This window comes from Ascaphus truei, unplaced genomic scaffold, assembly GCF_040206685.1.
Source record: "Ascaphus truei isolate aAscTru1 unplaced genomic scaffold, aAscTru1.hap1 HAP1_SCAFFOLD_538, whole genome shotgun sequence".
In the NCBI taxonomy this organism is placed as follows: Eukaryota; Metazoa; Chordata; class Amphibia; order Anura; family Ascaphidae; genus Ascaphus; species Ascaphus truei.
In genome coordinates this window covers 90,392-212,357 of record NW_027456869.1, presented here as the reverse complement: position 1 = coordinate 212,357, position 121,966 = coordinate 90,392, and the positions used below count along the sequence as shown (strand labels likewise).

General features: G+C 53.4%; 1 protein-coding gene across 5 annotated transcripts; it reads right to left on the bottom strand.

Moving 5' to 3' along the window:
- Positions 1 to 2,480: 2,480 nt before the first annotated feature.
- Positions 2,481 to 106,244, bottom strand: PARP10 (poly(ADP-ribose) polymerase family member 10). 5 transcript variants are annotated; one of them, XM_075584313.1, is made up of 10 exons: positions 106,059 to 106,244; positions 104,613 to 104,767; positions 84,443 to 84,682; positions 70,274 to 70,507; positions 42,681 to 43,627; positions 30,650 to 30,862; positions 25,408 to 25,519; positions 20,646 to 21,664; positions 15,600 to 15,774; positions 2,481 to 4,350 (listed from the first exon to the last, which is right to left on the bottom strand). In XM_075584313.1, exons 2-10 carry the CDS (start codon positions 104,764 to 104,766, stop codon positions 4,037 to 4,039), a joined length of 3,408 nt encoding a protein of 1,135 aa, XP_075440428.1. In that variant the 5' UTR covers position 104,767; positions 106,059 to 106,244; the 3' UTR covers positions 2,481 to 4,036. The 5 variants fall into 5 exon arrangements, with proteins under 5 accessions (XP_075440428.1, XP_075440427.1, XP_075440430.1 ...); XM_075584312.1 differs by having other exon boundaries at positions 106,065 to 106,244; XM_075584314.1 differs by lacking the exons at positions 2,481 to 4,350; positions 15,600 to 15,774 and adding an exon at positions 18,123 to 18,745 and having other exon boundaries at positions 106,065 to 106,244.
- Between the last annotated feature and the right edge of the window lie 15,722 nt (positions 106,245 to 121,966).

Genomic DNA, 121,966 nt, shown 5'->3' with positions numbered 1-121,966 from the left:
CCAGTGCTGCCCTCTCACACCATACTCACCTAGTGCTGCCCTCTCACTCACACCATACTCACCCAGCTCTGCCCTCTCACTCACATCATACTCACCCAACTCTGCCCTCTCACTCACACCATACTCACCCAGTGCTGCCCTCTCACTCACACCATACTCACCCAGCGCTGCCCTCTCACACACCATACTCACCCAGTGCTGCCCTCTCACACCATACTCACCCAGCTCTGCCCTCTCACTCACATCATACTCACCCAACTCTGCCCTCTCACTCACACCATACTCACCCAGTGCTGCCCCCTCACTCACACCATACTCACCCAGCGCTGCCCTCTCACACACCATACTCACCCAGTGCTGCCCTCTCACACCATACTCACCCAGTGCTGCCCTCTCACTCACACCATACTCACCCAGCTCTGCCCTCTCACTCACATCATACTCACCCAACTCTGCCCTCTCACTCACACCATACTCACCCAGTGCTGCCCTCTCACTCACACCATACTCATCCAGCTCTGCCCTCTCTCACAACATACTCACCCAACGCTGCCCTCTCACTCACACCATACTCACCCAGTGCTGCCTTCTCACTCACACCATACTCACCCAGTGCTGCCCTCTCACTCACAGCATACTCACCCAGCACTGCCCTTTCACACCATACTCACCCAGTGCTGCCCTCTCACTCACACCATACTCACCCAGCTCTGCCCTCTCACTCACACCATATTCACCCAGCGTTGCACTTTGCACCACACTCCATGCTTTGCACCGCACTCACACACCGCCCCTTCCCCCCTCACTCCCTGCTTTGCACCGCACTCACACACCGCCCCTTCCCCCTCACTCACTCCCTGCTTTGCACCGCACTCACACACGCCCCTTCCCCCCTCACTCCATGTTTTGCACCGCACTTACTCCGCCCCTCACTCACCCCCTGCTTTGCACCGCACTCACACCATCCCTTGCTCCCCTCACTCCCTGCTTTGCACCGCACTTACACTCCACCCCTTGCTCCCCTCACTCCCTGCTTAGCACCGCACTCACACACCGCCCCTTCCCCCCTCACTCCATGTTTTGCACCGCACTTGCTCCGCCCCTCACTCACTCCCTGCTTTGCACCGCACTCACACCGCCCCTTCCCCTCTCACTCCATGTTTTGCACCGCACTTACTCCGCCCCTCACTCACCCCCTGCTTTGCACCGCACTCACACCATCCCTTGCTCCCCTCACTCCCTGCTTTGCACCGCACTCACACTCCGCCCCTTGCTCCCCTCACTCCCTGCTTAGCACCGCACTCACACCATCCCTTGCTCCCCTCACCCCCTGCTTAGCACCGCACTCACACTCCACCCCTTGCTCCCCTCACTCCCTGCTTAGCACCGCACTCACACCATCCCTTGCTCCCCTCACTCCCTGCTTTGCACCGCACTCACACTCCGCCCCTTGCTCCCCTCACTCCCTGCTTAGCACCGCACTCACATGCCGCCCCTTGCTCCCCTCACTCCCTGCTTTGCACCACACTCACACTCCGCCCCTTGCTCCCCTCACTCCCTGCTTAGCACCGCACTCACACTCCGCCCCTTGCTCCCCTCACTCCCTGCTTAGCACTGCACTCACACTCCGCCCCTTGCTCCCCTCACTCCCTGCTTAGCACCGCACTCACACTCCGCCCCTTGCTCCCCTCACTCCCTGCTTAGCACCGCACTCACACTCCGCCCCTTGCTCCCCTCACTCCCTGCTTAGTACTGCACTCACACTCCGCCCCTTGCTCCCCTCACTCCCTGCTTAGCACCGCACTCACACTCTGCCCCTTGCTCCCCTCACTCCTTGCTTAGCACCGCACTCACACTCTGGCCCTTGCTCCCCTCACTCCCTGCTGTGCACCGCACTCACACGCCGCCCCTTGCTCCCCTCACTCCCTGCTTTGCACCGCACTCACACTCCAGCCCTTGCTCCCCTCACTCCCTGCTGTGCACCGCACTCACACGCCGCCCCTTGCTCCCCTCACTCCCTGCTTAGCACCGCACTCACACTCCGCCCCTTGCTCCCCTCACTCCCTGCTTAGCACCGCACTCACACTCCGCCCCTTGCTCCCCTCACTCCCTGCTTTGCACCGCACTCACACCATCCCTTGCTCCCCTCACTCCCTGCTTTGCACCGCACTCACACGCCGCCCCTTGCTCCCCTCACTCCCTGCTTAGCACCGCACTCACACGACGCCCCTTGCTCCCCTCACTCCCTGCTTTGCACCTCACTCACACTCCGCCCCTTGCTCCCCTCACTCCCTGCTTTGCACCGCACTCACACTCCGCCCCTTGCTCCCCTCACTCCCTGCTTAGCACCGCACTCACACTCCGCCCCTTGCTCCCCTCACTCCCTGCTTAGCACTGCACTCACACTCCGCCCCCTGCTCCCCTCACTCCCTGCTTAGCACCGCACTCACACTCTGCCCCTTGCTCCCCTCACTCCCTGCTTAGCACTGCACTCACACTCCGCCCCTTGCTCCCCTCACTCCCTGCTTAGCACCGCACTCACACTCCGCCCCTTGCTCCCCTCACTCCCTGCTTAGCACCGCACTCACACTCCGCCCCTTGCTCCCCTCACTCCCTGCTTAGCACCGCACTCCCACTCCGGCCCTTGCTCCCCTCACTCCCTGCTTAGCACCGCACTCACACTCCGGCCCTTGCTCCCCTCACTCCCTGCTTAGCACCGCACTCACACCATCCCTTGCTCCCCTCACTCCCTGCTTAGCACCGCACTCACACCATCCCTTGCTCCCCTCACTCCCTGCTTAGCACCGCACTCACACCATCCCTTGCTCCCCTCACTCCCTGCTTAGCACCGCACTCACACCATCCCTTGCTCCCCTCACTCCCTGCTTAGCACCGCACTCAGACTCCGGCCCTTGCTCCCCTCACTCCCTGCTTAGCACCGCACTCACACTCCGGCCCTTGCTCCCCTCACTCCCTGCTTAGCACCGCACTCACACCATCCCTTGCTCCCCTCACTCCCTGCTTAGCACCGCACTCACACCATCCCTTGCTCCCCTCACTCCCTGCTTAGCACCGCACTCACACCATCCCTTGCTCCCCTCACTCCCTGCTTAGCACCGCACTCACACCATCCCTTGCTCCCCTCACTCCCTGCTTAGCACCGCACTCACACTCCGGCCCTTGCTCCCCTCACTCCCTGCTTAGCACCGCACTCACACTCCGGCCATTGCTCCCCTCACTCCCTGCTTAGCACCGCACTCACACTCCGCCCCTTGCTCCCCTCACTCCCTGCTTAGCACTGCACTCACACTCCGCCCCTTGCTCCCCTCACTCCCTGCTTAGCACCGCACTCACACTCTGCCCCTTGCTCCCCTCACTCCCTGCTTAGCACCGCACTCACACTCCGCCCCTTGCTCCCCTCACTCCCTGCTTAGCACCGCACTCCCACTCCGGCCCTTGCTCCCCTCACTCCCTGCTTAGCACCGCACTCACACCATCCCTTGCTCCCCTCACTCCCTGCTTAGCACCGCACTCACACCATCCCTTGCTCCCCTCACTCCCTGCTTAGCACCGCACTCACACTCCGACCCTTGCTCCCCTCACTCCCTGCTTAGCACCGCACTCACACTCCGGCCCTTGCTCCCCTCACTCCCTGCTTAGCACCGCACTCACACTCCGCCCCTTGCTCCCCTCACTCCCTGCTTAGCACCGCACTCACACTCCGACCCTTGCTCCCCTCACTCCCTGCTTAGCACCGCACTCACACTCCGGCCCTTGCTCCCCTCACTCCCTGCTTAGTACTGCACTCACACTCCGCCCCTTGCTCCCCTCACTCCCTGCTTAGCACCGCACTCACACTCCGGCCCTTGCTCCCCTCACTCCCTGCTTAGCACCGCACTCACACTCCGCCCCTTGCTCCCCTCACTCCCTGCTTAGCACCGCACTCACACTCCGGCCCTTGCTCCCCTCACTCCCTGCTGTGCACCGCACTCACACGCCGCCCCTTGCTCCCCTCACTCCCTGCTTAGCACCGCACTCACACTCCGGCCCTTGCTCCCCTGCGGCACGTGATTAGGTACTGCGGATACGCCTGCGTGTCATTGAATATGACAAAGATGGACGGGTTGCGGGGGCTGTCTGCCAGGCTGTCGTATCGTCGGGTGGATCCCCCTGTTCTCTCCGGCACGGAGGGGGGCGTTCGCATGTCCGGCTTTCCGAGTGTGAACTCCCCCGTCAGGACCTTAGACACCAACACAAACTTCTTCCCCTCGTCCGAGGGGGGAGAGTAGTTATCCCGTGCGGACAGCGCCGCCTGAGTGGAAAAATACACCCCCTGCCCGTACAGTGTGGCTGGGGGGGGGAGAAAGGAAAAGTGAGAGGGGAGAGGAGGCAGGAGAGGGGAATGTGAGGGGGGGGGAGGCAGGAGAGGGGAACGTGAGGGGGGGAGGCAGGAGAGGGGGAACGTGAGGGGGGGGAGGCAGGAGAGGGGGAACGTGAGGGGGGGAGGAGGCAGGAGAGGGAACGTGAGGGGGAGAGGAGGCAGGAGAGGGGAACGTGAGGGGGGGGAGGCAGGAGAGGGGAACGTGAGGGGGGGAGGCAGGAGAGGGGAACGTGAGGGGGGGGAGGCAGGAGAGGGGGAACGTGAGGGGGGGGAGGCAGGAGAGGGGGAACGTGACGGGGGGAGGAGGCAGGAGAGGGAACGTGAGGGGGAGAGGAGGCAGGAGAGGGGAACGTGAGGGGGGGGAGGCAGGAGAGGGGAATGTGAGGGGGGGAGGCAGGAGAGGGGGAACGTGAGGGGGGGGAGGCAGGAGAGGGGGGAGAGGAGGCAGGAGAGGGAACGTGAGGGGGGGAGGAGGCAGGAGAGGGGGAACGTGAGGGGGAGGGAGGCAGGAGAGGGAACGTGAGGGGGGGGAGGCAGGAGAGGGAACGTGAGGGGGGGAGGAGGCAGGAGAGGGGGAACGTGAGGGGGGGGAGGCAGGAGAGGGGGAACGTGAGGGGGGGAGGCAGGAGAGGGGGAACGTGAGGGGGGGAAGAGGCAGGAGAGGGAACGTGAGGGGGGGGGAGGCAGGAGAGGGGAATGTGAGGGGGGGGAGGCAGGAGAGGGGAACGTGAGGGGGGGGAGGCAGGAGAGGGGAATGTGAGGGGGGGGAGGTAGGAGAGGGGGGAGAGGAGGCAGGAGAGGCGAACGTGAGGGGGGAGAGGAGGCAGGAGAGGGGGAACGTGAGGGGGGGGAGGCAGGAGAGGGGAATGTGAGGGGGGGAGGCAGGAGAGGGGGAACGTGAGGGGGGGAGGCAGGAGAGGGGGAACGTGAGGGGGGGAAGAGGCAGGAGAGGGAACGTGGGGGGGGGGAGGCAGGAGAGGGGAATGTGAGGGGGGGGAGGCAGGAGAGGGGAACGTGAGGGGGGGGAGGCAGGAGAGGGGAATGTGAGGGGGGGGAGGTAGGAGAGGGGGGAGAGGAGGCAGGAGAGGCGAACGTGAGGGGGGAGAGGAGGCAGGAGAGGGGGAACGTGAGGGGGGGGAGGCAGGAGAGGGGAATGTGAGGGGGGGGAGGCAGGAGAGGGGAACGTGAGGGGGAGGAGGCAGGAGAAGGGAACGTGAGGGGGGAGAGTAGTTATCCCGGACGGACATCGCCGCCTGAGTGGAAAAATACACCCCCTGCCCGTACAGTGTGGCGGGGGGGGGGAGAAAGGAAAAGTGAGGGGGGAGAGGAGGCAGAAGAGGGGAACGTGAGGGGGAGGAGGCAGGAGAGGGAACGTGAGGGGGGGAAGAGGCAGGAGAGGGGGAACGTGAGGGGGAACGTGAGGGGGAGAGGAGGCAGGAGAGGGAACGTGAGGGGGGGAAGAGGCAGGAGAGGGGGAACGTGAGGGGGGAGAGGAGGCAGGAGAGGGAACGTGAGGGGGGGAAGAGGCAGGAGAGGGGGAACGTGAGGGGGGAGAGGAGGCAGGAGAGGGAACGTGAGGGGGAGGGGAAGCAGGAGGAGGGGGAACGTGAGGGGGGAGAGGAGGCAGGAGAGGGGAACGTGAGGGGGGAGAGGAGGAATGTGGGGGGGGAGAGGAGGCAGGAGAGGGGAACATGAGGGGGGAGAGGAGGCAGGAGAGGGGAACGTGAGGGGGGGGAGGAGGCAGGAGAGGGGAACGTGAGGGGGGGAGGAGGCAGGAGAGGGGAACGTGAGGGGGGAGGAGGCAGGAGAGGGGAATTTGAGGGGGGAGGAGGCAGGAGAGGGGAATGTGAGGAGCCAGGAGGGGAATGTAAGGGGGAGGAGGCAGGAGAGGGGAACGTGAGGGGGGAGAGGAGGCAGGAGAGGGGAATGTGAGGGGGAGGAGAGGGGAATGTGAGGGGGAGGAGGCAGGAGAGGGAACGTGAGGGGGAGGGGAAGCAGGAGGAGGGGGAACGTGAGGGGGGAGAGGAGGCAGGAGAGGGGAACGTGAGGGGGGAGAGGAGGAATGTGGGGGGGGAGAGGAGGCAGGAGAGGGGAACATGAGGGGGGAGAGGAGGCAGGAGAGGGGAACGTGAGGGGGGGGAGGAGGCAGGAGAGGGGAACGTGAGGGGGGGAGGAGGCAGGAGAGGGGAACGTGAGGGGGGAGAGGAGGCAGGAGAGGGGAATGTGAGGGGGAGGAGAGGGGAATGTGAGGGGGAGGAGGCAGGAGAGGGAACGTGAGGGGGAGGGGAAGCAGGAGGAGGGGGAACGTGAGGGGGGAGAGGAGGCAGGAGAGGGGAACGTGAGGGGGGAGAGGAGGAATGTGGGGGGGGAGAGGAGGCAGGAGAGGGGAACATGAGGGGGGAGAGGAGGCAGGAGAGGGGAACGTGAGGGGGGGGAGGAGGCAGGAGAGGGGAACGTGAGGGGGGGAGGAGGCAGGAGAGGGGAACGTGAGGGGGGAGGAGGCAGGAGAGGGGAATTTGAGGGGGGAGGAGGCAGGAGAGGGGAATGTGAGGAGCCAGGAGGGGAATGTAAGGGGGAGGAGGCAGGAGAGGGGAACGTGAGGGGGGAGAGGAGGCAGGAGAGGGGAATGTGAGGGGGAGGAGAGGGGAATGTGAGGGGGAGGAGGCAGGAGAGGGGAACGTGAGGGGGGGGAGGAGGCAGAAGACGGGAGCGTGAGGGGGGGGAGGAGGCAGAAGACGGGAACGTGAGGGGGGGAGGAGGCAGGAGATGGGAACGTGAGGGGGGGGAGGCAGGAGAGGGGAACGTGAGGGGGGGAGGAGGCAGGAGAGGGGGAATGTGAGTGGGGAGGAGGCAGGAGAAGGGGAATGTGAGTGGGGAGGAGGCAGGAGAAGGGGAATGTGAGTGGGGAGGAGGCAGGAGAGGGAAATGTGAGAGGGGAGGAGGCAGGAGAGTGGGAACGTGAGGGGGGAGAGGAGGCAGGAGAGGGGGAACGTGAGGGGGGGGAGGAGGCAGGAGAGGGTGAACGTGAGGGGGGGAGGAGGCAGGAGAGGGGGAACGTGAGGGGGGAGGAGGCAGGAGAGGGGGAACGTGAGGGGGGAGGAGGCAGGAAAGGGGAACGTGTGGGGGGGAGGAGGCAGGAGAGGGGAACGTGAGGGGGGAGGAGGCAGGAGAGGGGAACGTGAGGGGGGAGGAGGCAGGAGAGGGGGAACGTGAGGGGGGGAGGAGTCAGGAGAGGGGAACGTGAGGGGGGGAGGAGGCAGGAGAGGGGAACGTGAGGGGGGGAGGAGGCAGGAGAGGGGAACGTGAGGGGGAGGAGGCAGGAGAGGGGAACGTGAGGGGGGGAGGAGGCAGGAGAGGGGAATTTGAGGGGGGAGGAGGCAGGAGAGGGGAATGTGAGGAGGCAGGAGGGGAATGTGAGGGGGAGGAGGCAGGAGAGGGGAACGTGAGGGGGGAGAGGAGGCAGGAGAGGGGAATGTGAGGGGGAGGAGACAGGAGAGGGGAATGTGAGGGGGAGGAGGCAGGAGAGGGGAATGTGAGGGGGGAGGAGGCAGGAGAGGGGAATGTGAGGGGGGAGGAGGCAGGAGAGGGGAATGTGATGGGGGGAGGAGGCAGGAGAGGGGAATGTGAGGGGGGAGGAGGCAGGAGAGGGGAACGTGAGGGGGAGGAGGCAGGAGAGGGGAATGTGAGGGGGGGAGGAGGCAGGAGAGGGGGAGGAGGCAGAGAGGGGAATGTGAGGGGGGGAGGAGGCAGGAGAGGGGAATGTGAGGGGGGGAGGAGGCAGGAGAGGGGAATGTGAGGGGGAGGAGGCAGGAGAGGGGAATGTGAGGGGGGGAGGAGGCAGGAGAGGGGAACGTGAGGGGGGAGGAGGCAGGAGAGGGGAATGTGAGGGGGAGGAGGCAGGAGAGGGGAATGTGAGGGGGAGGAGGCAGGAGAGGGGAATGTGAGGGGGGAGGAGGCAGGAGAGGGGAACATGAGGGGGGGGAGGATGCAGGAGAGGGGAATGTGAGGGGGGAGGAGGCAGGAGGTGGAATGTGAGGGGGGAGGAGGCAGGAGAGGGGAATGTGAGGGGGAGGAGGCAGGAGAGGGGAATGTGAGGGGGGAGGAGGCAGGAGAGGGGAATGTGAGGGGGGGAGGAGGCAGGAGAGGGGAATGTGAGGGGGGAGGAGGCAGGAGAGGGGAATGTGAGGGGGGAGGAGGCAGGAGAGGGGAATGTGAGGGGGGAGGAGGCAGGAGAGGGGAATGTGAGGGGGGAGGAGGCAGGAGAGGGGAATGTGAGGGGGGAGGAGGCAGGAGAGGGGAATGTGAGGGGGGGAGGAGGCAGGAGAGGGGAATGTGAGGGGGGGAGGAGGCAGGAGAGGGGAATGTGAGGGGGGGAGGAGGCAGGAGAGGGGAATGTGAGGGGGAGGAGGCAGGAGAGGGGAATGTGAGGGGGGGGAGGAGGCAGGAGAGGGGAACGTGAGGGGGGGAGAGGCAGGAGAGGGGAATGTGAGGGGTTGGAGGAGGCAGGAGAGGGGAATGTGAGGGGGGGAGGAGGCAGGAGAGGGGAACGTGAGGGGGGGGAGGAGGCAGGAGAGGGGAATGTGAGGGGGGGGGGGAGAGGCAGGAGAGGGGAACGTGACGTGTAAGGGTAACCCCAGACTCGTGAAACTTCCTGTGTGAGTTTTATGTGGGATATTTGGGTAAGAATGTAATTATTTTATTTGCAGGGGTTCGGGGCCCGGGGCTGCCGGTAGCACCTTAATTCTCCCCGGCGTGCCGGCACTATTTGAAGGTACATGAGTAGAATCACACCGGAGCTGCCGGTAGCACCTTAATTCTCCCCGGCGTGCCGGCACTGTTTGAAGGTACATGAGTAGAATTACACTGGAGCTGCCGGTAGCACCTTAATTCTCCCCGGCGTGCCGGCACTATTTGAAGGTACATGAGTAGAATTACACCGGGGCTGCCGGTAGCACCTTAATTCTCCCCGGCGTGCCGGCACTATTTGTCGGTACATGAGTAGAATTACACCGGGGCTGCCGGTAGCACCTAATTCTCCCCGGCGTGCCGGCACTATTTGTCGGTACATGAGTAGAATTACACCGGGGCTGCCGGTAGCACCTTAATTCTCCCGGGCGTGCCGGCACTATTTGTCGGTACATGAGTAGAATTACACCGGGGCTGCCGGTAGCACCTTAATTCTCCCCGGCGTGCCGGCACTATTTGTCGGTACATGAGTAGAATTACACCGGGGCTGCCGGTAGCACCTTAATTCTCCCCGGCGTGCCGGCACTGTTTGTCGGTACATGAGTAGAATTACACCGGGGCTGCCGGTAGCACCTTAATTCTCCCCGGCGTGCCGGCACTATTTGTCGGTACATGAGTAGAATTACACCGGGGCTGCCGGTAGCACCTTAATTCTCCCGGGCGTGCCGGCACTATTTGTCGGTACATGATTAGAATCACACCGGGGCTGCCGGTAGCACCTTAATTCTCCCCGGCGTGCCGGCACTATTTGTCGGTACATGAGTAGAATCACACCGGGGCTGCCGGTAGCACCTTAATTCTCCCCGGCGTGCCGGCACTGTTTGTCGGTACATGATTAGAATCACACCGGGGCTGCCCAGCGTTCCCCAGACTCCGGAGTTTCGAGCCCCGATATCTCAGTCCCGACGTCCCCCACGTATTAATGTATATTTTATTATGTTTGGTACATTTATTATAAGGCTCTATGCATAGAGTCCGTGGTTCAAAGGGGAGAGGATGTCCAGAGGCGTGAAAACGTTTGGTGAGCGGGGAAAGGGCGAATGGCCAGGTCCGGACTGCAGAGGGCTCCCTGCGGGGTCATCTTTTATAGTTTCCCGAATGGATGGAGCCGGCCCCGCAGGGGGCAATGGAGGAGTCTGCTCTCCTTTTGGCTAAAATCATATTTCCCGCGCACCTGGATTTTCGAGCCTGCTCGGCACGCCTACTCCTCTGACGTCAGCCGGGGGCGAGCTCCTCTTTCTATTGGCTGACGTGGAGGAAATCCCATGCTTCGATTGGCTGCTCCTTCCCCCTCCGTTCTGGGGATAGCCCAGCGCAGTGTATGTAAGGTGCTGACCAAGAGAGGGAGAAAGTCCATCCAAGCCAACCAATGAGGTGAGTCGATGAAGCTCGGCGGGCTTTTCAAAGTTGCTCTGTGCGAAATAACAGAGCGACCGGCTTCGTTTGGAAGCCTGGAAAGTTGCCTCGCAGAGAAAAAGTCCCGTCCTTTGCGCCCGAGTTCTCGAAATCGAATGGAGCGATCGCGGCTAGCAATTGAAGCCGATAAGAGGACCAGGAGAACCGCGGGTATATCCGTGTCAGGATAAGCTTATCCAAGCGGGCGCCCTGCACCCAGGAAAGTCTAGATTCCCCCCAGACCCCCAGTAAGTGTATTTTTTACTGTTCCTTGTGTATCTCTTCTTGTTGTAAGCAGGTTTACCAAAATAAATGCAATTTGTATATACTATCTCGTTTTGCCTAATGAATGATCCTGGTAATCTATATATGGTGTAAAACGTACCTGGTCTCCCGTGACAGGAAGTACCTGGTCTCCAGTGACAGGAAGTACCTGGTCTCCCGTGACAGGAAGTACCTGGTCTCCCGTGACAGGAAGTACCTGGTCTCCCGTGACAGGAAGTACCTGGTCTCCTGTGACAGGAAGTACCTGGTCTCCCGTGACAGGAAGTACCTGGTCTCCCGTGACAGGAAGTACCTGGTCTCCCGTGACAGGAAGTACCTGGTCTCCCGTGACAGGAAGTACCTGGTCTCCCGTGACAGGAAGTACCTGGTCTCCTGTGACAGGAAGTACCTGGTCTCCCGTGACAGGCTTTTTTCTGGTGACAGTGGTGGGATCATTCAGCTTTGGACTATAAATTCCTGCAGGGGTTTATAGTACAAAGAGGAGCTCATAGATTGTGAGCTCCCAAAACAAGTAGTACACGTACGCACAATTTACACAAGGCAGGAGAAAGTACCCTGTTCTTTGTGACTGTAGCTTAGTGCCCAAAGGTGAATATGTCTGAGCGGTCAGGACAGTTTCGGTCATGAGATCGCCTGAGAATCGTTACTCGGTGTGAGAGTTACGGACTACCGACAGACGGTCGAGCTAAGACGCAACTCGAGGAGGCTCTGGAGCTCCACGAAGCCGGGCTGGCTTGCTCTCTGGTTATGGAGGCAACCGTGGCTACCCTAGCCCAGGATGCAATGCTGGATATTGTGGGGATCGCAGACACAGAGGACAAGGGTGAGGGTGAGCCTGTGGTCCCACCTGCAATAGCCCCGGGGGCTGCTGCTGTCCCTGCTGCAGATCTGACGGTTCTCATTACAGCCGAGGTTACCGGGGCCTCCTTTGAGCAGAAGGATCGCTGCTGCCCAAGGTGCTCAGAAGTCCCATCCCCATCGGGACCCTGACCAGCCCAGAACCCCGAGGGTGTCTCATCACAGTTTGTGGATGGCACAGACAACATCAATGGCTTTCTAAAAGTCTTTGAGGACCAGTGCTATGTAACTATGCAACTATGAATGCTTTTCAGGGAATCCCGACTGTGGACAGCCACGACTACAAGCATGTCAAGGCGATTTTGCTTGACCGGTATGCCCTCAATCCTGAGGCTTATTGGGGACTGTTCCGATCTGGGGAAAAGACTGTGCGGGACACTCACTTGGAGTTTGTGGGCAGAATAGCCCAGCACGGTACCCAGTGGATCGACGGGTGCGGGACCACCAAACACCGGGGACTGCTAGATCTCATCTTCAAGGAGCAGTTTTTGCAGAAGTGTACGCCTGAGGTCCGAGAGTGGGTCGTCGACAAAAAAAAAAAAACCTACATTGCGGCTGCCAGGCTGGCGGACGAGTATGTGACTACTCGCCCACAACTTGCCAAGTGGGCACTCGCCCCTGCCAAGGCTGTCCCAGCCAAGGCAGCTCAGGCTGCTCACCCTACCCCAACCTGGAAACCCAAACCTTCAGCTGGGGGAACTGCAGCTAAGACCACTGAATTTGTGCGGAGATGCTATCAGTGCCACCGGACCGGGATATCAAGCTAAATTGTCCCGATCTGCATCGTTCCAGCAACCCACCTCCAGGGCATCATACCCAAGCGGCAAAGGCGGTCACCTACTGTATATGGGACTTGTACCCACAGAGGAGCAGCCAGCAGCCGTCCAACGGGTACAGCTGAGGACCCAGGCGGCGGTCCCGACACCATCTACAGTCAGCGCAGCGGAGGAGGCAGACGTGCATCAAGTTGCAGCAGTTGGGCTGCAGGTCAACGATGTCCGGAGGAAGCATTTGCATCCTGTGACCATTGGAGATCACCAGACGGCCGGCCTGTTCGACTCCGGTGCTACAATTATCCTGGTGCGACCTGATATGGTTAGCCCAGGGGATCTGCTCCCTGGACCGGGGATGCAGGTCACTATGCCAGACCAGGGACCTAGGTCAATCCAGGTCACCCTGGTGTTCCTCGACTGGGGGTGCCGGATGAGGAGTGAGGGATGTGGGTGTCTTGCCAGGGTTGGATACCAAGTTGCTACTCGGTAATGACCTAGGACACCTCATCTGCTCTTTTGCGAGTGAAGATGCTTCTGTGGCCGTAGTCACCAGGAGCCAAAGTCGGGCACTTGCACACTGAGGAAATCTCTGTCCCCATGCATTTGGGACCACCGAATCATGAGGTCTCCGCAGAGACCAGACAGGTAAGCCAGACTGAGTCTGTACTATGTCCTGACATTCCTGCCAACGTACCCCATCCCCTGACTTAGTGACTGAGGGTGAGTGGCCGGAGCTAGGCACAAGGTTCAGATAAGCAGTGTGGTCCGATCCCAGCTTAGAGGGCATGAGACTTAGGGCGTCCGAGTCCGTCTCTGAGAGTGGGTCGGATCGGTATCACTGGCACCATGGGCTCCTGTACAGAGAGCATGCCCCTGATGCTCCAGACAGAGTAAGGACAGGTAGGAGACAGCTAGTGGTACCCAGGGAGTACAGGCAGCAGTTGTTGCAGGTAGCCCACTCCATCCCACTAGCGGGACATCAGGGGATCACCCGCACCAGAACCCGGCTATTGCAGCGGTTTTACTGGCCGGGGGCATCTATGGCAGTGGCAGTGGCAGATTTGATGCGTGCCAGCGAGTAGGAAAGTCGGGCGACCGTGTGAAGGTCCCCCTGAAGCAACTCCCGCTGATTGTTGAACCTTTCCAGAGGGTAGCAATCGATATAGTGGGACCCCTTCTGGTCCCTAGCTGGACGGGGAAGTGCTACATCCTCACGGTGGTCGATTTTGCGACCCGGTACCCTAAGGCTGTGGCACTTTCATCCATTGAGGCTAGAAAGGTGGCGGAAGCTTTGATAGGGATTTTTACCAGAGTAGGGTTCCCTGGTGAGAACCTAACAGATCAAGGGGCGCAGTTCCTGTCTGAATTGCTCCAGTGTCACTGGGCTACGTGCGGGGTGACAGCCCTCCGTACTGCCCCTTACCACCCCCAGACAAACGGACTGTGTGAGCGGGTCAATGGGACCCTGAAGCAGATATTGCGAGCCTTTGCAGAAGCTGAACAGTAAGACTGGGAGGCTCATGTACAGCACTTGCTGTTTGCATACCGAGAACCGCAAAAATCTACCGGGTTCTCACCTTTGAGCTGCTATATGGTTGTAGGGTACGGGGACCGCTGAGGGATCCATGTTCCATGAGGGATGGGAAGGGAGACTAACTACCAATACTGATGCTTCTGTGCTACAGAATGTAGAAGAGCTTAGGGACAGGTTACAGATGCTCATGGGGTTAGCAGTATTAGGACAGTATGGGGGTTCTGTAGTATTAGGGCAGTATGGGGGGACTCTGTAGTATTAGGACAGTATGGGGGGGGTCTCTGTAGTATTAGGACGGTATGGGGGTTCCCTGTATTAGGACAGTATGGGGGGGTCTCTGTAGTATTAGGACAGTATGGGGGTTCCCTGTATTAGGACAGTATGGGGGGGTCTCTTTAGTATTAGGACAGTATGGGGGGGTCTCTGTAGTATTAGGACAGTATGGGGGTTCCCTGTATTAGGACAGTATGGGCGGGTCTCTGTAGTATTAGGACAGTATGGGGGTTCCCTGTATTATTACAGCAGTATGAAGGGGGGGGGGGAGGGCTGTATTTTTAGGGCCTTATGGTGGTCCCTGCATTAGGGCAGTATAAGGGTCCCTATATTATTGAGGTCCCTGTAATATTATATTGTATATTGCCTGGGTATTTTGGGGGTCCCTGTGTAATGTGAGGTCCCTGTGTTTCTACCCACTGTAATATTTGGGTATTATTGGTCCCTGATGTATTGTTGGGGTATTATTGCCCCAGGTGTAGTGTTGGGGTATTATTGCCCTGGTGTAGTGTTGGGATATTATCGCCCCCTGGAGTAGTGTTGGGTTATTATTGCCCCAGGTGTAGTGTTGGGGTATTATTGCCCTGGTGTAGTGTTGGGGTATTATCGCCCCCTGGAGTAGTGTTGGGTTATTATTGCCCCGTGGTGTAGTGTTGGGGTATTATAGCCCCCTGGTGTAGTGTTGGGGTATTATAGCCCCCTGGTATAGTGTTGGGGTATTATAGCCCCCTGGTATAGTGTTGGGGTATTATAGCCCCCTGGTGTAGTATAGGGGTATTATTGCCCCGTGGTGTAGTGTTGGGTTATTATTGCCCCCTGGTGTAGTATAGGGGTATTATTGCCCCGTGGTGTAGTGTTGGGTTATTATAGCCCCCTGGTGTAGTGTTGGGGTATTATAGCCCCCTGGTGTAGTATTATTGCCCCCCGGTGTATTATGATATTATTATTCCCCTGTGCAGCAGTGTGGTGTTACTCCCGGGGTATTATAGCCCCCTGGTGTAGTATTATTGCCCCCCGGTGTATTATGATATTATTATTCCCCTGTGCAGCAGTGTGGTGTTACTCCCCGGGGTATTATAGCCCCCTGGTGTAGTATTATTGCCCCCCGGTGTATTATGATATTATTATTCCCCTGTGCAGCAGTGTGGTGTTACTCCCGGGGTATTATAGCCCCCTGGTGTAGTATTATTGCCCCCCGGTGTATTATGATATTATTATTCCCCTGTGCAGCAGGGTGGTGTTACTCCCGGGGTATTATAGCCCCCTGGTGTAGTATTATTGCCCCCCGGTGTATTATGATATTATTATTCCCCTGTGCAGCAGGGTGGTGTTTCTCCCGGGGTATTATCCTCACCATTCTTGCCGCAGAAGCTGCGGTTGAATCCGTGGTGGCAGATCTCGCTGGCGCTGCTCTCTGTGGTACCATGATACAGGACACGCTCCACCGGCTCCGGCAGGCCGCACCCCAACATGTTCTGCTTCTTCAGCACATACTGACTGTGCAGCAGGGAGTTCACCACCTTCTGCACCTGCAAGGGGAGCGCAGGAAAGGGGGGTCAGCAGCCTGGGGAGGTGTACAGCAGGGGAGGGTCTGGGGAGGTGTACAGCAGGGGAGGGCCTGGGGAGGTGTACAGCAGGGGAGGGTCTGGGGAGGTGTACAGCAGGGGAGGTGTACAGCAGGGGAGGGTCTGGGGAGGTGTACAGCAGGGGAGGGTCTGGGGAGGTGTACAGCAGGGGAGGGTCTGGGGAGGTGTACAGCAGGGGAGGTGTACAGCAGGGGAGGGTCTGGGGAGGTTTAAAGCAGGGGAGGTTCTGGGGAGGTGTACAGCAGGGGAGGGTCTGGGGAGGTGTACAGCAGGGGAGGGTCTGGAGAGGTGTACAGCAGGGGAGGGTCTGGGGAGGTGTACAGCAGGGGAGGTGTACAGCAGGGGAGGTGTACAGCATTGGAGGGTCTGGGGAGGTGTACAGCAGGGGAGGGTCTGGGGAGGTGTACAGCAGGGGAGGTGTACAGCAGGGGAGGGTCTGGAGAGGTGTACAGCAGGGGAGGGTCTGGGGAGGTGTACAGCAGGGGAGGTGTACAGCATTGGAGGGTCTGGGGAGGTGTACAGCAGGGGAGGGTCTGGGGAGGTGTACAGCAGGGGAGGGTCTGGAGAGGTGTACAGCAGGGGAGGTGTACAGCAGGGGAAGTGTACAGCAGGGGAGGTATACAGCAGGGGAGGTATACAGCAGGGGAGGGTCTGGGGAGGTGTACAGCAGGGGAGGTGTACAGCAGGGGAGGGTCTGGGGAGGTGTACAGCAGGGGAGGTGTACAGCAGGGGAGGTGTACAGCAGGGGAGGTGTACAGCAGGGGAGGGTCTGGGGAGGTGTACAGCAGGGGAGGGTCTGGGGAGGTGTACAGCAGGGGAGGTGTACAGCAGGGGAGGTGTACAGCAGGGGAGGGTCTGGGGAGGTGTACAGCAGGGGAGGTGTACAGCAGGGGAGATGTACAGCAGGGGAGGTGTACAGCAGGGGAGGTTCTGGGGAGGTGTACAGCAGGGGAGGTTCTGGGGAGGTGTACAGCAGGGGAGGGTCTGGGGAGGTGTACAGCAGGGGAGGGTCTGGGGAGGTGTACAGCATGGGAGGTGTACAGCAGGGGAGGGTCTGGGGAGGTGTACAGCATTGGAGGGTCTGGGGAGGTGTACAGCAGGGGAGGGTCTGGGGAGGTGTACAGCAGGGGAGGGTCTGGGGAGGTGTACAGCAGGGGAGGTGTACAGCAGGGGAAGTGTACAGCAGGGGAGGTATACAGCAGGGGAGGTGTACAGCAGGGGAGGGTCTGGGGAGGTGTACAGCAGGGGAGGGTGTACAGCAGGGGAGGGTGTACAGCAGGGGAGGTGTACAGCAGGGGAGGTGTACAGCAGGGGAGGTGTACAGCAGGGGAGGTGTACAGCAGGGGAGGGTGTACAGCAGGGGAGGGTGTACAGCAGGGGAGGGTGTACAGCAGGGGAGGTGTACAGCAGGGGAGGGTCTGGGGAGGTGTACAGCAGGGGAGGGTCTGGGGAGGTGTACAGCAGGGGAGGGTCTGGGGAGGTGTACAGCAGGGGAGGTGTACAGCAGGGGAGGGTCTGGGGAGGTGTACAGCAGGGGAGGGTCTGGGGAGGTGTACAGCAGGGGAGGTGTACAGCAGGGGAGGGTCTGGGGAGGTGTACAGCAGGGGAAGGTCTGGGGAGGTTTAAAGCAGGGGAGGTTCTGGGGAGGTGTACAGCAGGGGAGGGTCTGGGGAGGTGTACAGCAGGGGAGGGTCTGGAGAGGTGTACAGCAGGGGAGGGTCTGGGGAGGTGTACAGCAGGGGAGGTGTACAGCAGGGGAGGTGTACAGCATTGGAGGGTCTGGGGAGGTGTACAGCAGGGGAGGTGTACAGCAGGGGAGGTGTACAGCAGGGGAGGGTCTGGAGAGGTGTACAGCAGGGGAGGGTCTGGGGAGGTGTACAGCAGGGGAGGTGTACAGCAGGGGAGGTGTACAGCATTGGAGGGTCTGGGGAGGTGTACAGCAGGGGAGGGTCTGGGGAGGTGTACAGCAGGGGAGGGTCTGGGGAGGTGTACAGCAGGGGAGGTGTACAGCAGGGGAAGTGTACAGCAGGGGAGGTATACAGCAGGGGAGGTATACAGCAGGGGAGGGTCTGGGGAGGTGTACAGCAGGGGAGGGTCTGGGGAGGTGTACAGCAGGGGAGGTGTACAGCAGGGGAGGTGTACAGCAGGGGAGGTGTACAGCAGGGGAGGGTCTGGGGAGGTGTACAGCAGGGGAGGGTCTGGGGAGGTGTACAGCAGGGGAGGTGTACAGCAGGGGAGGTGTACAGCAGGGGAGGTGTACAGCAGGGGAGGTGTACAGCAGGGGAGGGTCTGGGGAGGTGTACAGCAGGGGAGGTGTACAGCAGGGGAGATGTACAGCAGGGGAGGTGTACAGCAGGGGAGGTGTACAGCCTGGGGAGGTGTACAGCCTGGGGAGGGTCTGGGGAGGTGTACAGCAGGGGAGGGTGTCATGGGAGAGGGGGTTTGGCCCGGTATTAAAGGGGTTACACCCCATTTGGCCACCCCCTGCTCTCACTTGGGAAGCAAGGGGTTAACTGGACTGCGGTCCAGTAATGTGTTTTTACCCTGCTTCAGCACCCAAATGTATATTCCCCTGTAAATGTGTATTGTTCCCATTCCAGTGTCTGCACCAACACATACACTGGGATTGATGCGGGAGGGAAAGGGTTAATAGTTAAGGAGTGATTATAGCCCTTTGTTCAATTTTCCCGCCTTTGCAGGTTCCATTTTGCAGCTCCATACGATCCTATGGGGAAACTGGCGATTTGGGCCCATTTTCATCAGAAGACCTGCAGGTCGCGCCCGAGAGGAGGAGCGGCGGTTCCCCATTGTAAGTCAATGGAGCCATTCATTTCAATGGGGATTCCTCGACGCCGACCTCCAGGAACGAGTTGGCAGCCATGCAAACCGCAAACCGCAGAAGCGGATAGAATATCTAAAAAAGAGCTTTTGATCACACTAGGTCAAGTTAAAATACAATTGGCGTAGGAAACTTAGGTTCTAGGGCACCCAGGAATAAAATTATTTTTGCCCCTAGACCCTAGAAACCCCCACACTCGACCACCACCGGGTTCGGGAATTAAGGACCCCCGTAAAGGGTCGCGCTCGCCACGAGGGTCGCGCCACTGACTCTAATGGCAGCGGAGGTCCCATTGAATCCTATGGAGGCGCCGGCCATATTGATTCTAATGGAGGAAAGCCGCGTGGCTTTGAAATGGCTAAGTCCGAAAGCGTGTAAAGTGTAAGCCCATATCTCCGGTTCTGTGAGTACCAGAGGGCTGGGATTTTGGTCGCAGGTAGTCACTGTTCCAGCATGACGGCATGGCCATTTCCAGCCCTCTCCGATCAACCAGACGGAGTATGGGCAAATGTGAAAATTGTGGTTTTCCCATTGACTTCAATGGCAGAGTTGCTTCATTGAAAGCTTATAGCGGCGGAGCCCATTGATTTCAATAGGAGAGTGATTTCTTTTAGCTAATAGCGGAGAATCCTGCATTAAAGTTAATAGGGGATTTTAACTTGTTTTTTTGTGTCTCCGGTTCTGGGGGTCGTGGAGGGCTGATATTTGGCCACTATGGCAAAGGTCCTCCGGCATGAGGACCTGGCAAATTTCAGCCCGCTCAGACCCACAGAACAGATTATTTTAATATGTGTAGATATTAAAGAATATACTGTTTTTCAGGGCTGGAATAAAGCCCGGGAAAGTTACCGGCTCTGCTTTATGTTAATGTTCAGGATGGCGACCATTTGTCTACAAACAGCCTCCCTGATCAAAGGCTGACCACTCTGATTGTGTACAATAGGGCGGAGAAACGCAGAGCCTGAGTGGTCTGTAAGTGTCATAATTCACATTTACAGACAAAAGGGTTTCCTGACTACAAAGAAGTCAGCTAGACTTTCAGGCGCCCAAAGGTTAAGGTATGGGGCTGAAACTCTATATAAACAAGTGTAAGCCCTATACCCATTGTCTTTTCGTGATATCTTCATCTGAACCTGTATTGCTGAATGAATTGCCAATCCTGTACCTGATTGCTTCATTGTCCAACCCTTAAATAAGTGCTATTTCTTGTCTGTTGTTTGTATCATCTTGTGTGTTCACCTATCTAAGGAATAAACTATCTTTATTATATCTAAGTCGTGTTCAATTCAACTCAGATATTTTGGTGTGTATTATAACCTATCACTAGCTACCGTGACAGAGGGGCTGGGGAGGTGTACAGCAGGGGAGGTTCTGGGGAGGTGTACAGCAGGGGAGGTTCTGGGGAGGTGTACAGCAGGGGAGGTTCTGGGGAGGTGTACAGCAGGGGAGGTGTACAGCAGGGGAGGGTCTGGGGAGGTGTACAGCAGGGGAGGGTCTGGGGAGGTGTACAGCAGGGGAGGGTCTGGGGAGGTGTACAGCAGGGGAGGGTCTGGGGAGGTGTACAGCAGGGGAGGGTCTGGGGAGGTGTACAGCAGGGGAGGGTCTGGGGAGGTGTACAGCAGGGGAGGGTCTGGGGAGGTGTACTGCAGGGGAGGTTCTGGGGAGGTGTACTGCAGGGGAGGTGTACAGCAGGGGAGGGTCTGGGGAGGTGTACAGCAGGGGAGGTTCTGGGGAGGTGTACAGCAGGGGAGGTTCTGGGGAGGTGTACAGCAGGGGAGGGGTACAGCAGGGGAGGGTTTGGGGAGATGTACAGCAGGGGAGGTGTACAGCAGGGGAGGTGTACTGCCCCCCTCTCTGCCTCTAGCTGCATCTCCCTCTGCTTCTAGCTGCCCCCCTTGCTGGCTCCCCGCCTCCCCACACTACTACCCATGTGTGTAGCCTGGTGGGTCTGTGTCACGGTGTTGGGTTTCCTCACCTCTAGGACCTGTATACAGTGCCTGAGCTCCTGTAGCGTGTCGTGGAATGGCTGCACGACACGGGAATACTCCGCGGACGTCTCAGGTACTGAGAACAGCTTCACCCTGTGCCGCTGCATGTCCGGAACTATCAGGGGGGGGCCCTGTGCCAAGACCATGCCCTCCCCCTGCAGGGCGCTCAGGATCTGGGCCAGCTCCTGCTGGCAGCTGGTGGGGGACCGTGTGAAGCCCTGTACCTGTGCCTGATCCCCAGACACCGTGATGCTGACTCCATACTTCCTCTGTAGCGCAGACAGGATTCCCGCGTGCTGCGTGTTCAGACCCTGCACTCCTTTCAGCGTCTCCGTGCGCAGCTTGCCCGTCACTGCCTGGCGCACAGCTGTGCATGCCATCACCAGCTCTGTCTTGTCCCCCGCTAGCACTCTCAGACAGGCAGTGCCCATTGCTCTCTCCACCTCCTCCCAGGATCTCCCCTCAGCTCCACTCGTCTGTCCATGTTCCTGTGTGCCTCTAAATGACATCTCCAGCGTCCTCTGCAGAGACTCGTCCGTCTCTTCCAGGGACTGCTCTCTCAGGGACATCGCCAATGCTCTCTCGAGACTGTCTTCTGTCCCCAAGGTCTCACTCATGGCCTGCTCTCTCATAGACATCTCCAGCGCTCTCTGCAGCTCCTCCTCCTCCTCTTCCATGTTGGGTAGTTGCTGAATGTCCATGGACCTCTGTGTTACCAGCAGTAGCTCAGCCTCCTCGTCCAGCTGCCTCTCCTGATAGGCAGTTCGGGACATCTCGCAAGCCTGGTCCAGCTCTTCATCACCTGCAGGACGCTCTTCTTCCATAACTACATCTTCACTCTCTTGAAACAAGTCGATGGATAAATCCGGCTCTTCCGGGCGAATGTTCCACGCGGTGCTGGTGTTCGGAGGCTCGGAGACTTCATCTGAAACCAGTACCAGCTCACCGACATCTTCTGCCTCATCCTCCTCGTGCTTCAGGAGGGCGGCGAACCCCCTGATGTCCTCTGCAGGGGGGTGGAGAGAGAGCAGAGGGGGTTAATAATCAGCAAAGGAAGGAAGCAGGGGAAGAGAGAGGAGAGAGGGGAGGCGCAGGGACCAGGGGAGAGAAGGGAGGCGCAGGAACCGAGAGAGAGGGGAGGAGCAGGAACCGGGAGAGAGGGGAGGCGCAGGGACCAGGGGAGAGAAGGGAGGCGCAGGAACCGAGAGAGAGGGGAGGAGCAGGAACCGGGAGAGAGGGGAGGCGCAGGGACTGAGAGAGAGAGGGGAGGCGCAGGGACCAGGGGAGAGGGGGGAGGCGCAGGGACCGGGGGAGAGAGGGGAGGCGCAGGGACCGGGGGAGAGAGAAGAGGCGCAGGGACCGGGGGAGAGGGGAGGCGCCGGGACCGAGAGAGAGAGGAGGCGCAGGGACCGGGGGAGAGAGAGGGGAGGTGCAGGGACGGGGGAGAGAGGGGAGGTGCAGGGACCGAGAGAGAGAGGGGAGGCGCAGGGACCGGGGGAGAGAGGGGAGGCGCAGGGACCGGGGGAGAGAGGGGAGGCGCAGGGACCGGGGGAGAGAGGGGAGGCGCAGGGACCGGGGAGAGAGAGGGGAGGCGCAGGGACCGGGGGAGAGAGGGGAGGCGCAGGGACCGGGGGAGAGAGGGGAGGCGCAGGGACCGGGGGAGAGAGGGGAGGCGCAGGGACCGGGGGAGAGAGGAGAGGCGCAGGGACCGGGGGAGAGAGGGGAGGCGCAGGGACCGGGGGAGAGAGGGGAGGCGCAGGGACCGGGGAGAGAGAGGGGTGGCGCAGGGACCGGGGGAGAGGGGAGGCGCAGGGACCGGGGGAGAGAGGGGAGGCGCAGGTACCGGGGGAGAGAGGGGAGGCGCAGGGACCGGGGGAGAGAGGGGAGGCGCAGGGACCGGGGGAGAGAGGGGAGGCGCAGGGACCGGGGGAGAGAGAGGGGAGGCGCAGGGACCGGGGGAGAGAGGAGGCGCAGGGACCGGGGGAGAGAGGGGAGGCGCAGGGACCGGGGGAGAGAGGGGAGGCGCAGGGACCGGGGGAGAGAGGGGAGGCGCAGGGACCGGGGGAGAGAGAGAGGAGGCGCAGGGACCGGGGGAGAGAGGGGAGGCGCAGGGACCGGGGGAGAGAGAGGGGAGGCGCAGGGACCGGGGGAGAGAGGGGAGGCGCAGGGACCGGGGAGAGAGAGGGGAGGCGCAGGGACCGGGGGAGAGAGGGGAGGCGCAGGGACCGGGGGAGAGAGGGGAGGCGCAGGGACCGGGGGAGAGAGGGGAGGCGCAGGGACCGGGGGAGAGAGGGGAGGCGCAGGGACCGGGGGAGAGAGAGGAGGCGCAGGGACTGGGGGAGAGAGGGGAGGCGCAGGGACCGGGGGAGAGAGGGGAGGCGCAGGGACCGGGGGAGAGAGGGGAGGCGCAGGGACCGGGGGAGAGAGAGGGGAGGCGCAGGGACCGGGGGAGAGAGAGGGGAGGCGCAGGGACCGGGGGAGAGAGTGGAGGTGCAGGGACCGGGAGAGAGAGGGGAGGTGCAGGGACCGGGAGAGAGAGGGGAGGCGCAGGGACCGGGGGAGAGAGGGGAGGAGCAGGGACCGGGGGAGAGAGGGGAGGCGCAGGGACCGGGGGAGAGAGAGGGGAGGCGCAGGGACCGGGGGAGAGAGGGGAGGCGCAGGGACCGGGGGAGAGAGGGGAGGCGCAGGGACCGGGGGAGAGAGGAGGCGCAGGGACCGGGGGAGAGAGGAGGCGCAGGGACCGGGGGAGAGAGGGGAGGCGCAGGGACCGGGGGAGAGAGAGGAGGCGCAGGGACCGGGGGAGAGGGGAGGCGCAGGGACCGGGGGAGAGAGGGGAGGCGCAGGGACCGGGGGAGAGAGGGGAGGCGCAGGGACCGGGAGAGGGGAGGCGCAGGGACCGGGGGAGAGAGGGGAGGCGCAGGGACCGGGGGAGAGAGAGGAGGCGCAGGGACCGGGGGAGAGAGAGGAGGCGCAGGGACCGGGGGAGAGAGAGGGGAGGCGCAGGGACCGGGGGAGAGAGAGGGGAGGCGCAGGGTCCGGGGGAGAGAGGGGAGGCGCAGGGACCGGGGGAGAGAGAGGAGGCGCAGGGACCGGGGGAGAGAGAGGAGGCGCAGGGACCGGGGGAGAGAGAGGGGAGGCGCAGGGACCGGGGGAGAGAGAGGGGAGGCGCAGGGACCGGGGGAGAGAGGGGAGGCGCAGGGACCGGGAGAGAGAGGGGAGGCGCAGGGACCGGGCGAGAGAGGGGAGGCGCAGGGACCGGGGGAGAGAGGGGAGGCGCAGGGACCGGGGGAGAGAGGGGAGGCGCAGGGACCGGGGGAGAGAGGGGAGGCGCAGGGACCGGGGGAGAGAGGGGAGGCGCAGGGACCGGGGGAGAGAGGGGGGAGGCGCAGGGACCGGGGGAGAGAGGGGAGGCGCAGGGACCGGGGGAGAGAGAGGGGAGGCGCAGGGACCGAGAGAGAGAGGGGATGCGCAGGGACCGGGGGAGAGAGGGGAGGCGCAGGGACCGGGGGAGAGAGGGGAGGCGCAGGGACCGGGGGAGAGAGGGGAGGCACAGGGACCGGGGGGAGAGAGAGGGGAGGCGCAGGGACCGGGGGAGAGAGGGGAGGCGCAGGGACCGGGGGAGAGAGGGGAGGCGCAGGGACCGGGGGAGAGAGAGGAGGCGCAGGGACCGGGGAGAGAGAGGGGAGGCGCAGGGACCGGGGGAGAGAGGGGAGGCGCAGGGACCGGGGGAGAGAGGGGAGGCGCAGGGACCGGGGGAGAGAGGGGAGGCGCAGGGACCGGGGGAGAGAGGGGAGGCGCAGGGACCGGGGGAGAGAGGGGAGGCGCAGGGACCGGGGGAGAGAGAGGAGGCGCAGGGACCGGGGGAGAGAGGGGAGGCGCAGGGACCGGGGGAGAGGGGAGGCGCAGGGACCGGGGGAGAGAGGGGAGGCGCAGGGACCGGGGGAGAGAGGGGAGGCGCAGGGACCGGGGGAGAGAGGGGAGGCGCAGGGACCGGGGGAGAGAGGGGAGGCGCAGGGACCGGGGGAGAGAGGGGAGGCGCAGGGACCGGGAGAGAGAGAGGGGAGGCGCAGGGACCGGGGGAGAGAGGGGAGGCGCAGGGACCGGGGGAGAGAGAGGAGGCGCAGGGACCGGGGGAGAGAGGGGAGGCGCAGGGACCGGGGAGAGAGAGGGGAGGCGCAGGGACCGGGGGAGAGAGGGGAGGCGCAGGGACCGGGAGAGAGAGGGGAGGCGCAGGGACCGGGGGAGAGAGGGGAGGCGCAGGGACCGGGGGAGAGAGGGGAGGCGCAGGGACCGGGGGAGAGAGAGGGGAGGCGCAGGGACCGGGGGAGAGAGGGGAGGCGCAGGGACCGGGGGAGAGAGGGGAGGCGCAGGGACCGGGGGAGAGAGGGGAGGCACAGGGACCGGGGGAGAGAGGGGAGGCGCAGGGACCGGGGGAGAGAGAGGAGGCGCAGGGACCGGGGGAGAGGGGGGAGGCGCAGGGACCGGGGGAGAGAGGAGGCGCGGGGACCGGGGGAGAGAGGGGAGGCGCAGGGACCGGGGGAGAGAGGGGAGGCGCAGGGACCGGGGGAGGCGCAGGGACCGGGGGAGAGAGGAGGCGCAGGGACCGGGGGAGAGAGGGGAGGCGCAGGGACCGGGGGAGAGAGGAGGCGCAGGGACCGGGGGAGAGAGGGGAGGCGCAGGGACCGGGGGAGGCGCAGGGACTGGGGGAGGCGCAGGGACTGGGGGGTACAGATTGGACGTGACACTCACTCATGTCTGCAGTAGGGGGCACACTTGGGGGGTTTGATTTGGGGGTGCGGGGCGGGACCGGGGACTTCTCGGGAGGGACGAGACCATTAACCAAACTCCACGGATCCACAAACTGTAACACAAAGAAAACCGAGTCACAGGGAGGCACAGAGCGGGGGGCACAGGGAGTCACAGTGCGGGGGGCACAGGGAGACAGAGCGGGGGGCACAGGGAGTCACAGTGCGGGGGGCACAGGGAGTCACAGTGCGGGGGGCACAGGGAGGCGGGCACAGGGAGGCACAGGGCGGGGGGCACAGGGGGGCACAGGGAGTCACAGTGCGGGGGGCACAGGGAGGCACAGAGCGGGGGCACAGGGAGTCACAGTGCGGGGGCACAGGGAGACAGAGCAGGGGGCACAGGGAGTCACAGTGCGGGGGCACAGGGAGACAGAGCAGGGGGCACAGGGAGTCACAGTGTGGGGGGCACAGGGAGTCACAGTGCGGGGGGGTACAGGGAGGCACAGGGCGGGGGGCACAGGGAGGCACAGGGCGGGGGGCACAGGGAGGCACAGGGCGGGGGCACAGGGAGACACAGTGCGGGGGCACAGGGAGTCAGAGCGTGGGGCACAGTGCGGGGGCACAGGGAGTCACAGGGAGTCACAGAGCGGGGGCACAGGGAGTCACAGGGAGTCACAGAGCGGGGGCACAGGGAGTCACGGAGTGGGGGGCACAGGGAGACAGTGCGGGGGGCACAGGGAGACAGTGCGGGGGCACAGGGAGTCAGAACAGGGGCACAGTGCGGGGGCACAGGGAGTCACAGGGAGTCACAGAGCGGGGGCACAGGGAGTCACGGAGTGGGGGGCACAGGGAGTCACAGTGCGGGGGGCACAGGGAGACAGTGCGGGGGCACAGGGAGACAGTGCGGGGGCACAGGGAGACAGTGCGGAGGGCACAGGGAGTCACAGTGCAGGGGGCACAGGGAGACAGTTTGGGGGGCACAGGGAGTCCCGGAGTGCGGAGGGCACAGGGAGACAGTGCGGGGGGCACAGGGAGACAGTGCGGGGGGCACAGGAAGACAGTGCGGGGGGCACAGGAAGACAGTGCGGGGGGCACAGGGAGACAGCGCGGGGGGCACAGGGAGACAGCACGGGGGGGCACAGGGAAACAGCGAGGGGGGCACAGGGAGACAGTACGGGGGGCACAGGAAGACAGTGCGGGGGGCACAGGAAGACAGTGCGGGGGGCACAGGGAGACAGTGCGGGGGGCACAGGGAGACAGTGCGGGGGGCACAGGGAGACAGCGCGGGGGCACAGGGAGACAGAGCGGGGGCACAGGGAGACACAGTGCGGGGGCACAGGGAGTCAGAGCGGGGGGCACAGGGAGTCACAGTGCGGGTGGCACAGGGAGACACAGTGCGGGGGGCGCAGGGAGACAGTGCGGGGGGCACAGGGAGTCACAGAGCAGGGGGGACAGGGAGTTACAGAGCGGGGGCACAGGGAGACACAGTGCGGGGGGCACAGGGAGTCAGAGCGGGGGGCACAGGGAGTCACAGAGCGGTGGGCACAGGGAGTTACAGAGCGGGGGCACAGGGAGACACAGTGCGGGGGGCACAGGGAGTCACAGTGCGGGGGGTACAGGGAGGCACAGGGCGGGGGGCACAGGGAGGCACAGGGCGGGGGGCACAGGGAGGCACAGGGCGGGGGCACAGGGAGACACAGTGCGGGGGCACAGGGAATCAGAGCGTGGGGCACAGTGCGGGGGCACAGGGAGTCACAGGGAGTCACAGAGCGGGGGCACAGGGAGTCACAGGGAGTCACAGAGCGGGGGCACAGGGAGTCACGGAGTGGGGGGCACAGGGAGACAGTGCGGGGGGCACAGGGAGACAGTGCGGGGGCACAGGGAGTCAGAACAGGGGCACAGTGCGGGGGCACAGGGAGTCACAGGGAGTCACAGAGCGGGGGCACAGGGAGTCACGGAGTGGGGGGCACAGGGAGTCACAGTGCGGGGGGCACAGGGAGACAGTGCGGGGGCACAGGGAGACAGTGCGGGGGCACAGGGAGACAGTGCGGAGGGCACAGGGAGTCACAGTGCAGGGGGCACAGGGAGACAGTTTGGGGGGCACAGGGAGTCCCGGAGTGCGGAGGGCACAGGGAGACAGTGCGGGGGGCACAGGGAGACAGTGCGGGGGGCACAGGAAGACAGTGCGGGGGGCACAGGAAGACAGTGCGGGGGGCACAGGGAGACAGCGCGGGGGGCACAGGGAGACAGCACGGGGGGCACAGGGAAACAGCGAGGGGGGCACAGGGAGACAGTACGGGGGGCACAGGAAGACAGTGCGGGGGGCACAGGAAGACAGTGCGGGGGGCACAGGGAGACAGTGCGGGGGGCACAGGGAGACAGTGCGGGGGGGCACAGGGAGACAGCGCGGGGGCACAGGGAGACAGAGCGGGGGCACAGGGAGACACAGTGCGGGGGGCACAGGGAGTCAGAGCGGGGGGCACAGGGAGTCACAGTGCGGGTGGCACAGGGAGACACAGTGCGGGGGGCGCAGGGAGACAGTGCGGGGGGCACAGGGAGTCACAGAGCAGGGGGGACAGGGAGTTACAGAGCGGGGGCACAGGGAGACACAGTGCGGGGGGCACAGGGAGTCAGAGCGGGGGGCACAGGGAGTCACAGAGCGGTGGGCACAGGGAGTTACAGAGCGGGGGCACAGGGAGACACAGTGCGGGGGGCACAGGGAGTCAGAGCGGGGGGCACAGGGAGACACAGTGCGGGGGGCACAGGGAGTCAGAGCGGGGGGCACAGGGAGTCACAGAGCGGGGGCACAGTGAGTCACAGAGCGGGGGCACAGGGAGACACAGTGCGGGGGGCACAGGGAGTCAGAGCGGGGGCACAGGGAGTCACAGTGCGGGGGGCACAGGGAGTCACAGTGCGGGGGGCACAGGGAGTCACAGTGCGGGGGGCACAGGGAGATAGTGCGGGGGGCACAGGCAGTCAGAGCGGGGGGCACAGGGAGTCACAGTGCGGGGGCACAGGGAGTCACAGTGCGGGTGCACAGGGAGTCACAGTGCGGGGGGCACAGGGAGTCAGAGCGGGGGGCACAGGGAGTCACAGAGCGGGGGGCACAGGGAGTGACAGAGGGTGGGCATAGGGAGACACAGTGCGGGGGGCACAGGGAGTCACAGTGCGGGGGGCACAGGGAGTCACAGAGCGGGGGGCACAGGGAGTCACAGAGCGGGGGCACAGGGATTCACAGTGCGGGGGGCACAGGGAGACACAGTGCGGGGGGCACAGGGAGACAGTGCGGGGGGCACAGAGCGGGGGCACAGGGAGTCACAGTGCGGGGGGCACAGGGAGTCACAGTGCGGGGGGCACAGGGAGTCACAGTGCGGGGGCACAGGGAGTCACAGTGCGGGGGGCACAGGGAGTCACAGAGCGGGGGCACAGGGAGACACAGAGCGGGGGCACAGGAACTTACAGAGCGGGGGGCACAGGGAGACACAGTGCGGGGGGCGCAGGGAGACACAGTGCGGGGGGCACAGGGAGACACAGTGCGGGGGGCACAGGGAGTCACAGAGCGGGGCACAGGGAGTCACAGAGCGGGGGGCACAGGGAGTCACAGAGCGGGGGGCACAGGGAGTCACAGTGCGGGGGGCACAGGTAGACACAGAGCGGGGGCACAGGGAGTCACAGTGCGGGGGGCACAGGGAGTCACAGAACGGGGGCACAGGGAGTCACAGTGCGGGGGGCACAGGGATTCACAGTGCGGGGGGCACAGGGAGACACAGTGCGGGGGGCACAGGGAGTCACAGTGCGGGGGGCACAGGGAGACACAGTGCGGGGGGCACAGGGAGTCACAGAGCGGGGCACAGGGAGTCACAGTGCGGGGGCACAGGGATTCACAGTGCGGGGGGCACAGGGAGACACAGTGCGGGGGGCACAGGGAGACAGTGCGGGGGGCACAGAGCGGGGGCACAGGGATTCACAGTGCGGGGGGCACAGGGAGACACAGTGCGGGGGGCACAGGGAGTCACAGTGCGGGGGGCACAGGGAGACACAGTGCGGGGGGCACAGGGAGTCACAGAGCGGGGCACAGGGAGTCACAGTGCGGGGGCACAGGGATTCACAGTGCGGGGGGCACAGGGAGACACAGTGCGGGGGGCACAGGGAGACAGTGCGGGGGGCACAGAGCGGGGGCACAGGGAGTCACAGTGCGGGGGGCACAGGGAGTCACAGAGCGGGGGGCACAGGGAGACACAGTGCGGGGGGCGCAGGGAGACACAGTGCGGGGGGCACAGGGAGACAGTGTGGGGGGCACAGGGAGACACAGTGCGGGGGGCACAGGGAGTCACAGAGCGGGGCACAGGGAGTCACAGAGCGGGGGGCACAAGGAGTCACAGAGCGGGGGGCACAGGGAGTCACAGAGCGGGGGGCACAGGGAGACACAGTGCGGGGGGCACAGGGAGACACAGTGCGGGGGGCACAGGGAGTCACAGAGCGGGGGGCACAGGGAGTCACAGTGCGGGGGGCACAGGGAGACACAGAGCGTGGGCACAAGGAGGCACAGTGCGGGGGCACAGGGAGACACAGTGCGGGGGGCACAGGGAGACACAGTGCGGGGGGGCACAGGGAGTCACAGAGCGGGGGGCACAGGGAGTCACAGTGCGGGGGGGCACAGGGAGTCACAGAGCGTTGGCACAGGGAGTCACAGAGCGGGGGGCACAAGGAGTCACAGAGCGGGGGGCACAGGGAGTCACAGAGCGGGGGGCACAGGGAGACACAGTGCGGGGGGCACAGGGAGACACAGTGCGGGGGGGCACAGGGAGTCACAGAGCGGGGGGCACAGGGAGACACAGTGCGGGGGGCACAGGGAGACACAGTGCGGGGGGGCACAGGGAGTCACAGTGCGGGGGGCACAGGGAGTCACAGAGCGGGGGGCACAGGGAGTCACAGAGCGGGGGGCACAGGGAGACACAGTGCGGGGGGCACAGGGAGACACAGTGCGGGGGGGCACAGGGAGTCACAGTGCGGGGGGCACAGGGAGACACAGAGCGGGGGCACAGGGAGACACAGAGCGGGGGGCACAGGGAGACACAGTGCGGGGGGCACAGGGAGTCACAGAGCGGGGGGCACAGGGAGTCACAGTGCGGGGGGCACAGGGAGACACAGAGCGGGGGGCACAGGGAGACACAGAGCGGGGGGCACAGGGAGACACAGAGCGGGGGGCACAGGGAGACACAGTAAGGGGCACAGGGAGATTTCACCTCAGACTTGAGCACCGTCCAGCTGATCTCCGACGTGTCGATGACGCACTGACACTGGCGCTCAATGCCGCGCAGAATCTGCTGCCCCTCCTCCCCCAGCAGGAACACAGATACCCCGGGGAGGTCCAAGGTGACAGAGTCAGAGGACAGAGAGGTCACAATGTGCTGGAGAAGTTCCACCACAGCCTGGCAGGAAGAGACGTCTCCTGAGACCTGGGGAGAGGACAGAGAGACAGACTGAGGAGGGAGGGGAGAGGGGGGGAGAGGACAGAGAGACAGACTGAGGAGGGAGGGGAGAGAGGAGAGAGGGGGGGAGAGAGGGGGGGGAGAGGACAGAGAGACAGACTGAGGAGGGAGGGGAGAGAGGGGGGGAGAGAGGACCGAGAGACAGACTGAGGAGGGAGGGGAGAGAGGGGGGACAGGGGGGGGAGGAGGGGGAGAGAGGACAGAGAGACAGACTTAGGAGGGAGGAGAGAGTCAGAGAGAGGGGAGGGGGGGGAGAGAATAGGAACAGAGAGGGGGAGGCAGAGAGAGAGGGGGGAGAGAGAATAGGAACAGAGAGGGGGAGGCAGAGGCGGAGAGAGGGGGGGGGAGAGAATAGGAACAGAGAGGGGGAGGCAGAGGAGGGAGTCAGAGAAAGGGGAGGGGGGGGAGAGAATAGGAACAGAGAGGGGGAGGCAGAGGCGGAGGAGGAGAGAGGGGGTGAAGAGAATAGGAACAGAGAGGGGGATACAGAGGCGGAGGAGGAGAGAGGGGGGGGGAAGAGAATAGGAACAGAGAGGGGGAGGCGGAGGAGGGAGTCAGAGAGAGGTGGGGGGGAGAGAAAAAGAATAGGAACAGAGAGAGGGAGACAGAGGCGGAGGAGGAGAGAGGGGGGGAGAGAAAGAGAATAGGAACAGAGAGGGGGAGGCAGAGGCGGAGAGAGGGGAGAGAAAGAGAATAGGAACAGAGAGGGGGAGGCAGAGGCGGAGGAGGAGAGAGGGGAGAGAAAGAGAATAGGAACAGAGAGGGGGAGACAGAGGCGGAGGAGAGAGAGGGGGGGAAGAGAATAGGAACAGAGAGGGAGAGACAGAGGCGGAGGAGGAGAGGGGGGAGGAGAGAAAGAGAATAGGAACAGAAAGGGGGAGACAGAGGCGGAGGAGGAGAGAGGGGGGCAGAGAATAGGAATAGAGAGGGGGAGGCAGAGGAGGGAGTCAGAGAGAGGGGGGAGAGAAAGAGAATAGGAACAGAGAGGGGGAGGCAGAGGCGGCAGAGGAGAGAGGGGGGGGGGGAGAGAATAGGAACATAGAGGGGGCGACAGAGGCGGATGAGGAGAGAGGGGGGGTAGAGAATAGGAACAGAGAGGGGGAGGCAGAGGAGGGAGTCAGAGAGAGGTGGGGGGGAGAGAAAGAGAATAGGAACAGAGAGGGGGAGTGTCACGGTAGGTTATGACAAGATATAATGAACACCAAATATCTGGGTTGAACTGAACGAGGCTTAGATATAATAAAATATATTTATTCCTTAAATAAGGTGAACACAGCAATATAGTACAATTAACAGACAAGAAGGTAACACTTACTTAGGGTTGGGGGATGGAGAAGTATCAGCTAGCAATTCTCCAGCAATCCGGTGACATTCCAGGTGGAATCAGAAGCACAACTAAAAACTGTAGGGTTGACCCAGTTTATATACCTGTGTAACCCTATTCTTAACATTGAATACAGACTATTGGTGAACAATTATCTGTATCCAATCCCTAACGTGGAGACACAGATTAACCCATGCCCCCCAGCTAATTAGCCCATGTGTACTGGGACTCTATGGGTAGCCCCATAATTAAATCAGGGGCGACGACCAATCTACCAAATGAAGTATCTGCATTGTTTGTAGGTGTAGACATAACACTTACAAACCACTCCAGTTTGATGATTCTCTGCCCTCAGGTAACAATTAGAGTGGCAGAGTCTGTTGATTAGTACTTGGTCTGTTGATTAGTACTTAGTGTAAACAATCAGGGCAGTTACCTTTTGATCACAGTGCTTAGGCTCAATCAGCCGGCTGCCCTTCATGACCTATTAGCATAGCAGATGGCGTCTGCATTTTCAGAACAGATCCAAAATACCAAACATATACTCTTTAATATCTACCCATATTAATAAGTTCCATTCTGGTGGGCTCAGTGGGTCGAAATTTGCCAGTTCTTAATGCCTACAGTGACTCCACATATTGGCCAAATATCAACTCTCTGCGATCTCCAGAACTGGAGATACAGAAATGCACTTTAAAACATTAAAATACAGGATTATAATGAAACATGGGAACAGGGGAACATATATTTTCATGACATGACAAGGTGTAAGCCACATTCCTGGACCGCAGTCCAGTTAACCCCTTGCCTCCCTGATGAGGTCAGGGGGTGGCCATATGGGGTGCAACCCCTTTAATACCGGGCCAACCCCCCTCTCCCTCTACACCTCCCCTTCTTAATGGGTGACCTGTGGCCCACTGGCCCTAACGGGGAGTGGGGCACTGCTGGCACCTTTAACGAACTCAGTCTCAGAGGGATAGTCCTGACGTGAAAGTCCATCAGCATTGCTGCTTTCACTACCCTTTTTGTGCTGAATAGTAAACTCGAATTCTTGCAAGGCCAAGCTCCACCGTAGCAATTTGGCATTCTCCCCTGATGCCCTCTGCAGCCAACTCAGGGGCTTGTGGTCTGTGAGGACCGTGAAAGCCCTTCCATACACATAGGGCTGGAGTTTTTTGAGTGCCCACACAATGGCCAGGCACTCTTTCTCAATGGTGGCATAGGCCACTTCTCTGGGGAGTAGTTTTCGGCTGAGGTACACCACAAGGTGCTCTCTACCGTCGTCCCCCACTTGGCTCAACACAGCCCCAATGCCATAGTCCGAGGCATCAGTCTGTATAAGGAAATGTTTGGTATAGTCTGGGGCAGCCAGTATGGGGGCCCCAGCAAGCGCAGTTTTCAGTGCCTGGAAAGCAGTTTCACCGGCAGGAGTCCAGGTGATAAGCACAGGCAGTTGCTTCTTGGTCAGATCAGTCAGGGGTTTGGCCACGGCGCTGTAATGTGGGACAAACTTCCTATAGTACCCTGCGGTGACCAAAAATGCCATGACCTGTTTCTTGGTTTTTGGAACAGGCCACTGAGCTATGGCTTCTACCTTGGCTGGCTCTGGTTTGAGGTGCCCTCCACCCACCCTGTGCCCTAAGTACAGGACCTCTGCCATCCCTACCATACACTTAGTGGGTTTCAAGGTAAGCCCAGCCTCCCTGATCCTTTCCAGCACCGCAGCTACATGTCCTAAGTGGGAGTCCCAGGAATTACTAAAGACAGCAATGTCATCTAAGTAAGCCCTGGCATAGCTCTGCATCCCTTCCAGTAACCTATTGACCAGGCGTTGGAAGGTAGCCGGGGCATTCTTCCTCCCAAATGGCATCACCAAAAACTCATGGAGGCCACTTGGAGTGATGAATGCTGACTTCTCCCTAGCCTCCAGGGTCAGTGGGATTTGCCAATAGCCTTTGCTCAAATCCATGGTGGTCAGATACTTTGCCCCCGCGAGTTCATCCAGTAACTCATCCATCGGGGCATGGGATAGGCACCTGACACCGTCCCAGCATTGAGCAAGCGGTAGTCCACACAAAACCGGGTGGTCTTGTCCTTTTTAGGAACTAGGACTATCGGGCTTGCCCAATGACTCTGGGACGGAGTAATTACCCCTAGTGTCAGCATCTCCTCTATCTCCCTTTCCATACTGGTCTTGACCTCTGCTGACACTATAAGCGTGCTTATGCAGAGGCTGCAGGTCCCCTGTGTGCACTGGGTGTTTTGTGAGATGTGTGGTCCCTGGCATGTCAGTGAAGAGGGCCCTATACTTAGCTAGCATGTCCCTGGCTTCTCCCTTCTGCCTAGCACTCAACTGTGCCCCGATCTCTACCTGCTCCACAGTGTTTCCTTGCCTAGCCTCCCCTAGGAGATCAGGCAGAGCATTGCTCGGCGGATCCTCCAGCAGTGGGCTACAAATGGCCATTACTGCTCCCATACTCGGTGCTCTGTATTCCTTTAACATATTAATGTGATATGTCTTGTGCCTCTCAGGCTCTACTTGTACAAGGTAGTTGCACTCATTCACCTTTCGGATAACCGAGTACGGTCCCGACCAGGCAGCCATCAGCTTGTTCTCCCGAGTGGGTTTGAGAACAAGCACCTGCTGTCCTGGGATGAATTCCCTGCTACGGGCCTGCTGGTCATACCATTGCTTCTGCTTGGTCTGAGCAGCCCTGAGGTGGTCCTGGGCCACCCCCATAAGCATCTCTAACCGGTCTCTGAGATCTACTACATACTGGATCACTGAAGCATCAGTAGCAGTAGCCTCCTCTTCCCATCCCTCATGGAATAGGTCCAGAGGTCCACGTACCCTGCGGCCATATAGTAGCTCGAAGGGGGAAAAGCCTGTAGATTCCTGCGGTACCTCTCGGTATGCAAACAGCAAGTGCTGCAGGTGAATCTCCCAGTCTTTCCCCTCCGCCTCTATAAAGGTCCGAAGCATCTGCTTCAGGGTACCATTAAACCTCTCACATAATCCGTTTGTCTGGGGATGGTAAGGGGTAGTGCGCTGGTGCTGTACACCGCAGGCATCCCAGAGACAATGTACGTGATAGGTGACAGTACATCTGAGAGTTGAGGTGATGTGACAGTGAGGGAGGTGACAGTACATCTGAGAGTTGAGGTGATGTGACAGTGCAGGAGGTGACAGTACATGTGACAGTTAAGGTGATGTGACAGTGAGGGAGGTGATAGGTGACAGTACATGTGACAGTTGAGGTGATGTGACAGTGAGGGAGGTGATAGGTGACAGCTGACAGTGGTGGTGATGTGACAGTGATAGTGAGGGAGGTGACAGGTGACAGTACATGTGACAGTTGAGGTGATGTGACAGTGAGGGAGGTGATAGGTGACAGCTGACAGTGGTGGTGATGTGACAGTGACAGTGTGGGAGGTGACAGGTGACAGTACATGAGATGATGTGACAGTGTGGGAGGTGACAGTACATGAGATGATGTGACAGTGTGGGAGGTGACAGTACATGAGATGATGTGACAGTGTGGGAGGTGACAGGTGACAGTACATGTGACAGTTGGGAAATAACTTGGGGATATTTGGGCTCGAAATCCAGGCGTCCGGGGGACACGGGGAAGCCCCGGTGTAATTCACCCTGCGTACCGGCAAATCATGCCTGCTCGCTGGGGAGAATTAAATGACTACCGGCAACTGTGGCCCCCCAACTCCTGCAACCAAAATAATTGTATTTCCACCCAAATATCCCCCTAAATCTGACACACAAGAAATGTCACAGTTCTAGGGCTAAGGGAACATGAAATGGGAAAACACAGGGTCATTTTATTCTCCAGCATGTGTTATCCCGGGTCCCTGGCTTATGGGGGTACCAGGGACCCCACGGATTCAGGGGTAACCAGCGGGTTTAACCTTTCTTAGATAGCCTGGTTACCCCCTCCCGCCACAGTGACAGTATGGGAGGTGACAGTAAATGAGATGATGTGACAGTGACAGTGTGGGAGGTGACAGGTGAGTACATGAGATGATGTGACAGTGACAGTGTGGGAGGTGACAGGTGACAGTACATGAGATGATGTGACAGTGTGGGAGGTGACGGTACATGAGATGATGTGACAGTGTGGGAGGTTACAGTACATGAGATGATGTGACAGTGTGGGAGGTGACAGATGACAGTAAATGAGATGATGTGACAGTGACAGTATGGGAGGTGACAGTACATGAGATGATGTGACAGTGACAGTGTGGGAGGTGACAGTACATGAGATGATGTGACAGTGACAGTGTGGGAGGTGACAGTACATGAGATGATGTGACAGTGTGGGAGGTGACAGTACATGAGATGATGCGACAGCGTGGGAGGTGACAGGTGACAGTACATGAGATGATGTGACAGTGTGGAAGGTGACAGTACATGAGATGATAACAGTGACAGCGTGGGAGGTGACAGGTGACAGTATATGAGATGATGTGACAGTGACAGTGTGGGAGGTGACAGTACATGACATGATGTGACAGTGTGGGAGGTGACAGTACATGAGATGATGTGACAGTGTGGGAGGTGACAGATGACAGTACATGAGATGATGTGACAGTGACAGTATGGGAGGTGACAGTAAATGAGATGATGTGACAGTGACAGTGTGGGAGGTGACAGGTGACAGTACATGAGATGATGTGACAGTGACAGTGTGGGAGGTGACAGTACATGAGATGATGTGACAGTGACAGTGTGGGAGGTGACAGGTGACAGTACATGAGATGATGTGACAGTGTGGAAGGTGACTGTACATGAGATGATAACAGTGACAGCGTGGGAGGTGACAGGTGACAGTATATGAGATGATGTGACAGTGACAGTGTGGGAGGTGACAGTACATGACATGATGTGACAGTGTGGGAGGTGACAGTACATGAGATGATGTGACAGTGTGGGAGGTGACAGATGACAGTACATGAGATGATGTGACAGTGACAGTATGGGAGGTGACAGTAAATGAGATGATGTGACAGTGACAGTGTGGGAGGTGACAGTACATGAGATGATGTGACAGTGACAGTGTGGGAGGTGACAGTACATGAGATGATGTGACAGTGACAGTGTGGGAGGTGACAGTAAATGAGATGATGTGACAGTGACAGTGTGGGAGGTGACAGGTGACAGTACATGAGATGATGTGACAGTGTGGGAGGTGACAGTACATGAGATGATGTGACAGTGTGGGAGGTGACAGGTGACAGTACATGTGACAGTTGGGAAATAACTTGGGGATATTTGGGCTCGAAATCCAGGCGTCCGGGGGACACGGGGAAGCCCCGGTGTAATTCACCCTGCGTACCGGCAAATCATGCCTGCTCGCTGGGGAGAATTAAATGACTACCGGCAACTGTGGCCCCCCAACTCCTGCAACCAAAATAATTGTATTTCCACCCAAATATCCCCCTAAATCTGACACACAAGAAATGTCACAGTTCTAGGGCTAAGGGAACATGAAATGGGAAAACACAGGGTCATTTTATTCTCCAGCATGTGTTATCCCGGGTCCCTGGCTTATGGGGGTACCAGGGACCCCACGGATTCAGGGGTAACCAGCGGGTTTAACCTTTCTTAGATAGCCTGGTTACCCCCTCCCGCCACAGTGACAGTATGGGAGGTGACAGTAAATGAGATGATGTGACAGTGACAGTGTGGGAGGTGACAGGTGAGTACATGAGATGATGTGACAGTGACAGTGTGGGAGGTGACAGGTGACAGTACATGAGATGATGTGACAGTGTGGGAGGTGACGGTACATGAGATGATGTGACAGTGTGGGAGGTTACAGTACATGAGATGATGTGACAGTGTGGGAGGTGACAGATGACAGTAAATGAGATGATGTGACAGTGACAGTATGGGAGGTGACAGTACATGAGATGATGTGACAGTGACAGTGTGGGAGGTGACAGTACATGAGATGATGTGACAGTGACAGTGTGGGAGGTGACAGTACATGAGATGATGTGACAGTGTGGGAGGTGACAGTACATGAGATGATGCGACAGCGTGGGAGGTGACAGGTGACAGTACATGAGATGATGTGACAGTGTGGAAGGTGACAGTACATGAGATGATAACAGTGACAGCGTGGGAGGTGACAGGTGACAGTATATGAGATGATGTGACAGTGACAGTGTGGGAGGTGACAGTACATGACATGATGTGACAGTGTGGGAGGTGACAGTACATGAGATGATGTGACAGTGTGGGAGGTGACAGATGACAGTACATGAGATGATGTGACAGTGACAGTATGGGAGGTGACAGTAAATGAGATGATGTGACAGTGACAGTGTGGGAGGTGACAGGTGACAGTACATGAGATGATGTGACAGTGACAGTGTGGGAGGTGACAGTACATGAGATGATGTGACAGTGACAGTGTGGGAGGTGACAGGTGACAGTACATGAGATGATGTGACAGTGTGGAAGGTGACTGTACATGAGATGATAACAGTGACAGCGTGGGAGGTGACAGGTGACAGTATATGAGATGATGTGACAGTGACAGTGTGGGAGGTGACAGTACATGACATGATGTGACAGTGTGGGAGGTGACAGTACATGAGATGATGTGACAGTGTGGGAGGTGACAGATGACAGTACATGAGATGATGTGACAGTGACAGTATGGGAGGTGACAGTAAATGAGATGATGTGACAGTGACAGTGTGGGAGGTGACAGTACATGAGATGATGTGACAGTGACAGTGTGGGAGGTGACAGTACATGAGATGATGTGACAGTGACAGTGTGGGAGGTGACAGTAAATGAGATGATGTGACAGTGACAGTGTGGGAGGTGACAGATGACAGTACATGAGATGATGTGACAGTGACAGTATGGGAGGTGACAGTAAATGAGATGATGTGACAGTGACAGTGTGGGAGGTGACAGATGACAGTACATGAGATGATGTGACAGTGACAGTGTGGGAGGTGACGGTACATGAGATGATGTGACAGTGTGGGAGGTGACAGTACATGAGATGATGTGACAGTGTGGGAGGTGACAGGTGACAGTACATGAGATGATGTGACAGTGACAGTGTGGGAGGTGACAGTACATGAGATGATGTGACAGTGTGGGAGGTGACAGGTGACAGTACATGAGATGATGTGACAGTGACAGTGTGGGAGGTGACGGTACATGAGATGATGTGACAGTGACAGTGTGGGAGGTGACAGTACATGAGATGATGTGACAGTGTGGGAGGTGACAGGTGACAGTACATGAGATGATGTGACAGTGACAGTGTGGGAGGTGACAGTACATGAGATGATGTGACAGTGACAGTGTGGGAGGTGACGGTACATGAGATGATGTGACAGTGTGGGAGGTGACAGTACATGAGATGATGTGACAGTGTGGGAGGTGACAGGTGACAGTACATGAGATGATGTGACAGTGACAGTGTGGGAGGTGACAGTACATGAGATGATGTGACAGTGACAGTGTGGGAGGTGACAGGTGACAGTACATGAGATGATGTGACAGTGTGGGAGGTGACAGGTGACAGTACATGAGATGATGTGACAGTGACAGTGTGGGAGGTGACAGGTGACAGTACATGAGATGATGTGACTGTGTGGGAGGTGACAGTTGACAGTACATGAGATGATGTGACAGTGACAGTGTGGGAGGTGACAGTACATGAGATGATGTGACTGTGTGGGAGGTGACAGTACATGAGATGATGTGACTGTGTGGAAGGTGACAGTTGACAGTACATGAGATGAGGTGACAGTTGACAGTACATGAGATGATGTGACAGTGTGGGAGGTGACACGTGACAGTACATGAGATGATGTGACAGTGACAGCGTGGGAGGTGACAGATGGCAGTACATGAGATGATGTGACAGTGATAGTGTGGGAGATGACAGTACATGAGATGATGTGACAGTGACAGCGTGGGAGGTGACAATGGATGAGATGATGTGACAGTGTGGTAGGTGATAGGTGACAGTACATGAGATGATGTGACAGTGACAGTGTGGGAGGTGACAGGTGACAGTACATGAGATGATGCGACAGTGACAGTGTGGGAGGTGACAGTACATGAGATGATGTGACAGTGTGGGAGGTGACAGGTGACAGTACATGCTATAATGTGACAGTGACAGTGTGGGAGGTGACAGTACATGAGATGATGTGACAGTGTGGGAGGTGACAGTACATGAGATGATGTGACAGTGACAGTGACAGCGTGAGAGGTGACGGTACATGAGATGATGTGACAGTGATAGTATTGGAGGTGACAGTACATGAGATGATGTGACAGTGACAGTGTGGGAGGTGACAGGTGACAGTACATGAGATGATGTGACAGTGACAGCGTGGGAGGTGACAGTACATGAGATGATGTGACAGTGACAGTGTGGGAGGTGACAGGTGACAGTACATGAGATGATGTGACAGTGTGGGAGGTGACAGTACATGAGATGATGTGACAGTGACAGTGTGGGAGGTGACAGGTGACAGTACATGAGATGATGTGACTGTGTGGGAGGTGACAGTTGACAGTACATGAGATGATGTGACAGTGACAGTGTGGGAGGTGACAGGTGAGTACATGAGATGATGTGACAGTGACAGTGTGGGAGGTGACAGTACATGAGATGATGTGACTGTGTGGGAGGTGACAGTACATGAGATGATGTGACTGTGTGGGAGGTGACAGTTGACAGTACATGAGATGATGTGACAGTGTGGGAGGTGACACGTGACAGTACATGAGATGATGTGACAGTGACAGCGTGGGATTTGACAGATGGCAGTACATGAGATGATGTGACAGTGATAGTGTGGGAGATGACAGTACATGAGATGATGTGACAGTGTGGGAGGTGACACGTGACAGTACATGAGATGATGTGACAGTGACAGCGTGGGAGGTGACAGATGACAGTACATGAGATGATGTGATAGTGACAGTGTGGGAGATGACAGATGACAGTACATGAGATGATGTGACAGTGACATCGTGGGAGGTGACAATGGATGAGATGATGTGACAGTGTGGTAGGTGATAGGTGACAGTACATGAGATGATGTGACAGTGACAGTGTGGGAGGTGACAGGTGACAGTACATGAGATGATGCGACAGTGACAGTGTGGGAGGTGACAGTACATGAGATGATGTGACAGTGTGGGAGGTGACAGTACATGAGATGATGTGACAGTGACAGTGTGGGAGGTGACAGTACATGAGATGATGTGACAGTGACAGTGTGGGAGGTGACAGGTGACAGTACATGAGATGATGTGACAGTGTGGGAGGTGACAGTACATGAGATGATGTGACAGAGACAGCGTGGGAGGTGACAGATGACAGTACATGAGATGATTTGACAGTGACAGTGTGGGAGGTGACAGGTGACAGTATATGAGATGATGTGACAGTGACAGTATGGGAGGTGACAGTGACAGTATGGGAGGTGACAGGTGACAGTACATGAGATAATGTGACAGTGACAGCGTGAGAGGTGACGGTACATGAGATGATGTGACAGTGATAGTATTGGAGGTGACAGTACATGAGATGATGTGACAGTGACAGTGTGGGAGGTGACAGGTGACAGTACATGAGATGATGTGACAGTGACGGTGTGGGAGGTGACAGTACATGCGATGATGCGACAGTGTGGGAGGTGACAGTACATGAGATGATGCGACAGTGTGGGAGGTGACAGTACATGCGATGATGCGACAGTGTGGGAGGTGACAGTACATGAGATGATGCGACAGTGTGGGAGGTGACAGTACATGAGATGATGTGACAGTGTGGGAGGTGACAGTACATGAGATGATGTGACAGTGTGGGAGGTGACAGTACATGAGATGATGTGACAGTGACGGTGTGGGAGGTGACAGTACATGAGATGATGTGACAGTGACAGTGTGGGAGGTGACAGTACATGCGATGATGCGACAGTGTGATAGGTGACAGTACATGCGGTGATGCGACAGTGGGGGAGGTGACAGTACATGAGATGATGCGACAGTGACAGCGTGGGAGGTGACAGGTGACAGTACATGAGATGATGTGACAGTGTGGGAGGTGACAGTACATGAGATGATGCGACAGTGTGGGAGGTGACAGTACATGAGATGATGTGACAGTGACAGTGTGGGAGGTGACAGGTGACAGTACATGAGATGATGTGACAGTGTGGGAGGTGACAGTACATGAGATGATGTGACAGTGACAGTGTGGGAGGTGACAGGTGACAGTACATGAGATGATGTGACAGTGACAGTGTGGGAGGTGACAGTACATGAGATGATGTGACAGTGACAGTGTGGGAGGTGACAGGTGACAGTACATGAGATGATGTGACAGTGACAGTGTGGGAGGTGACAGTACATGAGATGATGTGACAGTGTGGGAGGTGACAGGTGACACTCACTCTGAAGCCAGTCTTGTTCCCTCCCTCCAGCGGTACGATTATCACCTCGTCCATCATGGCCAGCAGCTCGTGCTGATATTCCTGCAGGAAACGTAGCTCTGCCGGATGCAGGGAGACCTCCACCTCTTGCAGGGACCTCCTGCCTGACCGTGTGTCCTCAGCCATCATCAGAGAGTCACCGACCCTCAAATTCCACACCGGAGCAAGGTCATCCGGGGTCTGTGACAGCACCTCGCTCTGCCACATAGTCCCGCTCTGCCCCTGCGTCTCGCCCTGCACTGCGCTCTGCCCCATAGTCCCGCTCTGCCCCTGCGTCTCGCCCTGCACTGCGCTCTGACCCTGAGTCCCGCTCTGCACCGTGCTCTGCCTCTGCGTCTTGCCCTGCACTGCGCTCTGCCCCTGAGTCCCGCTCTGCACCGTGCTCTGCCCCTGCGTCTTGCCCTGCACTGCGCTCTGCCCCTGAGTCCCGCTCTGCACCGCGCTCTGCTCCCTTTGCCCCACGTACTGCCCGTGATTCTCGCTGTGCCCCGGAGTCTTGCTCTGCACCGTGTTCTGCCCCCGAGTCTCACTCTGCACCGTGCTCTGCCCCTCAGTCTTGCTCTGCACCGTGTTCTGCCCCTCAGTCTCGCTCTGCACCGTGCTCTGCCCCTGCGTCTCGCCCTGCACTGCGCTCTGCCCCTGAGTCCCGCTCTGCATCGTGCTCTGCCCTTGAGTCTCGCCCTGCACTGCGCTCTGCACCACTCTCTCCACATGCGTCTCTCTCTGCACATGCGACTCGCTCTGCACAGTGCTCTGCCCCCGAGTCACGCTCTGCACATGTGTCCCGCTCTGCACATGCGTGTCTGTACCACGTGACTCTGCGGGGTACAGCAGTGCCGGGTAATACGGGGACAGGAGGAGCTCGGAGTTCTGCAAGGAGTGCGGTCTGCTCACAACACGCCCGACCACTGAAACACAGACACAGAACATACATTTAACACGTAACAGCACACGGTCAGTATGTGTGTCACAGCTTTATACATACAGTATATAGTTACATAGTTACATAGTAGATGAGGTTGAAAAAAGACGTACGTCCATCAAGTACAACCTATGCTAAATTTAGACAACAGATACTTTATCCTATATCTATACTTACTTATTGATCCCGAGGAAGGCAAACAAAAAAACCCCATTAAGGGGAAAAATAAATACTTCCTGGCTCCAAGAATTGGCAATCGGATTAATCCCTGGATCAACATCCTTCCCATGTATACTTATTTGGTATATCCCTGTATACCTTTCCTTTCTAAAGAGATGTCCAACCTTTTTTTTTTAACAAATCTATTGTATCTGCCATCACAGTCTCCATGGGTAATGAATCCCACACTGTAACTGCCCTTACTGTAAAGAACCCTTTCCTTTGTTGTTAGTGAAATCTCCTTTCCTCCAACCTTAAGGGATGGCCCAGAGTCCTTTGTACTGCCCGTGGGATGAATATTCTTTTGAAAGCTCCTTGTATTGTCCCTGAATATATTTGTATATAGTTATCATATCCCCTCTTAGACGCCTCTTTTCTAATGTAAATAAATCTAATTTAGCTAGCCTCTCCTCATAAGTTAGATTGTCCATCCCCTTTATTAATTTGGTGGCTCTTCTCTGCACTCTCTCTAGTTCCATAATGTCTTTTCTTAGGATTGGTGCCCAAAATTGTACTCCATATTCAAGGTGTGGTCTTACTAATGCTTTGTAAAGGGGCATAATTATGTTTACGTCCCTTCCATCCATTGCCCGTTTGATGCAAGATAAGATCTTATTTGCCTTTGCAGCTACTGCATGACATTGGGCACTATTGCTAAGCCTGCAGTCTACAAGCACTCCTAAATCCTTCTCCATCAAGGATTCCCCCAATTTATCCCCATTTAATTTGTAATTCACCTTTTTATTCTTGCATCCCAAATGCATAACCTTACATTTATCTGTATTAGCCATTTACCTGCCCAGGTTTCCAGTCTCTCCAAGTCCTTCTGAAGAGAAATTACATCCTGCTCTGATTCTACTACCTTACACAATTTAGTATCATCAGCAAAGATGGAGACTTTGCTCTCGATCCCAACCTCAAGGTCATTAATAAACAAGTTAAAAAGCAGGGGTCCCAGTACCGATCCTTGAGGTACTCCACTCACGACTTTAGCCCAACCTGAAAAAGTTCCATTTATGACAACCCTCTGTTGTCTGTCCTACAACCAGTTTTCAATCCAGGTGCATATATTATTACTGAGTCCAACTTTCTTTATTTTGTACACCAACCTCTTGTGTGAAACCGTATCAAAAGCCTTTGCAAAATCTAAGTAGACCACATCAACTGCATTACCCTGGTCTAAATTCCTACTTACCTCCTCAAAGAAACAAATAAGGTTAGTTTGGCAAGATCTATCCTTCATAAATCCATGCTGACTATTACTAATAATTTTGTTTTCCATTAAGTATTCCTGAATATTATCCCGTATTAAACCTTCAAATAGTTTCCCCACTATTGATGTATACATACAGTGGTGTGAAAAAGAAAGTACACCCTCTTTGAATTCCTTGGTTTACATATCAGGGAATAATAACAATCATCCGTTCCTTAGCAGGTCTAAAAATTAGGTAAATACAACCTCAGATGAACAACAACACATGACATATTACACTGTGTGTGTGTGTGTGTGTGTGTGTGTGTGTGTGTACATGACATATTACACCGTGTCATGATTTATTTAACAAAAATAAAGCCAGAATGGAGAAGCCATGTGTGAAAAACTAAGTACACCCTTACTGCTTCCATAGGAATTAAGATGCTAAGTAGCAGACAGGTGCTGCTAATCAAATGCCCTTGATTAATTGATCATCAGCAAGTGTTACCACCTCTATAAGAGACAAAGTTTTAGCAGTTTGCTGGTCTGGAGCATTCAGGTGTGTGATAACACAATGCCAAGGAGGAAAGACATCAGCAATGATCTTAGAGAAGCAATTGTTGCTGCCCATCAATCTGGGAAGGGTTATAATGCCATTTCCAAACAATTTAAAGTCCATCATTCTACAGTGAGAAAGATTATTCAAAAGTGGAAAACATTCAAGACAGTTGCCAATCTTCCCAGGAGTGGACGTCCCAGCAAATTCACCACAAGGTCAGACCGTACAATGCTCAGAGAAATTGCAAAAAACCCAAGAGTTACATCTCAGACTCTGCAGGCCTCAGTTAGCATGTTAAATGTTAAAGTTCATGACAGTACAATTAGAAAAAGACTGAACAAGTATGGTTTGTGTGGAAGGCTTGCCAGGAGAAAGCCTCTTGTCTCTAAAAAGAACATGGCAGCACGGCTCAGGTTTGCAAAGGTGCATTTGAACAAACCACAAGACATCTGGAACAATGTCCTTTGGAGAGACGAGACCAAAGTGGAGATGTTTGGCCATAATGCAAAGCGCCACGTTTGGTGAAAACCAAACACAGCATATCAGCACAAACACCTCATACCAACTGTCAAGCACGGTGGTGGAGGGGTGATGATTTGGGCTTGTTTTGCAGCCACAGGACCTGGGAACCTTGAAGTCATTGAGTCGACCATGAACTCCTCTGTATACCAAAGTATTCTAGAGTCAAATATGAGGCCATCTGTCCAACAAATAAAGCTTGTCCGAAATTGGGTCATGCAACAGGACAATGATCCCAAGCACACCAGCAAATCTACAACAGAATGGCTGAAAAAGAAAAGAATCAAGGTGTTGCAATGGCCCAGTCAAAGTCCAGACCTCAACCCGATTGAAATGCTGTGGCTGGACCTTAAGAGAGCTGTGCATAAACAAATGCCCACAAACCCCAATGAACTGAAGCAACGTTGTAAAGAAGAGTGGGCCAAAATTCTTCCACAACGATGTGAGAGACTGATAAAGTCATACAGAAAACGATTACTTCAAGTTATTGCTGCTAAAGGTGGTTCTACAAGCTATTGAATCATAAGGTGTACTTAGTTTTTCACATATAGCGTCTCCATTTTGGCTTTATTTTTGTTAAATAAACCATGACGGTGTAATATGTCATGTGTACACACACACACACACACACACACACACACACACACACACACACACACACACTGTAATATGTCATGTGTTGTTGTTCATCTGAGGTTGTATTTACCTCATTTTAAGACCTGCTAAGGACAGATGATTGTTATTATGTCCTGATATGTAACACCAGGGAATTCAGAGAGGGTGCACTTTCTTTTTCACACCACTGTATGTATATATACACACACACACACACGCACGCACACGCACACGCACACGCACACGCACACAAAGTAAAGTCCCTGCCGTGCAGACTCTCCCTCTTGTTGGTAGGATCACCTCCATGCGTCTTATAGACGCTCCACTCACCCAGCCGGATCTCCAGGAAACAGACAGAAGACACAGCGCACCCCGTATATATACAGTACATATTACAGCGCACCCCGTATATATACAGTACATATTACAGCGCACCCCGTATATATACAGTACATATTACAGCGCACCCCGTATATATACAGTACATATTACAGCGCACCCCGTATATATACAGTACATATTACAGCGCACCCCGTATATATACAGTACATATTACAGCGCACCCCGTATATATACAGTACATATTACAGCGCACCCCGTATATATACAGTACATATTACAGCGCACCCCGTATATATACAGTACATATTACAGCGCACTTGTGTGTGTGTATATATATATATATATATATAAATAAATATATAGCAAATGTAAATATTACTGTATGTTCATTTGCATGTCTTAGGTCTGCAACCCTGTCTTTCCCCATTATCACTAAGCAATTCCACCGCAGCAAGGGATTCTGGGGAATGACATGCAAATGAGAACACAGTGTCACCTTTTATCTCAAGCTCACATTACATGAACAACCCTGTAATGTGAGTTTGAGACAAAAGGTGGCACTGTGTTCTCATTTGCATGTCATTTCCCAGAATCCCTTGCTGCAGTGGAAGCGCTGTATGCTGGGTGATAATGGTGAAAGGCAGGACTGCAGACCTGTCTAAGACATGCAAATGAACATACAGTTATATTTCCATTTGATATATGCCTTACTGTGGAGGGTTTTTGCCACTTTTTTTTACCCACCATAACCCTATAAATATATATAAAAAATATAGTTACCAGAACCAGTCCGATGACAGAGAGACAGCACAGAAATGCAAAATAAATTGTATTTAAGAACACACAGGACACAGTAACCGGTTACAATTTATTTTGCATTTCTATCCTGTGCGTGCTGTCTCTCTGTCATCGGACTGGTTCTGGTAACTATATGTTTATCTTATGCTCTATGTGACAAGCATCAGGATTATTGAGGAGGCTGTGTGTGCAACACTCTTACCCTACTGACTATATATATTATCAGTGGTTGACAAATCACCAAAAAATCTACTCGCCACCTAGTACCAAACGTGTGCTGCTTGGGCCAATATTTACTCGCCCGGGGGTTAAATCCACTCGCCCGGGGCGAGCAAATGTATAGGTTTGTCGAACACTGTATATTATATATATACACACATATATATAGTGTTCGACAAACCTATACATTTGCACGCCCCGGGCGAGTGGATTTAACATCGTGGCGAGCTCCTATTGGCCCAAGCAGCACACGTGTGGTACTAGGTGGCGAGTAGATTTTTTTGTTCGGCGAATAGATTTTTTGGTGATTTGTCGACCACTGTATATATACATGTAGAGGTATCTGTACCGTGTTAGCCGAGCATAATAGTCAAAAACAAATAGATGATACCATTCTGTGGCTAACGAAATGCTTTTATTTGTGCGAGCTTTCGAGATACACTGATCTCTTCTTCCGGCGATGTTACAATGAATAAAGCAAGAAAGGTTTTTACTTACAAACAGTGCATCCTGGGATGTTATCTGTGACTGAAGCCTACCCCTCCCCCCTGTGCAGTATGCGATTTATTACTTAAGGTGTTAAATGGTCCCTGAATGTTAGTGATGTAAGAGTGTGTGTGTGTGTAAATATAAATTTATAAAGCGCCCACTGTGTATACAGCGCGTCACAAAAAGGTGTGTGTGGAGTGGGAGTGTATACCAATGCTGTGGGTAGGTGTAGAAATGTAAGAGGGTGTTGCATTACTATTAGTGTGTGTAGATACTATGTGGTCCCTATTGGTATATAGGGATAGAATTACGTTGTACGTGTATGTGTAAGAGACATGTGAGAGCTGTGTGTGCATTCATATAGCGCAGTATGTACAGACATGGTCTTTAGCACTCATGGGAAGAGAGTTCTCTGGTGTCAGGGTAGTGACTCATGAAACTACGGACTCGGTTTAGGCCACCGCTAAGTGTCCCGAACAGTTACATAAATTTGTATTCATGCAGCCATCTCTCTTTCAGTGTTCTGAGATTACCTTTGAGTATGGCAACCCTCAGATCGTTCATCTTATGGCCATTTATGTGTGTGTCAGAGAAATGTTCGCCAACAGGACTGTCTCTTGTTCCGCGTGTGATGCTGTGGCGGTGCAGGTTCATTCTCTTGTTTAGCCCCTGCCCTGTCTCACCTGTGTAGTAGCAGCCCCCCTGGGCATTTCATGCACATGATGAGGTACACGACATTGCTGGAGGAACAGGTGAACCTTCCTCTGATTTTGTATTCCCGATTCCTGTGTGGTATTTGTATTGTGTCCGCTGTGTAGAGCATTGCGCAGGTTTTGCATCTTGGGTCCTGGCATGGTTTTGTCCCGCATTCAGTTGTACTGTTGAATACTTTACTCCTCACCATAATATTCTTGAGATTATGGGGTTGTCTGTATGATAATAAGGGTGCTTTAGGGAAGACCTGTTGCAGTCTTGTATCTTCCTGGAGGATGGGTTGTAGTTTCCTGGCGATCTTGCGTAGGGCTCCTAGGTGTGAGTTATATGTGACCACCAAAGGTACCCTGTCGCTTGTCTCCTTCTGTTTGTATTCAAGGAGATCACTTCTTGGTATTCTGGTGGCTTTGTGGATTTGCTGGTCTACAATTCTGTGGTTGTATTCACGGTTTAAGAAATCCGATCTCAAGGCTTTAATCCGCTGGTCTCTGTATGCTGTGTCGGAGCATATCCGGTTGTATCGTATGGCTTGACTGTAGATGGTTGCATGCTTAGTGTGTGTCGGGTGGAAGCTGTTGTCCCTCAAATAGCTGGCTCTGTCTGTAGGTTTGCGGTATACAGAAGTCTGTAGTTGGTTGTTCTTTATAGTGATGGTGGTGTCTAGGAAATGTACTTCGTCCGGGGAATGGGTGAGTTTGAGGTTGATGGTCGGGTGGAACATATTGAAGTTCTCATGGAACTGTATGAGGTCCTGTTCACCAGAGGTCCAAATCAGGAGGATGTCATCGATGTGCCAAAGGTATATAAGGGGTTTCAAGTGACAGGGGGAAAGAAAATCACTTTCCAGTTTTGCGCAGAACAGATTGGCATACTGTGGCACTATCCGAGTGCCCATAGCGGTCCCAGTTGTCTGGAGGTATGTGTCATATACTATATTTATTTATTGTGTGTGTATATGTATATATATATATATATATATATATATACAGAAAAGGACTGCGCTTGGGTATGGTGTGACAGCAATAGTATAATAATAAATGATCAGAAAATGTATAAATATATAAAAAACCTAAATGACAATAATAATATTTAACTGTGCAATCAATACGTTCACCAAATGCATATATAGTTATAAAAAGGTGTGCTGTGGACCCAATAACAAACTTTTGTCACAAATCCTTTGAAGTCCAAATGAAGTCCAAAAAATGCAAGAAACAGAAAAGCACTGACAAGAAAAAGGCTGCTTCTTTAAAGGGCACAACGACCTCCCTCTCCACCTGCATAGAAAATAGAAGAAATTAGAAGAAAGAAGGTGTGTTCCCGGGGAAAGAATACTGTGAGGAGCCTGATGACGTGAGTTCCTGCTGGCAGAGATACACGAGGGCTGTACTGGATGCGGTGGTGTCACGGAGCAGAGCAGCAGCGCTTACAGATCCTTTGGAGCATGAGTATTACTCATACAATGCTTTTTTATCTTTTATGTTTGTGAGTTCATTTTATGAGCCTTTTATTGGGAATTAAACCATTTTTTGCACAGTAATGCACTAGGATTGGGCGCTTTTTTCTTCTATTTTCTATATATATACACACACACACACACACACACATACAACATACAACATACATACATATATCACAGCGCACCAAAAGGTGGAACTGGAGGAGGATTTGGAAAGGCAAGAAGCCGGCATTGCTTTCCCTGAGGGCACGGAGCCCATCACTGCAGTCACAGTCATTACACTTTAGCCCGGGGGGCAGGAGATTAATCCAGCACTGGAAGGAGATGGACAAGGGGAGGGAGAGGGTGCTCACCAGGATAATGGTGAAGGACTGACTCTGGGGTGTACAGGAGGGATTGTCCCTATAGTTCCAGTAGTCCCTGGGGCTACGGAACTTGCTAACCCTGGACTCACGGTCTGCCAGTCCAGAACTTGCGAACAAACCCCCGGTCCTCCTGAGGAAAATGGCTCCGAACAAGGATCCAGAGGCTTTTTTATTGACATTTGAAAGAGTCGCCGAAGCTCAGGGCTGGGCTACAGATCGCTGGGCAACTGCTTTGGCCCCGCTCCTCATAGGAGAAGCCCAGGCCTCAAATCAGGGCCACCCAGCAGATCAGGCAATGGACTACCAACAAGTAAAAGCCGCCATACTGGATCGCTTAGGTCTGACCCCAGAGACCTACCGGCAGCAGTTCCGGAACATGAAGTACACCGCTAAGATATGACCCCGGGTCCTCGCTCAGCGGTTATTGGACTTGTGTACTCGCTGGATACAACCCGAGGAGCGCACTAAGGAGGCAATTCTTGAGCAAGTTGTTTTGGAACAATTCCTGTAGATAATACCCCCTTACGCACGTTCTTGGGTAAAACGCCACGCTGCTGAAACCCTAGCTTTGGCGGTCCGACTCGTTGAGAACTTCCTTGGGGCCGAGGATCAGGCAAGTGCCCTGGACCTGACGGATCCAATTTCACCAGCACTTGCGGACACTCAAAGAGGGAGATCAGAACAACGGGGAAACTACGGCCCCTCCATACACAACCGCCAAGTGCCACAAAAGGAGCAGTCCTTCCAACAAGGAAGAGGTCCAAACGCCGGGCACCGCCGAGACCCTCACCCCCTTCCTGATGTCAGCTCGTCACCAAATGAGAGGAACTTCCGAGGACGTCACCCACAGGACCCATCAGATGCCTTGTCTCCAGTATCCGGTCCAGCGGAGCGCTATCTGCGGCACCCTCCTTCGAGGGAACCTCTCCATGTTCCGCCTGCGGAGAACAAGGCCACCGCCATGTGGACTGTCCTCAGATGGATTGTTCCTTCAGCAGGACAGTCGCCTCGGCCTTCCCCAGAGGAAGTTGCAAACCCTTGTTACTTCCAGTCCAGATTGGGGGTAAAACCGTCCTGGCCCTTGTAGATTCAGGCTCTGGAAAAACGCTGGTCTTCCGGGAACTGTTACCACCTGACGTGCTTTCCTTTCACTCCCCATGGAGTATAGAGTGTATACACGGCGATGTAAAATGGTATCCGACGGCCAAAATCCTGCTACAGGTAAAAGGTCAGGAGGCCAGGATCGAAGTAGGAGTCGCTCCTTGGCTCCCTGCCCCCGTTTTGCTTGGCCGTAACTGGCCTTTCTTTTCAAACCTAATGGCTCCAGTCTCTCAGGAGGAGCCTCATTCTTTGACTCAGGAGAAACCTGGTAAACTGTTCCCCTTTTCGGCAGACCTGTTCCCCAGTAGACACCGGGTTCCAAAGACTCAGAGGCAAAGACGCTGTGACAAACAGGACTGGTTGCAGAAATCTGGGACTCAAGGTGGCCATACTAATAGGCATAAGTCACAAGTCATGACTGGGGATGGCCAGAAAGAGGGAGAGATAGGCCCTGGGGATTTACCAGAGCCATGTCTCCCTGATTTTCGCCAGAGGCAGAGGGAAGACCCAGTCCTGGCCAAACAATATGACAAAGTGGTAAAGATTGATGACCAGATATTGAATGCACAGGGGGTAATGGTGTTCCCTCATTTGAATTGTCGAATGATATCCTGTATAGGGTGAACAAGCAGACACAAACAGGGGAGGTCACCAGACAAATATTGGTTCCCAAGGCGTTTGTTAAAACTGTCACCCTAGCCCATACTGTCCCTTGGGGTGGTCACCTGGGTAGAGATAAAACCTTGGACCGTATTTCGTTCCGCTTCTATTGGCCAGGGATGCATAGTGATATTGCTAAGTTATGTGCAGCATGTCCGGAGTGCCAGCTAACTAGTCCGAAGGGACAAAAACCAGCCCCTTTGGTTCCTCTACCCTTGGTGTCCGTTCCCTTTGAGAGGATTGGTGTAGACTTGGTAGGACCTCTAGAACCTTCTGCGAAAGGACACAGGTTCATTCTCGTAATAGTCGACAATGCAACAAGATATCCTGAGGTGTTCTCCCTGAGGACAGCAACGGCGAAGCAAGTAGCCAACAAGTTGTTGGAGCTGTTCTCACGGGTTGGACTTCCCCAGGTTATGTTGACAGACCAAGGTACAAATTTTAAGGCTAAACTGATGCAGGATGTCTTCAAATTACTAGAGGTCAAGTCTGTTCGGACATCGGTCTACCATCCACAGACTGACGGATTGGTGGAAAGATTTAACCGAACTCTAAAAGGGATGCTGAGAAAATTTGTAGATTCAGAGAAGAGAGCCTGGGATGAACTTCTCCCTTTTCTGCTGTTTGCAGTGCGGGAAGTTCCCCAGGCCTCCACAGGGTTCTCTCCATTTGAATTATTGTCTGGCCGCCAACCCCCGGGGAATCCTAGACCTCCTAAAGGAGTCCTGGGAGGAACAGCGGTCCCCTTCTAAGAATACCCTGCAATATGTACTAGACCTTAGGAAGCGCCTAGATGTGGTCGGCCATTTTGCTAGGGAGAATCTTAGATCAGCCCAGGACAGTCAGGATGGACATTACAATCAGAATGCTCGCATGAGAGTGTTTCAACCGGGAGACCAGGTGATGTTATTGTTACCCAGTTGTGAGAGCAAACTCCTAGCCAAATGGCAGGGCCCATTTGAAGTACTCCGCCGTATGGGTGATGTGGATTACGAGATCGCTCAACCAGGGTCCAGGAAGGGTAAACAAATTTACCATGTGAACTTGCTGAAACCCTGGAAGGTGCAGCGGTCTCTATTCATCCACCCGGTGGAGGAGGAAACGGACTTGGGTCCTCAGCCCCCACGGGAGAACATCTTGGATGATGATAAAATCCCAATGGGTAGACAGTTGTCCTCTGAACAAAAAGGGGACTTGTTAGAAATAATTACACAATTCCATGATGTTTTTTCTGATTTACCAGGGCAAACTAATTTAGTTTCACATGTGATAGAGACAGCATCTGGGGTAAAAGTACGTTCTCGTCCTTACAGGTTGCCTGAAAGCCGTAGGGCCCTGGTAGAGGTACAAGAAATGTTACACTTAGGCGTGATTGAGGAATCATGCAGTGAGTGGTGTAGTCCACTAATTATGGTCCCTAAAGCCGATGGGAAGGTAAGATGTTGTGTGGACCTCCGAAAAGTCAATGCAGTATCCAAGTTTGACGCATATCCGATGCCAAGGGTGGATGAGTTAATTGACGCCCTTGGTAACGCGGAATATATATCCACGCTGGACTTAACAAAAGGATACTGGCAAATACCTTTAGAGGAAAAGTCCAAGTGCAAAACAGCCTTTGCCACTCCCATGGGTTTATACCAGTTTGTGACAATGCCATTTGGACTGCATGTAGCCCCAGCCACATTTCAGAGACTCATGGATAAGGTACTGAGGCCCCATAGGAATTATGCCACAGCCTACCTAGATGACATTGTCATTTATAGTAAACACTGGCGGGCCCATCTAAATAGGCTGAAAGCGGTCCTCAAATCTCTAAGAGAGGCAGGGCTCACATCCAAACCCTAAGAAATGTGCCGTGGGTAAGGCGGAAACCAAATACTTAGGGTATGCAGTGGGAGGTGGAAAAGTAAGGCCACTAGTTGACAAGGTAGCTGCCCTGAAAGAAGTTCCGACCCCCCAAACAAAAACGCAGGTACGCTCTCTGCTGGGTTTAGCAGGGTACTATCGGCGGATCATTCCCAACTACTCAAAGTTGCAGCCCCATTAACCGACCTCACAAAAAAGTGTGCCCCTACACAAGTGGTGTGGTCAAGGGAGTGCCAGAGAGCCTTTGAGGACGTAAAAAGGTGTCTATCAGAGGGTCCCGTCCTTAGAAGCCCAGACTTAGATAAGCCTTTTATCGTGCAAACCGATGCCTCAGAGATAGGGCTAGGGGTAGTGCTCTCACAACAGTTTGAGGGAGTGGAACATCCGATCCTTTTTCTGAGTAAGAAATTGTTCCCAAGGGAAAAAAACTACTCAGTAATTGAGAAGGAGTGCCTCGCAGTAAAGTGGGAAATCGAGGCCTTGAGGCATTACCTGGCGGGAGTCCATTTTACGTTGGTAACAGACCATGCTCCATTAAAGTGGTTAAATACTATGAAGGACTCCAATGCTAGATTGACCAGGTGGTATATGGCCCTCCAACCCTTCACGTTTGAGATTCAGCACAGGCCTGGAAAAGAAAATGCAAATGCTGATTTCTTTTCTAGAGAAGGGGTGGATGGTCGGGCTTCAGCCGTGCGTGGCCCCAGCCACACACTAACAGGCGAGGAATGTGACAGGGTGAATAGACGTCACCAGCCATATACCTGGCAGACCTATGTTTAGTTTTGCAGTGCAGCAGTGACGATGTTAAGTTTCAGGTGAGAGGGCTGCTTAATTAGTCTGATACCAGCTGCCTCATCAAGGTGTTTTAAAACCCCCAGGCTGTACACACATGCAGGCTAGTTGGTCAAGAGAGAGGACTGAAATGCTGAAGTAGATTACTGCTATAAGGTCTGTCTTTTTGTATGCTGTCTGAAGCAGGGAGATACCCTGAAACTCTGGAGAGAACAGCTTGATTTAAGGTCTGTTTTCAAGATACATGATTGATGAGCTGTTTTGTTTTTGAATGCTGAAAAGAAGCTATTTTGTTTTTGTGTGCTGTATTTTTTATGGCTCAATAAATAAGCCTTATCAAGAAACCCTGCGTGTGGTTGCATGTACCCTGCAACAGTTCCTCGCAGACTTTGAAACTCAGTGTCTGAGATACCGGGTGCCACAACGGGACTGGGTGCTGCGCATGCACCCCTTGTTATCTGGACTGGCTAAACAGACCCTGCAGTCCATCCCACGTGAAGATCGGGATGACTACGAGCATGTTAAAGCTTTGCTGCTGTTGCAGTATGCCCTCACCCCAGAAGTGTACCCAGGCAAGTTCAGGACAGGGGAACGTTATCCCAAGGAGTCCTATGTGAACTATAGTGCTTGCATGGCACGGCACTCAGTGGGTGGAGGGTTGTGGTGCTACAAAATACCACCCTTTGCTGGACTTGATCTTCCAGGAGCGGACGTGAGGTCATGGTTCTTTGACCGTAAACCTAAAACCCATGTGGAAGCTGCCAGGATGGCGGACGAGTATGTGTGCAGTCGCCTCCTGATGGATGAGAAAGGGGCTCCCAAGAAATCGGCTATACCAGCCAGGGGAGCATAGAAGACCCCTCAGCGGGTACACAAACCTGCAGCAGAAAACCATGTTGCAAAGTCTACAGAGTTCAAGCATGAAAGGAGATGCTATCTCTTTAAGAAAGTCGGTCACCTCTGCGACGTGTTCCCTCCTTACCTGTTGTCTCGCAGTCCTCGTCTCTCGCACCAGCGCATGCGCGCACCCCCGCTCTGCTTACAGAGCACGCGCAGCTCTTCTAGAGTGCTACTGAGGTTAGCTCCGCCCCCTCGGACCGCCGCGCGCGAGATGACGTCGTGCACTGCTCCCCAGCTGCGTGACAAGTACTTACAGCCCACTTGTCTCCTGCAGCCAATCCTTGCCTCCGCGGAGGCCGCGCCTCTGTGCCGACCCTCGTGACCGGTTCCTGTGTGCTTTAAAGATCCTGCAGTTCCTGTCTTGCGTTGCTGAGCATAACTAGTTGTAGCCTTGTGCTTCCACGTCTGTGTGCCTTGCTCCCTGCCTTGTGCTTCCACGTCTGTGTGCCTTGCTCCCTGTCTTGTGCTTCCACGTCTGTGTGCCTTGCTCCTGCCTTGTGCTTCCACGTCTGTGTGCCTTGCTCCCTGCCTTGTGCTTCCACGTCTGTGTGCCTTGCTCCCTGCCTTGTGCTTCCACGTCTGTGTGCCTTGCTCCCTGCCTTGTGCTTCCACGTCTGTGTGCCTTGCTCCCTGTCTTGTGCTTCCACGTCTGTGTGCCTTGCTCCCTGTCTTGTGCTTCCACGTCTGTGTGCCTTGCTCCCTGTCTTGTGCTTCCACGTCTGTGTGCCTTGCTCCCTGTCTTGTGCTTCCACGTCGGTGTGCCTTGCTCCTGCCTTGTGCTTCCACGTCTGTGTGCCTTGCTCCCTGCCTTGTGCTTCCACGTCTGTGTGCCTTGCTCCCTGCCTTGTGCTTCCACATCTGTGTGCCTTGCTCCCTGCCTTGTGCTTCCACGTCTGTGTGCCTTGCTCCCTGTCTTGTGCTTCCACGTCTGTGTGCCTTGCTCCCTGTCTTGTGCTTCCACGTCTGTGTGCCTTGCTCCCTGTCTTGTGCTTCCACGTCTGTGTGCCTTGCTCCCTGTCTTGTGCTTCCACGTCTGTGTGCCTTGCTCCCTGTCTTGTGCTTCCACGTCTGTGTGCCTTGCTCCTGCCTTGTGCTTCCACGTCTGTGTGCCTTGCTCCCTGCCTTGTGCTTCCACGTCTGTGTGCCTTGCTCCCTGCCTTGTGCTTCCACGTCTGTGTGCCTTGCTCCCTGTCTTGTGCTTCCACGTCTGTGTGCCTTGCTCCCTGCCTTGTGCTTCCACGTCTGTGTGCCTTGCTCCCTGTCTTGTGCTTCCACGTCTGTGTGCCTTGCTCCTGCCTTGTGCTTCCACGTCTGTGTGCCTTGCTCCCTGTCTTGTGCTTCCACGTCTGTGTGCCTTGCTCCTGCCTTGTGCTTCCACGTCTGTGTGCCTTGCTCCTGCCTTGTGCTTCCACGTCTGTGTGCCTTGCTCCTGCCTTGTGCTTCCACGTCTGTGTGCCTTGCTCCCTGCCTTGTGCTTCCACGTCTGTGTGCCTTGCTCCCTGCCTTGTGCTTCCACGTCTGTGTGCCTTGCTCCCTGCCTTGTGCTTCCACGTCTGTGTGCCTTGCTCCCTGTCTTGTGCTTCCACGTCTGTGTGCCTTGCTCCCTGCCTTGTGCTTCCACGTCTGTGTGCCTTGCTCCCTGTCTTGTGCTTCCACGTCTGTGTGCCTTGCTCCTGCCTTGTGCTTCCACGTCTGTGTGCCTTGCTCCCTGTCTTGTGCTTCCACGTCTGTGTGCCTTGCTCCCTGTCTTGTGCTTCCACGTCTGTGTGCCTTGCTCCTGCCTTGTGCTTCCACGTCTGTGTGCCTTGCTCCCTGTCTTGTGCTTCCACGTCTGTGTGCCTTGCTCCCTGTCTTGTGCTTCCACGTCTGTGTGCCTTGCTCCCTGTCTTGTGCTTCCACGTCTGTGTGCCTTGCTCCCTGCCTTGTGCTTCCACGTCTGTGTGCCTTGCTCCCTGTCTTGTGCTTCCACGTCTGTGTGCCTTGCTCCTGCCTTGTGCTTCCACGTCTGTGTGCCTTGCTCCCTGTCTTGTGCTTCCACGTCTGTGTGCCTTGCTCCCTGTCTTGTGCTTCCACGTCTGTGTGCCTTGCTCCCTGTCTTGTGCTTCCACGTCTGTGTGCCTTGCTCCCTGCCTTGTGCTTCCACGTCTGTGTGCCTTGCTCCTGTCTTGTGCTTCCACGTCTGTGTGCCTTGCTCCTGTCTTGTGCTTCCACGTCTGTGTGCCTTGCTCCTGTCTTGTGCTTCCACGTCTGTGTGCCTTGCTCCTGCCTTGTGCTTCCACGTCTGTGTGCCTTGCTCCTGCCTTGTGCTTCCACGTCTGTGTGCCTTGCTCCCTGATCTGCGCTTGACCCTCAGGAGCCAGCAGTGAAGACAGAGGGACATCAGGTTGAGCCAGTCGGGCCGCATTCCAGTGATTTCTGGCAGAAACATCTGCGGAAGGTGACCATTGGAGATCGGCAAGCGGACGGCTTGCTGGACTCCGGTGCCACTGTTACCCTGATCCGACCTGATATGGTCCGACCAGAGGATTTGCTCCCGGGCTCCAGATACAGGCGTTGCAGTCCCGCCGCTCCCAGGAATATCAGTCTGGTCTTTGCTTGTTATATAGTGCGCGCTGGTGCGACGTCTCCAGGCCCTCCATATACAGGCGTTGCAGTCCCGCCGCTCCCAGGAATATCAGTCTGGTCTTTGCTTGTTATATAGTGCGCGCTGGTGCGACGTCTCCAGGCCCTCCATATACAGGCGTTGCAGTCCCGCCGCTCCCAGGAATATCAGTCTGGTCTTTGCTTGTTATATAGTGCGCGCTGGTGCGACGTCTCCAGGCCCTCCATATACAGGCGTTGCAGTCCCGCCGCTCCCAGGAATATCAGTCTGGTCTTTGCTTGTTATATAGTGCGCGCTGGTGCGACGTCTCCAGGCCCTCCATATACAGGCGTTGCAGTCCCGCCGCTCCCAGGAATATCAGCCTGGTCTTTGCTTGTTATATAGTGCGCGCTGGTGTGACGTCTCCAGGCCCTCCATATACAGGCGTTGCAGTCCCGCCGCTCCCAGGAATATCAGCCTGGTCTTTGCTTGTTATATAGTGCGCGCTGGTGCGACGTCTCCAGGCCCTCCATATACAGGCGTTGCAGTCCCGCCGCTCCCAGGAATATCAGTCTGGTCTTTGCTTGTTATATAGTGCGCACTGGTGCGACGTCTCCAGGCCCTCCATATACAGGCATTGCAGTCCCGCCGCTCCCAGGAATATCAGTCTGGTCTTTGCTTGTTATATAGTGCGCACTGGTGCGACGTCTCCAGGCCCTCCATATACAGGCGTTGCAGTCCCGCCGCTCCCAGGAATATCAGCCTGGTCTTTGCTTGTTATATAGTGCGCGCTGGTGCAACGTCTCCAGGCCCTCCATATACAGGCGTTGCAGTCCCGCCGCTCCCAGGAATATCAGTCTGGTCTTTGCTTGTTATATAGTGCGCGCTGGTGCGACGTCTCCAGGCCCTCCATATACAGGCGTTGCAGTCCCGCCGCTCCCAGGAATATCAGTCTGGTCTTTGCTTGTTATATAGTGCGCGCTGGTGCGACGTCTCCAGGCCCTCCATATACAGGCGTTGCAGTCCCGCCGCTCCCAGGAATATCAGCCTGGTCTTTGCTTGTTATATAGTGCGCGCTGGTGCGACGTCTCCAGGCCCTCCATATACAGGCGTTGCAGTCCCGCCGCTCCCAGGAATATCAGCCTGGTCTTTGCTTGTTATATAGTGCGCGCTGGTGTGACGTCTCCAGGCCCTCCATATACAGGCGTTGCAGTCCCGCCGCTCCCAGGAATATCAGTCTGGTCTTAGGCTTGTTATATAGTGCGCGCTGGTGCGACGTCTCCAGGCCCTCCATATACAGGCGTTGCAGTCCCGCCGTTCCCAGGAATATCAGTCTGGTCTTTGCTTGTTATATAGTGCGCGCTGGTGCGACGTCTCCAGGCCCTCCATATACAGGCGTTGCAGTCCCGCCGCTCCCAGGAATATCAGTCTGGTCTTTGCTTGTTATATAGTGCGCGCTGGTGCGACGTCTCCAGGCCCTCCATATACAGGCGTTGCAGTCCCGCCGCTCCCAGGAATATCAGTCTGGTCTTTGCTTGTTATATAGTGCGCGCTGGTGCGACGTCTCCAGGCCCTCCATATACAGGCATTGCAGTCCCGCCGCTCCCAGGAATATCAGTCTGGTCTTTGCTTGTTATATAGTGCGCGCTGGTGCGACGTCTCCAGGCCCTCCATATACAGGCGTTGCAGTCCCGCCGCTCCCAGGAATATCAGTCTGGTCTTTGCTTGTTATATAGTGCGCGCTGGTGCGACGTCTCCAGGCCCTCCATATACAGGCGTTGCAGTCCCGCCGCTCCCAGGAATATCAGTCTGGTCTTTGCTTGTTATATAGTGCGCACTGGTGCGACGTCTCCAGGCCCTCCATATACAGGCGTTGCAGTCCCGCCGCTCCCAGGAATATCAGTCTGGTCTTTGCTTGTTATATAGTGCGCACTGGTGCGACGTCTCCAGGCCCTCCATATACAGGCGTTGCAGTCCCGCCGCTCCCAGGAATATCAGTCTGGTCTTTGCTTGTTATATAGTGCGCACTGGTGCGACGTCTCCAGGCCCTCCATATACAGGCGTTGCAGTCCCGCCGCTCCCAGGAATATCAGCCTGGTCTTAGACTTGTTATATAGTGCGCGCTGGTGCGACGTCTCCAGGCCCTCCATATACAGGCGTTGCAGTCCCGCCGCTCCCAGGAATATCAGTCTGGTCTTAGGCTTGTTATATAGTGCGCGCTGGTGCGACGTCTCCAGGCCCTCCATATACAGGCGTTGCAGTCCCGCCGCTCCCAGGAATATCAGTCTGGTCTTTGCTTGTTATATAGTGCGCGCTGGTGCGACGTCTCCAGGCCCTCCATATACAGGCATTGCAGTCCCGCCGCTCCCAGGAATATCAGCCTGGTCTTAGGCTTGTTATATAGTGCGCGCTGGTGCGACGTCTCCAGGCCCTCCATATACAGGCGTTGCAGTCCCGCCGCTCCCAGGAATATCAGCCTGGTCTTAGGCTTGTTATATAGTGCGCGCTGGTGCGACGTCTCCAGGCCCTCCATATACAGGCGTTGCAGTCCCGCCGCTCCCAGGAATATCAGTCTGGTCTTTGCTTGTTATATAGTGCGCGCTGGTGCGACGTCTCCAGGCCCTCCATATACAGGCGTTGCAGTCCCGCCGCTCCCAGGAATATCAGCCTGGTCTTTGCTTGTTATATAGTGCGCACTGGTGCGACGTCTCCAGGCCCTCCATATACAGGCGTTGCAGTCCCGCCACTCCCAGGAATATTAGTCTGGTCTTTGCTTGTTATATAGTGCGCACTGGTGCGACGTCTCCAGGCCCTCCATATACAGGCGTTGCAGTCCCGCCGCTCCCAGGAATATCAGCCTGGTCTTAGGCTTGTTATATAGAGCGCGCTGGTGCGACGTCTCCAGGCCCTCCATATACAGGCGTTGCAGTCCCGCCGCTCCCAGGAATATCAGTCTGGTCTTTGCTTGTTATATAGTGCGCACTGGTGCGACGTCTCCAGGCCCTCCATATACAGGCATTGCAGTCCCGCCGCTCCCAGGAATATCAGTCTGGTCTTTGCTTGTTATATAGTGCGCGCTGGTGCGACGTCTCCAGGCCCTCCATATACAGGCGTTGCAGTCCCGCCGCTCCCAGGAATATCAGTCTGGTCTTTGCTTGTTATATAGTGCGCACTGGTGCGACGTCTCCAGGCCCTCCATATACAGGCGTTGCAGTCCCGCCGCTCCCAGGAATATCAGCCTGGTCTTAGGCTTGTTATATAGAGCGCGCTGGTGCGACGTCTCCAGGCCCTCCATATACAGGCGTTGCAGTCCCGCCGCTCCCAGGAATATCAGTCTGGTCTTTGCTTGTTATATAGTGCGCACTGGTGCGACGTCTCCAGGCCCTCCATATACAGGCGTTGCAGTCCCGCCGCTCCCAGGAATATCAGCCTGGTCTTAGGCTTGTTATATAGTGCGCACTGGTGCGACGTCTCCAGGCCCTCCATATACAGGCGTTGCAGTCCCGCCGCTCCCAGGAATATCAGTCTGGTCTTAGTGTGTTTTGTCAGCACAGCCTTTGACTCAAGACATCATCTTCTTCTCCTCAGGTCAGCCCAGTTGTTTGCCAAGGAGTCTCTCCTGGCAGTTTCCCACAGGAGGCTTTTCTAGAGCTCTGATTAGCCAGAAGGAGCCAGGTTAATTGACTGGCTGCGATTAACCAGCTCCCTGCTGGATTACTCAGAATATTTAAAGGCAGTTTTACTTAAACAGGGATAAGTCCCTGTTACAGTTATATTACGATATATGGTAGCTATGGACAAAAAACAAACAGAAGCAGCTCCACACGTAACTGTTTAAAAATAAAGGTACATTTATTTTAAAAATCAGCCACCCATAAGAAGTACACTTACAGGATTTTAAACAGAACCATTCGTGGGAGAGAAATCTCTAAATTTGGTCATCTGCAAGTGAAGGGGAGTCCCAGGAGGCAGGGTGAAACTACACAGCATGTAGCCACCAGCAGCTCATATCACGCGTTGGCGCCAAGATAGTAAGGCATTCAATGCCTCTCCGTCCTCTGCTCCGACATGAAATAATTACCAGCACTTGGAAATGTAGCTGGTAGGATCGCAGGGACACCCAGAGCTCCGTATGCACAGACCCAAACGAGATGACGTCACCAGCCCTACGCGTTTCGTCACACAAAAGCGACTTTGTCTTGTGTTGTTTTTGATATATGGTAGCTATTTCACATCCAATTGGATATATAACTGGCTATATAGCATATGATTACTGAAATAAGGGACCACTGGACCCTTTTCAGGTTTGTAAACCTAATGTGTATATAAGGTACATAAGGTATAATGTGTATAAGCCTATTTGATTAACCCCGTAGTATCCTAGTCTGCTATTTTCTCTTGACCATTAAAGCATAAGATGAACACTATACATTAGCATTTTGTCTTTAGGCAATTGTGTGTTTCTTCTGTGATTACATCTCAACCTGCACGCAATCATTTTACATGAATATAATGACTCATTTTTGATATCTATATATATAAAAATGAAAAGTGTTTGATTGTTAGTAGATGTGGGGATTCTCATTGGTCCGTCAGTCCGCCCGCCCATGCCTGCCTCCCCCACGACTCTCATTGGCCAACAGGTACACTGACATCACGGACACACCTACTGCTGCGGCCGAGTTTATTCGAGCATTTGCCCGTTCTCGGCCGCAGCAGTATCCTGGCGCGCGCCGGAGGGTGCCGGGCGCGCGCCAAAGCAGCGGAAGAGCGCCCTCCGATCGGGGCGCTCTCCCTACCGCTGCCGGGTCCGCCGGGTCCCCCGGAACCCCCTGCCGCCGTCCCCCACATCGCGGGACACCAGGGCTCCCTCGGGGAGCCCTGGACGCGCGTGCAGGGGGCGCAGGCACCCGATGACGCGTGACCGCGCATCGGAGACGCGTGGCACGCCGAGGGGCTGCCACTTGCAAGCCGGGAAATCTCCCGGCTTGCGGAACTGGCCACACTTCAATAAAGTGTGTCGCCAGTGTACTCCACTGTGAGACACACAGTCACACACTGCCACAGAGTCTCACCCCTGCAGACACACCATACCCTGTGACTGTCTAAACTGAGCCCTCAGCATAGCCTCTCTCCCTGCGGACTCACACTACCCCCCTGGGATGACCCCTGCGGAGTCACCCACTGACCTTGGTAAGTCTAACCCACTTTGCAACCCTGTCTCTCCCTGCGCCCTTTACTATCCTCTCCACCTCCTCAATCATCACACACCTCACTTTCAAACCCTCTCTCCACCTCTCTCAACGTCACACACCATCAATATAACCGCCTGTGCTGTCCACCCCCTCTTACCCGTCCACGCCACCACTGTACACCCCTCACAAATGACGACCTCCCTCCGCCTTCCCGCCCGCTCCGCACTCAGCAGTCCGCTTATGGTCTCTCCGCTATCCCGCACGCTCATCTATGTACCTGCTTTCCAGTACAAAATATGCCCCACAAGATCATCCTCTCGCCCGCTCCCCGCTTACTCTATCAAAATGTCCGCCTTCCCGCCCGCTCCGCGCCCTTCAGCAGGCCGCTTACTGTCTGAACCGCGACTGTCAGAAAATGGCGCTCCGCTTCTCTGATGTCCACCCCCCCTCTTACCCGTCCACACCCCCGCTCCTCACAAATCACTACCTCATGGTGGCTTCACACCGCTACACTATACACGCTCTTCCCTCCCCTACTACCCGTCTGACAACCCAGCCCGCGCTTGCACTGGACACCTGGCCCCATCATCGGCGGCACCGCTACTGTGCCAAAATGGCCGCCTTCCCGCCCGATACACTATTCACCCACCACTATTGTCCCCCTTCCTTACCAAAGTAGGACTAATAGAAAGAGCCCGTGATATAGTCACGAGTGCCTTCAAAAGGGTACATTTTTGGTGCACATCACAATAACAATTTTTGTTTTTATTATACAGTGAAAAATCAAGGTGAATCTAAATCTACAGTGATAATAAAATATTAAAATACACACGTGGTGCTATCAGCTGTTGTCCACTAGTATGTACCTATGGTAATGACTATTACAACATTGTGGGATATGTCATTTAGCAATTATTAATGTTGTCCTCCTGCTATAAGCAATAAAGTTGCTATTACCACACAATGGGCCTCATGCAGAGAGCATCGTTATTTCGAAATTCGCCATTTTTTGTTCAATTTCGCGCCGAAACCGGCATAAAATGTCGAGTTTCGAAAAACGCGCCATTTTGTTTTTTCTATTGCTAAAACTCGCCTCGCGGCTGGCGAGAACCTCCATCTCGCCATTTTTAAAACTCTCCGAATGCAGAGAGGTGCGAACAGCATGTAGCGGCTGTTCGCGCCAAGAAAATGGCGCGATTCTCGCATTTTTGCCGCGCCAGGAAAAGATGGCGCTCGCCGCCTATAGTAAAGGGGAAAAAAAGGCGCGAATTTGTTTTTACACGTTTCTGAAGCGCGCATCTCGCCAATTTAAACTCGCCACACGCATCCATGTTAAACATAGCAGAATTCGCACTTTTCTGCATATGGAGAATAAAACTCTCCAAAAAAGCTACTTTTTATGAAATTCGCCAATTTTAAAATTCTATGCTCTCTGCATGAGGCCCAATAAATCTGTTGTAGTCACTCATACAAATGATGTAAAATTGCCAGTGAGTATAGTGCAATGTTAATGTGATTGACACTATCAAGGTCATAGAATCACACGCAGAGTAGTCCGCATACAGCATAATAAAATGTAAGAATACACAAGGCCACCATGGGGGTCCCTCAGCTATTCGACTAACATATGAACGCTGCTTGCTAACAAACAGCACAGCTCCAACATCGCTGCCAACTTGTACTGGGGGTCCCTGTAGCTAATGACAGAGCGTTAGCATAATAATCAGCCAGTAATAGTGCTCTTTCCTCATGCAATGAATGTGCACACAGTCTAATAACCAATGCTGTTAGTGCGTATATATTGTGCCTAACCACACCACAGAAATTGAACCGGTTGTCTCCCACTCATATAGAAGACATATAACCACAGGGTGTGGAATCTGGTATCCAATGACCAATACACAGCACTAATTAATTGGAGGAGGATGCATGGAATACCATGGGGGTCCCTCAGCTGTTAGGCTAACATATAAACGCTGTTTGCTAGCAAACAACGCAGCTCCAACAGCGCTGCCAACTTGTACTGGGGGTCCCTAAGTCTAGTGATAGACGATAGTAGGGTAATCAACTATATTGCCTCCTCCTCGCACTAGAGAGCCGAATTCAATGTATAGTACTTCGCTTTAGTGATCAGGACTACTTGGCTGCTTACAGACATCTCCGGTCAGACCCACGATTACTCAACCGGCTTGGACATAATCAGCTGCACCGCGTGTGAGCCCTTACCAACCTTCATGCAAACAATTTAGATGACCGCCTCAGCTCCGCTATGCAGCCCCCTCCCTTCCCCCCACACCCCCTCCAATGCACGTCTGATTATGATGCCTTTATCTGCCCCTGCACCCCCCTCCCTTCCACCCTTCAATGAACTTAGGAATATTATGCCTTTATCTGCCCCCACCCCTCTCTTACCATCTACCCTACTATACACGCTCTTCACTCGCCTACTACTCTTACCCGCCCGACAACCCAGGCCGCGCTTGCACTGGACATGTGGCCCAATCATCGGCGGCACCGCTACTCTGGCAAAATGGCTGCCTTCCCGCCCGATACGCACTGGACATCTGGCCCCATCATCGGCGGCACCGCTACTCTGCCAAAATGGCCGCCTTCCCGCCCGATACGCACTGGACATCTGGCCCCATCATCGGCGGCACCGCTACTCTGCCAAAATGGCCGCCTTCCTGCCCGATACGCACTGGACATCAGGCGCCAACATCGGCGGCACCGCTACTCTGCCAAAATGGCCGCCTTCCCGCCCGATACGCACTGGACATCTGGCCCCATCATCGACGGCTCCGCTATTCTGACAAAATGGCCGTCTTCCCGCCCGATACGCACTGGACATCTGGCCCCATCATCGACGGCTCTGCTACTCTGCCAAAATGGCCGCCTTCCCGTCCGATACGCACTGGACATGTGGCGCTATCATCGGTGGCTCCGCTACTCTGCCAAAATGGCCGCCTTCCCGCCCGATACGCACTGGACATCTGGCCCCATCATCGGCGGCACCGCTACTCTGCCAAAATGGCCGCCTTCCCGCCCGATACGCACTGGACATCTGGCGCTATCATCGGTGGCTCCGCTACTCTGCCAAAATGGCCGCCTTTAAACTTCAATCATATCTGCTTATTGTACTTTTTATTTTAAACAACACACATTTCTTTTATCCATTTACATCCCGGGCAACGCCGGGTCTATCAGCCAGTGTATAATAAAGATAAAGAGGGTACATCTGTGGGAACCTCTCTCTATTGTGGTGTGTGCTCTATATTTATTCCTTCATTGTGGCCCACACAATTAGTCATTTTCTTGGGTTTTATAAATACAGAAGTTAATAGTGTAGTTGATACATTCAGGAATAATCCCCTTATCTCAGGACTCTCCCCCTCCCTTATCTCAGGACTACCCCCCCTTATCTCAGGTTTCTCCCCCCCCTTTATTCCTGGACTCCATCCCCCTTTATCTCTGGACTCCCCCCCCCTTTATCTCAGGACTCCACTCCCCTTTATCTCAGGACTCCACTCCCCTTTATCTCAGGACTCCACCCCCCTTTATCTCAGGACTCCACACCCCACCTTTATCCTAGGACTCCCCTTCCCCTTATCTCTGGACTCCCCCCCCCCTTTATCTCAGGACTCCACCCCCCTTTATCTCAGGACTCTCCCACCCCCTTTATCCTAGGACTCTCCCCTCCTCTTTATATCAGGACTCCCTGACTCCTTTATCCTAGGATTCTTCCCCCCCTCTTTATCTCAGGACTCTCCCCCCTTCCCCTTATCTCAGGACTCTCCCCCCTTCCCCTTATCTCAGGACTCTCCCCCCTTCCCCTTATCTCAGGACTCTCCCCCCTTCCCCTTATCTCAGGACTCTCCCCCCTTCCCCTTATCTCAGGACTCTCCCCACTTCCCCTTATCTCAGGACACCCCCCTTATCTCAGGACACCCCCTTTATCTCAGGACACCCCCTTTATCTCAGGACACCCCCTTTATCTCAGGACACCCCCTTTATCTCAGGACACCCCCTTTATCTCAGGACACCCCCTTTATCTCAGGACACCCCCTTTATCTCAGGACCCCCAGGACTCTCCCCCTTTATCTCAGGACACCCCCCCCCCTTTATCTCAGGACTCTCCCCCTTTATCTCAAGACTCTCCCCCTTTATCTCAGGACTCTCCCCCTTTATCTCAGGACTCTCCCCCTTTATCTCAGGACTCCCCCCCTTTATCTCAGGACTCCCCCCCTTTATCTCAGGACTCTCCCCCTTTATCTCAGGACTCTCCCCCTTTATCTCAGGACTCTCCCCCTTTATCTCAGGACTCTCCCCCTTTATCTCAGGACTCCCCCCCCTTTATCTCAGGACTCCCCCCCTTTATCTCAGGACTCCCCCCCCCCTTTATCTCAGGACTCCCCCCCCTTTATCTCAGGACTCCCCCCCCTTTATCTCAGGACTCCCCCCCTTTATCTCAGGACTCCCCCCCCCTCCCCTTTATCTCAAGACTTCCCATTGCCCATTCTCCCTGCCAGTCATGGAAGGACATGATGGCAGTGCCGCTATCTCTCAGCATGGTGACAGAGCACCCCCCCCGTTATATCAGGACCCCCCCCCGTTATATCAGGAGTCTTCCTCCCCCTTTATCTCAGGACTTCCCATTGCCCACTCACCCTGCAAGTCATGGAGGACATGATGGCAGTGCCGCTATCTCTCTGCATGGTGACAGAGCACCCCCCCCCCCGTTATATCAGGACCCTCCCCCCCCTGTTATATCAAGACTCCCCCCCCGTTATATCAGGACTCTTCCCCCGTTATATAACTCCTTATACTTCCTCCCAAACCTGGCCCTACTACCTCCTTCCACATTACTGTTGGAACTACGATCATTCACCCAGTAGCCCAAGCACACTGCCTAGGGGTCACACTCGACTCCTCTCTCACATTCTCCTCTCATATTCAAAACGTTTCTAAAACTTGTCGCTTTTTCCTCCGCAATATAACTAAGATACGCCCATTCCTCTGTTACTGGACTGCTAAAACTCTGACTCAGGCCCTCATTCTCTCCCGTCTTGATTACTGTAACCTCCTGCTGTCCGGCCTTCCTGCCTCTCACCTGTCTCCCCTACAATCTATCCTAAACGCTGCTGCCAGAATCACTCTACTCTTTCCTAGATCTGTCTCAGCATCTCCCCTCCTGAAATCCCTCTCCTGGCTTCCGATCAAATAACGTATAACACACTCCATTCTTCTGCTCACTTTTAAAGCTTTACACTCTTCTGCCCCCCCTTACATCTCAGCCCTAATTTCTCGGTATGCACCATCCCGACTCTTGCGTTTTTCTCAAGGATGTCTTCTTTCTACCTCTTTGTATCTAAAGCCCTCTCCCGCTTTAATCCTTTCTCACTGACTGCCCCACAACTCTGGAATGCCCTTCCCCTCAGTACCCGACTAGCACCCTCTCTATCCACCTTTAAGACCCACCTTAAGACACACTTGCTTATAGAAGCATATGAATAGCACTGTGGATATTCTGAACACATGATACATAAGCTTGGCCCCCTGCAGACGCACTTACCAGAACTCCCTCCTACTGTCTCTGTACGGTCTCCCTACCTACCAATTAGACTGTAAGCTCCTCGGGGCAGGGACTCCTCTTCCTAAATGTTATGTTTATGTCTGAAGCACTTATTCCCATGATCTGTTATTTATATTATCTGTTATTTATTTGATTACCACATGTATTACTACTGTGAAGCGCTATGTACATTTATGGCGCTATATAAATAAAGACATACAATACAATACAATAAGGACTCCCCCCCCGTTATATCAGGACCCCCCGTTATATAAGGACTCCCCCCCGTTATATCAGGACTCCCCCCCCGTTATCTCAGGACTCTTCCCCCCCCCACCTTTATCTCAGGACTTCCCATTGCCCACTCACCCTGCCAGTCATGGAAGGACACAATGGCTGTGCCGCTATCTCTCAGCATGGTGACAGAGCGCACCCTCCCCCGTTATCTCAGGACTTCCCATTGCCCACTCACCCTGCCAGTCATGGAAGGACACAATGGCAGTGCCGCTATCTCTCAGCATGGTGACAGAGCGCACCTTCCCTCCTCCGCTCCGCTTGCTCTCCAGATAAAGCTCCAGGAGGTCGGAGGCAATCTCGGGCCCCAAATTCTGAACCAGAACCTGATCCGAGGCTCTGACCCGCTGCACTGAGACGGACGTCCCGTGTAACTTGCGGGCGAGAACACGCTGCGACATGGATCCAAAATCTGAGGGGGGGGGGATAGAGGGAGAGTGAGCCCGGACCCTACCAAGTGTGAGTGGCTGTCATGTTTATCTAAGTGTGAGTGGACAGTGGTTACCTGAGTGTGGTTGCTGTGGTTGTGCAAATGGGCCAGAGTTATCTAAGTGTGAGTGGTCCAAGGTTGAGTTTTAGTGGGCCAGGGCTATCTAAATGTGAGCAGTTGCTGTGGTTACCCGAATGTGAGCAGTTGCTGTGGTTACCCGAATGTGAGCAGTTGCTGTGGTTACCTGAATATGAGCAGTTGCTGTGGTTACCTGAATGTGAGCAGTTGCTGTGGTTACCTGAATGTGAGCAGTTGCTGTGGTTACCTGAATGTGAGCAGTTGCTGTGGTTACCTGAATGTGAGCAGTTGCTGTGGTTACCCGAATGTGAGCAGTTGCTGTGGTTACCCGAATGTGAGCAGTTGCTGTGGTTACCCGAATGTGAGCAGTTGCTGTGGTTACCTGAATGTGAGCAGTTGCTGTGGTTACCTGAATGTGAGCAGTTGCTGTGGTACCCGAATGTGAGCAGTTGCTGTGGTTACCCGAATGTGAGCAGTTGCTGTGGTTACCTGAATGTGAGCAGTTGCTGTGGTTACCTGAATGTGAGCAGTTACTGTGGTTACCCGAATGTGAGCAGTTACTGTGGTTACCTGAATGTGAGCAGTTGCTGTGGTTACCCGAATGTGAGCAGTTACTGTGTTTACCCGAATGTGAGCAGTTGCTGTGGTTACCCGAATGTGAGCAGTTGCTGTCGTTACCTGAATGTGAGCAGTTATTGTGGTTACCCGAATGTGAGCAGTTGCTGTGGTTACCCGAATGTGAGCAGTTGCTGTCGTTACCTGAATGTGAGCAGTTGCTGTGGTTACCCGAATGTGAGCAGTTGCTGTGGTTACCCGAATGTGAGCAGTTGCTGTGATTACACGAATGTGAGCAGTTGGTGTGGTTACCTGAATGTGAGCAGTTGCTGTGGTTACCCGAATGTGAGCAGTTGCTGTGGTTACCCGAATGTGAGCAGTTGCTGTGGTTACCCGAATGTGAGCAGTTGCTGTGGTTACCTGAATGTGAGCAGTTGCTGTGGTTACCCGAATGTGAGCAGTTGCTGTGGTTACCTGAACGTGAGCAGTTGCTGTGGTTACCTGAATGTGAGCAGTTACTGTGGTTACCTGAATGTGAGCAGTTGCTGTGGTTACCTGAATGTGAGCAGTTGCTGTGGTTACCTGAATGTGAGCAGTTGCTGTGGTTACCTGAATGTGAGCAGTTGCTGTGGTTACCTGAATGTGAGCAGTTGCTGTGGTTACCTGAATGTGAGCTGTTACTGTGGTTACCCGAATGTGAGCAGTTGCTGTGGTTACCCGAATGTGAGCAGTTGCTGTGGTTACCTGAATGTGAGCAGTTGCTGTGGTTACCCGAATGTGAGCAGTTACTGTGGTTACCCGAATGTGAGCAGTTACTGTGGTTACCCGAATGTGAGCAGTTGCTGTGGTTACCCGAATGTGAGCAGTTGCTGTGGTTACCCGAATGTGAGCAGTTGCTGTGGTTACCCGAATGTGAGCAGTTGCTGTGGTTACCCGAATGTGAGCAGTTGCTGTGGTTACCTGAATGTGAGCAGTTGCTGTGGTTACCTGAATGTGAGCAGTTGCTGTGGTTACCTGAATGTGAGCAGTTGCTGTGGTTACCTGAATGTGAGCAGTTGCTGTGGTTACCCGAATGTGAGCAGTTGCTGTGGTTACCCGAATGTGAGCAGTTACTGTGGTTACCCGAATGTGAGCAGTTGCTGTGGTTACCCGAATGTGAGCAGTTGCTGTGGTTACCCGAATGTGAGCAGTTGCTGTGGTTACCTGAATGTGAGCAGTTGCTGTGGTTACCCGAATGTGAGCAGTTGCTGTGGTTACCTGAACGTGAGCAGTTGCTGTGGTTACCTGAATGCGAGTAGTTGCTGTGGTTACCTGAATGTGAGCAGTTGCTGTGGTTACCTGAATGTGAGCAGTTGCTGTGGTTACCTGAATGTGAGCAGTTGCTGTGGTTACCTGAATGTGAGCAGTTGCTGTGGTTACCTGAATGTGAGCAGTTGCTGTGGTTACCTGAATGTGAGCAGTTGCTGTGGTTACCTGAATGTGAGCAGTTGCTGTAGTTACCTGAATGTGAGCTGTTACTGTGGTTACCCGAATGTGAGCAGTTGCTGTGGTTACCTGAATGTGAGCAGTTGCTGTGGTTACCCGAATGTGAGCAGTTGCTGTGGTTACCCGAATGTGAGCAGTTGCTGTGGTTACCCGAATGTGAGCAGTTGCTGTGGTTACCCGAATGTGAGCAGTTGCTGTGGTTACCTGAATGTGAGCAGTTGCTGTGGTTACCTGAATGTGAGCAGTTGCTGTCGTTACCCGAATGTGAGCAGTTGCTGTGGTTACCCGAATGTGAGCAGTTGCTGTGGTTACCCGAATGTGAGCAGTTGCTGTGGTTACCTGAATGTGAGCAGTTGCTGTGGTTACCCGAATGTGAGCTGTTACTGTGGTTACCCGAATGTGAGCAGTTGCTGTGGTTACCTGAATGTGAGCTGTTACTGTGGTTACCCGAATGTGAGCAGTTGCTGTGGTTACCTGAATGTGAGCAGTTGCTGTGGTTACCTGAATGTGAGCAGTTGCTGTGGTTACCCGAATGTGAGCATTTGCTGTGGTTACCTGAATGTGAGCAGTTGCTGTGGTTACCCGAATGTGAGCTGTTACTGTGGTTACCCGAATGTGAGCAGTTGCTGTGGTTACCCGAATGTGAGCAGTTGCTGTGGTTACCTGAATATGAGCAGTTGCTGTGGTTACCCAAATGTGAGCAGTTGCTGTGGTTACCCAAATGTGAGCAGTTGCTGTGGTTACCTGAATGTGAGCAGTTGCTGTGGTTACCTGAATGTGAGCAGTTGCTGTGGTTATCCGAATATGAGCAGTTGCTGTGGTTACCCGAATGTGAGCAGCTGCCGTGGTTACCTGAATGTGAGCAGTTGCTGTGGTTACCCGAATGTGAGCAGTTGCTGTGGTTACCCGAATGTGAGCAGTTGCTGTGGTTACCTGAATGTGAGCAGTTGCCGTGGTTACCTGAATGTGCAACTAGTGTAAAAGCAAAGATTGCACATTCAGATAACTCACAGCAGTCTTATTTACAAAACCGTGATACACACAGAAAAAACCCGCACAGCTTATGCTAACCACAGTGAGGTGCTGACTGGATGGAGACTAATAATATCATATGAGAGAAAAAAGGACCCAGTCTTCCAGCTCCTCTGTCACAACAAATGTAGAATTATAAAATTAAAATACTTTATTGATAACCAAGAATAAAAAATAGGGCGTTAAAACGTAATTAAACGGTGTGTTATAACAGCACTTGACTGTATCCTTCATAACCCATCCGAGATAAGGTGGGTAGATATAGTGATAAGATCCCTTATAGATATTCGGGATCAAGGCGCTATCTGTAATAGCTTCCTAAAAGATATAGGAGATGGGTCTATTGGAGCTCACTTAGAGGTTAATCTCAGTATTAGTGTATCAGTGCATGTGTTACGCACTCAAGTGACACACCAATAATATAAGCGTTTTATGGCATAGTAAGCGACAGGTTAGACCATATCTGCCCCTGCTTGAAATAGCGCTGCTCGCTTGATAATCTCGCTAACATTAAAGGTGCTAGGTCTATGGTGGAATCGTATTGTGCCCACAGATGAAATAAAGCGCAGGCTAATAAGCAAACAAAAGGTAAGGTATAATTCCGTTGGCATTGATCAGGTGTGTATTTGATATACCATGGACACCTATACTGCAGAAAGGTAATTGATGCAGACCACCATATGTGCTGCTGATATGTCGTAGGATTTATGGGTGTGCTCTTAATCCACAGGGCTCACCTATATTATCAGTTGAGTATGGCTGCATCAATATTGAGCTTGATGGTGCAGTGTGATTACCAGTCATACATTAGCCATTCTGTTTGAATCCACATAAATACACCTAGTGCACATTCACAGTCACTGATCCCAGGGCTGGGTGATATGGTGCATAAAGGAGGCGGCTAATGTTGAAGCAACCTCCACTATAATTGTGGTGGCTAGAGCTGGTAGCAACGCTGTAAACTGCTCAAAAGTAAGTCTGCCAGTATCCGGTGAGTACACTGACAAAATGCCAACAGTGTCAACCGGTAGGTAAAGCGGGTGTATGTGGGGTTGTTGATGGGATGAAAAACACACTGTATGATCACCCCACCCCCCTTATTGACCCTTGATGACAGATAAAAACCTAATACCAGTTTGTGGGGGGGAGCGGTCTATCTGTGAATCGCATGGTCCCCTATATCAGCGCTGATCTTGGTTATATCAGCGCTGATATGCTCGAGGACCTGCCTGTCTGTGAGTGAGTAGACCCTGTGAGGTAGTAGGATCCCGCGGTACAGTGACACAGCGCGATCCTAAGTGAACATACACGCCGGGGGAAACCGCAAGTCTAACAACGCGGATCAATATCCATCAGCTGTTGTGTTCAAATCAACCGGTTTCCCGCGTGTGCAGGAGAGAAAATGCCGACGCGCGCGTTTCACGTAGTGAACGCTTCTTCAGGGCACGTAGGGGGAGGTAGATATACAGTGGAGAGAAATGGTGCTCAAGCACATTGACCTCACATTAACAATGAAAGGACAAGAGGGCACTGGGAATTAGCAATTAAGCAGTACAAACCTATGAAAGGGCTCCAATTACCCTGAAGGCAGGGGGTAAATGCACAAAAACACCCCCCCCTTACCTCATTGGGATGGCCCCAGGCAAACGTACTCACACTTAGTACCTCCAGTCCCTCTCTCCTTGGGCGTGCTGCTGAATCCAGTGAGGAAAGGTCCAATGTAGTGAAGCGTGCAGCGCACAGCCAAAAAGGCAAGAGTGGTCTGGCAAAAAATCTTTTATTAATTAAGAGATCATAAAACAGAGGGTTGTGAAACCTTCGACGCGTTTCGTGCAACAAAAATGCACTTTATCAAGAAGTGCCTAAAACATAGTTCAAGTACCCTATATAGGGATCGTCTGCCGCCTTGGCGCCAAAAATCAGCGTGTGACATCACTTCAAGATCTCCAATCAGAACCGGAGTACGCTGCGCACGCGCCATGCAGACCACTGCGTGTCATCTGGCTGAGGCGTGTTCAGGCTTGCGTCTCACAGTGAGACTCAGTATAGTGCTGGTCTGCATGGCGGACTTACTTTTGAGCAGTTTACAGCGTTGATACCAGCTCTAGCCACCACAATTATAGTGGAGGTTGCTTCAACATTAGCCGCCTCCTTTATGCACCATATCACCCAGCCCTGGGATCAGTGACTGTGAATGTGCACTAGGTGTATTTATGTGGATTCAAACAGAATGGCTAATGTATGACTGGTAATCACACTGCACCATCAAGCTCAATATTGATGCAGCCATACTCAACTGATAATATAGGTGAGCCCTGTGGATTAAGAGCACACCCATAAATCCTACGACATATCAGCAGCACATATGGTGGTCTGCATCAATTACCTTTCTGCAGTATAGGTGTCCATGGTATATCAAATACACACCTGATCAATGCCAACGGAATTATACCTTACCTTTTGTTTGCTTATTAGCCTGCGCTTTATTTCATCTGTGGGCACAATACGATTCCACCATAGACCTAGCACCTTTAATGTTAGCGAGATTATCAAGCGAGCAGCGCTATTTCAAGCAGGGGCAGATATGGTCTAACCTGTCGCTTACTATGCCATAAAACGCTTATATTATTGGTGTGTCACTTGAGTGCGTAACACATGCACTGATACACTAATACTGAGATTAACCTCTAAGTGAGCTCCAATAGACCCATCTCCTATATCTTTTAGGAAGCTATTACAGATAGCGCCTTGATCCCGAATATCTATAAGGGATCTTATCACTATATCTACCCACCTTATCTCGGATGGGTTATGAAGGATACAGTCAAGTGCTGTTATAACACACCGTTTAATTACGTTTTAACGCCCTATTTTTTATTCTTGGTTATCAATAAAGTATTTTAATTTTATAATTCTACATTTGTTGTGACAGAGGAGCTGGAAGACTGGGTCCTTTTTCTCTCATATGATATTATTTACAAAACCCAAAGATTGCAATAACCTCCAAACAGCAGGCACTTTTCCTCCTCCACACTTAAAGGGTGGTTTATGTATGAATGAATGAATGAATGAATATCTTTATTTACATAGCGCCATTAATGTACATAGGTTTACCATTCAGCCAGTTAGAGTAAAGCGGATTGTGAGTAAATCTAAACAATATCTGATGAGAGAAAGTGAAGTTCTGTCCAAACTCAAGGCAAACGGCTACTCCAGGGAGCGAAGAGAAACATTGAGAAACAGACGAGGGATTCCCTACTACAGTAGAAGAAGAGCTCAGACTCCCTACTACTGGGAGAAGAGCTCAGACTCCCTACTACAGTAGAAGAAGAGCTCAGACTCCTTACTACTGGGAGAAGAGCTCAGACTCCCTACTACAGTAGAAGAAGAGCTCAGACTCCCTACTACTGGGAGAAGAGCTCAGACTCCCTACTACTGGGAGAAGAGCTCAGACTCCCTACTACTGGGAGAAGAGCTCAGGCTCCCTACTACTGGGAGAAGAGCTCAGACTCCCTACTACTGGGAGAAGAGCTCAGGCTCCCTACTACTGGGAGAAGAGCTCAGACTCCCTACTACTGGGAGAAGAGCTCAGACTCCCTACTACTGGGAGAAGAGCTCAGACTCCCTACTACTGGGAGAAGAGCTCAGACTCCCTACTACTGGGAGAAGAGCTCAGGCTCCCTACTACTGGGAGAAGAGCTCAGACTCCCTACTACTGGGAGAAGAGCTCAGGCTCCCTACTACTGGGGGAAGAGCTCAGACTCCCTACTACTGGAAGAAGAGCTCAGGCTCCCTACTACTGGGAGAAGAGCTCAGACTCCCTACTACTGGGAGAAGAGCTCAGACTCCCTACTACTGGGAGAAGAGCTCAGACTCCCTACTACTGGGAGAAGAGCTCAGGCTCCCTACTACTGGGAGAAGAGCTCAGACTCCCTACTACTGGGAGAAGAGCTCAGGCTCCCTACTACTGGGAGAAGAGCTCAGGCTCCCTACTACTGGGAGAAGAGCTCAGGCTCCCTACTACTGGGAGAAGAGCTCAGGCTCCCTACTACTGGGAGAAGAGCTCAGACTCCCTACTACTGGGAGAAGAGCTCAGGCTCCCTACTACTGGGAGAAGAGCTCAGACTCCCTACTACTGGGAGAAGAGCTCAGGCTCCCTACTACTGGGAGAAGAGCTCAGACTCCCTACTACTGGGAGAAGAGCTCAGACTCCCTACTACTGGGGGAAGAGCTCAGACTCCCTACTACTGGAAGAAGAGCTCCGGCTCCCTACTACTGGGAGAAGAGCTCAGACTCCCTACTACTGGGAGAAGAGCTCAGACTCCCTACTACTGGGAGAAGAGCTCAGACTCCCTACTACTGGGAGAAGAGCTCAAGCTCCCTACTACTGGGAGAAGAGCTCCGACTCCCTACTACTGGGAGAAGAGCTCAGGCTCCCTACTACTGGGAGAAGAGCTCAGGCTCCCTACTACTGGAAGAAGAGCTCAGGCTCCCTACTACTGGGAGAAGAGCTCAGGCTCCCTACTACTGGGAGAAGAGCTCAGACTCCCTACTACTGGGAGAAGAGCTCAGACTCCCACCCTGCACCCAAAACCCAAGGACGTGTCTGGGGGAAGAGCTCAGACTCACACCCTGCACCCAAAACCCAATGACGTGTCGGGGGGAAGAGCTCAGACTCCCACCCTGCACCCAAAACCCAATGACGTGTCTGGGAGAAGAGCTCATTCTCCCACCCTGCACCCAAAACCCAAGGACGTGTCTGGGAGAAGAGCTCAGACTCCCACCCTGCACCCAAAACCCAATGACGTGTCGGGGGGAAGAGCTCAGACTCCCACCCTGCACCCAAAACCCAATGACGTGTCTGGGAGAAGAGCTCATTCTCCCACCCTGCACCCAAAACCCAAGGACGTGTCTGGGAGAAGAGCTCAGACTCCCACCCTGCACCCAAAACCCAATGACGTGTCTGGGGGAAGAGCTCAGACTCACACCCTGCACCCAAAACCCAATGACGTGTCGGGGGGAAGAGCTCAGACTCCCACCCTGCACCCAAAACCCAAGGACGTGTCTGGGGGAAGAGCTCAGACTCACACCCTGCACCCAAAACCCAATGACGTGTCGGGGGGAAGAGCTCAGACTCCCACCCTGCACCCAAAACCCAATGACGTGTCTGGGAGAAGAGCTCATTCTCCCACCCTGCACCCAAAACCCAAGGACGTGTCTGGGAGAAGAGCTCAGACTCCCACCCTGCACCCAAAACCCAATGACGTGTCGGGGGGAAGAGCTCAGACTCCCACCCTGCACCCAAAACCCAAGGACGTGTCTGGGGGAAGAGCTCAGACTCCCACCCTGCACCCAAAACCCAAGGACGTGTCTGGGCGAAGAGCTCATTTTCCCACCCTGCACCCAAAACCCAATGACGTGTCTGGGAGAAGAGCTCAGACTCCCACCCTGCACCCAAAACCCAAGGACGTGTCTGCGAGAAGAGCTCAGACTCCCACCCTGTGCCCAAAACCCAAGGACATGTCTGGGGGAAGAGTTCAGACTCCCGCCCTGCACCCAAAACCCAAGGACGTGTCTGGGGGAAGAGCTCAGACTCCCACCCTGCACCCAAAACCCAAGGACGTGTCTGCGAGAAGAGCTCAGACTCACACCCTGCACCCAAAACCCAAGGACGTGTCTGGGAGAAGAGCTCAGACTCACACCCTGCACCCAAAACCCAAGGACATGTCTGGGGGAAGAGCTCAGACTCCCACCCTGCACCCAAAAACCAAGAACGTGTCTGGGGGAAGAGCTCATTCTCCCACCCTGCACCCAAAACCCAAGGACGTGTCTGGGAGAAGAGCTCAGACTCACACCCTGCACCCTGTGACAGGGTGAAGTCAACCACTATCAATTATGCCTGGGAAACATATGTCTGAGTGCTTCATCCAGCACTCATAAGGGTTAACTCAGGTGGAAGTTAGGTAGTCAGGAAGTAAGCTGACACCTGAGAGCCAGGAAGGTAGATAAGGATCTTGTTACCAGCAGTAGCTGCCTGTCTCAGATGAGAGCACATGGATATATGTGCTGCTAGCCAGAAGGATACAGCACACTACTTACTGCAGCCAAAGTAAGATTTCTTTCATTTGTTTGCATGACTGCTTAAAAAGACTCTTACGGTTTGGGTATGGTTTAGCCAGCCAGCCTGCTAGCTAGGACTGCAGTGTTAGTCAGTTTTCTCCCAACGTGGAGCAGGATTTATTTGCTTAAAGGGACAGTGTACCCGCATGTTATGTTGCTGTGGAGAAATAAAGCCACTGAACGTTTTAATTTATCCTGAAACTACACGTGTGGACTGTTCCCTGACCTCGGCTACAGGCCGTCCTGCCACACACCCAAAACCCAAGGACGTGTCTGGGGGAAGAGCTCAGACTCCCACGCTGCACCCAAAACCCAAGGACGTGTCTGGGGGAAGAGCTCAGACTCCCACCCTGCACCCAAAACCCAAGGACGTGACTGGGGGAAGAGCTCAGACTCCCACCCTGCACCCAAAACCCAAGCACGTGTCTGGGGGAAGAGCTCAGACTCCCACCCTGCACCCAAAACCCAATGACGTGTCTGGGGGAAGAGCTCAGACTCCCACCCTGCACCCAAAACCCAATGACGTGTCTGGGAGAAGAGCTCATTTTCCCACCCTGCACCCAAAACCCAATGACGTGTCTGGGGGAAGAGCTCAGACTCCCACCCTGCACCCAAAACCCAAGGACGTGTCTGCGAGAAGAGCTCAGACTCCCACCCTGCACCCAAAACCCAAGGACGTGTCTGGGGGAAGAGCTCAGACTCCCACCCTGCACCCTGTGACAGGGTGAAGTCAACCCCTATCAATTATGCCTGGGAAACATATGTCTGAGTGCTTCATCCAGCACTCATAAGGGTTAACTCAGGTGGAAGTTAGGTAGTCAGGAAGTAAGCTGACACCTGAGAGCCAGGAAGGTAGATAAGGATCTTGTTACCAGCAGTAGCTGCCTGTCTCAGATGAGAGCACATGGATATATGTGCTGCTAGCCAGAAGGATACAGCACACTACTTACTGCAGCCAAAGTAAGATTTCTTTCATTTGTTTGCATGACTGCTTAAAAAGACTCTTACGGTTTGGGTATGGTTTAGCCAGCCAGCCTGCTAGCTAGGACTGCAGTGTTAGTCAGTTTTCTGCCAACGTGGAGCAGGATTTATTTGCTTAAAGGGACAGTGTACCCGCAAGTTATGTTGCTGTGGAGAAATAAAGCCACTGAACGTTTTCATTTATCCTGAAACTACACGTGTGGACTGTTCCCTGACCTCGGCTACAGGCCGTCCTGCCACACACCCAAAACCCAAGGACGTGTCTGGGGGAAGAGCTCAGACTCCCACCCTGCACCCAAAACCCAAGGACGTGTCTGGGGGAAGAGCTCAGACTCCCACCCTGCACCCAAAACCCAAGGACGTGTCTGGGGGAAGAGCTCAGACTCCCACCCTGCACCCAAAACCCAAGGACGTGTCTGGGGGAAGAGCTCAGACTCCCACCCTGCACCCAAAACCCAAGGACGTGTCTGGGAGAAGAGCTCAGACTCACACCCTGCACCCAAAACCCAAGGACGTGTCTGGGGGAAGAACTCATTCTCCCACCCTGCACCCAAAACCCAAGGACGTGTCTGGGAGAAGAGTTCAGACTCCAACCCTGCACCCAAAACCCAAGGACGTGTCTGGGGGAAGAGCTCAGACTCCCACCCTGAACCCAAAACCAAGTACGTGTCTGGGGGAAGAGCTTAGACTCCCACCCTGCACCCAAAATCCAAGGATGTGTCTGGGAGAAGAGCTCATTCTCCCACCATGAACCCAAAACCCAAGTACGTGTCGGGGGGAAGAGCTCAGACTCCCACCCTGCACCCAAAACCCAAGGACGTGTCTGGGGGAAGAGCTCAGACTCCCACCCTGCACCCAAAACCCAAAGACATGTCTGGGAGAAGAGCTCATTCTCCCACCCTGCACCCAAAACCCAAGGACGTGTCTGGGAGAAGAGCTCAGACTCCCACCCTGCACCCAAAACCCAAGGACGTGTCTGGGGGAAGAGCTCAGACTCCCACCCTGTTCCCAAAACCCAAGGACGTGTCTGGGGAAGAGCTCAGACTCCCACCCAAAACCCAAAACCCAAAGACATGTCTGGGGGAAGAGCTCAGACTCACACCCTGCACCCAAAACCCAAGGACTTTTGTGTTGTTTGGCAGATATATGTTGTTATTTTGTTCTATGCTTATGCTGTTAAACGTGTAATGCAACCTGATTGCCCTTGTCCGAGAAATAAAGTACTTTCTTTGCAAGACGTTGGTGTGTAAACTCCTGACTCTACCTGTGAGGCTGCTCCATCACACCTGTAAACGTTACATACACTCCCCACTACATGACATCGTCTAGCATATTATGTGCCATCTGGACTTTTATAAGATGGTGTCACGTGGAGTACAGGGTATGTGGTTAAATATCATATCCAACATACAGTAATATAATGCTACTTATGGCAATGACCCCACCTAGTACACCAATCAATTCAATTCTACTTGTTCATTCATGCCATTCGGGGACACAAACGTATGTGTTCATCTCGCTTCCTTCTTTGGAGGGAGCGTGTCTAATGTTCAGAAAAGACATTATGGAAATAGAGAGAGTGCAGAGAAGAGCCACCAAATGAATAAAGGGGATGGACAATCAGGCTTATGACTAAAAATGATAAATATATATATATATATATATATATATATATATATATACCTCCCCTCTACAATGTTACCACCTTTCCTCTCACAATATAATATAATGTGTGTGTGTGTGTGTGTATATATATGCAGTGTTCGACAAACCTATACATTTGCACGCCCCGGGCGAGTGGATTTAACATCGTGGCGAGCTCCTATTGGCCCAAGCAGAACACGTGGGTACTAGGTGGCGAGAAGATTTTTTTGTTCGGCGAGTAGATTTTTTGGTGATTTGTCGACCACTGTATATATGTATATGTATATATATAGGAGGTTTATATTACATACAGTATAGATATATATATATACACACACACAGTGGTCGACAAATCACCAAAAAATCTACTCGCCGAACAAAAAAATCTACTCGCCACCTAGTACCCACGTGTGCTGCTTGGGCCAATAGGAGCTCGCCACGATGTTAAATCCACTCGCCCGGGGCGTGCAAATGTATAGGTTTGTCGAACACTGCATATATATACACACACACATTATATTATATTGTGAGAGGAAAGGTGGTAAAATGGTAGAGGGGAGGTATATATTAGATTCAGAAATGAGATACACTCCGCGCGCTGAGACCACGCCAGCAGTTGGAGCTGGGACAGCAGACAGGTAGGGTGTGTATGTGGAGGGTGTCAGTGACCCCTGCACTAGGCCAGAGACCCCCTTAGGCCCCGACTCCCCTCAGCTTGTGGTTGCTGCAGGGACAGGCCCATAGACAGGGACACTGCCCTGCAGTGCCAGTGTGAGGGACACAGACCGGACGTGGCTGTATCCTGGCATCACGTGGTCTGGGACCAGATCACCATCTACAGTACAGAGACGCTCTGCATGGTGGCACCATCCACGCGGGACACCCCCCAACGTAGAGGCGGAAGCTTCGCGGGTAACGTCACTGGATCCCATCTTGTTACATCGACGCGCCCGGGTGGGTGCTGGGAGCACCCGGCAGGTACCTCACCTCAACACATTCACCAACTATACACTTCTGTTCCAGTGGGGCAGCGCTGTCTCAGGGTGGGTTGGTTCCTGTAGATACCGGGTCGGTTGGGTGCCCAGGTGCACCTCAGTACTTTGGGGTAAACCCCACCAGGGTGTGGACACAGTGTTGGGGGGCATGGTGAAGGGGTACGGCCCTGTGATGGCTTAAGTGGTTCTGTAGTATTCTTAGTCACGTGTTCAGTAAACCGGTTATATCACACCAGTGTGTATTTCTTATTGTCCTGCACAGGGTTATCCCACACTGTTAGGATCCCGCGCAGGTGGAGGCGCTGTCTCCCGACGGATCAGGTGCACCCCAGGCTCCCAGCAGCGGAGGTTCAGTCCTCCTGTGAGCCGCAGGTAAAGCACCACACACACCGTAGCCGCCATATCTCCCAGGGGGTGGGGGAAAGTGGGCTAGTTACAATACATGGCGTTCTGTGCTGCCATGGCAACGACAAATAGCGCACAGGCGGATATAGGATCGAGACGTCACCACCCGGAAGAGCCGGGAGCTTAGTGAACACGCGGCCCGCCATTGCCAGAACGCCTCCATGCTGCGTTTTCGGCACCATGGGGGCTAAATCCTCTATTTAGTTGCATTTTCTGACTGTTACACTGCGGGGGATCTGATGAAGGGGGCACTGCCCAAAACGTAACTGTTCTCTTGTTGTTAATGACAGTAAGTATAATACCACTTCAGCAAGTACTGCTCGTCTCTTGTGCTACCTACATTTCTTTGCTCCTGTGTATGAGTGAGTGTGTGTCAGGATTATTCAAGTGTGCGTGGGACAGTATTATCTGAGGTGAGTGGACCAGAGTTTTCAGAGTGTGAATGCACCAGTGTTATCTGAGTGTGAGTGGGCCAGGGTTATCTGAGTGTGGTTGTGTGAGTGAGCTGGTGTTATCTGAGTGCGAGTGGGCTGGGGTTATCGGAGTGTGGTTGGTGTGGTTGAGTGTGAGTGGGCCAGGTTTATCTGAGTGTGAGTTGTTGCCGAGTAGTTGCTGTGGTTACCTGTCTCACTGAACGGCTCCTGGAAAGTGATGTGTGCACTCGTCCTGTCTGCGGAGCGTTGAGTGCTGAAGCCGTCTCGCTCACTCACTCTCTCTACATAAAGCTCGAGCAGAGAGTCGCTGGTCTCGGGGTTCAGACCGTGCAGAGCGACTTTCCCAGGATGCCACGGGGACGCTCTGCGCACACGCAGCGGAACATTCTGCACAGTGTGCTCCGCCTCGGATAGAACCTGCTCTGCATCTGCATGAGACGGGGATACAAGTGAATATTACATTCATATACATAGTGTGTGTATATAACATTCATATACATACTGTGTATATAACATTCATATACATACTGTGTGTATATAACATTCATATACATACTGTGTATATAACATTCATATACATACTGTGTGTATATAACATTCATATATGTAGCCATGCATAATAATGACTGCGTACATCTTCCCTGTTGGCAGTGAGTCCTGGTAAGTACAGGCCTGCCAGCAGTAGTTATGGAGGTTTTCCCTCACACCCTGGTGTGGTGCCCTGTGTAAGGAAGGGAGTGGCTGTATGCTCTGAGTCCCTGGATAGTGACATCAGAAGCTGCGCCTGCCCCCTGAGGTATAAAGGGCACAACACTGTCAGTTAGTGTTGTTGCAAAGTGGGCAAAGTAGTTGAAAGTGTTAGCCAGCAGTTGTGTGAAGCGGTTGGAGGAATACTTTTGTGACCCTAGTGCTGTAACTAGCGGTAGCAGAGTGACCAATCAAGTCTGTCTAAGCCACCCGGTGTCCAGGGACCTGGCGCAGGGGTGATCTCCCTAGGAGAAAGGGAATCCCACTTCAATACGGGAGGGCGTACCTGGCAAAGGGACAGCACGGAGAGATGTGCGGCTAGAGCCGGCAGCTGCATGGGGCAGTCTGCTACATCCCAACCTACAATAAAGATGCCTTGTTCAAAGAAACCCCCACTGTGTGAGTGTGAGATTACTCTACAGTGGCAGTCACCACCGAGAAGGAGTTCCTCACCAGGACCATCTCCCTGCGGAAGCATAGATCCTGATGAGGTGGAGGCGCTGCACGTGAAGTAAGTTGGACTCGTAACCACTACCTCAGATACCTGTCCTGATGATATCCTCTATAACACCAAGCGGGAGACTCAGGAGTCCTGTTACTAGCAGGTGCACCACCACACACGACCTTGTAATGGGGACCGGTTAGACCACACGGGCCAATGTGAGATTGGGTGGGTCAGACAAGGGGGGTCCAGCCGTTACAATTGGAGGCGCTGCTGAGAGACCTAACAGGACAGGCTTTTGCTAGGCACACATTAGGAAACAGGGAAAGTGTCTGCTGCCACTTTGTGCTGCGTGGGACAGAGCCAGGGGTAGTCAGGGAGATGCTGGAGCTGCATGCCGCAAAGACGCCTTGGGATCCGTTAGGGGTTAGTGAGTCTGGAGCCGGGGGCTATTGCTGTTCTAGTCGCCTTGAGGTAGCGCTAGCGGGGGACGCCTGAAGGGGTAAACTGGTAACTTAGGGCAGGAATTCTGGAAGGGTCCGCACTAGGCTAGCCAAAAGTAGGTCGACGCCCAAAGTACTGCATGGAAGAGCCAGAGTACTCTAGTCTCCATTCCAGATCACTTACCAAGGAGCACAGACTGGAGGAACGTGTTACAGTAGACACAGAAAGAGTGAGCCTAGCCTGAGGTAGTGCAAACACGAGTCAGATCTACATTAGGTACACAAGGTGGTGCACAAGGCATGTTTATTGTACGGATGTGGTAGCTGCCCCGCAGAGCGGAGCTCCATGTACAAGGAATCAGTGTTCAACGATCAAGAGAGAACCGTCAGAATGGAGGATCTGCACAGAGTAGAAGGTCCAGGATGGCAGGGAGAGAGAACCGTCAGAATGGAGGATCTGCACAGAGCAGAAGGTCCAGGATGGCAGGGAGAGAGAACCGTCAGAATGGAGGATCAGCACAGAGTAGAAGGTCCAGGATGGCGGGGAGAGAGAACCGTAGGAATGGAGGATCTGCACAGAGCAGAAGGTCCAGGATTGCGGTCAGAGGAAGAACACGCATATGAACTGTGCGTGGACGAAGAACAAGCTACAGAAGAGACTTTTGTGAGTTTGTTGTGGAATGGCGTGAAAGCCGTGGCTGAGCCGTGTTTATCATGTTTTTGTTCTCGGGATGATACCCCTGAGAATAATGAGCATGACAGTGTTATCCGATGGGAGGAACGAAATGGACTTTGTTATACCCCAATTAACAAACAGCCAGACGCTACCTCACATGGAAAGAAGGACAATACTTACCAAAATGGCGGTTCCCGCGTTCCCGGGACACCGCGTGGGCATGCTGCAGAAAGTCTTGCAACTTTGCAGTTTGCTAATTGTTGGCCAGGATTGGCGCCAACGAGAAAATCCACCCCGATGGGGAGTTTGGTGCGAAAGCTGGAGCCGCGCCCTCATGGACTATGACTCACTCGGCACCTGTGCTGGGTCAGCCTACAAGTCTACGAGACATCCCCCTAGTTTCAACCAGGGGGAGTGGTTTGCAGTTCCACCGGATGTCGACAGAGAAAGTAGGAGGAGGGGTTGCTAAATCAGCCCATGCCCTTCAGTTGCGAAGAGCCATTGACCAGTACAGACCTCTGGGACGAGTGCCTCCGCTGGTGAATATGGCTGCAGTTGCTGATAAAGTGGACCAGAGTCCGTTGATCTCTACTCATCCCTACTCGGCTCCAGGAGGCTTCCTGATCATCCGGGTAGAGGGTGTGGAGACCGTGGCGTGTCTTTGCCTGCAGTGCAGACTGCCGGGCGGAGCCGTGGGCAGCGAGGCCCGATGCCCCCACTGTGGACTGCAGTACATGTGGCCCATGACCACTTTTGTACTGGTACAAGCGGTGGGAGTAGCAGGAAATGTCCCGATGCCGATCGACGAGCAGCCGGGAGCACTATGGAATGAGAGTGCAGGTCCCGCGGAGTTGGAGTCAGGTTCGGTGCTCCCGACGGAGAAACCCAGCCATCGGAGAGGTGATCACCGAGGAGCCCATCGCCGGTCTCCTACTGGGATGCCTCGGCCGAATTGCAAGTTAGAATCCTCGGACGAGGAGTGTGCTAGGCTGTCGAGTAAGATGGTCATAAAGAGAGACTGTCATACTATTGGTACGCCATGGAGAGATGCCATTCCCCGTGGTGTAGAGACGCGGAGTAGAGTGTCTCCAGTACCGCGACCACCCGATCGCTGGAGTCCCACTGCCGTGGTGACTAATGGATCGGAAGGAGGTCGATCCCCCCCGACCCTGCGAGGTACTAAGATGACACCGTGCCTGTCGCAGACCCAGGGGGTGGAGGAGAAAGAAGAGCGAGTCCAGAGCCAGACTGGATCGCGCAGCAGACAGGCGTTGCCGGATGTCCTCGTGGAGGAAGAGATCCCGATTGGGGATCCAACCCAAGATGGCGTCGAAGCACGTGCGTGTGCGGAGGTGATTCCGGATGACCAGAGCGGCATCGAGTGGGAGATGATCGCGCCTCTGCGGTCGAGCAGCGGAAGTCGTTCACCTCCTGCCAGACGGAATGGGCGCTCGAGTCGGAGAGTGAAGAGCCCAACTGCCGGTGAGAAAGAGAGACTTTGTGCCGAAGCCGAGACAGGTATTGCTGGGGAGCAGGTCGTAACCCTGCCTATACCTACGGTTCGGTCCCGTCCCCAAACCCCGTCCACACCCAAGGTTAGCCCCAAGGCCCCAGCTAAAGCCCCTGTCCCCGTCACTATTTCATTCGGGTCCAGTTCTAGCTTAGGGTTGTCAGGGGATTCCCGGGGTCCTATCCAAGAACGGACTGGAAGCCTGGACTGGGGAACGTCCGATGATGGATCGGAGGGTGGAGGGAGGATTTCTCGACGTGGGTCGATGGCCAGCGAGAGTTATAGCGCGCTGGGTATTGAGGGCGGACACTGGTCACAGAGTAAGAGCCAAATGGGACGATCTGAGGGTACGTCCGGGGTATCTTCGGGTGGGCCTGATGAGGAGTCGATAGAGGAGTCTATAGAACCTAGCTCCGAAGAACGGAAGGAGACTAGGTGGTGGGCCCCGTTGTACGAGGGGTATGTAGCCTGGTTCGACCGCACCCGATTTATCCTAGAAAGGGAGGGGGTGGTTGATCACTGGTGGGCTGCCGGGGACTTTGATGACGAGGCATACCTTAGGGCCCTAAGGGTAAGGTGGGATCGTATCCAGGCAGGCCTTATTATCCCTAAGGGGTCCGCAGGGTTGGATGACCCGGTAGAGACCGATGAGCCCCTGTCATGGGTGCTGCCCGGGGCGGCTGGTGAAAGTAAGTTAACCAGGGCTTGCCGAGCTGAACGGGCTATTGCGGCAAAATACAGAAGGTCGCATGGGCTTGATTACCCGTATGTCCCGGAACCTCTAATGAGAGAGATAGAGGAGAATAGGGAGAGATGGCTTAGAAACGATATCCAGCACTATATCGTAGAAAAAGGGGGAGCCATTAAAGGAATTCAGGCCGAGCAGAGGGTAGCTCAACTTATGCGGGTCTGGAAGATAGGACGCAGTGTATATATGCACAAAGTGGTGTATTGCAATGAGCGAGGGAATACAGCGTGACTGTGCATGATGCCGCGGGGCGGGAGGTGAAGAAGCCAGATCTCGACATTACTATTGAGAGCCAAATTAGAGTGGTCTGCTTTTTCTTTAGCGCTCCCTGCTGGTCAGTGAGTGAGATGGGCTTGCATTATTATGTCAATGTGATGATGTTTGCCATGTTATTTGTGTGTTCTTTTGCAGTGTTTCCTGGCGCAAGGTACACCAAATTTAGGTCCCAGCCGGGACGGTGGGTATTAACCAGGGGGAGTATGTAGCCATGCATAATAATGACTGCGTACATCTTCCCTGTTGGCCGTAAGTCCTGGTAAGTACAGGCCTGCCAACAGTAGTTATGGAGGTTTTCCCTCACACCCTGGTGTGGTGCCCTGTGTAAGGAAGGGAGTGGCTGTATGCTCTGAGTCCCTGGATAGTGACATCAGAAGCTGCGCCTGCCCCCTGAGGTATAAAGGGCACAACACTGTCAGTTAGTGTTGTTGCAAAGTGGGCAAAGTAGTGGCAAGTGTTAGCCAGCAGTTGTGTGAAGCGGTTGGAGGAATACTTTTGTGACCCTAGTGCTGTAACTAGCGGTAGCAGAGTGACCAATCAAGTCTGTCTAAGCCACCCGGTGTCCAGGGACCTGGCGCAGCGGTGATCTCCCTAGAAGAAAGGGAATCCCACTTCAATACGGGAGGGCGTACCTGGCAAAGGGACAGCACGGAGAGATGTGCGGCTAGAGCCGGCAGCTGCATGGGGCAGTCTGCTACATCCCAACCTACAATAAAGATGCCTTGTTCAAAGAAACCCCCACTGTGTGAGTGTGAGATTACTCTGCAGTGGCAGTCACCACCGAGAAGGAGTTCCTCACCAGGACAATCTCCCTGCGGAAGCATAGATCCTGATGAGGTGGAGGCGCTGCACGTGAAGTAAGTTGGACTCGTAACCACTACCTCCGATACCTGTCCTGATGATATCCTCTATAACACCAAGCGGGAGACTCAGGAGTCCTGTTACTAGCAGGTGCACCACCACACACGACCTTGTAATGGGGACCGGTTAGACCACACGGGCCAATGTGAGATTGGGTGGGTCAGACAAGGGGGGTCCAGCCGTTACATATACATACTGTGTGTATATAACATTCATATACATCATGTGTATATAACATTCAGGTATAAGTATATACTGTGTGTATATAACATTCATATACATACTGTGTGTATATAACATTCATATACATAGTGTGTGTATATAACATTCAGATACATACTGTGTGTATATAACATTCAGATATAAGTATATACTGTGTGTATATAACATTCAGGTATAAATATATACTGTGAGTATATAACATTCAGATATAAATATATACTGTGTGTATATAACATTCATATACATACTGTGTGTATATAACATTCATATACATACTGTGTGTAAATAACATTCATATACATACTGTGTGTATATAACATTCATATACATACTGTGTGTATATAACATTCAGATATAAGTATATACTGTGTGTATATAACATTCATATACATAGTGTGTGTATATAACATTCATATACATACTGTGTGTATATAACATTCAGATATAAGTATATACTGTGTGTATATAACATTCATATACATACTGTGTGTATATAACATTCAGATATAAGTATATACTGTGTGTATATAACATTCATATACATAGTGTGTGTATATAACATTCAGATATAAATATATACTGTGTGTATATAACATTCATATACATAGTGTGTGTATATAACATTCAGATATAAATACATACTGTGTGTATATAACATTCATATACATACTGTGTGTATATAACATTCAGATATAAGTATATACTGTGTGTATATAACATTCATATACATAGTGTGTGTATATAACATTCAGATATAAGTATATACTGTGTGTATATAACATTCATATACATACTGTGTGTATATAACATTCAGGTATAAATATATACTGTGTGTATATAACATTCAGGTATAAGTATATACTGTGTGTATATAACATACAGTGGTGTGAAAAAGAAAGTGCACCCTCTTTGAATTCCATGGTTTTACATATCAGGACATAATAACAATCATCTGTTCCTTAGCAGGTCTTAAAATTAGGTAAATACAACCTCAGATGAACAACAACACACGACATTACACCGTGTCATGATTTAACAAAAATAAAGCCAAAATGGAGAAGCTTTGTGTGAAAAACTAAGTACGCCCTTACTGCTTCCATAGGGATTAAGATGCTGCTAATCATATGCCCTTGATTAATTGATCATCAGCAAGTGTTACCACCTCTATAAGAGACAAAGTTTTAGCAGTTTGCTGGTCTGGAGCATTCAGGTGTGTGTTAACACAATTCCAAGGAGGAAAGACATCAGCAATGATCTTGGAGAAGCAATTGTTGCTGCCCATCAATCTGGGAAGGGTTATATGGCCATTTCCAGACAATTTAAAGTCCATCATTCTACAGTGAGAAAGATTATTCAAAAGTGGAAAACATTCAAGACAGTTGCCAATCTTCCCAGGAGTGGACGTCCCAGCAAATTCACCCCAAGGTCAGACCGTGCAATGCTCAGAGAAATTGCAAAAAAAACAAGAGTTACATCTCAGACTCTACAGGCCTCAGTTAGCATGTTAAATGTTAAGGTTCCTGACAGTACAATTAGAAAAAGACTGAACAAGTATGGTTTGTGTGGAAGGGTTGCCAGGAGAAAGCCTCTTCTCTCTAAAAAGAACATGGCAGCACGGCTTAGGTTTGCAAAGTTGCATCTGAACAAACCACAACACTTTTGGAACAATGTCCTTTGGAGAGACGAGACCAAAGTGGAGATGTTTGGCCATAATGCACAGCGCCACGTTTGGTGAAAACCAAACACAGCATATCAGCACAAACACCTCATACCAACTGTCAAGCACGGTGGTGGAGGGGTGATGATTTGGGATTGTTTTGCAGCCACAGGACCTGGGAACCTTGCAGTCATTGAGTCGACCCTGAACCCCTCTGTATACCAAAGTATTCTAGAGTCAAATGTGAGGCCACCTGTCCGACAGCTAAAGCTTGGCCGAAATTGGGTCATGCAACAGGACAATGATCCCAAGCACACCAGCAAATCGATGTGAGAGACTGATAAAGTGATACAGAAAACGATTACTTCAAGTTATTGCTGCTAAAGGTGGTTCTACAAGCTATTGAATAATAAGGTGTACTTAGTTTTTCACACATGGCGTCTCCATTTTGGCTTTATTTTTGTTAAATAAATCATGACATGGTGTAATATGTCATGTGTTGTTGTTCACCTGAGGTTGTATTTACCTAATATTTAGACCTGCTAAGGAACAGATGATTGTTATTATGTCCTGATATGTAAAACCATGGAATTCAAAGAGGGTGCACTTTCTTTTTCACACAAATGTATGTATGTATGTATGTATGTATATATATATATATATATATATATATATATTATACATATATATATAATATAATAATATAAGTATATATTATATACACACAGTACGTGGTGAAACATGTCTGTGAGTGGTTTCTCTGGCTTTGCATCTGATTCCCATGCTGTGCTTTATAGCTGTGTGGATCACGGTGTTCCATGCTGTGCTTTAAAGCTGTGTGGATCACGGTGTTCCATGCTGTGCTTTAAAGCTGTGTGGATCACGGTGTTCCATGCTGTGCTTTAAAGCTGTGTGGATCACGGTGTTCCATGCTGTGCTTTAAAGCTGTGTGTATCACGGTGTCCCATGCTGTGCTTTAAAGCTGTGTGGATCACGGTGTTCCATGCTGTGCTTTAAAGCTGTGTGGATCACGGTGTTCCATGCTGTGCTTTAAAGCTGTGTGTATCACGGTGTTCCATGCTGTGCTTTAAAGCTGTGTGGATCACGGTGTTCCATGCTGTGCTTTAAAGCTGTGTGTATCACGGTGTTCCATGCTGTGCTTTAAAGCTGTGTGTATCACGGTGTTCCATGCTGTGCTTTAAAGCTGTGTGGATCACGGTGTTCCATGCTGTGCTTTAAAGCTGTGTGGATCACGGTGTTCCATGCTGTGCTTTAAAGCTGTGTGTATCACGGTGTTCCATGCTGTGCTTTAAAGCTGTGTGTATCACGGTGTCCAATGCTGTGCTTTAAAGCTGTGTGTATCACGGTGTTCCATGCTGTGCTTTAAAGCTGTGTGGATCACGGTGTTCCATGCTGTGCTTTAAAGCTGTGTGGATCACGGTGTTCCATGCTGTGCTTTAAAGCTGTGTGGATCACGGTGTTCCATGCTGTGCTTTAAAGCTGTGTGTATCACGGTGTTCCATGCTGTGCTTTAAAGCTGTGTGTATCACGGTGTCCCATGCTGTGCTTTAAAGCTGTGTGGATCACGGTGTTCCATGCTGTGCTTTAAAGCTGTGTGGATCACGGTGTTCCATGCTGTGCTTTAAAGCTGTGTGTATCACGGTGTTCCATGCTGTGTTTTAAAGCTGTGTGGATCACGGTGTTCCATGCTGTGCTTTAAAGCTGTGTGGATCACGGTGTTCCATGCTGTGCTTTAAAGCTGTGTGGATCACGGTGTCCCATGCTGTGCTTTAAAGCTGTGTGTATCACGGTGTTCCATGCTGTGCTTTAAAGCTGTGTGTATCACGGTGTCCCATGCTGTGCTTTAAAGCTGTGTGGATCACGGTGTTCCATGCTGTGCTTTAAAGCTGTGTGGATCACGGTGTTCCATGCTGTGCTTTAAAGCTGTGTGGATCACGGTGTTCCATGCTGTGCTTTAAAGCTGTGTGTATCACGGTGTTCCATGCTGTGCTTTAAAGCTGTGTGTATCACGGTGTTCCATGCTGTGCTTTAAAGCTGTGTGTATCACGGTGTTCCATGCTGTGCTTTAAAGCTGTGTGTATCACGGTGTTCCATGCTGTGCTTTAAAGCTGTGTGTATCACGGTGTTCCATGCTGTGCTTTAAAGCTGTGTGGATCACGGTGTTCCATGCTGTGCTTTAAAGCTGTGTGTATCACGGTGTTCCATGCTGTGCTTTAAAGCTGTGTGTATCACGGTGTTCCATGCTGTGCTTTAAAGCTGTGTGTATCACGGTGTTCCATGCTGTGCTTTAAAGCTGTGTGTATCATTGTGTTCCATGCTGTGCTTTAAAGCTGTGTGTATCACGGTGTTCCATGCTGTGCTTTAAAGCTGTGTGGATCACGGTGTCCCATGCTGTGCTTTAAAGCTGTGTGTATCACGGTGTTCCATGCTGTGCTTTAAAGCTGTGTGTATCACGGTGTTCCATGCTGTGCTTTAAAGCTGTGTGTATCACGGTGTTCCATGCTGTGCTTTAAAGCTGTGTTGATCACGGTGTCCCATGCTGTGCTTTAAAGCTGTGTGGATCACGGTGTTCCATGCTGTGCTTTAAAGCTGTGTGTATCACGGTGTTCCATGCTGTGCTTTAAAGCTGTGTGGATCACGGTGTTCCATGCTGTGCTTTAAAGCTGTGTGGATCACGGTGTTCCATGCTGTGCTTTAAAGCTGTGTGTATCACGGTGTTCCATGCTGTGCTTTAAAGCTGTGTGTATCACGGTGTTCCATGCTGTGCTTTAAAGCTGTGTGGATCACGGTGTTCCATGCTGTGCTTTAAAGCTGTGTGTATCACGGTGTTCCATGCTGTGCTTTAAAGCTGTGTGTATCACGGTGTTCCATGCTGTGCTTTAAAGCTGTGTGGATCACGGTGTTCCATGCTGTGCTTTAAAGCTGTGTGGATCACGGTGTTCCATGCTGTGCTTTAAAGCTGTGTGTATCACGGTGTTCCATGCTGTGCTTTAAAGCTGTGTGTATCACGGTGTCCCATGCTGTGCTTTAAAGCTGTGTGGATCACGGTGTTCCATGCTGTGCTTTAAAGCTGTGTGGATCACGGTGTTCCATGCTGTGCTTTAAAGCTGTGTGTATCACGGTGTTCCATGCTGTGCTTTAAAGCTGTGTGTATCATTGTGTCCCATGCTGTGCTTTAAAGCTGTGTGGATCACGGTGTTCCATGCTGTGCTTTAAAGCTGTGTGTATCACGGTGTTCCATGCTGTGCTTTAAAGCTGTGTGTATCACGGTGTTCCATGCTGTGCTTTAAAGCTGTGTGGATCACGGTGTTCCATGCTGTGCTTTAAAGCTGTGTGTATCACGGTGTTCCATGCTGTGCTTTAAAGCTGTGTGTATCACGGTGTTCCATGCTGTGCTTTAAAGCTGTGTGGATCACGGTGTTCCATGCTGTGCTTTAAAGCTGTGTGTATCACGGTGTTCCATGCTGTGCTTTAAAGCTGTGTGTATCATTGTGTCCCATGCTGTGCTTTAAAGCTGTGTGGATCACGGTGTTCCATGCTGTGCTTTAAAGCTGTGTGGATCACGGTGTTCCATGCTGTGCTTTAAAGCTGTGTGTATCACGGTGTTCCATGCTGTGCTTTAAAGCTGTGTGGATCACGGTGTTCCATGCTGTGCTTTAAAGCTGTGTGGATCACGGTGTTCCATGCTGTGCTTTAAAGCTGTGTGTATCACGGTGTTCCATGCTGTGCTTTAAAGCTGTGTGGATCACGGTGTTCCATGCTGTGCTTTAAAGCTGTGTGGATCACGGTGTCCCATGCTGTGCTTTAAAGCTGTGTGGATCACGGTGTTCCATGCTGTGCTTTAAAGCTGTGTGTATCACGGTGTTCCATGCTGTGCTTTAAAGCTGTGTGGATCACGGTGTTCCATGCTGTGCTTTAAAGCTGTGTGTATCACGGTGTTCCATGCTGTGCTTTAAAGCTATGTGTATCACGGTGTTCCATGCTGTGCTTTAAAGCTGTGTGGATCACGGTGTTCCATGCTGTGCTTTAAAGCTGTGTGGATCACGGTGTTCTATGCTGTGCTTTAAAGCTGTGTGTATCACGGTGTTCCATGCTGTGCTTTAAAGCTGTGTGGATCACGGTGTTCCATGCTGTGCTTTAAAGCTGTGTGGATCACGGTGTTCCATGCTGTGCTTTAAAGCTGTGTGTATCACGGTGTCCCATGCTGTGCTTTAAAGCTGTGTGGATCACGGTGTTCCATGCTGTGCTTTAAAGCTGTGTGGATCACGGTGTTCCATGCTGTGCTTTAAAGCTGTGTGGATCACGGTGTTCCATGCTGTGCTTTAAAGCTGTGTGTATCACGGTGTTCCATGCTGTGCTTTAAAGCTGTGTGTATCACGGTGTTCCATGCTGTGCTTTAAAGCTGTGTGTATCACGGTGTTCCATGCTGTGCTTTAAAGCTGTGTGTATCACGGTGTCCCATGCTGTGCTTTAAAGCTGTGTGGATCACGGTGTCCCATGCTGTGCTTTAAAGCTGTGTGGATCACGGTGTTCCATGCTGTGCTTTAAAGCTGTGTGGATCACGGTGTCCCATGCTGTGCTTTAAAGCTGTGAGTATCACGGTGTTCCATGCTGTGCTTTAAAGCTGTGTGTATCACGGTGTTCCATGCTGTGCTTTAAAGCTGTGAGTATCACGGTGTTCCATGCTGTGCTTTAAAGCTGTGTGTATCACGGTGTTCCATGCTGTGCTTTAAAGCTGTGTGGATCACGGTGTTCCATGCTGTGCTTTAAAGCTGTGTGTATCACGGTGTTCCATGCTGTGCTTTAAAGCTGTGTGTATCACGGTGTTCCATGCTGTGCTTTAAAGCTGTGAGTATCACGGTGTTCCATGCTGTGCTTTAAAGCTGTGTGGATAACGCTGTTCCATGCTGTGCTTTAAAGCTGTGTGGATCACGGTGTTCCATGCTGTGCTTTAAAGCTGTGTGTATCACGGTGTTCCATGCTGTGCTTTAAAGCTGTGTGGATCACGGTGTTCCATGCTGTGCTTTAAAGCTGTGTGGATCACGGTGTTCCATGCTGTGCTTTAAAGCTGTGTGGATCACGGTGTTCCATGCTGTGCTTTAAAGCTGTGTGGATCACGGTGTCCCATGCTGTGCTTTAAAGCTGTGTGTATCACGGTGTCCCATGCTGTGCTTTAAAGCTGTGTGGATCACGGTGTTCCATGCTGTGCTTTAAAGCTGTGTGTATCACGGTGTTCCATGCTGTGCTTTAAAGCTGTGTGGATCACGGTGTTCCATGCTGTGCTTTAAAGCTGTGTGTATCACGGTGTTCCATGCTGTGCTTTAAAGCTGTGTGGATCACGGTGTTCCATGCTGTGCTTTAAAGCTGTGTGGATCACGGTGTTCCATGCTGTGCTTTAAAGCTGTGTGTATCACGGTGTCCCATGCTGTGCTTTAAAGCTGTGTGTATCACGGTGTTCCATGCTGTGCTTTAAAGCTGTGTGTATCACGGTGTTCCATGCTGTGCTTTAAAGCTGTGTGGATCACGGTGTTCCATGCTGTGCTTTAAAGCTGTGTGTATCACGGTGTTCCATGCTGTGCTTTAAAGCTGTGTGGATCACGGTGTTCCATGCTGTGCTTTAAAGCTGTGTGGATCACGGTGTTCCATGCTGTGCTTTAAAGCTGTGTGGATCACGGTGTTCCATGCTGTGCTTTAAAGCTGTGTGGATCACGGTGTTCCATGCTGTGCTTTAAAGCTGTGTGTATCACGGTGTCCCATGCTGTGCTTTAAAGCTGTGTGTATCACGGTGTTCCATGCTGTGCTTTAAAGCTGTGTGGATCACGGTGTTCCATGCTGTGCTTTAAAGCTGTGTGTATCACGGTGTTCCATGCTGTGCTTTAAAGCTGTGTGTATCACGGTGTTCCATGCTGTGCTTTAAAGCTGTGTGGATCACGGTGTTCCATGCTGTGCTTTAAAGCTGTGTGTATCACGGTGTTCCATGCTGTGCTTTAAAGCTGTGTGTATCACGGTGTTCCATGCTGTGCTTTAAAGCTGTGTGGATCACGGTGTTCCATGCTGTGCTTTAAAGCTGTGTGGATCACGGTGTTCCATGCTGTGCTTTAAAGCTGTGTGTATCACGGTGTCCCATGCTGTGCTTTAAAGCTGTGAGTATCACGGTGTTCCATGCTGTGCTTTAAAGCTGTGAGTATCACGGTGTTCCATGCTGTGCTTTAAAGCTGTGTGGATCACGGTGTTCCATGCTGTGCTTTAAAGCGGTGTGGATCACGGTGTTCCATGCTGTGCTTTAAAGCGGTGTGTATCACGGTGTTCCATGCTGTGCTTTAAAGCTGTGTGTATCACGGTGTCCCATGCTGTGCTTTAAAGCTGTGTGTATCACGGTGTTCCATGCTGTGCTTTAAAGCTGTGTGGATCACGGTGTTCCATGCTGTGCTTTAAAGCTGTGTGGATCACGGTGTTCCATGCTGTGCTTTAAAGCTGTGTGTATCACGGTGTTCCATGCTGTGCTTTAAAGCTGTGTGTATCACGGTGTTCCATGCTGTGCTTTAAAGCTGTGTGTATCACGGTGTTCCATGTTGTGCTTTAAAGCTGTGTGTATCACGGTGTTCCATGCTGTGCTTTAAAGCTGTGTGGATCACGGTGTTCCATGCTGTGCTTTAAAGCTGTGTGTATCACGGTGTTCCATGCTGTGCTTTAAAGCTGTGTGGATCACGGTGTTCCATGCTGTGCTTTAAAGCTGTGTGGATCACGGTGTTCCATGCTGTGCTTTAAAGCTGTGTGGATCACGGTGTTCCATGCTGTGCTTTAAAGCTGTGTGTATCACGGTGTTCCATGCTGTGCTTTAAAGCTGTGTGTATCACGGTGTTCCATGCTGTGCTTTAAAGCTGTGTGTATCACGGTGTTCCATGCTGTGCTTTAAAGCTGTGAGTATCACGGTGTTCCATGCTGTGCTTTAAAGCTGTGTGTATCACGGTGTTCCATGCTGTGCTTTAAAGCTGTGTGTATCACGGTGTTCCATGCTGTGCTTTAAAGCTGTGTGTATCACGGTGTTCCATGCTGTTCTTTAAAGCTGTGTGTATCACGGTGTTCCATGCTGTGCTTTAAAGCTGTGTGGATCACGGTGTTCCATGCTGTGCTTTAAAGCTGTGTGGATCACGGTGTCCCATGCTGTGCTTTAAAGCTGTGTGTATCACGGTGTCCCATGCTGTGCTTTAAAGCTGTGTGGATCACGGTGTTCCATGCTGTGCTTTAAAGCTGTGTGTATCACGGTGTTCCATGCTGTTCTTTAAAGCTGTGTGTATCACGGTGTTCCATGCTGTGCTTTAAAGCTGTGTGGATCACGGTGTTCCATGCTGTGCTTTAAAGCTGTGTGTATCACGGTGTTCCATGCTGTGCTTTAAAGCTGTGTGGATCACGGTGTTCCATGCTGTGCTTTAAAGCTGTGTGGATCACGGTGTTCCATGCTGTGCTTTAAAGCTGTGTGTATCACGGTGTCCCATGCTGTGCTTTAAAGCTGTGAGTATCACGGTGTTCCATGCTGTGCTTTAAAGCTGTGAGTATCACGGTGTTCCATGCTGTGCTTTAAAGCTGTGTGGATCACGGTGTTCCATGCTGTGCTTTAAAGCTGTGTGTATCACGGTGTCCCATGCTGTGCTTTAAAGCTGTGAGTATCACGGTGTTCCATGCTGTGCTTTAAAGCTGTGTGGATCACGGTGTTCCATGCTGTGCTTTAAAGCTGTGAGGATCACGGTGTCCCATGCTGTGCTTTAAAGCTGTGTGGATCACGGTGTTCCATGCTGTGCTTTAAAGCTGTGTGGATCACGGTGTTCCATGCTGTGCTTTAAAGCTGTGTGTATCACGGTGTTCCATGCTGTGCTTTAAAGCTGTGTGTATCACGGTGTTCCATGCTGTGCTTTAAAGCTGTGTGTATCACGGTGTCCCATGCTGTGCTTTAAAGCTGTGTGGATCACGGTGTTCCATGCTGTGCTTTAAAGCTGTGTGTATCACGGTGTTCCATGCTGTGCTTTAAAGCTGTGTGTATCACGGTGTTCCATGTTGTGCTTTAAAGCTGTGTGGATCACGGTGTTCCATGCTGTGCTTTAAAGCTGTGAGTATCACGGTGTTCCATGCTGTGCTTTAAAGCTGTGTGGATCACGGTGTTCCATGCTGTGCTTTAAAGCTGTGAGGATCACGGTGTCCCATGCTGTGCTTTAAAGCTGTGTGTATCACGGTGTTCCATGCTGTGCTTTAAAGCTGTGTGGATCACGGTGTTCCATGCTGTGCTTTAAAGCTGTGTGGATCACGGTGTTCCATGCTGTGCTTTAAAGCTGTGAGTATCACGGTGTTCCATGCTGTGCTTTAAAGCTGTGTGGATCACGGTGTTCCATGCTGTGCTTTAAAGCTGTGTGTATCACGGTGTTCCATGCTGTGCTTTAAAGCTGTGTGGATCACGGTGTTCCATGCTGTGCTTTAAAGCTGTGTGTATCACGGTGTTCCATGCTGTGCTTTAAAGCTGTGTGGATCACGGTGTTCCATGCTGTGCTTTAAAGCTGTGTGGATCACGGTGTTCCATGCTGTGCTTTAAAGCTGTGTGTATCACGGTGTCCCATGCTGTGCTTTAAAGCTGTGTGTATCACGGTGTTCCATGCTGTGCTTTAAAGCTGTGTGGATCACGGTGTTCCATGCTGTGCTTTAAAGCTGTGTGTATCACGGTGTTCCATGCTGTGCTTTAAAGCTGTGTGTATCACGGTGTTCCATGCTGTGCTTTAAAGCTGTGTGTATCACGGTGTTCCATGCTGTGCTTTAAAGCTGTGTGTATCACGGTGTTCCATGCTGTGCTTTAAAGCTGTGTGTATCACGGTGTTCCATGCTGTGCTTTAAAGCTGTGTGGATCACGGTGTTCCATGCTGTGCTTTAAAGCTGTGTGGATCACGGTGTCCCATGCTGTGCTTTAAAGCTGTGTGGATCACGGTGTTCCATGCTGTGCTTTAAAGCTGTGTGTATCACGGTGTTCCATGCTGTGCTTTAAAGCTGTGTGTATAACGGTGTTCCATGCTGTGCTTTAAAGCTGTGTGTATCACGGTGTCCCATGCTGTGCTTTAAAGCTGTGTGGATCACGGTGTTCTATGCTGTGCTTTAAAGCTGTGTGTATCACGGTGTCCCATGCTGTGCTTTAAAGCTGTGTGGATCACGGTGTTCCATGCTGTGCTTTAAAGCTGTGTGGATCACGGTGTCCCATGCTGTGCTTTAAAGCTGTGTGGATCACGGTGTTCCATGCTGTGCTTTAAAGCTGTGTGTATCACGGTGTTCCATGCTGTGCTTTAAAGCTGTGTGTATCACGGTGTTCCATGCTGTGCTTTAAAGCTGTGTGTATCACGGTGTTCCATGCTGTGCTTTAAAGCTGTGTGTATCACGGTGTTCCATGCTGTGCTTTAAAGCTGTGTGGATCACGGTGTTCCATGCTGTGCTTTAAAGCTGTGTGGATCACGGTGTTCCATGCTGTGCTTTAAAGCTGTGTGTATCACGGTGTTCCATGCTGTGCTTTAAAGCTGTGTGTATCACGGTGTTCCATGCTGTGCTTTAAAGCTGTGTGTATCACGGTGTCCCATGCTGTGCTTTAAAGCTGTGTGTATCACGGTGTTCCATGCTGTGCTTTAAAGCTGTGTGGATCACGGTGTTCCATGCTGTGCTTTAAAGCTGTGTGGATCACGGTGTTCCATGCTGTGCTTTAAAGCTGTGTGGATCACGGTGTTCCATGCTGTGCTTTAAAGCTGTGTGTATCACGGTGTTCCATGCTGTGTTTTAAAGCTGTGTTGATCACGGTGTCCCATGCTGTGCTTTAAAGCTGTGTGTATCACGGTGTTCCATGCTGTGCTTTAAAGCTGTGTGTATCACGGTGTTCCATGCTGTGCTTTAAAGCTGTGAGTATCACGGTGTTCCATGCTGTGCTTTAAAGCTGTGTGTATCACGGTGTTCCATGCTGTGCTTTAAAGCTGTGTGTATCACGGTGTTCCATGCTGTGCTTTAAAGCTGTGTGTATCACGGTGTTCCATGCTGTGCTTTAAAGCTGTGTGTATCACGGTGTCCCATGCTGTGCTTTAAAGCTGTGCGGATCACGGTGTTCCATGCTGTGCTTTAAAGCTGTGTGTATCACGGTGTTCCATGCTGTGCTTTAAAGCTGTGTGTATCACGGTGTTCCATGCTGTGCTTTAAAGCTGTGTGGATCACGGTGTTCCATGCTGTGCTTTAAAGCTGTGTGTATCACGGTGTTCCATGCTGTGCTTTAAAGCTGTGTGGATCACGGTGTTCCATGCTGTGCTTTAAAGCTGTGTGTATCACGGTGTTCCATGCTGTGCTTTAAAGCTGTGAGTATCACGGTGTTCCATGCTGTGCTTTAAAGCTGTGTGGATCACGGTGTTGAGCGCTTGTCCACCCAGACCGTCTTCTCATTTCCAAGTGAGATCAACAAACGGGACCCCCAAAATCAACATGGGAGGATGAGAGGAGAGAACGTGCTGCAGTAACAATGAGAAGAGAGGCGTACCCACAGGAGACCCCCGGGGAGGCCTCTCCCAGCAGGGGGGCGCCAGGGGCTGTGTGTATGCATGTATATATATATATATTACATGCATACACACATACATATATATATATCAGCCCCTGGCGTCCCACCTACTGAGCGAGGTCTCCCCGAGGGGCTCCCGTATAGATAAATATATAACCGGTATAAATAATATATATATATATAAAAATAAATAATGGAGCCCACACCATTCATATACTCTCACTCCACACACACCTTTTGTAAAGCGCTGTATACACTGTGGGCTCTTTACCAATTTATATTACATACATTACATCAACAACATTCAGGGACCATTTAACACCTCAAGTCATAAAACACATACTGCACAGGGGGAAGGGATAAACTTCAATTACAGATCACTTTCCAGTATGCACTGTTTTAAAGTAAAAACCCTTTTTTTGGCTTTATTCATTGTAACATCGCCAGAAGAAGGGATCAGTGTATCTCGAAAGCTCGCACACACACAAACACAAACACACACACACACACACACACACACACACACACACACACACACACACACACTATATACACCCTGCTTTAAGGACATTCACTTTAAGTACACTCGCGAGTAAGGACATATCGCCCAATATTTTATTTATTTAAAAAAATGTTTTTCCAGGAAGGAATACATTGAGAGTTACCGCTCGTTTTCACACATGTCCTGGGCACAGAGTTATGAAGAGGCAGCTGAGGGTGGTTTGAGTAGAGAGTCAAAGACAGAGAACAGTCGGCGTGGGTTAGACTTGTGCGTGTTCATTAGAGAAGAGAAGTCGGCTTGTTTAGCTTGCGAGAGGGCAGAGGTGAAACAGGATAGCATAAATTTGTAGTGAATGAAGTCTGCGAGAGTGTGAGATTTCCTCCAGAGGAACGAGTGGAGGAACACAGCATGCGCGTGTGGGAATTTAGCCAGGGTCTGGGGTTAGAAGGACGAGGACGGCAGAGAGAAAGCGGGGCATGTAGATCAAGAGAGGAGGACAAGGCAGAGTTGTAGTTCCTGACCAGTGTGTCAGGGTCTGTAGCAGAGCTGAGAGAGGAGAGGGAGGAGCGTAAAGTGGACTCAAAGTCAGGTAAGTGAATAGAGCGCAGGTTTCTGCAGAACCGGGGGGTAGATGGAGGTGGAGAAGGTGAGAAGCGAGATAGAGAGAATGAGATGAGGTGATGGTCACAGAGAGGAAGTTTAGTGAAAAACAGGTCTTGGTAGTGGCCATCCTTGTGGGTTCTGGCTGCTGTCCACTGTTGAAGGCCAAAAGAAGAGGTTAGAGAGAGAAAGCGGGAAGCCCAAGGGAGAGAAGAGTCATCAATGTGGCAATTGAAGTCTCCAAGGAGAAGAACAGGGGAGTCTGAGGAGAGGAAGAAAGAGAGCCAGGATTCAAAGTGAGAGAGAAAGGCAGAAGGGGATGAGTAGAGGTAGGTGGGCGGGTATGTGGGGTAATAGGAGGAGTTATAGGGAGCGGGTATATGGGGTAATAGGAAGAGTTATAGGGAGCGAGTATATGGGGTAATAGGAAGAGTTATAGGGAGGGGGTATATGGGGTAATAGGAGGAGTTATAGGGAGTGGTTATATGGGGTAATAGGAGGAGTTATAGGGAGCGGGTATATGGGGTAATAGGAAGAGTTATAGGGAGCGAGTATATGGGGTAATACGAGGAGTTATAGGGAGCGGGTATATGGGGTAATAGGAGGAGTTATAGGGAGTGGTTATATGAGGTAATAGGAGGAGTTATAGGGAGTGGTTATATGGGGTAATAGGAGGAGTTATAGGGAGCGGTTATATGGGGTAATAGGAGGAGTTATAGGGAGCGGTTATATGGGGTAATAGGAGGAGTTATAGGGAGCTGGTATATGGGGTAATAGGAGGAGTTATAGGGAGCGGGTATATGGGGTAATAGGAAGAGTTATAGGGAGAGGTTATATGGGGTAATAGGAGGAGTTATAGGGAGCGGGTATATGGGGTAATAGGAGGAGTTATAGGGAGCGGTTATATGGGGTAATAGGAGGAGTTATAGGGAGCGGGTATATGGGGTAATAGGAAGAGTTATAGGGAGCGAGTATATGGGGTAATACGAGGAGTTACATAGCTGTAGTGAGTCGAGGTATTTATTGCTGGGCGAGCCTTATACACAGGGTATATATTGATGTATATACAGTATGGGGGTTGTCGTCGCTTACCCTGGGGATTCTGGAACGTGATCAGCGCCTCTGCTCCGTCTCTCGTACAGGACAGGACCGGGCCCCCGCCCGAGAGACGCTTACTCTCGAAGTAAAGCTGCAAGTACTCTGTGTCCACTCCGTCACGGAGTCCACTCACCTGCACGTCAACCATGCTGAAACAGAGCCAGCCAATCAGAGAGCAGCGCTGCGGGAAACACCCCAAACCCCACAACTGACCCCGATATAATAACCCTACTCTCTATCCCCTATTAGACATCATACAACTCAAAATAATCACATGCCCTACAAACTAATTACACTCACTGCTCTGCTTACAGGCTGATCATACTCACAGGTTACATATACTCAGATCACACTCACATATCATACACACTCACATCACACTCACTGGTCACACTCATGTCACACACACACAGGTCTCACACACATCACACTCAAGTTACATATACTCAGGTCACACTCACATGTCATACACACTCACACCACACTCAGAAATTACATATACTCAGATCACACTAATTGGTCACACACACTCACAAATTACATATACTCAGGTCACACTCACTGGCCACACTCACATGGCATACACACTCACACCACACTTACAAGTTACATATACTCAGATAACACTCACTGGCCACACTCACATGGCATACACACACACCACACTTACAAGTTACATATAATCAGATCACACTCATTGGTCACACAACTCACAAGTTACATATATGCAGGTCACACTCACAGGTCTCACACAATCACACAACACTCACAAGTTACAAATACTCAGATCACAGTCATTGGTCACACACACTAACATCACACTCACAAGTTACATATACTCAGGTCACACTCACATGTCATACACACTCACAAGTTACATATATGCAGGTCACACACACTCACATCACACACAAGTTACATATAATCAGATCACACTCATTGGTCACACACACTCACAAGTTACATATATGCAGGTCACACTCACAGGTCTCACACAATCACACAACACTCACAAGTTACAAATACTCAGATCACAGTCATTGGTCACACACACTAACATCACACTCACAATTATTTTATTTATAAAATATTTTACCAGGAAGTAATACATTGAGAGTTACCTCTCGTTTTCAAGTATGTCCTGGGCACAGAGTAAAACAAAATAATACATGGTTACAAATACAAGTTACATATACTCAGGTCACACTCACATGTAATACACACTCACAAGTTACATATACTCAGGTCACACTCACATGTAATACACACTCACAAGCTACATATATGCAGGTCACACACACTCACATCACACACAAGTTACATATACTCAGGTCACACTCACATGTCATACACACACCCCACTCACATGTCATACACACTCACACGTTACATATACTCAGGTCTCACACACTCACATCACACACATCACATGTTACTCACACTTACATTCGCTGCTGCTGTCATCTAACAAGGAAGAGAGAGAATGTAGGAGAGGGGAGGAGAGAGGAAGGAAGAGGGGAGGAGAGAGAATGTAGGAGAGGGGAGGAGAGAGGAAGGAAGAGGGGAGGAGAGAGGAAGGAAGAGGGGAGGAGAGAGAATGTAGGAGAGGGGAGGAGAGAGGAAGGAAGAGGGAGGAGAGATAGGAGGAGGAGGGGTGAGAGAGAGAGAGGAGGAGGAGGAGGAGGGGAGGAAGAGACAGGGAGGGAGAAATGAAAGTGAAAGCTGAACTACTAAATATATGTACAGTATCTATACATAAACACAGACAGTGTGTGTGGGAGGAGAGAAAGAGACAGTGAGAGGGGGAGAGAGGGGGGGAGGATTGAGGGGGAGAGAGGGGGGGAGGATTGAGGGGGGAGGATTGAGGGGGAGAGAGGGGGGGAGGATTGAGGGGGGGAGAGAGGGGGGGAGGATTGAGGGGGGGGAGGGGGGGGGAGGATTGAGGGGGGGGAGGGGGGGGGAGGATTGAGGGGGGGGAGGGGGGGGGAGGATTGAGGGGGGGGAGGGGGGGGAGGATTGAGGGGGGGGAGGGGGAGGATTGGGAGAAGGGGGGGAGGATTGGGAGAAGGGGGGGAGGATTGGGAGAAGGGGGGGGAGGATTGGGAGAAGGGGGGGGGGAGGATTGGGAGAAGGGGGGTGGAAGGATTGAGGGGGAGAAAGGGGGAGGATTGAGGGGGAGAAAGGGGGGAGGATTGAGGGGGAGAAACGGGGGGATGATTGGGGGGGAGGATTGAGGGGGAGAAAGGGGGGGGGAGGATTGAGGGGGAGAAAGGGGGGGGAGGATTGAGGGGGAGAAAGGGGGGGAGGATTGAGGGGGAGAAAGGGGGGGAGGATTGAGGGGGAGAAAGGGGGGAGGATTGAGGGGAAGAAAGGGGGAGGATTGAGGGGGAGAAAGGGGGGAGGATTGAGGGGGAGAAACGGGGGGAGGATTGGGGGGGAGGATTGAGGGGGAGGATTGAGGGGGAGAAAGGGGGGGAGGATTGAGGGGGAGAAAGGGGGGGGATTGAGGGGGAGAAAGAGGGGGGGAGGATTGAGGGGGAGAAAGGAGGGGGAGAAAGGGGGGGGGAGGATTGAGGGGGAGAAAGGGGGGGGAGGATTGAGGGGGAGAAAGGGGGGGATTGAGGGGGAGAAAGGGGGGGAGGATTGAGGGGGAGAAAGAGGGGGGGAGGATTGAGGGGGAGAAAGGGGGGGAGGATTGAGGGGGAGAAAGAGGGGGGAGGATTGAGGGGGAGAAAGGGGGGGAGGATTGAGGGGGAGAAAGGGGGGGAGGATTGAGGGGGAGAAAGGGGGGGGGAGGATTGAGGGGTTGAGAAGGGGGGGGGAGGATTGAGGGGTTGAGAAGGGGGGGGGAGGATTGAGGGGTTGAGAAAGGGGGGGGAGGATTGAGGGGGAGGATAGAGGGGGAGAAAGGGGGGGAGGATTGAGGGGTTGAGAAAGGGGGGGAGGATTGAGGTGGAGAAAGGGGGGGAAGGATTTGAGGGGGAGAAAGGGGGGAGGATTGAGGGGGAGAAAGGAGGGGGGATTGAGGGGGAGAAAGGGGGGATTGAGGGGGAGAAAGGGGGGATTGAGGGGGAGAAAGGGGGAGAATAGGGGGGGTTGAGGGGGAGAATGGGGGGTTGAGGGGGGAGAAGGGGGGGTTGAGGGGGAGAAAGGGGGGCATTGAGGGGGAGAAGGGGGGGGTTGAGGGGGAGAAAGGGGGGGATTGAGGGGGAGAAAGGGGGGGATTGAGGGGAGAGGGGGCGAGAGGAAGGGGAGTGAGAGAGAGTGGGAGAAGGGGGGAGAGAGTAAGTGGTGGGGGGAGAGAGTAAGTGGGAGGGGGAGAGTGAGAGGGCAGTGGGTTGAGCAGGAGAGAGTGAGGGAGAGAGAGAGGAGGACGAGTCACAGAGGGAAAGAGAGAGTGCGGGAGGAGAAAGGGCGTGAGAGGGGGGTGAGTGAGTGAGAGAGTGATAAGGTGGAGAGGGGGAGAGAGTAAACGAAGGGGGAGATAGTAAGTGGGGAAGGGGAGAGAGTAAGCGAAGGGAAGGAGAGTGAGCAAGAGGAGAGTGAGAGGGCACAGTGAGAGTGCAGGGGGAGAGAAGGAGAGTGTGAGGGAGGAGAGAGTGAGCAAGAGAAGAGAGAGTGCAGGGAGGAGAGGGGGAGAGAGGAGGGGAAGTCACAGGGGGGAATGAGAGAGAGTGCGGGAGGAGAGTGTGTAGAAGGGGAGAAAGTAAGCGGAGGGAAGGAGAGAGTGAGGGTGAAGGGGAGAGAGAGAGAGGGCACAGTGAGAGTGCAGGGGGGAGAGAAGGAGAGAGTGAGGGAGGAGAGAGAGAGTGAGAGGGCACAGTGGGAGTGCAGGGAGGAGAGTGAGTGTGAGAGGGAGGAGAGTAAGTGTGAGAGGGAGAGAGAGAGGAGGATTAGTGACGGGGGGATGAGAGAGAGTGCGCGAGGTGACTTGCAGGAGGGGGAGAGAGCGAGAGAGGGGGTGAGGGAGAAAGAGGGGGAGAGAGGGGGGAGAGAGTGAGGGAGAGGGGGGAGAAAGTGAGGGAGAGGGACAGATAGGGAACAAGGGTGAGAGAAGGAATTAAGTGAGTGAGGGGAATAGGGAGAGAGTGAACGAAGGGGGAGAGTGTGAGAGTAAGGGAGGGAAGAGAGGGAGAAGGGGTGACTGAGTGAGGATGAGAGAGTGAGCAAGAGGGGAGAACGACTGAGAGAAGGGAGGGTGTGAGAGGGGGAGAGAGATGGGGATAGTGAGTGGGGGGTGAGTGAAGGTGGAGTGAGTAAGTGAAGGGGTAAGAGAGTTAGGGAGGGGGGAAGAGAGAGGGGGAGAGAGTTAACGAGGGGTGGAGAGGGGGTGAGGAGGGAGAGGAATGTGCGGGAGGGAGGAGGGGATAGAGATGGGGGAAGAGAGTGAATGAGATGGGGAGAGAGATCAGCTCACAGGGGGAAACTGATCAGCACAGGGAGAGGGGGAAAGAGGGAGAGATATCACTCCTTGGTTTACCCCTCTCTATACACCCCAACATCCTGTCTCCCCTGCCTATATAACCCAACATCCCTTCTCCCCTCCCTATACATCCCAACATCCTGTCTCCCCGCCTATATACCCCAACATCCCTTCTCCCCTCCCTATACACCCCAACATCCTGTCTCCCCCGCCTATATACCCCAACATCCCTTCTCCCCTCCCTATACATCCCAACATCCTGTCTCCCCCGCCTATATAACCCAACATCCCTTCTCCCCTCCCTATACATCCCAACATCCTGTCTCCCCCGCCTATATAACCCAACATCCCTTCTCCCCTCCCTATACATCCCAACATCCTGTCTCCCCCGCCTATATACCCCAACATCCCTTCTCCCCTCCCTATACACCCCATCATCCATTCTCCCCTCCCTATACATCCCAACATCCTGTCTCCCCCGCCTATATACCCCAACATCCCTTCTCCCCTCCCTATACATCCCATCATCCTGTCTCTATACATCCCAACATCCTGTCTCCCCCTATACATTCCATCATCCTGTCTCTATACATCCCAACATCCTGTCTCCCCCTATACATCCCATCATCCTGTCCCTATACACCCCATCACCCTGTCTCTATACATCCCAACATCCTGTCTCCCCCTATACACCCCATCATCCTGTCTCTATACACCCCATCATCCTGTCTCTATACATCCCAACATCCTGTCTCCCCCTATACACCCCATCATCCTGTCTATACATCCCAACATCCTGTCTCCCCCGCCTATATACCCCAACATCCTATCTCCCCTCCCTATACACCCCAACATCCCTTCTCCCCTCCCTATACATCCCAACATCCTATCTCCCCTCCCTATAAACCCCAACATCCCTTCTCCCCTCCCTATACATCCCAACATCCTGTCTCCCCCTATACATCCCATCATCCTGTCTCTATACATCCCAACATCCTGTCTCACCCTATACATCCCAACATCCTGTCTCCCCCTATACATCCCATCATCCTGTCTCTATACATCCCAACATCCTGTCTCCCCCGCCTATATACCCCAACATCCCTTCTCCCCCTATACACCCCATCATCCTGTCTCTATACATCCCAACATCCTGTCTCCCCCTATACACCCCATCATCCTGTTTATACATCCCAACATCCTGTCTCCCCCGCCTATATACCCCAACATCCCTTCTCCCCTCCCTATACATCCCAACATCCTGTCTCCCCCGCCTATATACTCCAACATCCCTTCTCCCCTCCCTATACATCCCAACATCCTGTCTCCCCCTATACATCCCATCATCCTGTCTCTATACATCCCAACATCCTGTCTCCCCCTATACATCCCATCATCCTGTCTCTATACATCCCAACATCCTGTCTCCCCCTATACACCCCATCATCCTGTCTATACATCCCAACATCCTGTCTCCCCTCCCTATACATCCCAACATCCCTTCTCCCCTCCCTATACATCCCAACATCCTGTCTCCCCTCCTTATACATCCCAACATCCCTTCTCCCCTCCCTATACATCCCAACATCCTGTCTCCCCTCCTTATACATCCCAACATCCTGTCTCCCCCTATACACCCCATCATCCTGTCTATACATCCCAACATCCTGTCTCCCCCGCCTATATCCCCCAACATCCCTTCTCCCCTCCTTATACATCCCAACATCCTGTCTCCCCTCCTTATACATCCCAACATCCTGTCTCCCCTCCCTATACACCCCATCATCCATTCTCCCCTCCCTATACACCCCATCATCCATTCTCCCCTCCCTATACACCCCAACATCCTGTCTCCCCTCCCTATACACCCCAACATCCTGTCTCCCCCCCTATATACCCCAACATCCTGTCTCCCCTCCCTATACACCCCATCATCCATTCTCCCCTCCCTATACACCCCATCATCCATTCTCCCCTCCCTATACACCCCAACATCCTGCCTCCCCTCCCTATACATCCCAACATCCATTCTCCCCTCCCTATACACCCCATCATCCATTCTCCCCTCCCTATGCATCCCAACATCCTGTCTCCCCTCCCTATATACCCCATCATCCATTCTCCCCTCCCTATACATCCCAACAGCCCGTCTCCCCTCCCTATATACCCCAACATCCTGTCTCCCCTCCCTATACACCCCATCATCCATTCTCCCCTCCCTATACACCCCATCATCCATTCTCCCCTCCCGATACACCCCAACATCCTGCCTCCCCTCCCTATACATCCCAACATCCATTCTCCCCTCCCTATACACCCCATCATCCATTCTCCCCTCCCTATGCACCCCAACATCCTGTCTCCCCTCCCTATACATCCCAACATCCTGTCTCCCCTCCCTATATACCCCATCATCCATTCTCCCCTCCCTATGCACCCCAACATCCCGTCTCCCCTCTCTATACACCCCAACACCCTGTCTCCCCCTATACACCCCTTCATCCTGTCTCTATACATCCCATCATCCTGTCTCTATACATATTCTGGAAGCCAGGGGTCATGTGTAAGATGATTTAGCTCAGATAGTGTCAACTCGCCCTCTTTTCCAAGCACAACAAGTTCTGTTTCTTTTCTTACTTTATTTGGGGAAAGTAGCATAAAATACAGTCACTTGTGAAGAGATGTTGATGTATGAATAGTGTCTCTCTGTGGGTGCCTTGTAGTTAAGAGCAGGTGAAAAGATAATCCTACCATACAGGAGTTTACAGCAGTGCTCACTCATCCAGAGGTAATGGTGGAAAAGGAAGTGAAGGGCAAGGGTCACACTAAAATGAAGTGAGACTGCACTACTGTCAGCAAAAGATAGGGGAGAAAATGGGAAAGTCCATTAACTGGAGGACTGGAAATGTTGCCAGAGCAACCAGGGGTGTGACAGCTTGGAAGGAAAAATGCTACTTAATGTATCCATTCCATCTGCACTGAGAGAGAACTGCAAGGAAAGTAAATCCACGTACAGCTAGCAAGCAGAACTGTCAAGGGAGAGGGGGGCTGAACAGAAAAGGCAGACAGGGGTATTTCTGTTCCATGACACTCCCCGTCTGGTATCTGGAGATACCACTATTTAAGGTGTATGTGGAACATATGTGCAATATAACATGACATAGCAACTTCATGCCCACATAACGATGGGATACCGGCCGGTACCACCAGCTTGACGTCCTTTGCCATCTCGGTAAGGTAGGTGATTGCACAGCTCTAGGTCAGCTTGATGCACCACAATGTCTCTCAGAGTCCATAGAACTGGTACTCAGTTCTTCCCTATCATAGTCCAATTTGGGCATTAGGAGGATAGTCTCTGTGATAGGTCTTAAAAAGGTTTTAAAGATCCCATTCTGGGTCACCCGAACTTCTACCTTGCGAACTCTTTCGTCTTCACTTGGGATGGTTCTGATTATAAGTCCCATGGGCCATTCGTTTCTTGCCACGGGTTTATCTTTCAGCAGAACCACATCTCCCACTTGAATATCTGGTTTAACCGTTTGCCATTTATGGCGTTCTTGGAGTGTCACCATATACTCGCGTCTCCAGCGATTCCAAAATGTGTTGGTCAAGCGCTGCACCTGTCTCCACTGTCGTTTGTACATATCCTTAGGGTGGAAGCCTTCGACTGGGGTGGGGATGTTCCCTACCTTCTGGGTTAGCAGCATTGCTGGTGTCAAAATACTTGGCGATTCTGGATCTGTAGACACTGGAATCAAGGGCCTAGCATTGCTTATCGCTGATATTTCGGCCATGAATGTGGTTAACACTTCGTGAGTGAGTCGAGTCAGGTCGGTTTTTAGCATCATAGAGTCCAAGATACGCCGGACTACCCCGATCATGCGTTCCCGTGCTCCGCCCATGTGAGAGGAGTGAGGAGGGTTGAATGTCCACGTGCACTCTTGGTCGCGCAGGTATCTTTGGATACTATTGTCTCTATTATCTTTAGTGTTTACTTGTAATTCCTTACATGCTCCAACGAAATTGGTGCCACAATCGGAGTGTATTTGTTTAACTGGTCCCTTGCACTGTTTTCCTTCAACTTTGTGAGAAAACAGTCCGTTTGACTCTGTAGTTTTCTCTACAGAGTGCATCGCCACGCGGGAGCATCAGTTGTGGTAGTTTGTCATCCTATCACCTGGCGTTTGGCTGAAGGAGATGGTCTTTGGCTCCTTGCGGAGGTGGATCAACGCCCCTGGAAGATTGGTTGTCAGATCTAGTCCAGTGAGTAGTGCCCCGTTTGGAGAAGCTTCCTGGTGCCGAGCATTGGAGTTGAACGTTATCCAGACCTGGCTGGGTTTGTGACGGTGGTGGACACCAGATGATGGGAGGTGCCGGCATTTTTTACCTTCCTTCAGTGAAGACGCTGGTTCTGCGTGTCCGCTAAGGAATCTCTTCCGCGTGAAGACCACAATTTGATTCTTGGTCTCCGGCTCCCTTTGTGGGTTGCGGCAGAGCGAAGTGAGCCGAAGGATGGCAGGTTCTCCATTGTTCGGGAGGCGTCCTTTTGGTAAATGGAATGGTAGCGGAGTCACCCAACTGCTTAGTCCGTCTTTAGAGAGCTCCTTGACTGTTAACTTCGCGAATCCTCTATCTTCCCTTGATGGTGTTTGCTTGTCATCGTTCCTTGTTGTCTGGAACGCTGTGCACCATAGGTCATTGGTGCATTCCTCTTGCACGAGAACATCTCCCCGTAGTTTGGTGAAACGCTTTTGTGTCTCTTTGTTGACTGCCCTCAGGAGGTGGTTCTCTCCTTGGACATGACGAAAAACAGTCTCTTTTGCCCTAGTAAATCCCTTTATGAGATTGTCTTTTTTTAGACGTGTGAGAGGACAGTCTTTTTGACACTGTGGCTTCACCTGTAGGGCGCAATCTTTTGCGGTTATGCCGGCCGTGACAGCTGGCTGCTTTATCGCTGGATACTCTGTGGAGAGGAACGACTGTACGTCCTAGCCGTGCCATTGCTCGCGAGAGGATCGTCTGATTATTTATTGTCTTTTGGATGACCCCTTTGTCGGTCACCTTTGGGAGGTTACTTTCTTCATTCAGTGGAGTCGACTCGTCATCCTTGGTTATCTGAACCGCTAAGCATCCTAGGCCATTGTCACAACCCCCCGATGCAAGGATGTTTTTGTTGACCTCAGGGCTATGACCTTGTCTTTTCTCTTCACTTGGCCCTTCGATCACTTGGAGATAGCCAAGATGAAGCTAAGATGAAGCTGGGGTCGTTCCTCGTCCTTGCTGCTTCGCGAATGAAGCTCAAGAAAACTGAGAATGGGGGATAGACGACTTGCTTCTCCCTTTTGTATTTGGAGCCTCGTGAGATCCATTTTTCTTGGAGGTTGAAGGGTAGCTTCTCCAGGATGGGTCTCACTCCACGAGCTGAGTCTAGGACGTTGAGTCCTATTAAGGAAACAGTTCTTGCAGCAGGTCCCCGAGCTCTCATAACTTCGAGTAGTCTTTGGTTGTGATCTTGGGGAAGCTGTCGACTCTTTTGAAGAGCGAATCCTCGACTGCTTCGGGCTGCCGTAGGACTCTTATAGCCTATCCCACACTAGGTCAAGACCTACTTGGGGTTGGTGCGCGTTTGCCGCCTGCAGTCTATTCGCGTGCCCTCTGGATTCGTTCCCCAGGAACTTGAATAGCAGGTTGAGCTCTTCCCTCGCTGAGAAGTCCAAGCTGTTGATTGCGTCTTTGAACGTGAACTTCCACGTCCGGTAGTTCTCAGGGCAGTCGTCGAATCTGGTGAGTCCTGCTTGCACCAGGTCACGCCGGATCATGTACTTGACTATGTCTGTCAGACCTGAGGCATCGGAGTGTTTGTCCCGTTCTGAGGTAGTTGCTGGGAGGGTCTGTGCGGTCGCCTCTTCCTTGGCGTGGACGCGTGATGACTGCTGGTCGGTGTGAGGGGCTGTGTTTTCCCGTGTGGGTGTACCTGGATGGCGAGCCTGTTGTAGTGCACCCGTGTGCGCGCTGGCGTGTGGATCACTGTTGCGGCTGTGGCTATCCCAGGCAGCATGTACCATTGAAGGAACAGCGTCTTCTCCACGTGGACCTAGCAAGTCTTCGGTGTCTGGGGAGTCACTCCCTCCGTGTTGATATGGCGCGCTAGTGTTTACACTGAAGAGGCTCTTTACGTAGTCTTCAGTGCGTTGGGCTGGATTCTCTGAGGCAATCCGTCTGTACGGTTGCTCCCCGCCATCCTGTCTCGCGGCTGCTTCTAGGACTTCAGCTTGGGCTATGGCGGCAGCAGCTTCCCTTTCTTGATTTAGGGCCTCTAGGTTGACGTCCACCTCTGCCCTTTTTAGTTTCATGACTGCATCTTTCTGAGCGTATGCGGCCCTGGCACGTGCGGCCTCTGCGGTGGCTCGTGCCTTGGTGGCGTTTGCGCTTGCGCTAGACACGTGAGATTGCGCTGATCTTGCTGACCTTGATGAGTGTCTGGATGTGCTCGAGCGCTGCGATGCGGTCTCCAGCAAAAGGTCTTTCCTCTTACTCTCGGCTTCCGTGATAGAGGTTCGCACGCGGCTGTCACGTGTCAAGTCAATGTTATGCTGTAAGTCCCTTTCATGCAGGCTTTCGCCGGTGTTAGCCCTGGCCAGGTAAGTGACGTATGCCTCCGACAGCCCTTGATAGCATAAGTGGTCTATCTTTAATTGAGTTATTGCCTGCTCGAGCTGTTGTACAGAATTGCCAGCGGCGGCGACATTGCGTATCCCAAGTGTGGTAGTGTTCCAGGCCAACTCTAATTTAGCGCGGTGCGCTTCAATGTCAGTCTCATATTTTTCGCGGGCCTTTTGTGTCAGTGTGACTGTCTGTTTGGGCCTTGCCTCTGCCTGTGCCTGTTGCAGTTGCGCAGCGGTCTCTGTGTCTGAGTGATCGCTTTCCTGTCTGATATCTGGTGAGGCTCTGAGTTCTGCCATGCTGTAGGTGTGTGTAGGCCTTTAGCCAGTGCGTGTGGCGTGCGGGCTTTTACCTGTGTCAGCGATGGGCGACTGTCTCAGATGATGCCGAGCGGTGTCCTGCAGCGTTCAGCGTTGGGGTAGCTGTACTCACAGGTGTCCGGTGGCTCTGACCCGTGTTCTGGCGGGTGTCCGGTGGCGTGGCCCTTGATGGCGCTAGCCGTGGGGACGTGCGCAGGGGTAGGTGAGATGGTGGCTCCTCACTATGGGGCTGTGCAGAGGGTGAACTCAGACAGAGAAAGGCATTAGGTTTTGTGTAAGAAGCACTGTTTGTTTGCAAAGCTGCTGCGCAGTTTGAGCTACTTCTTGTCTGCAGAGACTGCTCTGTTTTATCATGGAGTCTGGAGTAGCAGCTCCTGTAAGTGTCTGTAAGGCACACGCTATCTTTTCACTATTCTGGAAGCCAGGGGTCATGTGTAAGATGATTTAGCTCAGATAGTGTCAACTCGCCCTCTTTTCCAAGCACAACAAGTTCTGTTTCTTTTCTTACTTTATTTGGGGAAAGTAGCATAAAATACAGGCACTTGTGAAGAGATGTTGATGTACACTGGCGACACGTTTTATTCTTAGTGAGCTAGTTCCGCAAGCCGGGAGATTTCCCGGCTTGCTACCCAAATCCCCTCGGCGTGCCGCGCGTCACCGATGCGCAGTCACGCTTCATCGGGTGCCTGCGCCCCATGCGCGCGTGCCCAGGGCTCCCCGAGGGAGCCCTGGTGTCCCGCGATGTGGGGGACGGCGGTGGGGGGTTCCGGGGGACCCGGCGGACCCGGAGAGGGGAGGGGGAAGCCCCGATCGGAGGACCGCTCCTCCGAGGCTTCGGCGCGCGCACGGGACACCCCGGCGCGCCCGGCTACTGTCGCGGCCAAGACCGGGCAAATGTAAGAATAAACTCGGCCGCGACAGTATGAATAGTGTCTCTCTGTGGGTGCCTTGTAGTTAAGAGCAGGTGAAAAGATAATCCTACCATACAGGAGTTTACAGCAGTGCTCACTCATCCAGAGGTAATGGTGGAAAAGGAAGTGAGGGGCAAGGGTCACACTAAAATGGAGTGAGACTGCACTACTGTCAGCAAAATGACAGGGGAGAAAATGGGAAAGTCCATTAACTGGAGGACTGGAGAAGTTGCCAGAGCAACCAGGGGTGTGACAGCTTGGAAGGAAAAAGGCTACTTAATGTATCCATTCCATCTGCACTGAGAGAGAACTGCAAGGAAAGTGACATCCTAGTGCAGCTAGCAGGGGGAACGGCCAAGGGAGAGGGGGGCTGAACAGAAAAGGGAGACAGGGGTATTTCTGTTCCATGACAATACATCCCTGCTCCCCTCCCTATACACCCCAACACCACTTCTCCCCTCCCTATACACCCCAACACCCCTTCTCCCCTACCTATACACCCCAACACCCCTTCTCCCCTCCCTATACACCCCAACACCCCTTCTCCCCTCCCTATACACACCAACATCCCTTCTCCCCTCCCTATACACACCAACACCCCTTCTCCCCTCCCTATACACACCAACATCCCTTCTCCCCTCCCTATACACACCAACATCCCTTCTCCCCTCCCTATACACCTCAACATCCCTTCTCCCCGCCCTATACACACCAACATCCCTTCTCCCCTCCCTATACATCCCAACATCCCTTCTCCCCTCCCTATACATCCCAACATCCTGTCTCCCCTCCCTATACACCCCAATATCCTGTCTCCCCTCCCTATACATCCCAACACCCCTTCTCCCCTCCTATACACCCCAACATCCTGTCTCCCCTCCCTATACATCCCAACATCCCTTCTCCCCTCCCTATACATCCCAACATCCCTTCTCCCCTCCCTATACACCCCAACATCCTGTCTCCCCTCCCTATACATCCCAACATCCCTTCTCCCCTCCCTATACACCCCATCATCCATTCTCCCCTCCCTATACACACCAACATCCCTTCTCCCCTCCCTATACATCCCAACATCCCTTCTCCCCTCCCTATACATTCCAACATCCTATCTCCCCTCCCTATATATCCCAACATCCTAACTCCCCTCCCTATACATCCCAACATCCTATCTCCCCTCCCTATACATCCCAACATCCTGTCTCCCCTCCCTATACATCCCAACACCCCTTCTCCCCTACCTATACATCCCAACATCCCTTCTCCCCTACCTATACATCCCAACATCCTGTCTCCCCTCCCTATACATCCCAACATCCCTTCTCCCCTCCCTATACACCCCATCATCCATTCTCCCCTCCCTATACACCCCATCATTTATTCTCCCCTCCCTATACACCCCAACATCCTGTCTCCCCTCCTATACACCCCAACATCCCTTCTCCCCTCCCTATACACCCCATCATCCATTCTCCCCTCCCTTTACACCCTAACATCCTGTCTCCCCTCCCTATATATCCCAACATCCCTTCTCCCCTCCCTATACACCCTGTCTTCCCTCCCTATACATCCCAACATCCCTTCTCCCCTCCCTATACACACCAACATCCCTTCTCCCCTCCCTATACACACCAACATCCCTTCTCCCCTCCCTATACATCCCAACATCCTATCTCCCCTCCCTATACACCCCAACATCCCGTCTCCCCTCCCTATACACACCAACATCCCTTCTCCCCTCCCTATACACACCAACATCCCGTCTCCCCTCCCTATACACCCCATCATCCATTCTCCCCTCCCTATACACCCCATCATCCTGTCTCCCCTCCCTATACATCCCAACATCCTATCTCCCCTCCCTATACATCCCAACATCCTGTCTCCCCTCCCTATACACCCCAACATCCTGTCTCCCCTCCCTATACATCCCAACATCCCTTCTCCCCTCCCTATACACCCCATCATCCATTCTCCCCTCCCTATACACCCCATCATTCATTCTCCCCTCCCTATACACCCCATCATCCATTCTCCCCTCCCTATACACCCCAACATCCTGTCTCCCCTCCCTATACATCCCAACATCCCTTCTCCCCTCCCTATACACCCCATCATCCATTCTCCCCTCCCTATACACCCCAACATCCCTTCTCCCCTCCCTATACACCCCATCATCCATTCTCCCCTCCCTATACACCCCAACATCCTGTCTCCCCTCCCTATACATCCCAACATCCCTTCTCCCCTCCCTATACACACCAACATCCCTTCTCCCCTCCCTATACACTAACATCCCTTCTCCCCTCCCTATACATCCCAACATCCATTATCCCCTCCCTATACATCCCAACATCCCTTCTCCCCTCCCTATACACCCCATCATCCATTCTCCCCTCCCTATACACCCCAACATCCTGTCTCCCCTCCCTATACATCCCAACATCCCTTCTCCCCTCCCTATACACACCAACATCCCTTCTCCCCTCCCTATACACTAACATCCCTTCTCCCCTCCCTATACATCCCAACATCCATTCTCCCCTCCCTATACATCCCAACATCCATTCTCCCCTCCCTATACACCCCATCATCCATTCTCCCCTCCCTATACACCCCATAATCCATTCTCCCATCCCTATACACCCCAACATCCCTTCTCCCCTCCCTATACACCCCATCATCCATTCTCCCATCCCTATACACCCCAACATCCTGTCTCCCCTCCTATACACCCCGACATCCCTTCTCCCCTCCCTATACACCCCATCATCCATTCTCCCCTCCCTATACACCCCAACATCCTGTCTCCCCTCCCTATACATGCCAACATCCCTTCTCCCCTCCCTATACACCCCAACATCCCTTCTCCCCTCCTATACATCCCAACATCCCTTCTCCCCTCCCTATACACCCCATCATCCATTCTCCACTCCCTATACACCCCATCATCCTGTCTCCCCTCCTATACATCCCAACATCCCTTCTCCCCTCCCTATACACCCCATCATCCATTCTCCCCTCCCTATACACCCCAACATCCTGTCTCCCCTCCCTATACATCCCAACATCCCTTCTCCCCTCCCTATACACCCCATCATCCATTCTCCCCTCCCTATACACCCCATCATCCATTCTCCCCTCCCTATACACCCCATCATCCTGTCTCCCCTCCCTATACACCCCAACATCCTGTCTCCCCTCCCTATACATCCCAACATCCTGTCTCCCCTCCCTATACACCCCAACATCCCTTCTCCCCTCCCTATACATCCCAACATCCCTTCTCCCCTCCCTATACACACCAACATCCCTTCTACCCTCCCTATACATGCCAACATCCCTTCTCCCCTCCCTATACACACCAACATCCCTTCTACCCTCCCTATACATGCCAACATCCCTTCTCCCCTCCCTATACACCCTGTCTTCCCTCCCTATACATCCCAACATCCCGTCTCCCCTCCCTATACACCCTGTCTTCCCTCCCTATACACCCCAACATCCCTTCTCCCCTCCCTATACATCCTGTCTTCCCTCCCTATACACCCCAACATCCTGTCTCCCCTCCTATACACCCCAACATCCCGTCTCCCCTCCTATACACCCCAACATCCTGTCTCCCCTCCCTATACATCCCAACATCCTGTCTCCCCTCCCTATACACCCTGTCTTCCCTCCCTATACACCCCAACATCCCTTCTTCCCTCCCTATACACCCCAACATCCCGTCTCCCCTCCCTATACACCCCAACATCCCTTCTCCCCTCCCTATACATCCTGTCTTCCCTCCCTATACATCCCAACATCCCGTCTCCCCTCCCTATACACCCTATCTCCCCTCCCTATACATCCCAACATCCCTTCTCCCCTCCTATACACCCCAACATCTTGTCTCCCCTCCTATACATCCCAACATCCCGTCTCCCCTCCCTATACATCCCAACATCCTGTCTCCCCTCCCTATACATCCCAACATCCCTTCTCCCCTCCCTATACACCCCAACATCCTGTCTCCCCTCCTATACATCCCAACATCCCGTCTCCCCTCCCTATACATCCCAACACCCTGTCTCCCCTCCCTATACATCCCAACATCCCTTCTCCCTTCCTATACACCCCAACATCCCGTCTCCCCTCCCTATACACCCCAACATCCTGTCTTCCCTCCCTATACACCCCAACATCCCGTCTCCCCTCCCTATACACCCTGTCTTCCCTCCCTATACACCCCAACATCCCTTCTCCCCTCCCTATACATCATGTCTTCCCTCCCTATACATCCCAGCACCCCGTCTCCCCTCTCTATACACCCTGTCTTCCCTCCCTATACACCCCAACATCCCTTCTCCCCTCCCTATACACCCCAACATCCCGTCTCCCCTCCCTATACATCCCATCATCCCTTCTCCCCTCCCTATACATCCCAACATCCCTTCTCCCCTCCCTATACATCCTGTCTTCCCTCCCTATACACCCCAACATCCCGTCTCCCCTCCCTATACATCCTGTCTTCCCTCCCTATACACCCCAACATCCCTTCTCCCCTCCCTATACACCCCAACATCCCGTCTCCCCTCCCTATACATCCCAACATCCCTTCTCCCCTCCCTATACATCCCAATATCCCTTCTCCCCTCCCTATACATCCTGTCTTCCCTCCATATACATCCCAACACCCCGTCTCCCCTCCCTATACACCCCAACATCCCTTCTCCCCTCCCTATACACCCTGTCTTCCCTCCCTATACACCCCAACATCCCTTCTCCCCTCCCTATACATCCCAACATCCCTTCTCCCCTCCCTATACACCCCAACATCCCGTCTTCCCTCCCTATACATCCCAACACCCCTTCTCCCCTCCCTATACATCCCAACATCCCTTCTCCCCTCCCTATACACCCAACACCCTGTCTCCCCTCCCTATACACCCCATCATCCCTTCTCCCCTCCTTATACATCCCAACATCCCATCTCCCCTCCCTATACATCCTGTCTTCCCTCCCTATACACCCCAACATCCCGTCTCC

Coding starts and splice junctions, on each gene's coding strand:
- PARP10 (XM_075584313.1), bottom strand. CDS start 104,766: ATGGTTGACGTGCAGGTGAGTGGACTCCGTGACGGAGTGGACACAGAG. Junction 84,683..104,612: donor CACGTTCCAGAATCCCCAGG/GTAAGCGACGAC, acceptor CGTCTCATGCAG/ATGCAGAGCAGGTTCTATCC. Junction 21,665..25,407: donor GCCCCCTACTGCAGACATGA/GTGAGTGTCACG, acceptor ACCCCCCTGCAG/AGGACATCAGGGGGTTCGCC.